The 144,179-nt window shown below is 42.4% G+C and overlaps 7 protein-coding genes and 2 pseudogenes across 8 annotated transcripts; 6 read left to right on the forward strand and 3 right to left on the reverse strand.

Moving 5' to 3' along the window:
• Window positions 1–1,019: 1,019 nt before the first annotated feature.
• On the forward strand, window positions 1,020–2,638 carry LOC131466654 (uncharacterized). The gene is made up of 3 exons (XM_058640050.1): window positions 1,020–1,458; window positions 1,659–1,827; window positions 2,034–2,638. The coding sequence occupies exons 1-3, from the start codon at window positions 1,032–1,034 to the stop codon at window positions 2,161–2,163; spliced, it is 726 nt and encodes a 241-aa protein (XP_058496033.1). The 5' UTR covers window positions 1,020–1,031; the 3' UTR covers window positions 2,164–2,638.
• A 1,555-nt stretch (window positions 2,639–4,193) lies between these two features.
• spcs3 (signal peptidase complex subunit 3) lies at window positions 4,194–6,533 on the reverse strand. Its single transcript, XM_058640055.1, has 5 exons — window positions 6,283–6,533; window positions 5,168–5,243; window positions 4,985–5,059; window positions 4,552–4,667; window positions 4,194–4,434 (listed from the first exon to the last, which is right to left on the reverse strand). The coding sequence occupies exons 1-5, from the start codon at window positions 6,423–6,425 to the stop codon at window positions 4,302–4,304; spliced, it is 543 nt and encodes a 180-aa protein (XP_058496038.1). The 5' UTR covers window positions 6,426–6,533; the 3' UTR covers window positions 4,194–4,301.
• Window positions 6,534–8,996: 2,463 nt separating this feature from the next.
• Window positions 8,997–18,597, forward strand: LOC131466660 (ankyrin repeat and SOCS box protein 5-like). Its single transcript, XM_058640057.1, has 7 exons — window positions 8,997–9,236; window positions 11,866–11,945; window positions 13,200–13,307; window positions 15,276–15,429; window positions 15,522–15,656; window positions 16,144–16,335; window positions 17,466–18,597. Exons 1-7 carry the CDS (start codon window positions 9,116–9,118, stop codon window positions 17,591–17,593), a joined length of 918 nt encoding a protein of 305 aa, XP_058496040.1. The 5' UTR covers window positions 8,997–9,115; the 3' UTR covers window positions 17,594–18,597.
• Window positions 18,598–20,115: 1,518 nt separating this feature from the next.
• On the forward strand, window positions 20,116–41,559 carry galnt7 (UDP-N-acetyl-alpha-D-galactosamine: polypeptide N-acetylgalactosaminyltransferase 7). Of its 2 annotated transcripts, none has more exons than XM_058640034.1 (15): window positions 20,116–20,675; window positions 21,652–21,754; window positions 23,836–24,154; window positions 26,223–26,389; window positions 26,660–26,790; window positions 27,212–27,291; window positions 28,472–28,654; window positions 32,152–32,269; window positions 32,362–32,484; window positions 33,620–33,735; window positions 35,221–35,323; window positions 36,562–36,660; window positions 37,643–37,768; window positions 37,863–37,893; window positions 38,248–41,559. In XM_058640034.1, the coding sequence occupies exons 1-15, from the start codon at window positions 20,553–20,555 to the stop codon at window positions 38,352–38,354; spliced, it is 1,929 nt and encodes a 642-aa protein (XP_058496017.1). In that variant the 5' UTR covers window positions 20,116–20,552; the 3' UTR covers window positions 38,355–41,559. The 2 variants fall into 2 exon arrangements, with proteins under 2 accessions (XP_058496017.1, XP_058496015.1); XM_058640032.1 differs by lacking the exon at window positions 28,472–28,654 and adding an exon at window positions 28,907–29,089 and having other exon boundaries at window positions 20,118–20,675.
• A 1,979-nt stretch (window positions 41,560–43,538) lies between these two features.
• On the forward strand, window positions 43,539–60,893 carry LOC131466648 (store-operated calcium entry-associated regulatory factor-like). The gene is made up of 7 exons (XM_058640044.1): window positions 43,539–43,718; window positions 51,443–51,621; window positions 59,085–59,286; window positions 59,376–59,678; window positions 59,766–59,919; window positions 60,002–60,102; window positions 60,509–60,893. The coding sequence occupies exons 1-7, from the start codon at window positions 43,652–43,654 to the stop codon at window positions 60,532–60,534; spliced, it is 1,032 nt and encodes a 343-aa protein (XP_058496027.1). The 5' UTR covers window positions 43,539–43,651; the 3' UTR covers window positions 60,535–60,893.
• Window positions 60,894–66,159: 5,266 nt separating this feature from the next.
• Window positions 66,160–70,765, reverse strand: LOC131466703 (uncharacterized; annotated as a pseudogene).
• Window positions 70,766–76,807: 6,042 nt separating this feature from the next.
• LOC131466502 (interferon-induced protein with tetratricopeptide repeats 1-like) lies at window positions 76,808–82,002 on the reverse strand. The gene is made up of 2 exons (XM_058639766.1): window positions 79,235–82,002; window positions 76,808–78,279 (listed from the first exon to the last, which is right to left on the reverse strand). The coding sequence occupies exons 1-2, from the start codon at window positions 79,237–79,239 to the stop codon at window positions 76,980–76,982; spliced, it is 1,305 nt and encodes a 434-aa protein (XP_058495749.1). The 5' UTR covers window positions 79,240–82,002; the 3' UTR covers window positions 76,808–76,979.
• Window positions 82,003–113,888: 31,886 nt separating this feature from the next.
• On the forward strand, window positions 113,889–119,875 carry LOC131466705 (putative nuclease HARBI1; annotated as a pseudogene).
• A 245-nt stretch (window positions 119,876–120,120) lies between these two features.
• On the forward strand, window positions 120,121–122,758 carry LOC131467654 (interferon-induced protein with tetratricopeptide repeats 1-like). Its single transcript, XM_058641680.1, has 2 exons — window positions 120,121–120,206; window positions 121,175–122,758. The coding sequence occupies exons 1-2, from the start codon at window positions 120,202–120,204 to the stop codon at window positions 122,472–122,474; spliced, it is 1,305 nt and encodes a 434-aa protein (XP_058497663.1). The 5' UTR covers window positions 120,121–120,201; the 3' UTR covers window positions 122,475–122,758.
• Window positions 122,759–144,179: the final 21,421 nt, after the last annotated feature.

Below are 144,179 nucleotides of genomic sequence, written 5' to 3' on the forward strand. Positions count from 1 at the left end.
AAAAACACCATTTGAAATGGTGGTTATTGAAAGTGATCTTAGTTATCCTTTTAAGATGCATAAATGTCTAAATCATCAATCGCATAACACTTTGCAATCAAGTAGAGTTTCAGCTTAACTGTATGTGTTAAATAACTGGCTTATTTATTTATCTTCAGTTGTCATTCTTTGATTATAGATATGACTGACTTGGAGCAATCGTTTCTACGCTCCGCAATCACTGAGGTCTTGCCTGACCTTCCAGAGATGACAAAGGATGTTTTAGAAGAGCACTTACAATCCCTTGGGGTAGAGACCTATGATGATTTCCAGTTTATTGAGGAAGCTGACTTGCTGTCTGCGCTGAGGCCAATTCAAGCACGAAAAGTCGTTGCTGTCTTGAAACAGAGATGGAAGTCAAGTATTACAACCAGCAGCTCATCTGTTGATACTTCGCCAGGACCTCCTCCATACTCGCAGTCTCTTTCACCAGAAAGTTTAACCCCAACCTCTTCAAACAGCAGCCAAAGCCCTCATGTCGACTGGGTGGATACCTTTGTGATTCCGTGGGATAAGTTCCCAGAGGAACTGATGCAAACTTTGGAGAGAGAAAAGCGACCAAGTCCACGAATGAGAAGGGAGATGGTCCGACTTGTGGTTCATGAGATGACACAAAAAAGTTCCTGCATAAGTAGAAGGAGCTCTATTGAAGTTGCAAAAAAGATGGTATAAAATTTCCCAAATCTTTGCAAGACGTCATAGAAGGAGACGTGATTGGGCAAGGGTATCACTCTCTTGTTAAGCAATTGCAAAACCGAATCGAGAATGTGAAGCGATCAACAACCCCAAAAATAAGAAAGCGAAGGTATCGCACTGATGATTCTGACACCGATGAAGTCCCCCCAGAAAAGAGAGCAGCGATCCAGGACACTTATGGGTGCATAACCTGGGATCCAAAATTCCTTCCTCTTGGAGAGACCCCAGAGAGCCAGAAGGAAAAGAGAGAAAAAATCAAGAGACCGGACGTTAATTCAGAGGAGCTCAAAAGCCTAATGAAGAACACTTTCTACTCTCAGCGTAAAGAAGTTAACCAGGGGAAAAACATCAAGCATCTCCTGGAACAGTGGCCATTTTTCTTTGAGGAACTTGGCTTGGCAGTCCACTTCAGGGAACTCACCGGAATTGGGCTTCAAGAAACGTTCTTGAGGAATCTGGATATGAAAGGGAAACGACTCCTGAACTACCTGAACACTGTTGCTGTCCACAAGAACAAAAGGTTCCTACAGGCTTTAACAAAGTTAAAAGCGATGAGAGGAGAGCTGTGTGGTCTCTCTGAAGACGTCAAAGAGATGGTGCTGCTTCTGCTGTCATACTTCGATGAGAAAGAAGACGCGATGTTCTGTTATGTGGAGGACACGTGTCTGGCCGAGGAAATACAGATGGAAAAAGTCCACTTGACCCCTACCATTGTTGTGTGTGGTAAGTATCTTTTTTCAGTAATTTAGTCAAATTTGCCTTAAAAGGCTCTACATTTCACTCTCAACCTGTATACAACACACTGTATCTATGTTAAGCAATTTAACTGACCTTAAACTGTTAAAGAAAAGGGCTTAAAAAGTTTTGTTAAATGTTTCAGGAAGACATGCCTTTCAATGTTTTTATGTTTTTTTCCTCTTTAGGACAATCCTGCTTTTCTTCAAGGCGCACCATGCTGAGCGTGGATCGAAATATCGTCAACGACCACATCCCCTCATTCATTTCTGCCCTGTGCTTGATGTTTGGGAGCTTCTATTGTTTCAACATTCATTACCCGTCAGAGCTGGCATCAACGCTGGAGTTTCTGCAAAGGTGTGTCTTTTGTGCTTGGCTTTTACCAACATTGTCGCTATTGATCTGAAACAAATCTGAAGTAACTGCTTTTTCCGGATAAGAGACATTTTAATTTTATAGGTGCCGTTTGAACATGATAGCTTGAAAATAAATGATGAGTGTTTTACAGTAGATAAAGCATTTTTATTTATACAGTCTTCTGTTGTTCTTTTTCTCTCTCCAAGGTGTTTTTTCTCCATCAACCCAGAGAAGGGCACTAAAGTGGAGAAGACCAACACATCCCGTCTTACCGTCAACCCAAGGGTCCTCACCTTGATCCAGGATCTTTCGGATCATGAATGGTGCGATGTCTGAACATGGACCACTCACAGCTTGAAGGTTTATATCAGCCCATTATGTTCTTTGTATTTCAGGCTTAAAGGGTAATTCCTGTGTAAAAAGGATTTGGGATATGTTTTGTATGATAAAGAGTTGAAACGTTCATTTTGGAGCACAAAAAACACATATAGACGCATTCTTCAGTTGGCTGTTAAAGAAGTTAAAGAAGTTTTTACCATAACCAGTGCCCCCATTGTTCCAAGTTGTTCATTGTTCTTTATCTACATAGTTATACGTGTCGTTTGCCTTAAAAGGCTCTACATTTCACTCTCAACCTGTATACAACACACTGTATCTATGTTAAGCAATTTAACTGACCTTAAACTGTTAAAGAAAAGGGCTTAAAAAGTTTTGTTAAATGTTTCACGAAGACATGCCTTTCAATGTTTTTATGTTTTTTTTTTTGAAAAATCTTACCTTCTGTGGGATTAATAAATTCTTGGAAAGGCAAGTTATTTGATTTATTTCCTCTTTAAGTGCACTAACACATTTTGAATGCCTAATCTGTTAACACTGTTTTCCACATTCTTTGTAAAGGGCAAACATTTACAAAAGATTGCACTGCAGTTTAAAAGACAATTGTCTGAAATATTATTCAATCCGCCTGTAATGTATAGACAAGTTAGTATTCTGCTGAGATCTAATCCTAGCAAGTGGTGAAAAAAATTTTTTAGGCAGTTTTACTGTGAGATTAATACTCGGTTGGAGTCAAAACGAGTTTTTACGCCCTTTGTAATAAATACATTTGCAGTATTTAGGTGTTGATTTTACTGTAAAACGTTGTCATTAATACTACATAAGACACTATTTAAAAAAAACTTTTCAGTAAAAATGTCAATGAAATTTGGTTAAAACAACTGCTTTATAATGAGACTTTTACAGTCAAAAAACGTTATTAGGTTCATATTTTTTGTCAAATTGAATGGGCATAAACGTACAATATGCAACAATTGCATGTAAATATCACAGAAATAATTTGTTTTAACAGCAGCTTCGGCATGTTAATTCAGCAGAAAAGAGCTGTTATATATGCAACAATTGCATGTAAATATCACAGAAATAATTTGTTTTAACAGCATCTTCGGCATGTTAATTCAGCAGAAAACAGTTGTTATATTTACGGGTAAAAAAAATGTAAATTACTACAGTTTTAAACTGTAAAATGTACAGCTTGTTCTGTAAAGTGAAAAACATTTTCACTGTATTTTCTACAAAATTATTCTGGCAACCACAGCTGCCAAGTTTTTTTTGTAAAAACAACAGGATTTTTTTTACAGTGTACATTTCGGAACTATAAGTAGATTCCTGAATAAGTAGATTTCTGAATAAATAGATTTTGGAACTATAAGTTGATTTTGGAACTATAAGTAGATTTTAGAATTATGAGTAGATTTTGGAATTATTAGTAGGATTTTTGGATTGTTGGCTTAGATTCGTGTCGGACGTCACATTTTAGTATTGTGTAAAACATTGATAAATTATTTTTTAAATGCTAAATAACTCCCATTAGAATGAGCGTCTGTATTTTCCAGATAATAGAATACATTTAAAGAATAAAAATGTACTATATTTGTGTGTATGGATCTGAACAGAAGCAAAAACATGTTTAAGTGTACTTTTGTGTTTTTAAGTCGAGTGTAAAATGTAGCTCATGTGACTTCTATTTGGGAGAAATGAAAGATTAAATAATTAGTATACTTAGTTTATACAATGACTTGATTTTACACTCTGTTAACTGACATTTTTCAGTTTGTCAAGCATGTATGAACTGTTGTTTTCATTACCCACGTGAATAAGGCTTTTATTTTGATATTAGAAATTAAAGGTGAGGCACAGCCGATTCTTCCTCTCTTTTTGAAAACTACATTTTTGAAACTACATTTTTAACGAGCTTTCACGTCTTCAGCTCATTCTTGTGCTGGACTGTGTCCAGGCTCTTGATGCAGGTATTTTTATTATTTAACAGTTTACTCGACTTTATAATGTATATAAAAAAAAAAAAAACATTTGTACAGAGAAAAACTTTATTTCTTAACTTTTATTACAAAAGAAAAACCAGTGTATGTGTGTGTGTGTTCTTGTGTTGTAAACTGGCAGAATGTCTTCTCTCCGTCTTAATAGCTCTTTGTGCTCTCGTACATGTCGGGGAACGGGAGGCTGACGTGTCCACTTCCAGCCACTAGGGGCAAAATTCCAGCATTGGGGACGACGTTCCATGACAGTGTCAGAGTGATGTTCTTATTGGCTCTGGAGGAGAGAGAGAGTCACATGACACAGGTATGCAAACATCAAAATAGAATAATATCTACTGACATTTGTTTCCTCCACACCAAACTTCATAGAGGAAATGCGTGCGTGCCTAACCTGAGTCCGTTCCCATCATCGAAGAAGAAATATTTAGACTTCATATCTCGGAGGTTCAGTTTGGTGCTTTCACCTCGAAGGACGATCTTGTCCCACAGCACCACCTGATTCAGAGCCTGGGACACACACACACACACACACACACACAGGGACACACAGGGACACACGCACAGGGACACACACACACACACACACACAGACAAAACGATTCATAAAACATCAACTTCACTTATTTCTTGCACAACACTCAAGCACTCAATGACCCATGTCTATTTAGAACCCATGTCTTCAAAACTTTCAAGGGCCATGATTTATTTTCATGCCAAATTCACAAACTTTCAAGGATTTCAAGGACCCCTGGGAAGTTAGGCACTCAGTTGTGAGGGTCAGGGGCTCAGGAATATGCGTGTGTGTGTGTGTGCGTGTGTCTTACGTTGCTCCTGGTGGTGTACTCTGCAGACAGGTAGATAAACAGCTGTTTAACGTTCCAGTCAAAAACTGGCTGTAAATGTAAGAAATATTAAGGAGCAAAAAACGAGAGATCATGTGACCACACACACACACACACACACACACACACACACACACACACACACACACACACAGGCGCAAGGATATCAGCCGAGAGGTCAAAGGTGACAAAGCCCAGGTCACTGCGCTCTCTGGGTCCAGTGAAGTCATCGACGTTCTTCCTGTGACACAAAGACAGAGGAGAGACGTGAAAACCATGTTGTTTTTGTGACGTTGCTCCAGAAGACGACTGAGAACCAAGGCTGAAACACGGTTCAGTCCCAGTGTGACGCAGTAAAGCTCTGGTCAGGCGTGTGTTTCCACTGAGGACGGTACCTTTAACACAGCTCGACTCGTTTTACCTCCTTAACCCTCCTGCGACGTCCCGTCACCACAGACAGGATGTCTCATGTGTTCTTCTCAATACTGTAACTCCTAGACCGCTTGTGACGTCAGATATCCAGAGTGAAAGTTATGTTGGAAAACGGGGCAGAAGAACGCACTCGTTGAACATTTTTTGACAAATCTAAAATCAAAATAAATCCAGGCGGCCTGAGGATCATGACGCTCATAACACCGCGGTGAAGTGGTTTTCTGCGCGACACAAACACACAAACTAGTGACGTGTAAAGCAGCTGTTTTGGGAGGAACTGAATCAGTGGATTAAAAAGATTTGTTGACAGAATGGTTCAGTCCTTCAGTCACTGAAGTGAAACGTGGTCACGATGGGCGGTCTCAGCAGTGCTGTCTCTAAATACACCGGACTCCTCTGTTAAACATGCACATTTAATGTTAATGTGTTCAGGATTTTTAAGTTGGACATTGTTGGCTTTGATTCTTATGTCGGACGTCGAGCCGAGTCGTGCTATAGTGGAAAAGCGCCGTTAGTTGGTAGCAGAGGTGAGGGCGGAAACCTTCAACGTCCAAACTGCCGAAACAATTTTAAGTGAGACACAATCTGGATATGGTTCAAAATCTGATTTGAGCGGAAGTCTGTTACCTCATTTTGTGTCATGGATGTAAAAACTGTGTGTGTGTGTGTGTGTGTGTGTGTGTCAGACTGGGAAGCGGCTTCAGTCTCGGTCCCTGAACGCCTCGTCACATCAGTCCACACCGAGCAGCTCTGACATCAAACATCTTCTTATCATCATTTTATTTTTTTAAAGAAATAACGCACAGATAACGGCGCGTTAATGCTAACAGCTGCTAACGTGCACTTACAGCATCACTCTCGAGACGTGGATGTCCACAGGAACTCGTCTGTCCTTAAACGCTGTGGTGACGAAGCAGCCGAACGTCAGCGCTGCCATGACGCTCAGGGAGAAGGCGAACAGAGAGTTCGCTCTGGACAGAACCGTGTTCATCTTTCACTCCGCAAACAACAGCGCAAACACCGCAACAACTACGCCGAACGAGAGCGGCGTTAACCGGGCTAGCTGCTAGCTGTTGTGGAAGAGAACGGAAGTGTCAAGTGACGTAGAGTGGACGCGCGCTTCCTGTTCGCACTTTTCAAAATAATATATATATATATATATATATATATATACACATAATATATGTATACATTTTTTATATATACACATAACATTCTTTGTATTATTAGAACAATAACATATTTTATTATTATAATTATTTATTTCATGATAAAACCGATCATTAAGAAATATATCCTTTTTATTTATTTGCTGTATATTTGTTTTTTTTTATAACTGTGATAATAAATAATACTTTTTTCTTGTAATGAGAGATTTCCACTCTGTAGGCGCTGCATTTATTTTAAAATAAAATTATTATTGTGGAAAACAATCCACTTCCGCTTTTGTGTGTATCACGGTGGTTGGTTTGACGTAACAGGAAACAGGAAGTTAATTTAAATACGAGCAATGAGTAAGCGGAAGAGGGCTTCTTTTTAAATAAACTTTATTGACACCCAATAGCTGCTCAAAGCAAGAGCATGAAAACAGTTAAATGTAAAACATGAATGAATGAATTAACAACATCACACGCAGTGAAGTGTAGGTTTTTGTACACTTACACATAATAAGTAATTAATTCACCTGACAATGTTTGTTTGTTTTAAAGAAAGAGTCACAAGGTTGGAGTTTTAACCAGGTTTTGGAAAACTGAATTTTAGCTCAAATGAACAGTGCGGCCTATAATCTGTGAAATATACACCTGAAATTATGTCACAGTTTGGAATGGAAAAGTGAAAAATGGAAAGTGAAAATCTGCATTTTTATGTTTGGTTTTGGTTTATTTGCATGCATTTGAACTGAGTGAGCTCCTGTCTGGCAAATATAACTTATGAAATTAAAATTAAAACCAACCTTTTCAGTCTCAATACAGGAGGTGTGATTACAGTTTAGGAAGTGAAAAGTCACATGTTCACAGTTGTATTTGTTATTTACATGTGTTTCAGGAAGTGAGTGGGTTAAACTACAGTTTGACCTAGTTTAAAAAGCTGCAGTCAGTTGCTCTGGTCTATAAATACAGACGCTGCTGTATAAGTTACTCTGCTATGTTGAGTCAATGTTCTTAGTGGGGGCGGAAATACCCAACACTTCCTTTTTACATTAGCATGACAGTTTTCTTTTTGCTTCTCCATCAGTGATAGAAACTGCTATTTTTTAGTTCCTGCTCTGACGAGATTCAGATGAGCAGATAAATGTGACGTGAACAGACTGCCGACCACTGATTGGTCATCAGAGAGTGTCGTCACTGACGAGTCATGAGCGCGACGTCCGACACAAGAATCAACGCCAACAATGTCCAACTGTAGATTAGTATCTATCGATCCTCTTGGGCTAACTAACTAGCATTTATCTATACTCCTGACCTAACAAACTAGCATCTATCTATCTTTCTGACATAACTAACTTGCGTCTATCTATCCTCCTGAGCTAACTAACTAGCATCTATCCATCCTTCTGAGCTAACTAACTAGCATCTATCTATCCCCCTGAGCTAACTAACTAGCATCTATCTATCTTTCTGACATAACTAACTAGCATCTATCTATCCCCCTGAGCTAACTAACTTGCATCTATCTATCCCCCTGAGCTAACTAAGTAGCATCTATCTGTCTTTCTGAGCTAACTAACTAGCATCTATATATCCTTCTGAGCTAACTAACTAGCATCTATCTATCCCCCTGAGTTAACTAACTAGCATCTATCTATTCTCCTGAGCTCACTAACTAGCATTGATCTATACTCCTGACCTAACTAACTAGCATTTATCTACACTCCTGACCTAACAAACTAGCATCTATCTATCTTTCTGACATAACCAACTTGCGTCTATCTATCCTCCTGAGCTAACTAATTAGCGTCTATCTATCCTCCTGAGCTAACTAATTAGCGTCTATCTATCCTCCTGAGCTAACTAACTAGCATCTATCCATCCTCCTGAGCTAACTAACTAGCATCTATCCATCCTCCTGAGCTAACTAACTAGCATTTATCTGTCCTCCTGACCTAACTAACTAGCATTGATCTATCCTCCTGAGCTAACTAACTAGCATTTATCTATACTCCTGACCTAACAAACTAGCATCTATCTATCTTTCTGACATAACCAACTTGCGTCTATCTATCTTTCTGACTTAACTTACTAGCATCTATCCATCCTCCTGAGCAAACTAATTGGTATTTATCTATCCTCCTGACCTAACTAACTAGCATTTATCTGTCCTCCTGACCTAACTAACTAGCATCTATCTATCTTTCTGAGCTAACTAATGTCTGTCAGTCCCTCCGCCCTTATTTCATGGATTACTCCTTTATTTATGAAAGGCTGTGACGTCACGCTCAGTTTACTCTCAGATTCGCTGTGCTGAGTGTGCTCGAGCACGAGCACAAATATAGCCTCTGTGCGGACACGTGTGCGCGCATGTGAGTTTGGTCATGTGCGTTTAACAACAACAGCAACAAAACCGTTCAGCCAATCACGTCGCTGCTCCTCCTGCTCCTCCTGCTCCTCCTCCCTGACTCCGTGGTTGCGGACAGTGTCGTATTATCTGAGCGGTGAAAGAGTGAATTGGATCCGCAGGAACATGCCCGAGGTCCCGCCTGGAGCTCCGGAGGTTTCCCGGAAAAGAGGCGCAGAGGCCGGGGCACCATCTCAACGAGGCCCGGAGAGGAAGAAGGCCTGCTGGGGCATTCTGACCAGCCAAGGTCGGTGAACCGCTGATCTGAGCTCATGGTCGACATCCGAGATTAGATTAGATTATTTTAAACCTAATCTGAAGTAATAAACCTTGATTTTTAAATAGTTCTGCACCAATGAGTGATTAGAATGAAGTAATAATATAAATATAAAAATATGAACTAAAAAAAAATAAATATGAATAGAAAAAAAACAATGAAATGACATTAATAAGAATTTTCAAGGACAAAACAATGAATTAACGAAAATGCGAATATGAAAAAATAAATAACATAAGTATAAAATAAGAATATAAAAAGCAACAAAACTTAAAAAAAAATAAGAATGTATAAATAGAAACTATGAATACAATAAAAGGAACACATGTTGCAACTCTTATTGTGAAAAGTAACGTGAAAAAGGGCAGTGATGCAGGATTGTTTTTATATTTGATACAATTTTGACAAAATTGAAGAAAACACTTCTTACACGTTTATGTACCAGCATCTGAGAGGCGAGTGTTTTTAAAACAAAAACAAACCTTCCACCGTGTAAAGAAAGGTTTTTATCAACTGTTACGACCCGGCTCGTTGTGGAGAGCAGTAACAAGTGATTGGGAATTAGAAATGAGGTGGAATGGGACAACTGGACTGGTTTAGGGTAAAGTCGGGCATTTAATTAAATAAGGAGGGTGCACATGCACAAGAAAACATAACAGAAGGAGGCTATACAGGTGCTGACAAATAACTAAACCATAAGGTAACATCAACCACTATTTAGTTCTTGAAAAAAAAGAAGGAACACCAAATAACTAGAAGAAGGTCAGCACCCATAAGCTTTACAAACACTCAAGCACAAAACAAACAAGCAGCTATTCTGCAAAAGAACAGTCTCAAAACAAAAGAAAGAGAGAGACCATCAAGGTACTAATGTACACAGATTCAGCACACTGGCTAAAACCACTCACATCAGTTCCAGCCAGGCAAAACTAAACAAACACTCTATTTCAATATGCTTTAACACAACAGTAACCAACAGCGAGGAGAACTGATCACTGACTCACAGCTGCCCCGAACTGAGGGCACACAAGCTATTTATGTTGCAGCTGGGGTTGATCGCAGAGTCTCGATTGGTAGCTTTGGTAGACACACAGCCACACCAATCACACACGCAGGTGGACAGGAAGCAGGAAGTACACCGCCTCTGCTTCATCCGGACCAATCCGGAGAAGTAGACCCAACATAGACCTCAAAGTGTTGTAGCGCTAACAACAAAGCAAGGCTTTCTTTCTCAATGGTGGAATCGTTTGCCTGGTGTCTGTTGAGCTTGTGCAACAGGATGATCAAAACCATCCTCCCCCTGTGTAACAGGACTGCACCAGCGCCCACTGCACTGGCATCTACCTGGAAAACGATGATTGTTTTTGTCCACAAACGATTAAAATGATTCGGTTTTTAATGATTTTCTTTGTTTTATTGAGCCAAGAAAACATAAAATATTCACATTTAATAAAGAAGCTGAGAAATCTGAGAAACTCAGAACACTCACACCGATGAATCCATGATCATGATACATGTAGATATGAAAATAATAATTTTTATTTATTAATTATTAATAATAATACATTAAATTAGATATTGATAAAATAATAATAATAATCTGACTGTATTCTCGTAATATTATGACTTTTTTTATTATTACGACTTTATTTTCATAATATGACTTTATTCCCTTAATATTGCACATTTTTATACAAGAAACAAAAGAATTTATGTATAAAAATGTAAAAATAAAACGGTATATAGCAGAGAATAAATAAATAGATAAATAAATGAGTGAAAAGAGGTAAAAACCAGGTTGTGTCGAGCAGCAGATAATAAGTGTTTTTACAACCTGTTTAGTTGACAGTTATTAAACTAAATAATTCAAATATCCACACGACAGAAGCCTGTGATCGTTTTTATTCGACTTTTAAACAGTCGAGCTTTTCTGTCAGTGATTTCTCCTTCATTCAAGATGTCGTACACTTACCAGTGGCTGGACGTGCCATGGGGAGACGGAGACATAGGTATGTTGTGTAGACCCTGTCTGTCTGTCTGTCTGTCTGTCTGTGTGTGTGTGTGTGTGTGTGCAGAGAAAGAGTTTCCCCAACAGTGAATAGAAATAGAACCACAGAGTTCACTGCTGCTCGTCCTTTTTACTGTGGTCAACATTTGACCCAGTTTTTTCCTCCAGGACAGAATAGTTCTGAGGACGCTGCACTGACAGTGTTTATTACTTAACCTCAGCCCTAAACTTTAACCACTTCCTCACAAATGAGGTTCTGCCTCATGAGGACCAGGTTTTCAGTCTCCATGAGGACGACTGGTCCTGGCAAAGAACAAGTGAGGTTTTTCTTTTTCTTCTTTGAAAACACAAATCTAATTCCATATGTAAACAGTGGTCAAAAGTTCATCTGTTTTTCATCATATCATTAATGTCAAAGGAAGCAGGAAGCAGCATCGGGCTGACGGTGAAGCTCAGTGCAGGGTTAGCTTGGTCGCTTCAGTGTCGGCTCTGTGATCAGTTGTTCATTTAAAGGTTTTTAAAACTTATTTTCACACGAGGAGAAGCTGAAACCAGAACTTTTCAATCGTGTGTGTGTGTGTGTGTTTACAGGGTCGTGGGCAGATCGCTCCCCTCTCCATGAAGCAGCCTCTCAGGGTCGACTGCTCGCTCTCCGCACTCTGCTGGCTCAGGTAAAGACGTGTTTCTCTTCTGTGCTCTCAACACCTGCTGCCTCCATCGTCGCGAAAGAACCTGGTACTCAGCGCGCATCACGCAGGTATAAGCCGTGACCACAAGAGGCAGCAGTGGACCAGCAGCTCCTCTAGAGGAGCATAAATGACTTTATGATTAAATATATCCATTTAATTGATCAAAAAGATTGTATTTTAGTGTTTGAAAATACACATGTTCTTTATGCTCCCTCACTTGTTCTTTACGCTCCCTCACTTGTTCTTTACGCTCCCTCACTTGTTCTTTACGCTCCCTCACTTGTTCTTTACGCTCCCTCACTAGTTCTTCACGCTCCCTCACTTGTTCTTTACACTCCCTCACTTGTTCTTTACGCTCCCTCACATGTTCTTTATGCTCCCTCACTTGTTCTTTACGCTCCCTCACTTGTTCTTTACGCTCCCTCACTTGTTCTTTACGCTCCCTCACTTGTTCTTTACGCTCCCTCACTAGTTCTTCACGCTCCCTCACTTGTTCTTTACGCTCCCTCACATGTTCTTTACGCTCCCTCACTTGTTCTTTACGCTCCCTCACTTGTTCTTTACGCTCCCTCACATGTTCTTTACGCTCCCTCACTTGTTCTTTACGCTCCCTCACTTGTTCTTTGCGCTTCCTCACTTGTTCTTTGCGCTCCCTCACTTGTTCTTTGTGCTCCCTCACTTGTTCTTTGCGCTTCCTCACTTGTTCTTTGTGCTCCCTCACTTGTTCTTTGTGCTCCCTCACTTGTTCTTTGTGCTCCCTCACTTGTTCAATGTGTTTTCAATGTGTGCTGAGAGTCTTGGGAGGAAATTTTGTTATGCTTGTGTTATGCCCCAGTCTAGGGGGCCTAGGACATAACGTGATAAGGCCTCATCTTCCCAAAGTCACAAGTGACCACAAAAGATTTTTAGCTTTATATTCCAAAAAAATGTATTTACAAAAGTAGGTTAAATGACAAAAAATAGATGAACCGAGGTCTAGGCTTCAGAGTGGACTAAGGTCAAAATAACAAACAAAAAAAGGTCCCTGTCTAGAGAACAATAGACCTTACCTAAGTAACCTTAACCAAACCAAATGACAGGAACTTAACTCCCTAACTAAATAAACAGGAGAAAACGCTGTAACAAAACTACTACTGAAACAACAACTAAACTACACAAAAACACTAAACTACAGCTGAATCTTGTTCTTTACGCTTTCATCTTTGTGCTTTCTCTTCTTTCTTTTTTAAACCTCAGGGATATCACGCCAACATCGTCACCATCGATCATGTGACCCCTCTCCATGAAGCCTGTCTGTCAGGACATGTCGCCTGCATCAGAGCACTGATAAACGCCGGAGCTAATGTAAGTTAATCCACTGTCAGTGGAAAAGATGAAGTCACTGACTAAACCTAGATTTTCAAAATAAAGGTTTGTAGTTACATTATGTTTTTTTGTGTCATTTCAAAGACATAATTCTTCAACTGTGTAACAAATATTCTTCTGTCTCTTGGAATATTACATTTTTTGGAAATCTTCTTATACCCAAGGCTCTTCAGGTGCCATGAAACACTCTCCTCCTGTCTTCCCTGTGATTGCAACTCAATTCAATTTAATTCAATTCAATGTTATTTGTATAGCTTTAAATCATAACATACATGATCTCAGGTCTGTACATAGACAACATCAAGGAGAGCAGAGAAACACAACAGTTCACACAATGAGCAAACACTAGGCATCAGTGGAGAGAAAAAACTCCCTCTTAACAGAAGAAGAAATCTCTGACAGAACCAGACTCACACATGTGCAGCATCTGCCTCGACCGGTTGGGGTGAAAGGAAAATGGGGGACAGAGGAGAGGTGGGGGACGGAAAGGGGGGAGAGAAAGGACAAGAGGGAGATGAGGTAGAGAGAGAAGAGAGAGAGAGACCAGGAGCAGATACACAACAACTGTATCAAGTTACAAGTTTATACAGTCAATGATATCGACTTTTAATTATAGCACAATAATAATGGTGATGATAAGTATGATATGGATAGCCTCGAAAACTGGATCTGGATCCTGCAACCTGCAAGATGAGGATACAGAGAGAGAGAGAGAGAGAGAGGGAAGGAAGGAAGGAAGGACACACACTAGGGAGAGAAAGAGACAAGGTTAATGACATATAAAAAGTCATATTCATACCCTGAGTGTGAGAGAGTGAATGTGCGTGCACCACAGGAAAATCCCCCAGCAGTCTAGGTCTATAGCAGCAGAACTAAGAGATGGTCCAGGTTTCCCTGAACCAGCTCTAACTATAAGCTTTATCAAAAAGGAAAGTTTTAAGTCTAACTTTATATACAGAGAGAGGCTCCGCCTCCCGAACTGTCATTGGAAGCTGGTTCCACAGGAGAGGAGGAGCCTGGTAACTAAAGGCTCTGCCTCCCATTCTGCTCTTACAGACTCTGGGAACCACAAGTAAACCTGTATTTTGTGACCTACGTGGTCTGTTAGGGTGATAAGGTAAGACTAGGTCTTTCAGGTATGAAGGGGCCTGACCATTAAGTGCTTTGTACGTGAGGAGGAGGATTTTAAATTGAATTCTAAACTGTGGGTGGAGCCAGTGTAGAGAAGCTAACACTGGAGTTATATGGTCTCTCTTTCTAGTTCCTGTCAGAACTCGTGCTGCAGCATTTTGAATTAACTGGTTCTAACAGACTTGTTGGAACATCCTGATAATAAGGAGTTACAGTAATCTAATCTAGATGTAACAAAAGCATGAACTAGTTTTTCAGCATCCTGTAAAGACAGAATGTTTCTAATTTTCATAATGTTCCGCAGGTGGAAGAAGGCTGTTCTGGAAATGAGTTCTCACCTTGAATACCTTCATGGGCGGGGTTTTATGTTCTGTATGCATCACAGCTGAAGCAAATGAACCATCATTACAGAGTTCCCAAAGTCTTAATTATTATTATTATGTTTCTGTCAGGCAGGTTTGAAGACAACGATATTATATAGAGGTTGAATCATTGTGACGTGGCTATGCAAAGAAAATATACAGTTTAACACAAATACTACATCATGCATTTTCTCTGTTGATTTTATTTAACACAACTCATAAAGAAGTCATTTAAAGTGGAATGTTGCTCTTTGAGAACAATTTAACTGATAAATCCTTAAAATCTTTGGAGAGATTGAATATTTTATGTATATATATATATATATGTATAAATATATAAATATGTGTGTATATACAGTATATATATGTATACATATATATATATCTATATATATGTGCTTTCCAAATAAAGTTGGAGCAGATTGTATATTTGTCTTTTCACGTGCATGTGCAGGTGAACGCGGCCACCATCGATGGCGTCACTCCTCTGTACAACTGTTGTTCTTCCGGCAGCGTCGGCGGCGTGGAGCTGCTGCTGCAGAGTGGAGCGTACACACGCGCCTCACACACACACTTCCCTTCAGCTCTGCACGAAGCCTGCAAGAGAGGTGTGTACCGTCATAATGAAGCTTTGCTCTACAAATACATTTAATTGTAATTGAATATGTCATTTGTTTATTGTGTGTGTGTGTGTACACAGGTAGCAGCCAGTGTGTAGAGGCACTGCTGTCTCATGGTGTTGATCCAGACTACATGGTGTCTCACCTGGGTTCTCCTCTCTACATGAGCTGTCTCCACCAACACGCTGCCTGCTCCAGGATTCTGCTGCACAAAGGTGTGTTTCATTCATTCACTGTTCACACCTGTCTTCACCCCCCCTCCCGTCGGCCCTGTGTGTTCAGTGTTATGCTGTGTTCAGTTTACATACAGAGTCGATGCGAGCCGCTCGTGTCAACCGCGCCCGTCGTGTTTGTCGTTTGAGGCTCACGTTTATATTTTTAAAGTGTTGTGGAAAACAGCGCTGACGTTGTGTCCGGTCCGACGTTTCTCCTCCACTGACGTTTCCACGCCAGTGTGCAACGATGCTTTGGACGACAGTGAAGAGAAATCGTCACTGCTGTTTATCTCGCGGCCAGCGCTCCTATCACGACAAACCGTAGGACCTGTTCACACAGTTGGGTTCCGTGTGGATAAAAATCAGATTCTTCAATAACGAAACCGTTTTTGCCATTTCTCCTGCAGTGATTCTCATGTGTACGAGCCTTTAAATTTCCTCTGTGAAGGTGTGATGTTTCACGGATTCTCCTCCTCCTCTCGTCCAGGTGCCAGTGCTAACGTGGGCAGAGACAGAGACAGTCCGCTTCATGCCGCTGTCAGACAGGACAACGCTGACCAGGTGTCAGTCTTACTGGAATATGGAGCTGATGTCAACCTCAGAGACGAAAACGACCAGCGACCTGTGGACCTTGCGCCCCCTGGTGGAAAAACAAAGCAGCTTCTCCATATATTTGAAGGTAGTGGCACTATCTTCCACTGACATGATTCTCAATAGAGTTCTGGTAGCAGACGTTGCGCAGTCCCATCATGTGACACGGCGCCATTTTGCCAGGAAGCGGTGCGGTTCATGCCCATAAACCAGGCGCTGTTCACGCCCTTAAACCAGGCGCTGTTCACACCCATAAACCAGGCGCTGTTCACGCCCATAAACCAGGTTCATGTCCATAAACCAGGCGCTGTTCACGCCCATAAACCAGGTTCACGTCCATAAACCAGGCGCTGTTCACACCCATAAACCAGGTTCACGCCCATAAACCAGGCGCTGTTCACGCCCTTAAACCAGGTTCATGCCCATAAACCAGGCGCTGTTCACACCCATAAACCAGGTTCACACCCATAAACCAGGCGCTGTTCACACCCATAAACCAGGTTCATGCCCATAAACCAGGCGCTGTTCACACCCATAAACCAGGTTCATGCCCGTAAACCAGGCGCTGTTCACGCCAACAAACCAGGTTCATGCCCATAAACCAGGCACTGTTCACACCCATAAACCAGGTTCATGCCCGTAAACCAGGCGCTGTTCACGCCCACAAACCAGGTTCATGCCCATAAACCAGGCGTTGTTCACGCCCACAAACCAGGTTCATGCCCATAATCCAGGCGCTGTTCACGCCCATAAACCAGGTTCACGGCCGCTGTTCACGCCCACAAACCAGGTTCATGCCCATAAACCAGGTTCACGCCCATAAACCAGGCACTGTTCACGCCCACAAACCAGGTTCACGCCCATAAACCAGGCGCTGTTCACTGGATCACCAAAGATCTCAAGAACAGCAGAGATGTCTCACTGCTATAAATCACAGTCAATGTTAGCGTAGCACATGAAATCTACAGTTAATTACAGCTCATTTCATTTCAGGTACTGAATCACGACGACGGAATGCATAACTCGCAACGATTGCCGAGTTTTTACACTTTTTACTGATGTTAAAAGTGCGTTAATTTTCCCTTAAGTTTCCCCTTAAATGCCAACTTCAGCGTTGTTACAGAATCCAACGCTAACTGACGTAAATATGTGATTTTATTGTCCATACTGATGTGTTGAGACTGAAAAGTAAACCACATTTTTTTCCTCTCCCTCCAGTTTCTCCGAGGACTCTCCGCCAGGTGTGTCGTATCCATATCAGGCGTCTGATTGGTCGATCCAGGCTGACGGAGCTGCACTGTCTTCCTCTGCCCCCTCTGCTCACTCAGTACCTGGAGCACACTTAGGCTACGTCCACACTACTTTGTTGTAATGTAAAAACGCATGAGGTCTGCCCTGTGTTTCATCATTTATGAATGACTGTGGTAACATGTATTTGAAGCCCTGGTTCGGCCTGGTCTTAACATGGATATTTGATACACTCCATGGACAAAAGTATTTGGACGCCTGACCATTTCACCAGCAGGGACTGTAATGATGTATTCAAATACACATACAGTCCTTTAAAATGGAGTGGGTTCCCCTTTTGCAGAGTTCAGGTGTGTCCAAATACTTTTGTCCATATAGTGTAGGTTCACACTGGTTTCCCACAGAGTTACACTGTAAGTTGTATTGTTTCAGCTTTTTGGTAGGTTTGAAGACATGTCTTCAAATGGAACACTTCCTACGAAGGAAAATGAAAAAGTTTGACCTTCCACCTTCTGTCCACACTGTCCAGACGTTTTTTTTAAAAATGCTTCTGGCTCCGTGTTAGCATAGACGATCAAAAAAGAGAGAGCTTGGAAAAGGATGACGGCGTTACCTGCATGTGCTTCCTGGCTGGTTCTTATCAGCTGCGACTCGACGATCTACGATTCTTGGTCCTCTTTTTTATCCTTGTTGTTTTGCGTTTGTTATCGTTTTCGGGAAACGATGGAGAATCAACTTCCTGTTTACACCTTCATGTGCCTGCTCAGTTTCCCTGAATGGTCATGTGATGTACTTTTTCAGGCACGTAAGCATGGATGAAGATTACGTGTGAAACTGGGCTAAAATGCTCATCTGGACTTTAACTGAAAACATAGTCTTAGAACTGTCCCCTTGTCGGAAGCTTCTGTTGAATCAAATCTTAAAACAGACTCATGTTTTATCATTCTGCATTTCTTGATTTCACCTCATTTTTTTATAAAATGTGCTCATGTTTCTCTGTTTTTTATTTATTGTTTTGCCTTTAAACGTGTGTTTTAATGTGTGAGCCACTATAACCTTGTTTTAGGACGTGCTATATGAATAAAGCTTGTTATTGATGTTATTATCGTGTCCAAACCAAGATGAATGTTCACGTCACAAACATCTACAGAGTACATGCGATGCCGCAGGAGTGAATGGTCGTTTTAATAGCCTGTGACGTTATTTTTGTAAATGATTTTCCCAAAACACGAGTGACGCCAGTGTGATTGACAGCTGGTGTCGTCCAAGAGGAACCTGCTGGTGATGTCTGTCAACATGGCGCGAGCCAAACTGCAAATCTCCAGGCATCAGAATGGGAGTTCAGATTGTCATGGACGATGTTACCACTGGTTGACGCTTGTGGTAGATTCCATTTACACGTCAGACGTTGGACAGTTGGCCACATTCCAGAACTTCTGACTACGACTGGAACGCGCCATTGGTCGACCTGTAGCGAAGCAAGATGGTGGCTTCAGTAACGCAAGACCATTGGCAAACACTGCTGCGTTCCATTTACGTCTGAACTCAGACTGTTGTCTCCTCAGAGTCCATTACACTCTTGACTTGACAGTCATAAAAAGTATCTTTCGCTAGCAAAATATGCCATTTGTGGACGAGTCGTTCGCAAAGAATCAAATCCTTTGAACGAGCTGTTCGCAACGAACCGAACTTTTAGATAGAATCAAATCTTTTGAACAATTCCTTTTCTGAAGGGAGTCAGGAATTCAGAGAAGCAAAATGGCGGACGACAAGCCAGATCTATAAAGCCTACAACAGAGACGGTCAAATGCGCAGTGGAACCTTCCAATGCGTATTAACCGCCTTAATGTCAACGCTGGCCACCTAGGTGAAGAACAATTGTTGGAAGAGTTGGCAGGATTGAGGGGCAATTATGGTATTTTCGTCAATAATATAAGAATAATAAGAATATATCAAAGAACTGGGACAGATAGACCCAACAGACGACAACTGGGAGTTGTGTGACGCCATTGTGCAAAGGTACCATGAGACTGCTGTGGTCCAAGGATGCAGCGCTGGATGTAGACGCTCTTGTGACACAGTTCAAGTTGGCTTTCGATCTTTCGATGCACTCGGTCAAGAAAATGTAGTGCCTTGGAACCTCTCCTTTAGAAACGTTTTTGTTTTTTTGTTTTTTTTAATGTTATAAGCCCATAAATGATGTTTTTACCATACTGGAGGGTACTCAAGTTTTTTGTCCCCCATTTAAATGTTTAATTTTGGCTGGAAAGTATATGTGTATATCCAGACTAGCTATTTATTATTGAGAACGCCTTGTTGACCTGGAAAACGTTTGTAAGTTCCGCCTTCTCACTGATTACAACTATAACCAACGAACCACAGGCATTTTTATGACACACACACACACACACGTCAGGGACCAGACAGACACACCTCGTGTGTCCTCCCACAGCAACTCAAACCTGAACCTGCCTTCATTACCACACACGGCAGCCTGCCAGTGTAAATGACAGTCAACATCCAGAAAAGTGATTAGTGACGCGCGCGCGCGCGAGCGAGCGAGAGAGAGAGCGAGAGAGCGAGAGCGAGAGAGAGAGAGCGAGAGCGAGAGCGAGAGAGAGAGAGCGAGAGCGAGAGCGAGAGAGAGAGAGCGAGAGCGAGAGAGAGAGAGAGAGCGGAGCCAGTGGTGGCGTATCATAGGCAGTGACGTTCACGGGGCAACGGTGGACAGTAGACGGACACAGGGCTCACCACAAGCCCGGTGAATAAACGTGGAGCTGTAGCTATCGACGCCGCTCATCACACTTTAACCCCGCTGTCGTCTTAAACTGCGCGCGCGTGTCTGTCTGTCTGTGTGTGTCTGTGTGCGTGTGTGTGTGTGTGGGGGGGAAACACGCTGACAGCCCCGGTTAGCACTTGTTAGAAGCAGCAGCAGCAGCAGCAGCTAACCGTAGCTTAGCTTAGCTGTGGGGCAGCTAAGCCCGGCTAGTCGCGGGACCAGGACCAGGACTAGGACCAGGACCAGGACCAGGACCAGGACTAGGACTAGTGTCCGCCATGAGGGTCAAAGTGGGTTTCCTTTTACGGAGTTTGCTCGTCATTGGGACGTTTCTTGGCTTGGTGGTGCTGTGGTCATCTCTGACGCCCAAACCCAGCGATGACAACCCCTTTAACAAACGGGTAAGTCAACAGCAAACTGCCTCCCCTCTCCCCTCTCCCCCTCTCCCCCCCAACCGAACTTGGATGTGGGGAAGTTAACAGAGCATCAAACTCATGGGCTGTGGAAGAACCGTGTGATCGCGGACACGCTTTCTTCTTTCATTCAGACAGTTTTAACTGTAGCGGTTGTCATGGAGATTGGTTCGTGGCTGCCGCACTGAGCCCTGCTGTATTCAGGGTTTACTTCATCTTTATTAGTTGGACACATTTTCTTCGTCCCTTTTTTATACATGTTTAACATGTTTAACATCAAACATGGTAGTTAGTGTTCTGTGAGGGGATGACAGTCCGACTATAGCACACACACACACGCACACACACACACACTCTCAACAGGTTCAGTCCAGGATGTACTATGTCCGCATACGTCACCACGAGGCGGAACTGGGAAATCGTACCTGTCATTCCATACCTTTGGTGTTCAAGTCCACATAGATCCAATCTCCTCATGCGTCTATATTGATCATGTATTCCAGAGCGTGAACTATTTGACTGATGATCAAAAGTTGATCCGTTAATGCGACTGTGATCGATTGATCAAATGTGAACACTCTGTACAAACGAAGAAATCATTCAAAAGTGAAACATTTTGGTTTTGTGGACAAAGCGAAACATTTGAGAACATCAACGCGATTCAACATTTTCTGAGGTTTGGCGGCCAAACACCTCTCGCCTGCCGGAAATGATTTCCAGCGTGCTTTTCAAAGCTGCCTTACACGACAGTTTTGCCACTCACTCACAATTTTACACACTTATTATTTATTATATTATTATATTATTTATTGTATTACACGTCACTCAGTGCAACACTATGTTCTGTTTGTCCATGCAGTTGTATTGGCTCGTTGTCTTGTGATGCGATGGTCTCTGGTGTGATGTTAAGACTGTGTCTCTGCGTCATACATAACTGCCCCTCTGTGATTTTGCTCCCACGCAGGAAGGCAACCTGCTGCCCAATGAAGGTCCGTTTAAGCCTGTGGTGCCGTGGCCTCATGTGGAGGGAGTGGAGGTGGACCTCAACGCCATCAGACAAAAACACGGTGAGTTGCGACTTTCAACGTGGCTTATGTCTTACAAAGCTGACACCTGGTTCTTGCATTTGGACCCACTGGATCCGGTAGACTTTTGTTTGGCTCAGTATAGAACTTTACCTGCTTATAGCTATTACCGTCTTACATAAGCAGGACAAAGTTCATCCTGATATACACAACTCAGTTTGTTAAATTGAGTTTTGAAACACACGTGATTCTGTTTTTACAGTCGCAGATTATACAAGAGAAGGATTTCTTTAAATTCAGTTTTATTTGTATAGAACCTATTCATAGCGTACAGAACGGGCGGAAAATGTTATAAAGTAAAGGAATTGCGAAAAACCAATGACTCAGTAGCGCCCTCCTCAGGTCAAACACCTATGGAGCAGGCCAAAATGTAGTTTCGCCGAATTTCACGAAATTTGGTGGTAACGTGATTTGGCCAAAGACGGGGACAAAAAATCTCACGCGGCCATGACCTCAACTAAACAGGAAATATTATCTCCATAATAATTATTATATACAATTATTGTGGAGAGACCCAACAGGAACACAGTGAGCGAGCACTCTGCGACAGTGGAGAGAAAATAAACTCATCTCTGACAGAACCAAGACGGTCTCTTCTTCATCAGTGGGTGGATTCTTACCACAGTTGAATTGAATCGCAAACATACTTGGGTGATCACCTCATCACAAAAAAAAATTCAGATTGATGTGTCACAAACAAAAGAAAGCAAAAAGAAAGTTGCTAAGAGAAGGACGAGAAAAGGGCGATAAAAACATAACCTTGTTGGTGATGGCAGCGTTTTAACCGTGTGTGGTTCCTGCGGCTCCACACACCAGCACCAGGCCTCCTTCATTCATTCTCTTTGAGGTTTTTTTAAAAAGCTGCTTGTTGGGTGACGCTCTACTTCTCTCGTCGTCGCTACCCTTTCAAACTAGACAAACGACTTGTTCTGTTCTTTGGAGTCCACTTCCTTTATGTTGACACGATGATGCAAAAACAGCTAACCTGTTTGTTCCCTTTACTCGTGCCGTGACCTGGCAGGTGAGTAACCTGACTGACACGTTGGTCGACTCTGCTTATCTCCTTCTTGTTTGTACAGAGGAGACGTCTTTTGCCGATTTCCTCAATTGATTTTGATTCAGTTCCATTCAGTGTCACACCAATGTGGAGATATCAGTTTCCATAACAATTTGGCTTGGTTAGGAAACACAGAAGCAATGCTGTGCTAACTGTACACAATTTGGATCTCTGTGACAGGGCTGGGCAAATATTGATATTTGAATTATTAAATGAACTAAAGTAAACAGTCAGAAGAGGGAGTTTACAGCGGGATAATGGTGGAGAAAGCTACGTTAAAAGATGCTTCTCTATGTTGTGAATAAATAGAGAAATATTATCAGTCGGACCGATATCGCGATGTGTCGCTCTATGATCGTCTTGCAATAATTTTGATTATCACAGAATCGTTGTGTGGCGATATAACTGGCATCGGTAACCTGGTGCAATCATTAACAGTACGAACGATTACGTTTGTGTTTTTTCAAGGCCCAAGAGCGTGACCGATTTGGTTATTTGATAATGAATCGATTACTAAATGAATCATCTCGACATGTTTGTTTATAATTGATTATTCGATTTTTAGAGCTTTCTTTGAAGTAATTAAATCGAGTTGTCTGATCTTAAATGTGAGTGTTTTCTGGTTTCATTGCTCCATTTGAGACAGGAAGAAAAATGTTGATTTGTGGACCATGTATATTTATTTTTATTCATACTTCAGTCCACAGTATTTGTATGAATAAATTTACAAAATGTTATTGCTGAAGAGTTTAAAAATGTTTACTGAAATCAAGTAGTTTTCCGTCACTGCTGCCGCCGTCCAATTCTTTTATACGGTCTCTGCTTATACATCTCACTCTGGAAAAAACACACATTATGTAAATATATATATATATATATATATATATATATATATATATATATATGTATATATATATATATATATATATATACAGGTTTTATTTCAAACTAATTGTATTTTGTGTGGTTTTATCCTTTTAGATTTTTGTGTTTTTTTTGTGTCCAGGAGCTGTTGTTGATTTCCCGAAACCTGAGCAGGAGCTGAACCAGAAGCAGGTGATGCAGCAGCAGTACGTGACATTCAAACCCCAAACGCTGGTCTACGACAGCCCCGTGCTGAGCCGAGGCGTGCTGGGAAACTTTGAGCCAAAGGAACCGGAGCCTCACGGGGTCCTCAACGGTCCCGGAGAGGAGGCTAAGCCCCTTGTTCTGGGCGCGGAGTACAAAGATGCAGTTCAGGCCTCCATCAAAGAGTTTGGCTTCAACATGGTGGCGAGTGACATGATCTCACTGGACAGAAGCATCAGCGACATACGCCACGAAGAGTAAGTGCCTTGTTCGCTGCTTCACCTCCCTGTTAGATGGCCTTTCTCCTTTTTTTATAAGCCGCTCACGCCCCACTCCAAAGTCCTCAGAGGATAGAAGTACATTTTTACATCAGAGCACACAGAGTTTGAGTTGTTGCTGCCTCCGTCGGTCACTTCAAATGTGTTATTTTGCAGCAGACGAACAGCAGACTTTAAAATGTTACAAGGTTTTTTTTAAAGGTCATGTTTGTTGTTTGTTTCTATGAGTCCTTGACATTTGCCCTAAATAGACATGGGGTCATTGAAAGTCCTTGAATTTTGTGCAAGAAAGAAGTTGAGTTGATGTTTAGGTAAATGTCTCCATTGTTTGTTATGACGCCACCTACTGTTTCACGTCCTGCGTTACTTGAAGAACAAAGGTGGAGTCATAGTCACGAGATTAAGGCCACATCCATACTACTAAGATTTAATTTGCCGGTGGCCACATTGCCCCCGGTGTTTTAGAACCCTGAGGTTGCAGTTTAGTACAAAAGGACCAAAACAATGACACAGTTCTCCCTCAGTGACTGGTGCTCATCAGCCATGACTGGACTAAGAATGAAAGAGAACTTTCCCCCTGTACGATTCTTAAAACGTTTTCCCTTGAGACACGGCATACTGTACGCTGCTGCTGAACTACATGACCAAACTGGTTTTATCTGGGTCTAAGTGAACTGGGCTAAGGATTTGAAGCCTTCACTGAGACCCTGAGTGCAGCAATGTTAACACTTCTGAACCAAACCTATGACCCATCCTTTTATTATTTATTTGAACTATTATTCTACTCCTTTGAACTTTAACTTCTATTTTACTGCCATGTTCCATGTCTTTACTTTTACGTACTGAATGACTTTATTTTATTTATTTCGTCGTGTTTTCTCTCTCTCTCTCTCGCTTCCTTTCCTCACCTCTTTACTTCTTCTTTTCCCTCTCTGCTCCACTTCCTCCATTACTGTCTTAAAGCACAGTACCAGCACACTGTGTGTGTGTGTCTGCTGAAACGGTTGCTGGGTTTTGTGGTCGGCTGTATCCTTGATTATGCTTTTTCATCCTGATTGTTTGCTTATCAGTAAGGTAAACACACATTAGGAAGGTGTAACTTGTTCACACCCAACTAAACAAAACGGCCTTTTAACCCAAGTGACAGGTTGGGAAGGTTCAGCCAGTTTCTTTATCGTCAGACATGTCTGTGATATTTATACATCGACTGGATGAACGTTGTGTTAAATGCGTCGTGTCAACATCAGTCAGCTGGGATTGTTCTTCTCATATAAAACGTGTTTGCTGTCTTCCTGGTTTGCCCGTTGAAGCCAAATAAGAAAATGAATCAACTTCGATCGTTTTGGCGTTTATTTGGCTTTAGAGTTTTCAGATTTTTCAGCTCCTTGAATGAATAAAGCCAGTCTTTCTGCTAAGCTCTCCATCAGGGATCAGCAAGTAAATGTGGCCGAGAGACAATTTTCTTTTGTAAGCAATTGAATATTTGGGCCACAACGTTGTGTCTTCATCAGGCAAAAATGCCTTAAAACCCACGTTTGCTGCCGTAAACTAACAATAATGTGGACGTTGACTTTTAATCGGCAGCTTGTTACACAGACAAAAGCTTGTACTCATTCAATTTTAACAATTACTGCTTCTTCTCCTTCTTCTTTGAGCTTCAAACATGCAAGTAGTTCTTTTACTGACATTTACTCCTCAAACCTGACACCTTTACTCCCCGTTACCATGACAACGGCAGTGTTTTTTGATTTTTTTTTAGCAACAATGTCTTAGTTGAGTCGATTCTTATTTTTTTACAGAATAAAAGCTCTGAACGCGATATGAAATTGAAATCTTTTTGTAAATAGTTTAAGATGAGATTTGTTAAATCTGGGGCCACCAATTGCTGATCACTGGTCTTGGCTTCCGTCCCCTGACCGTTCTTCAAGGCTGAGTTCAGAGTGTTTAGTTCCCCTAAACTATTTTCCCCGGGAAAACATTTGCCTGATTTCTGCACTGCGGCGAATGAAAACCTGTAGCTGACCTGCCCTTGTTGCCCCCTCTGTAGGTGTAAGTACTGGAATTACGACGACAGGCTGCTGACCTCCAGCGTGGTGATCGTGTTCCATAACGAAGGCTGGTCCACTCTGATGAGAACGGTCCACAGTGTCATCAAGAGGACGCCCAGGAGATACCTGGCTGAGATCGTCATGATCGATGACTTCAGCAACAAAGGTGGGCTTCGCTTGTTTCTAATGGTTAAACTGTACATGTTGAAACCGGCAACATTTATCAAATTTGTATTAAATAGGTAATTCATGAATAATAATTGGTCAATGCTGATTATTAAACAATGGCAATCGGTCGACCTCTGGTTGGAGTCAATGAAATAACCAACTAGTAAAAACAAGAGAACAGGAAATTTGGCAAAAGCACCGATGATACATGCAAAGAAATGCTGTCACATGTTTTAATGACAAGTTGTGTGTGTGTGTGTGTGTGTAGTCCATCTTAAGGAGCGTCTGGAGGAGTACATCAAGCAGTGGAACGGTCTTGTCAAGCTCTACAGAAATGAGAAGAGAGAAGGTCTGATCCAGGCCAGGAGTATCGGAGCACACAAGGCCAATAAAGGACAGGTATTAAACTTTCTTTATTCCCTCAAATTGGTATCGACTGGTTACCCGTGTGCTGATGTGAGGTAAATCTAGCAGATTTACAACTAGAACAAGTAGTAGAAGTATCTACGGATACCAATATGATGTCGTTTTAGACGTTTTAAACTATGAAGCTGTCATTTGTGTCATTTCAAGCTCTTTCTAAGACATAATTCTCCATCTGTGTAACAAATGTTCTTCTCCCGTAAAGATGAAACAAACAGCCCACAACATGGCTGATGTTTATTCACAGTATCGTATCAGCTCAACCCTCTTATATTTCTAGAAGAACAGTATTGAAGCTTCACACCCAGCTCACAGAGGTTAAACTAATACAAAGACCTGTCTGTCTGTCTGTGTGTGTGTGTGTGTGTCTCTGTGTGTGTGTGTGCTTGTTGTGTAGGTGCTGATCTACCTGGACGCTCATTGTGAGGTGGCAGTCAACTGGTACCCTCCGCTGGTTGCTCCGATTTCAAAAGACAGGTAGTGCAAACAGACCTCTGAACGTGAATGTTCAGTCTTCACACATTGCGGGGGAAATTGTCAACGCTCAGTCATTCAAGTCTTTAGCATTATTATCAGTATTATTTATTACAAACATGGAGCAATTGCTCATTGTAGGAGAACACATTGCTGCATGGACTGAGCTAGTTTTAATTAAGGTTTTTATGTGACGTCTAGGGCCAGTGGTTCTCAAACGTTTTATACCACCTGAGTAACACCATTATCAGTCAGCTACAGACTTTTCTGTCTTCTTTTAGCTAACTTTAAGCTAACTTGTAGTTAGGAATGTCTTCTTTTAGCTAACTTGTGCCTGGTGCAAACCAATATATGGATACTCATGGAGCTGAGAGCAGATTATTCCAGGGAAATATGTTAAAGGCCATCATCCAGATGATTATATGTGTCATCTTGATGTTGCCTCTGTTCTCCTGGGCCAAGTTAATTGAAATAAATCTCCTTAACTCTTAACTTGTCACAGATTCCGGGGTCATTTTCACTCTTCTCCAAAAACCTTGACATCAAATAATCCCCAACCCCACGAGATTAACGCTGTACTGTATATTTAATCATCACCTTCCTTTTCAGCATATCTATTGTTGTTTCTTTCCCCCTCTTGTGTTTGTTTGTGTTAGTATGCTACAAATATAAGCAGATCAGACAGCAAATTAAAGGTACAGTATGCAGGATTTTTCAGCCTGATTGATGTTCTCGACAATCCCTTAATCAGATCCCAGCTTCACATTTCAATTAGGTAATCTGAGGAGAACGACAACTCTGTGGCCCTGCTCTTTGCTCTGTCTACTTCCTCACAACTCAGTGGCGTTACAGCGCCACATATAGGCCTGGCATATGTACTACAGCGTTTAGAGTTGTTTGTGGCTGAAGATGTTTCTTTGAAACAAAGTTCTCCGTCCGAGTGGATGAGGCCTAAGTTTTCTTCCCAAGTTTGTGTTAGGGCTGCGACTAACGGCATCTGCATTGTAGATTATTTTCTCTATGAATCGATGAGTTGTTTAGTCCACAAATTGTCTGAAATGAAGATGTTCCTAAATGTCTTGTTTTGTCCACAAACTCAAATTAGTCAGTTTTCATGTGATCATGTAAGACACATACAGACGTGTGTGCGTGTGTGTGTCTGTGTGTGTGTGTGGGTGTGTAGGACAGTGTGTACAGTGCCCCTGATAGACTATATAGATGGTAATGAGTACACTATGGAGCCTCAGCAGGGTGGCGATGAGGACGGCCTGGCTCGAGGAGCGTGGGACTGGAGTCTGCTCTGGAAGAGAGTGCCACTTAGCCAGAGAGAGAAGGCCGAGCGGAAATACACCACCGAGCCTTACCGGTACACACCGCAGAGCCAGCGTTCTAACACTCACTCATGCCTGTTCTGTTTGTGTCTCCATCTCCCATCCCTTCATCCCACCTGTCCTCTCCTCCACTGTGTCGTCTCACTCCCACCCCATGTCTCTGTCTTGTACTGGTTTGCTTGTACTATACATCCCCCCCCCACCCCTCCCCTGTATGTACACCCACCCCATGCACGTCTCCCGTGTATCTGGTATGCATCCCCTCCCCCCCACCTCCATTCTGTCAGAACGGTGTGTACGGTGCCTCTGATCGACTCCATCCATGGCGAGAAGTACACCATCGAGGCCCAGGGTGGAGGAGACAAAGATGGCTTTGCTAGAGGAGCCTGGGATTGGAGCATGCTCTGGAAGAGAGTTCCTCTGGGAGAGAGGGAACATAACCTCAGAAAATCTCAGACTGAGCCATATAGGTACAGAAAACCAAGTCTCCTCACTAATCCAGGGCAGTGTCAACACCGGAGTAAAAACATGTCCCAGCAAACCTGGATCAGTGCTTACTAAATGTCTGACTCACTGGATGCTGGTGTAGCGTGTGAGGGCTGCGTCGTCGTGTAACTTTTCAGTAACAAGTGTTTGCCATTGGATGGTCCTCTTGGAAATAAGAGAAGCCATAGATATGTGACGCTGATTATGAGCGCCCGAGCATGAACGTGCCAGGGAGGAACCTATTGTTCCTGTTAAGATTATTATTTTTCTCCAAAGTTGCTCTCATTTCTGAGGTTACATTATAATATACATATTAACATTACATTAAAACGCATGAAAAACCCGTTCGTAGCTCCAGGGCTCTAAAGTGCCCCCAGAAGTCGGGTCATGGTCGGATCAGGACCAGATTTGGTGAGTTTGTTGGGCTTACTCCAAATTTAGTTGGTTTTTTTTCTTCGGTGTCACACATAGTTGTACAGAGTTTAACCAAACTTGGTACATGTGTTGCTCTCATGATTCCAAACATTTCTAATGTACTTCCATTAGCTCCGCCTATCCAGAAGTTGGCCATTTTGGAAAAACAAAAAATGGCTAGTCTACACATTTGAACAAACTCGTCCTAGCACGGTTGAGCACAGTCATCGGATGTGACGAGTTGCGTGGGGCGAGGGCTCCAGTCTGACTAAGCGTACACATGCAGGAGTCATAGGACTTTGAATCGTATTATCCAGGTACGTTAGTCCAACTAAGACTAGCTCAATTTTAGTCGGACTAACATGTTTACATGAAGTGAATGTCTTAGTCCGACTAAAATGGAACTTTGAATGTGCATGTGAAGTCACAAATTAGACACATGTGAAGAAGTTGTCTTGGTTAAAGCACAGGAGACTGCTCAGAGCCACTGACGCATTTCTGCTCACGTAGTCGTTCGGCAGACCGGATAATAACCCGTCCTCATTGTGTCTCAGGTGTATCTATACGCTATCTGATTGTAATCCGATTATAGGACACGGGCTTATATCAATTTTCCGCGACGTGGACTTGCTGCTCACGCATCCAGTGTGACCATATTTCTTCTCTAACATCAACTAACTCGTGAAGAAGCTGATCTCAAACCAACTCTGTACATCATTCATGTCAGATGAAGGAAAAGATCGGCGCGTAATCGCCAACAAAATATACGTATAGATCGTCATCTAACCAACTACACTCCCTCTGATTGGGAGCATCTAACCACTTCTCTGTCCATCAACTGTCCAGTCTCTCATATCTCTAACCCTGGGAGTTAATCGGTGTCTTCTTTTTTTTTTGTTCTACTCTCAGTCTGATTCTCTGATGATACTGCTACAGCTTTGGTAAATTTAAGAATTTAACACTTCCTGTTTATGAGGTGGTGGGCTCTGATTTAACATCTCGTTTTAGCCAAATTAAAGATCTGATGAAGTAGTCAATCTGAAAGCGGTGGGGATGAGGAGCAGCAGGGCAGCTTCTTCTGTGAATTGGGATCGGACTGGGGCACCATCATCACCCCAATCTCCCCCCCCGAACACTTCATCCTATCATCCATCATGTCTTCCTGTCATTCTGATTTGTTCTCACTTTGTTTGTTTCTGTCAGTTTCTTTGCTCTTCTTCTCCTTCTCCTTCTTCTTCGTCTTCTTCTCCTCCTCAGTGTTGTTAGTATCACAGTAACAGATAACGGCGGGACACACCAAGCCAACTGCAGAGACGCTGAGTCGGCCTATGTCCATCAAATCACAAAAAAGACTTGAGTGCATTGCTCTCAAACATTCTGCACATGTGTGAGATGCAGTACCTCTCCAGGTCAACGGGTGGCACCAGTCTGTATTTGTATTTATGGATATATTGATGTACTGCATTTTACTTTTTTGTGTTTTATCAGCTCACCCTTAATTACGACAGCAATAATGATAAGAATGTCAGAAATGGAGACATTTTCCAAAAAAGCTTCTTGAGTGTCGCTCTAATCCTCTGTTTTTCTCACTTACAACGTCGCTCATCTGACAAACCAATCAGAGTGCTTTATCCGTCCTCTGCCCAGACTCCGCCCAGATTTGACATGTCGGATCTCCTGAAAAGATCTGCTCAGGATCTGCTTCTGATTTAATTTCAAGATGTGTCATGATGAATTTGCATCCTGAGCTCGGGTCAGATATTTACAAGAGTATTGGGGCCACATGGTCAGTCAGTCAGTCATCATCTACCGCTTTATTCTCAACCAGAGGGTCGCGGGGGGTGCTGTGCCAAACTCAGCTACATCGTGCGATAGGCGGGGTACACCCTGGACAGTTCGCCAGTCCATCGCAGGGCCACACACAGATAGAGACAAACAACCATTCACTCTGACACTCACTCCTATGGTCAATTTAGAGTGTTCAATTTACCTAATCCCCACATTGCATGTTTTTGGACTGTGGGAGGAAGCCGGAGAACCCGGAGAGAACCCACGCACACACGGGGAGAACATGCAAACTCCATGCAGAAAGGCCCTTGTTCCAACCGGGGCTCGAACCCGGGTCTTCTCGCTGCAAGGCGAGAGTGCTAACCACTACCCCACCGTGGGGGCCACATGGTATAAAATATAAATAATAAAACAGCATGAATTCTGAGATTAAAGAAAAAGACTTTAATCTCAGAATTCTGACTTTTTCTTTAATCTCAGAATTAGAATTCTGACTTTAATCTCAGGATTCATGCTGTTTTATTTTTTTGACGTGTGGCTCTTTTTTATACTCTTCCGTAGATATTCACGCCCTAGTTTTGGTGAGTTTAAACATTTGATTTATGAAACGTTCCATCTCGTCTAAGCGTCCCACAGACAGAAAGTCACAAAGCAGAGGTCACTTGGCTTGATTTGATAATATAAGATCACGGAATCGTCTCAGAGACGATTAAAACATCACAACCTTGGTGTGTCCCGACCTTCAATGACAATCTGGTGTGATTTCAGTGTTATAATGTTGATTTTTTTTTTCACATGCGTGTACGTGTCTGTCGTCTGGATCTGTGTGTGTGTGTGAGTGAAGGTCTCCAGCCATGGCAGGAGGTCTCTTTGCCATAGAGAGAGACTTCTTCTTTGAGCTGGGTCTGTATGACCCGGGTCTGCAGATATGGGGAGGAGAGAATTTTGAAATATCGTACAAGGTAAATCTCCTCGTTTACGCTCACTCAGGGCTTTTAAAGTTGTTTTCTTTTCTTTTTTACAACAATATTGTTCATGTTTTTAATGAATGCAGATCTGGCAGTGCGGCGGTCAGCTGCTCTTTGTCCCGTGTTCTCGCATCGGTCACATCTACAGACTTCACGGATGGCAGGGGAACCCACCGCCTGCACATGTGGGATCTTCACCCACTCTGAAGGTAGGAGCGAGTCTCTGTGTGGACTCAGAACCTTTGATTAGCTCTTCTAAAATACGTTAAAAAACCTGCACTATTATAAGAGCTTTCACACAGAGCACCGTTTTTATCACTTTATTGCTTCTTATTATCTGCATTACACTATTTTTTTATCGACTTTATCAAGGTTTTACATGATCTTTCATGTTCTTTCCAGAGTTGTATTTTCCTTTTTTTTTTTTTCTACATATAGTGTTTCATCCTCGCTTTATAGTTCTTGGGTTTATATATAGTCTCATATTTATTTTAAACTTTATTTTTTTTGTGTTTTATCACATTTTTATGAATTATTTAACAATTTTTTATATCATTTATCAAGGTTATAAACCGTTTGATGTCTTATAGGGTTTTATCCTACTTTTAGTTGTTATTGCATTAATTCTAGTTTAATTAATGTGGGTTTTGTATAAGCTTCTGTGTTTATTTTAAACTTTTAATTCTCTACTTTTTGACTTTTAGTATTTTATCTGAATTTCACAGTTGTCATTACTCTAGTTTATCAACGTTTTACATAAACTGTTGTGTTCATTTTTCACTCTCATCGGGGTTTTTATACATATTTTATATATTGATTCACTACTTTTTATACGGTTTATTAAGGTTTTGCAGTTTGGTTCTATCCAAATTCTATAGTTGGGTTTTATAAACGTTCATATTGATGAGATTTGAGTTGGATGAATTATTTAACTAGTTTTTATATCATTTATCAAGGTTATAAACCATTTTTTACTCTTATAGGCCATTATCCAAATGTTTGTTATTGCATTGATTTTGGTATAATTTAGGACGGTTTTATATAAGCTTCCATGTTAATTTGTTAACTTTGGTTCTCTATTTTACTTTTTTGTATAATGTAGCAGAGGTTTTACAGAAACTTTAATGTTTTTGTCCAAACTTTTATTGCACGTTTTCCTAATTTTGTTATTTAGTTTGTTTCTTTGTATTTTATTTCTGTATTCCCTTTTTGATATAGAAGGCAGAACAGAAGTCTAATAATTAATGAATCTGTGAGTTCACATGCACAAGAATAATTTTGTGTTTGTCATCGTGTCGGTTCCTGTCATCACTTATTCTACTGTGTGTGTGTGTGTGTACACAGAACTACGTCCGTGTGGTGGAGGTGTGGTGGGATGAATATAAGGATTATTTCTATGCCAGTCGTCCTGAAACTCTCACGCTCGCCTACGGAGACATCAGCGAGCTTAAACGTTTCAGGTAACACAACTCCACTCTACCCAACTTTAATAGCAGCCACAGCTGAAGCAAAGTGCTGCAAATAAATAAGAATAGAACGTAAGACATAAAACATAAAAACAATAAAACAATAACAATATAAAAACAATAAAACACTAAAATAAGAGCAGAGTCTCATGCTGGGTTGAAAGCCAAGGAAGAGCCACTGGGACCAAAACACTGTAATTTCTGTTTTCTTTTCCCTAAATTTTAAAAAGTTCAGGGACTTCCAGGCTTTAAAGGGCACATATAAAAAAAAGGGGACACTTTTTAGTCATTTTAATACTTATATTATGGACTCTGGAGGCCCTACCAGTCGCCAAAGTGTGGAAAAAGAATACTCAGTCATGTTTTCGTGGTTCCCCTTAGTGTAAGTAAAGGTGATAAAACACTCCATGTTGAATTCCCTGCACTTATGACGGCAGCATGCGCATTTCACCGCAAATGTTACTGCCCACCAGTAAGTTTACTTGGAGAGCTCCACCTTAGCTCCACCTTGTCCCTGCGAGAGTGCAGGCGAGGGAGGAAGAGCGGTATTATGTCAACACGGAGGGACAAGTGTGCTGTTGGTGGCTGCACAGTGGAGCACAGTGTTTTACAGAGGATTTTATATATGAAGCTAATGTGCCGGATAAAGTCAGCAAACGTGTGTTTGTGTGTTCGCACCACTTCACATCAGACTGTGGCCAGCGGTCGCCGTATTTAGTCAGCGACGTACAAACACACACATTGTTAAGAAAAGGTCACATAGAGGTCATAACTGACCATTCTGACACGTCCTAATTAAACATATTTGTTCAGTACGTCCTCCATGACCGGAGCACAGACTCAGTCTGATACAGTCACATACAGCAGCAGTTTATGCAGCGATCAGCGGTGGATCAGTGGTGCTGTTCCTAAGTGTTTTTAACTGATTTACAGTTGGACAGTGTTCGGCTCGATCCTTATGTAGGACGTCTCTTCCTGTGACTCTCGCTGTTTTCCGCGCACGCTGCCATGTTGATATTGTCAGAGAACTAGTGGAGGGAGGGGGAGAGGAATGAGGGGAGGGAACAGGAGCTGAGCGAGTGAGCGCTGTAAAGAGGACAAATCAGAAACCCCCTGGAAGAAGTGGGTGTGTGTTTGCTCTCATTTGCATATAAAGGGACCACGCACAAAACCGAGCGTTCTGAAAGGGGCGGGTTTAGCAGGGTTATTGAACTGCTATGATGCTTCATCCTTATGGTATTTTGACCAAAGCATGTCACTGACATGTTCATTAGGACACCAGGGAACTATTTTAACTTGGAGAAATAGGGTATAATATGTCTCCTTTAATGTCTTCAAGAGATAACAGAAGTTGTTTGGGTTAAAAGCAGGGGGCCCTAGAATTAAACCCTGTGGAACCCCATGGTTACATACAGGTTATTTTGAGGACTTGCAAAGGAACACATATGTTGTTTGAATGTTTTATTTATGATTCCTTAGGGAGGAGCATCGATGCAAGAGCTTCAAATGGTTCATGGAAGAAATAGCGTACGACATTCCGACGCACTACCCTCTGCCTCCTAAAAATGTGGAATGGGGGGAGGTAAGTTTAAGCACGCTCGCACGCACACACACACACACACACACACAGAGACACAGTCTCAGTCATGGCTCCTCGTTGGGGCTGAACAATTTATCGACATTTTATCAAAACAGCGATGCGGCCGACTGCAGTTCTCAATGTTTCTGACATTTACTCAAAGGTCACTTAAAATCTCACCTTTCTTTCCGGTGCCCGGCTTAAACTTCAGCATCTCGTCTTCAGTGTAAATACAATGGAGTACCGTCATGTGATTGGCTGATGAGATATGTAGCAGTTTAATAGGTGTACCTAATAAAGTGAATGTGTATATATTTGATTTCTATAATGTTTCTACTCTCCCAAAACACAATTTTGGTGGTGTATGTCATCTCTTTGAATGAGAAGGAGGTGAAATACTATGCATATAAGTATGTACTTATATAGAATGTATGTGAGGTGATTGAAAGTACTGCTAATTAGGGCTGGGTGATATGCCGGTAGTAAGAGTTATATCGGTATATTTTAGAAAGAGATATGTAGTTGAGATAATATCGCCGGTATATTATATATTATTTTTATGTTGCCTTGTGAACGCTATTTAATAAAGTTGACCACTTCTCTCTGAGTCTACAAGCCTAGTTCAGCTGCTCAACCACGCCCCTTACATGGACGTACTACGTAGTGTTGTCCCACCCGCGCTACGCATCACAACAGACATTTGAACAAAAACGACACGGTGCAGGTGGAGAGTGAGTAGTTGGTGGCAAAGAAAAAGAATAATGGTGCTGTTATTTTCTTAAATAAAATGTCTACTTTTACTCATTTTACATTTTTCTTAACCATCTTCGTTACTTGTTACTACAAAATAAAAGTTGAGCTGGTGACATAATGCCTGTTTGTTGACGCTAGTTTTTAGCGGCACCAGCTGTTAGCCGCAGATTTTGGCTCCAAGTGGACTTAAAACACATCAGCGGCTCGTTGTTTACCGTGTCTGACACAGAGGCTCTGATCTCCGGGTTTCTGGTCTCTTGTCTCCGGATTGATGTTGTACACTCCGGACGCCGGGTTTCAGCTCTCAGCTGTTTCAGCTTTCAGCTGTCAGCTGAGTGGCCAACCGGTGAACTAGCGAGCTAACCCGTTTTGTTCAAAATATCGTTATAATATCGCATATCACCATTCGAACAAAAAATATTGCGATATCAGTTTTGGTCCATTTCGCCCAGCCCTAATGGTAATGTAACCTGTGTGTGTGTGTGTAGATACGGGGCTTTGAGACCAGTTACTGCATTGACAGTATGGGACGCACCAATGGAGGGAACGTGGAAATTGGACCGTGCCACAGAATGGGAGGCAACCAGGTATGAAAGTGTTTAAACGTGTTGTTTTGTCTCCTGTTTCCTGCTTTATAATTCATTCACTGTGTGTCACTTTTGAATATATTAACCATGTTGGACGTTTCCTCTTAAACTGTTGGGCCAAAACTTATTTTAGGATTATTCCACTCCAAAGATCGAGCTGTGAATTTGTGGTTTAGGGCGTCATTTTCTCAAATCACTTGTTTTTTGTGTCATGAAATGTTAGAAAGTGTTAAATGATGATGTTTGTTTGTCCACAGACCAAAAATGATACTGCTTTGGTGATTTCATTTTTGATATGGAGAGAAAGAAACCAGAAAATGTTGACATTTAAGAAGCTGAATGAATAGAATAGAATAGAATAGAATAGAAGTCTTTACTGTCCACCAGGGTGGAACATTTTCTTTGGCTGACCAGCACAGTGATGAGACTCAAACACTTGATCTTCCTGAAAACAGGAGTAAAATAAAAGAATCACCAAATAATAAATAAATAAACAAATTTTTTTTCACTGGAAATTTAAGTTTGTAAAAAGTTGCTCACTCTTTTGCACCAAAGTCCAGATAGCTCATGGGGTCAATGGAGAGCTGGTCTACTTCAGCCTCCATCAGAAAGGTTGAAGACAGGTTAATATGAGCAAAGGAATTTAAACACACAAGTCACAAAATAAGACATTTGAACTTACTGAAGGACGCAGCAGTGAATCAACAACTCCTGAGAAGCCGTAAAATCGCTGATCTTCTCTATGGAGTTAGTGAGCTATTTAGATTGTGACAAAAACAAAAAGATTTCAAGTCAGAAAAGGCTGTTTAATGGCAAAGTTAAGTGTTGGATATATTCTAAAGATATCATATACTTACGAAGACCTCAAATTGATTACATTAACTTTCTGTAAAGTGGCCAGAATCAGTCCCTTGTAATAAAAGCTGAATTATCACTGTCACAACACTGACACCCATGATCCGTGTGCATGTGTGTTGCGCAGTTGTTCCGTATCAATGAGGCCAACCAGTTGATGCAGTACGACCAGTGCCTGGCCAGAGCAGATAATTCAGCTGTTATTATCACACACTGTGAGAGGAACCAGCACAACGAGTGGAAGTACTTCAAGGTGACACACACACACACACACACTGTCAAAGAAAGAGGATGAGTATTTGTGTGTGAAGTGTAAAACCCATGTTTGTCTTTCTCTGTCTGTCCAGGATCTTCATCGGTTCACTCATGTGCCAACAGGTAAATATGTGCTGACTTCTTTTTTTTTTTTTTTTTTACTGGCACTCATCGTATTTCCTGTGGAAAGATGATTAAAAAAGACTACCAAGTAAAGGTACTGTTCACAGCCAGGACTGTGTTATTGTCTCTACCTGATATGTACCAATAATCTGAACTGTAACCCTGGAAACAGCCTGAGAAACAGGAAATACACACTTTTGCAGTACGGGTTTCCCGTAAGTGTTTCAGGTTCCGCATCATGGCTGGCGAAGTAACGAACAAACCTGCGGATTCACCTGTCAGCTCCACTCGAGTTGAAGCACTGGAGTTACTGAGAGTAAGCGGGATAATCATTCATGTGTTCTCTCCTGACAGGGAAGTGTCTGGACCGCTCTGACCTGCTCCACAAAGTGTTCATAGCAGACTGTGACAACAGCAAAACCACTCAGAAATGGGAAATGAACAACATCGTGGCTGTATGAAGAGCGGCACACGGGGGGGAGGGGGAGGGAGGGAGTGAGCGTCTACACACTGATTCACACCTGCCAAGAAACACATCCACACTATACGTTTACAGACACTGTCCTTCAATCAAGAAGATGTTCTTGTTGTGAGCCAATCACTGTCGGTGCAACCTCTAAAAATGAAGGAGTCAGCGTGAGTCACAGACACTGAGGCTATGTTCATACTACTACGTTTTCATTATATATATAGAAAACACATCGGATGTAATCTGCGTCCATATCAGCACACCTTTTCACTCCTCTGCGGCTGTTTGCTGTTAGAATAATGAAAATGAAGAGACCGAGGGCGAGGTGCAACTTAAAGTCTGAAGTCGAGTTCTTTTCAACGATGTCTGATTTCCACCTGCTTTGTCTAAAACTCCAGGTGAGTTCTAGTTGTAGTTGGGACGTTGAAATGTCCATGTTGAGGGGGACACCTGGACTCGTAAAGTCGTAGCAACCTCACAAACCCCTGACGTAGGATTCTGAGATGGCTGCCACTCGTACTTCTGTTTCAGTCGTACACAGAGTAGAGTGTCGTTATCGACTGGCATCGCTAACAACGTACATACGTCCATGGTTTTTTTTCCCCCCTAATTTCCCAACTGGAATGTTGTCACTTAGACATCCGGTGTAGATGGAACGCAGCATTGTCCCAGGCTTGTTTTCTGGGCTGTAAAACATGGACGCATTCGTTATCCGGAGCAGAATTTATGCACTTGTGTTTAATCACTCAAAACACAACGGAAACAAGGTAGTATGGATGTAGCCCGTGTGTTCACTAATAACAGCTTCAGCCCAAGACGGCTGGCTTCGGCATCTGTCAAACCCTAAGTTGGTGTACTCTGCTACTGCACAGGCGACAGGTAAAGTTGTGAATATGGAGGCTGAAGCTGCTGAGCTGGAAACACGGCGGCCTCCGTCTCTGTCCGTTCTCTCGGGCTCTCAGGTCTTTTCTAAGCAGTTGCGTGGATTATCTGAAATTGATTGACGTCAGTAATAAAAGCCTGATTTATACTCTGTCGCATGACAGAAATGCACCTGTGGAATTTTCATGCGACGCCCTACGCCGTCGTATTTTGTCACAAAGTGTTATATTAGTCACGTATCGAGGTTTTTGTCTCTTCTGCATAAATTTTATCAACAACATTATTAAAAATCGCACAAATATAGACACAAATCAACAAGCTAACTCATTGATATACCTATCTATATGGGCCTGTCACTACCTGATCTGTAGTAGAGACTCGATTTGTTCCATATGCAAAGTGCGGCTAGCTCCCATCACAACCCACACACCAATCGTAAACCTGAAACAGCCTTCATAACAGAAGGACCAAAACCAGTCATGCTAATTTTCGCTTTGGACTTTGGTGTGGGAGAGTGAGCGGTTTACCAACTTCAGTTTTTGGAAGGAAAAAGGCTCTCTAATGCTGAAATACAGCCACAAACGTATTCCCGACATATCGTGGACTTAATCTTGTGTATATTTATTTAGCTAAGTTATTTTGTTAAGTGGCTAAAGTATGTTTTTCTTTACGTCCTCACTGAGGGCTAGCATGTGCGCACTTCGTGAACACTTCTATTTGTCAGTAACTCGTATAGGAAGTAGCCACACTTTTGCACATGCGATGAACGAATCGGGGGTTCCAGTACGGATCGCGTAGCTACTGGGCCTTTGGCACAGCAGCCATTTTGCTGGGAACATCACAGATGAAGATCGTCACATGAATGATGGCTGGGTTCCATTTAGCTTGCACAGTTAGTGACTAAAGCTTACACAAGCGACATTTATCAAAGGTGTCATTCAATGGAGAATGAATCAGGCTTTAATATTCAACAGTCTCTAACTCTAATTACGCTTTTTCACTCACTCAAAAGAATCCTGGGTTTTTTTTTTACCGGTGAAGGATGCGGTCACATGATAAGCAGCTAACGAATGAGCGTCAGGTTTTTAGGCTGGACTCATGTGTTCACACAAACACACACTCACACACACATAGTGTTTACTAGGACTGAACACTCAGGGGAGTGAAAGGAAAACCAGCAGTTGAACCTTTTAAAAGAAATGTTTTCTAACAGTTGTGAATGTGTTGGCTTGAGGATGACAATCCGGGCCGTCAGAGATGACATTAAAGGGATAGTTCAGTCCCCCCCTCACCGCCTCATAAAGTCTATGCCCCACTTATACAATTCTCTACATTTGTCCGACTACAAACTTGAATTTGTGTCGCTGTGTAAAAATCGGTTGCTCTCCTGCACCAAAGTCCATAGAGACGACCTGCGATTTTCCCGTCATGGCACAAAGGAGTTGTTGATTCACTGCTGCCCCCCATCACTTACTTTAACATGTATTATTTTGTGTCTTCTGTGTTTGAAATCCTCTGTTTTAGTCTTTCATTGGTGACACAAACTTGCCAAGCGAGGCAGCCATGGACCAGCAGCTCCTGTGTCACTGCGAGCTCAAACAGCTCTTTTTCCTCTATAGACTTTGGTGCAGGGGAGAGAGAGTGAGCAGTTTTACAAGAGTAGATGGAGAAGGCTGTCTAAATACCTGAGATAAAGACACATTAAACACAATGCAAACAGACTATTTGTCGACCACACTTAAATTTAAAAAAGAACTTTAAAGCTAATACTGTGAGCCGCCAGGCTAACATGCTACCAACACTGACATGAGCCTGAAAGAACGCCGTCCTCGTGAAGCGATAATGTCCCCCTACATAAAACCTCATACAGAGTTGGTTTGTGTAAACCAGTGGTTCACAAAGTCTGGGTTGAGACTTTTTTTGGGTCCCCAAACAAATTTTCCCTCCCTTTTAAGTTTTTTTTTTTACTTAATGATTTGTTTATCAGTTTAAGTTTATAGTAGGTTTCACAGATATGGCTCTAAATTTAGATCGTGATTTTTGTGAGTGCCCATTTGGAACGTTTGGGAAACACTGGTCTAAACCACCCTGAAGCTCCGCCCCCACTGTGCTCCATCTTCCATCCCTTTTTCTGCCACAACAACTGATCAGTTGCAGATCACTGCATTTTTATTGGCTTGAGTTTTTCGTACGCGGACGCACACACTGAGAGGAGAGTGCCACGATGTGACCTTCCTGCCTTACTGACTGCCTCGATGACTAATTCAGTAGCTGACCTGTTGACTGTGACCTCATAAAGGAAATTAAAATAAAAACACACCTCAGTGTTGATATAAGGGGGGGGGGGGGGGGGGGTATCTGAGAAATGCACAAATTATGGTGGAGAAAATGAAATGGGGGGCGGGGGTGGCATAAAATGTGACTGCTTCTGGGTTTTTGTTTCTTTGGTTTTTATTTTCGCAAGGGAAGGGGGCGTCTGGTGTAGTGATCATCGCGTATGCAATGTTTTGTACAATGTACATAGATTTCTTTCTAAAGACGATCATGATGCTTTTTTTGTGAAGGGCCTTGAATGATGTTGTAAATATCTAACTTATAGCAGAGATTTAATAATATGGGCTGAGCAGTGGGTGATTGAGCAAAATAAAAAGACCTAATTTTTACTATGACCACAGTGTTCTGTTGTTTCTGGAAGCTCATCTCAGTTTTTATACATGTGCAGTTTTGTGTTTCCCCATCGGGACGGGAGCGAGTGCTCCTGTCACTCGTCCTCGTCCTATCTCTGCTCTCCCCAGGTACTGGTGATCCAGCTGCGGTGACACAGGCTGGTGGACAGTGGACAGATGGAAATTGTGGAGGTGACAGACAGTGTGTTATGAGACCGTCACACACTCAGCTGACATAAGGCATAAGGTGGCTGTGTGTAGTGTAGTGTTGTACAGTTAATTTGTGTTTAATCACTCAAAACACCCAACACACTAGTTTTCTTCTGTTTACCTGCTTAGGGAGGTAGGGATTAGTGTGTGTCTTTGCTTTCATTTCATCTTCATGCTTTTGTTTCATTTGATGGTTTTAGTTAGTTACTGGTTGGTGTTGTCACACAATTTTCACTGTCCATTGTATTTTTATGTTGCACTCTGATGTCTTGTAAGGCAGTGTAACCCAAGCACAAGAATTGAGAAGGAAAATTCACACAAAAAAATGAAGAAGTGAATAATTGGTATGGGGGTAATATCTAAGAAACAACAACCCCGACATGGGATTTCAAGATGTTGGCCACCATACAAACATGGCTACTTTTCACATACCAGAGGTAATATTGTCTGCCGTCACCAGGGCGCGCTGTTTTGAAAGGGAATATTTTCACATGGACACCTTCAGGGCCAGACTATCATCAATCCTAGCAAGTTTGGATCAGATGGGACTAGGATTCGCAAAGTTGTAGCAGTTTCTTTTTGTAGCAAATATCCGACTTTGCATCGTTGCCATGGCAACTCTGTTGAACGATTTGTTATCATATTCAGCACGCATCATCTACCATGTGTTTTGAGTGTTTTCACCAATTTTGAGTTTGATACGATGAACTCTGTAAAAGTTATTATCGAAATCATGAATTTTTTGTATTTTCTGTTACCACCAGGAGGCACTGTTTTCAAAATGTACAGTTTTTGCATAGACGTCTTCAGCCATGGTCCATCATCAACCCTAGCAAATTTGGTTGGGATGGGACCTTCTATCGCAAGGTTCAAGAGTTTCGTTGCCTGTGGCGAAAAATTTACATTTTCACCCTTTGCCGCCCCCTTTCTCGTACGCCATGTGACATTTTAAAAAACCTTTGATCAGTTTCGATCCTCAACTTGTCCACAGTGACCTCACCAAGTTTGAAGGTTATCCCATGAAAGCTCTAGGACAAGTTTGTTCACATACCATTGGTGCAAAATCGCCAAAAAATTAACATTCAATCCAAGATGGCGACTTTCCTGTTCGTTTTAGAGCTTAGGCTTTCTAGGTTTTTTGACCGTCCCGACCTGATGCGGTTGCAAAAATTGGTGAGTTTTGGGGCATGTTCAGGGCCTCAAAAACGCAATTCACTTTGGTGAAGAGGAAGAAGAAGAATCCTAACGGTTTCAATAATAAAAGGAGCAAAACTTCCATTGCGTTGGAAAGTTCGAGAAAAGCACTTCCGGTTCCCGTCGCAGCTGCCCCGTCATTGGATTTCACGTTCTTGCGTCGAAGCCGCTCTGTGGGATGTGATTGGCTGTACCGACCGTCGTGCTCGTCGCTCATTGGTTGACGTGAAGGAAAACAGATAACGCAGCAGAAGGTCCGGTTAGCTCGGTTAGCTCGGTTAGCTCGCTGTTATCGTCGCGCTGAAGTCACGGAAGGAAGAAGAAGATTAAGACGGAGATGAAGCGGTTTGTTGTGGCGCTGTTGCCGCTTGTGTTGCTGGGACATGTCCACAGCTGGGATGACGGTACGTTTTCTTCTTTGGTTTCAATTCAGTTTTACTGTTAACGTCAGTTTGTGGTGTTATTTTGAGCTGACACTTCCTGTTTAAAAACCCTCGAGCTCATGGCGTATTGAGGGTTTTTTCTTCATTATTCTTCATTGCTGACATTTATCGCGTTATTAAGGCCTCACTAGATCCAATGAGCTGATTAGTTAATGCTGTGTTTACGGCGTATACACTTGTTATTTTTAATGGCCCAGTGACAGGCCACCTGCGAGTACAACTTCTCGGTTGCCAGGTTGTGGTAAATCCCTCTTCAGCAGTCACACATGCGCACTAAGCTTTGTAGAATTTAAGGTAGAAATCAGTGATGTTACATCAAGGGAGGAGGTTTGATTTTGAGATTGGTGGGGACACAAAAGTGCTCCAAGGCAGAACTCCTGAAAGTTGACGTTTTTTTTACATTAGCAATCATAATTTCACGTCATGCAGATGTTATAGGTTAAAGCAACTCATGAAAGACAAGGAGGCAACTTTGAAGACTTCTCATCTTTACTCTTTAGTGCAGGGCTGTAGTGCAACTGTGCATCATACTGTCAATTAACATAGCCTACTGTCCATCAACAACTCTCCCTGCTGCTCTCTCCAGGTGGATCAGTTTCCTTAGGAATAAACTACAATATAAATTTGACAACTGTATACATGTAGCAACTACTGTAAACGCATACACACTAGTAATACATGATGAGGCCTCTCATGATCACCAGATTTGATATAAAGCTCTGATTTTAAAGCCACATAGGTGAAGTATTGCTATTCAGATCATCATCACACTAACATTTGTCACAGTGCTGAATCTCATGACAAACATATCCATCATTATTTAACCTCACCTGTGAATGTCCAGCCTCTCTTTCAGCTTCTCCTCCTCCAACTCCTCCAGCCTCTCCTCCTCTATCTCCTCCAGCCTCTCCTTCTCCATCTCCTCCAGCCTCTCCTTCTCCATCTCCTCCAGCCTCTCCTTCTTCATCTGCTCCAGCCTCTCCTTCTCCACCTCCTCCTGTCTCTCTTCCTCTACCTTCTCTGGCCACTCCTTCTCCATCTCCTCCAGCCTCTCTGCTGTCTGTCACCTTACAAAAATATTGTCACCCTGTTTAAATAATCGCCTAACTCATTTTTTCAAGTTTTTCAGGAAACACAAAAAAGAAATCCGCTTCACTCACACACTTGACATAGGCCATTATCTTAAAGGTGTAAAATCACATGATTTGATCAACTGAGGATGTAGGCGATTTTACCATAGGTGGCCGGCGTCATGAGGAGATGATTTAGGCAAAAAAAATGTTGATGCATAACATATGAACACATACATTAGGGATACGATGATCATAAAGCTTGATGGTTCAGTTATCGCCTGAGCAAAAAGGCTTTTACTCAATATTAATATTATTTAATATTAATTAATTATATTTTATAATTATACAATCACATGATCATCTCGAATGTGAGGAGGTTTTATTGTATTTCCACCACAAAGTTTCTTCATTTGTGTTTTTAAACTGTTGCTCACTTGTACACAAATACATAAAAATAAGAATTAAAATAGTTTTTAAAAAGTGTATCTCGGAGACTTCCGGTGGGAACACCGTCAAGATGGCCGCATAGCGAGAGAGCTCCCGATTGAGTCAGCGTAATTAGAGAAATTTCCCCATACAAACCATATAAATCATTCCACGAAAACAACGATAAGACAGGGGATATAATCCACAACTCCACTAACTAAGAAATAAACGACGTCCGAAGACAGGTGGGTGAGAAAGTCGGGACGTAGCAACATTAGCAGCGAACAGGCTTAAACTGGCAAATAACGCGGTGAGGTACGGAGAAATGGCCGACTTGGAACTGATTCTCAGTGAACTAAGAGGGTTTCGCCAAGAGAATAAAGTACAATTGGAGACAATAAAAGAAGAAATTGGGAAGGTGAATACCAGACTGGACGAAGCGGAAGGGCGAATTGAGAAAGCAGAAGAGAGGATACAAAATACAGAGGAAGTTATCACGGCTATGCTAAAGCTGCACACCAAGCTGGAGGATAAGCTGCTGGATCTGGAGAGTCGCTCCAGACGCGAGAACATAAGGATATACGGGGTGCCGGAGGGGTCCGAGAAGGAATCAGCATCGATGGTCTCATTTGTGGAAAATTTACTCCGTGAGGGTCTCGAACTAACTGAAGACATGCCCGACCTGCAGATTGAAAGGGCTCATCGGTCCGCGGGACCGCAGCCACCGGTGGATGCGCCGCCACGCTCCATCATAATTAAGTTTCTAAGTTTTAAAACCAAAGAGACATTACTATGCAAAGCATGGCAAAAGAAGGGGTTCACCTGGCAAGAAAACCACATAAACCTGGACCACGACTATCCACCTCTAATACTTAAAAAACGGAGAGAATATACAGAGATACGCAAAGTGTTGAAGGAAAACAAAGTTCAGTTCCAGACGCTCTTCCCTGCCAGGCTGCGTGTGAGACATGACGACGGAACCAGAACCTACGATACTATAGAGGAGGCATCAGAGGACCTGCTAAGAAGAGGCTACACCGTGACAACCACCAGACCTCCGGAGACGCTTATTGAGCAGGTGCAACGACTGTCCTGGAGGAGAGTGGACAGACGAGCGATGAAGGGCACAACCGGGCGGGATTCTAGCTACAAGGAAAAGCTTCGAGCCTTCAGAAGACCATCACCGGCCCCCTCCGGGACATAAAGGATTTAACCCACAGCTCGAGGACGGCGGAGTCAACTATGAAATTGGTGGAGATCCACTATTGAATAGACTGGCTCTTTCGGGGTCCTTGGATTTTTTGTTTTCTGTTTTCTCTCTCTTCTTTTTTCCTGTATGCGACTGTCGCAGGTAAGGGCCTCTCCCTCCAGACTGAGGAGGGAGACTTTTCCCTTCGAGCCACCTTGGAAGGCTCAACAGGGTCAGGTTAATAGACCCCTATATAGGGAGTCACACGGACAAATTGTGTTTAGTGGGATGTTTATCAATATGTTAGTTGTTCATTCCCTGCCGGTTCTTGCAGGGAGGGGGAAGCGCACCAGGTTTTTCAGTAAGATGACGGGGGAATCACATAGATGCAAAACAGGTCTTTAAAAATAGCTTCATTTAATATAAATGGAGTACTCAATCCAGTTAAGAGAGGGAAGATCCTTTCAAAATTAAAGAAAGATAAAATTCAAGTGGCTTTCTTACAGGAGTCACACCTCAATGACTCTGAACATGCTAAATTGAATAAATCAGGATTTAAACATGTTTTCTTTTCTTCCCATGTGTCTGGGAAGCGGAGAGGGGTGGCGACTCTGATATCTAGTGCTGTAAACTACGAACACATATCAGAACTCAAAGATAACGAAGGCAGATTTGTTATGGTTACAGGTAAAATAGAAGGAATAGTGATAAGTCTCCTTAACGTGTATGTTCCTCCGGGTAGTGGCTGGTTTTTCTACAAACATATAGTTGATCTAATGACAACAAAAAGTCAAGGGATTTTAATATGTGGAGGAGATTTTAACATCCGATTAAATCCGAAAGTTGACTCGTCACACGGGAAATCTGACGCAAACGCCAATAGCAGAAGATTAAACACTTGGTTGCATGAGGTGGGGATTGTGGCCGTATGGAGAGAGTTAAACCCGACAAGCCGAGACTATTCCCATTACTCACACGCTCACAACGTCTACTCACGAATCGATTACTTTTTCATGCTTAAAGGAGATATTTTTATGGTGGATAACTGAAATAGGACCCAGTACCATTTCGGACCATGGTCCCGTTTATATGTCACTCCATCTAAATAATAATAAGAAGAAGTCCACTCTCTGGAGACTGAACTCAAACATTCTGAATAACCAAATTATTAAGGATAAGTTGATAGGTGAAATTCAGTTGTATTTGGAGAATAACGATAATGATGAAGTGACTCCACCTATCCTCTGGGATGCTTTGAAGGCGGTGATTAGGGGTAAAATAATAGCCATCTGCTCATATGAGAAGAAAATTAAGGAACAAAAACTTAAAAACTTAGAAGAAGACTTGAAGAGATTACAGAAAGAACATGCAAAGTCTCTCAAAACTGACGACAAATGTAAGATTAAAAAACTAAAAAAGGAAATAGATGAGATAAATACTCAGGAAATTCAAAAAAAGCTTCTCTTTACAAAGCAACAATACTATGAGGTGGGTGGAAAATCACTGAAACTTCTCTCATATAGGTTAAAGAAACAACAAGCAGATAGAACTATACATAAAATAAAAAACTCAGCAACAAACAACATAGAAACTAGTCCGGAGAAAATCAAGCAGTGCTTTCGAAATTACTATAAAACATTATATTCCCAACCTCAGGCAAGCAACGACAACCAGATTGATACCTTTCTGGCTCAGATAAATCTCCCGAAGATCACTGATGATCAAAATGAAAAGTTAATATCTAAAATAACAAAAGAAGAAATTCAATTAGCAATCAGGAAGATGAAAGGGGGGAAGTCTCCTGGGACAGATGGTTTTCCCACAGAATGGTACAAAACAATGCAAGATCAACTAATTCCAACATTATTAAAAACGTTCAATTGGGTTTTGGAAAACAAAAACATCCCCCCCTCATGGAAGGAGGCGACGATTTCAGTGATTCCTAAGGAGGGGAAAGATAAATCAGAATGTGGGAATTATCGTCCTATAAGTCTTCTGAATAATGATTATAAATTATTCACATCCATATTGTCTAAAAGAATAGAACTGATATTACCAGTATTAATACACAAGGACCAGACTGGCTTTGTAAGACAAAGGCAGACCCAAGATAACATCAGAAGAACACTACACGTTATGAGACAAGTCACACAAAAAAGATTGGAGACACTGATATTGAGTTTGGACGCAGAGAAAGCATTCGATTCAGTGAGGTGGTCATTCTTATATAAGGTACTTTCAAAATTCGGCTTCCATACAACTATAATTGATACATTTGCAGCATTATACAATAAACCAACAGCTAGAATTAAAATCAATGGAGATCTAACCGATTCATTCATTCTGGAAAGAGGAACAAGACAGGGGTGTTGTGCGTCGCCACTCCTCTTTGCCTTGTTTATAGAACCCATGAGTCAATTGATTAGGCAGAGATCCGATATAAAGGGGGTGACGATGACTTCAGGAGAGCAAAAACTGGCTCTATTTGCTGACGATTTATTGATAAGTTTATCACAACCTACACGGACACTCCCAAATCTGATGAAATTGCTAGAGGAATTTGGTTTCATTTCTGGTTATAAAATTAATATCAACAAAACTCAAGTGTTAACATTTAATTATGACCCTCCATCTTCAATTAAGATCAGGTATGATTGGAAATGGGATGCTAAGTCCATCAAATATTTGGGGGTCTCACTGCCCAGAGACTTCTCGAGATTGTATGATATCAATTACGGCCCATTAAGTTCGAGAATAAAGTCTGACATACGTAGATGGAATGTTATTCCCTTTTTCAGTTTAAGCTCCCGGATAGAATCAATCAGGATGAATATTCTTCCACGCATGCTGTACCTTTTTCAGTGTTTGCCAGTCAAAATTCCATCTAAGCAGTTCTTAGAATGGGACAGAATAATAGCGAGGTATCTATGGCAAGGGAAAAAGGCCAGAATTAAATTTAAGACGCTGCAATTAAGAAAAGAAAAAGGTGGAATGGGCCTTCCCTGCTTACAGGAATATTATCTTGCAGCCCAAATGAGACCTTTAGTTTGTCTGTGTTCACCAACATACTCTGCAGCATGGAAGGAAATAGAAGGCACGGTAATAAAGGGAATCCCAATAACAGCCCTACTATGTGATAACAGATTACAAGTAGGACAGGAAATTCCAGAAGACTCCATAACTGGCAGCTTTCTGAAACCCTGGCAGGAAATAGTAAAAATTTGTAGATTAGGAGAAGCATCTAAAATGATGAGGTGGTGTGCCTATGATTCAGACTTTGCACCAAATAGAATTGATGCCAGATTTAAGATATGGATTTCAAAAGGTTTAACTACCTATTACTCATTTGTCCACAAAGGGACATTTCGGAGTTTTGAAGACCTACAGAAAGATCATGGACTAGGAAGGGATGATTTCTTTAGATATCTACAAGTGAGACATTATTTTAACAAAAATCTTAAAGAGGTGTTAGGAAGAGGTGAGTCAGGGCTCATGGAGGTATTTTTATCATTAACTAAACCCAGATCAGGCAATAAAATTATCTCCAAGTTATATAATGCCATACAATTAGCTAAACAGGAGAATACAGATTACATTAAAAAGAAATGGGAAAAAGAAGTAAATGTAACGATCACACAGGAGAGCTGGGAGAATATATGCCAGCTACAATGGGTCTCGACCGGGTCAAACACGTGGCGGGAATTCTGCTGGAAAAACACCACAAGATTTTTTATTACACCTATTCAGAGAAGACATCAGGGCAAGGGGGATGCTTGTTGGAGACACTGTGGGTCGAATGGAGCTAATCATTTTCATATTTTTTGGGACTGTCAGGTAATAAGATCTTACTGGGTAGAGATCCACAAACATATTAAAAATGTATTTAGTGTAAATATTCCGTTTAAATGTGAAACTATGTATTTGGGCGATCTGTTGTTGGAAACATGGAACAACAGAGACAAAAAATTGCTGGCTATACTGTTGGCAGCCAGTAAGAAATCCGTTACGAGGAAATGGTTAAAAGTAGAACCACCCACCATTGATGATTGGATTGAAATTGTCTATGGGATTTATATTATGGAGAAGATCTCCTTTTCTCTCAAAGTTGAAAAAGACAAATTTTATAAGATGTGGTCCAAATGGACTGAGTATGTGAAACCAATCAGATCTGATTTCATCTGACTGTATTTGTGCTTTGTGTGAAATTGACCTTTTTTTAAGTGATGTTTTGTTTCTTTGAGATGGTGCGCTCCCCAGTTTTGTTTTGTGAGTTTATTGTTCTCAACTAGATAAGTAATGGTCCGTAAAAGTAAATTCCAGAAGGGCAATATGGACAAATTCATCAGGATTTTCTGAATCCATCCTTTCCTTTGACCTTGAATGACTACAGCTGTATTTATTGTATGTGATGGAAACTTGCCTTTCTGAATAAAAAGATAATTTCAAAAAAAAAAAAAGTGTATCTCTTTGGCATTAAGTATTCTCTTTTATTCAATATCTGTATTGTTGAGCCTGAAGTAACTTACACTTTGACTCCTTAAGAAGTCTCTTATATCCACTTTTCTTTTCTTTGACATCCTTCAAATTCTATACAGCACACACACACGTGCACGCACGCACGCACGTACGCACACACTCACAGACACAAACACAAACACAAATGTAAATGACACCACTGATATTAAAATCCGTCTAGCTGACGCGACCCATGAAGAACAAATGTCGAACATGTCGACAGTTGCAGATCACATGCACTGCCTCTCGTCCGCTCCAACCAGCTGAATATTGGTAGGGACGTGTCCCTAGGGTCCCTGCCCAATTCTACGCCCTTGTGTTACACAATAGTTAAAAGTATTGTGTATGTATGTAAATGCATGTAAAATTGAACATGATTGTTTCGAGGTTTGGGGAACACTGATGAACATTTTTTTAAATTATGTGGACTAAACAATTTATTGAGAGAGCAGCAAACCTTTTTTCTCCTCTCCCTCCTGCAGAGAGTGTGCTGCTGCGGGACGTCCAGGTGTTGACTCTGTACAAGGGTCGCTTCACCCGGGGGAGACGCTCCCAACCGATTCCTCAGCTCCAGTGCGTTGGTGGCACAGCGGGCTGCCACACCTTTGTCCCAGAGGTGGTGCAGTGTCAGAACAAAGGTTGGGATGGAGTGGATGTACAGGTGAGGACACTGCAATGAAGCATGTGGAGAGTAATATTTACGTCTGTTGATTCAAGCTGCAGGAGGTTCCACTGGTTATAAAACAATCAATCTGTTAAACTCTCTGCTGATAGTGACACATGTTTGCATCCCAATTGTCTTCCATTTTTGACATATTGCACATATTTTTATTTTTGATTATATTCATTTTTTTTTGTAATTCATTGCACTTTAATCTATTTTCTTATTTCTATAAGGAGGAGGGGGAGGAGCTTGTGAGTCAGTCCCTCTCTCCAAGTTTTAAAGGTTGATTCCACCAAAATACTACTGTAGGAGTATTGAGTTAATTTAGTTTAAGGTTAGTTTAAATTATTAATGCAGGATTATTTGTTACAGCGCAATTTGTGAACAGTTAAAGTAGTTAATGCCTTTGATTAAATATTCTTGCAAGGAAAGGAACGTGGCTTTGTGGACCTTTGATGTTAGTTAGATAAAGGGTACCGTGGGCACTTTGATGGCTTTGATAGAGGGATGGGAGATACAGTGCCTATCATAAGTCTTCGCCCCTTTTGGATGTTTTACCTAGTGATGGTGAGATGAAGCCTCATGAGGCATTGAACCACTTGAGCCAATTGGTTCGAGAAGGGGTTAATTTCTCGAAGCTTCATGTGCACACGAAACCACCTACTGGCCAAGTGTATAATCACAGGCAGCTGTATCTGAACCACATAATGTGTGATGCATTGAATTTTTGTGTCCGTTAGAAATGACTATGAATTACAAAAAATGTATGACCAAATAATTTCTGTTCATGTATGTTTGATACATTTTTTGAACGTATTCTGTGTGTTTAAATCTTCCCAAAATGGTAATATCATAATATGGCAGGTTGTGCAATGTTTTTCTGAAAATGGCATGGGCGTAATCAGGCAGAGGACAGTGAAAGTGCTTGTGGAACTAGGAAAAGGGCACAGATTATGCTTGTGTAACTTGGACAATGATGAGCCTCGCTGGCTCCATCCTATATCACCTATCCTACTCTCCTCACTCTCCTAAATCTCTCTCTCTCTCTCCCTCCCCCTCCCTCCCTAAACTCTCCAAACTATATAAACACTATCAAAACTCTAGTATCCATAGTCTCCAAACTCTCAACTGACTGCAACTCTCCTTCAAAAACCCACATTTTGAATGGAGCCTGAGGGGTCTATATAGCTGTAAAACCTTGCGGCAAAATCTGAACCACTTCACGAAGCAATCACATGGTACAGCCGGGCAGCAAGGCTTCGGACGTCATCATTTTTGGCTCCTCCCCTAAATGAAGCAAGCCTCGATACGCGCATCGCGGAAACGCCCCCTCCCCTACTCGGCACACGCTTCGAAGCCTCGATACGGAACATCACATCACTAGTTTTACCCTTTCATTGCTTTCATAAATCAATCATGGTCAATAAAATTTGTTTTTTGTCCACACAAAAATGTATTGGAAGAAACTCGTACTCTTAATGTCAAAGTGAAAACAGATTTCTATAAAGTTAAACCACTCCTGTGTAGCTTTTGCAGTATGCTTTGGATCATTGTCTTGCTGGAAAATAAATCTTCTAAGCTGTAGTTCTCTTGCAGACTGAATAAGATTGTCCCCCAGGATTTCGGTGTATTTTGCAGCATTCATTCTGCCTTCTATCTTTACAAGCCTTCCAGGGCCGGCTGCAGAGAAACATCCCCACAGCATGATGCTGCCACCACCATGCTTCACAGTGGGGATGGTGTGTTTTTGGTGATGTGCAGTGTTTGTTATCCGCCACATATAACGTCTTGTCTGATGGCCAAAAAGCTCAATTTTAGTCTCATCAGACCAAAGAATCTTCTTCCACTTGACCATGGAGTCTTCCGCATGCCTTTTGGCGAACTCTAGTCGAGATCTAATGAATTTTCTTCAACAGTGCCACTCTCCCATAAAGCTTTGACAGGTGAAGACCAGGCAGCAGTTGCTATATGCACAGTCTCTCCCATCTCAGCAGCTGAAGCTTGTAACTCCTTCAGAGTAGTCATAGGGGTCTTGGTGGCTTCTTTCACTAGTCGCCTACTTGCACGGTCACTCAGTTTACGAGGGCAGCCTGATCTAGGCAGATTCATTCTGCCATATTCCTTCCATTTCTTGATGATTGATTTCACTGAACTCCGGGGAATGTTCAATGTCTTGGAAATGTTTTGGTATTCATTCCCTGAATTGTACTTTTCAATAACCCTTTCCGAGTTGCTTGGAGTGTTCTTCTGTCTTCATGGTGTAATGGTAGCCAGGAATACTGATCAACCAGTCTCTGGACCCTTCAGACTAGAGGTGCACGATACCCATGGTACCCTGTGGTGCCAAATCGTAACGGTTCCTACTATACTAGAAATTCTACACGACGGTACTACCGTGGATTACTATACTACCGGTGCCAGTTTTTGCTACATTGCGGCCGCCTCTACTCTCCTCCTGGCTTTTCACTGCATGCTACTCCATTGTAAACAAACCCACATTGCAACTACTGCAACTGAACAACACAGCTGCTGAATGATTGGCTGTTTGCTTGTTACTGGTGACGTCCGGGGATAAGATAGGCTGTTTCCGCACGTTGGGTCCGCCCGTCTGTTAGCTGATTGGCTGTTCGCGCGTTTCTGCCGACAAGAACGAACTCGATGAAGACAGCTCCGCTTCGATAGAAATTAGTTTCAAAACAAACATCAAGCTAAAGTTCTGTCTCGCCCAGACGCACGCACGGCTTACAGTTACAAACACACTCACTGTCCAGATTTGGCAGCACTGGAGTTCCAGACTCTCCTTTACCTTGCAGCTAATCTGTCAAACGAAAGACCAATCGGCGCGAGAGTCCAGGTTCAAGATAAGACCGTAGGAGTCATCACTCCCAACTCACTTCTGCTTGGCTGTGCTGGGCCTAGCGGGGACTCTCGAGGGTTCGAATACCTAACTTGCCCCATTGTGCGACTGAGAGCGGTCCAGATTGAGGTCGACAAGTTCTGGAAGCGGTAGAGCCAGCTGGCGGGCCCGGGCCTCTTTGTTCGACAGAATTGGCACGCACCCGCAAAGAATGTCACAGTGGGAGACTTAGTGTGGTTGGCTGACCAGAATGCACTGAGAGGCCAGTTTAGGCTCGGTCGAGTTGTGGAGGCCCATCCTGATGTGTAAGGCGTAGTACGAGACGTGAAAGTGAGGACGTGCCAAAGTTGTCCGGTTTTCAGTGGACAGAGTAAGAAAGGCAAAGAGATGGAGAACTGTCCCTCCACCATCCTTCACAGAGATGTCAGGAGAGGATTTCTAACTAGCTCTAGTTAATAGCCAACGAACTGCTGTCTAACTAACTACTAACTGTCTAACTAACTAACTAACAAACAAACTCCTAACTAAATGTAGTTAGTAGCTAACTAACTAATTACTAACTGTCTAACTACTAACTGACTGCTGTCCAACTGCTGTTTAACTGTGTATGTGGAATAAACCTTCAGAAAGACAGTCGAGTTGTACCCACCGTACTTGTTCTGGTTACCCTTTCCAGAAGGGAGTCTCTCAGAAGTGTAAATGGGGATTGGCTCGCTGAACTTCAAAAGCTCTACTCTTGTGAGTAATGACTTTTGGCCTTTCAGGAACAATAAGACCTTCTCGAAATGGTTTCCAGGGAAGGCATATTTTTTGAGGCTGCTGACATGCGCAAGCCACTGTGTTAGCATTTTCTCAGAAAGTCTGCTCTCTAAAGACAGTATCACCAGGTGCTTCTGCTCTTGTTTAGTGAGCTCTGGTTCCAATGAGCTGTGGCTTCTCTTCAGTTAATTTGTCTGAGCCTCCAAACCTGTCTGGTTTGGAGTTAGCAGTGGTGTGGTTAGCAGGAGTTGGCTGGTGTGGTTAGCAGCCAAGTCCTCCTGTGCTCAGCTCAGCTTTTCGTCTGGTGCCTTGAGATCTTGATGCAGAGCAGACTCTTCTTCTTCTTCTGACTATTTCTGATAGAAGTCAGACTGAAGCTTAGTGAGTTTCTCCTGACTTTGCACCAAGGTCTCCTGCAGCTCTGCAGTTTGGGTCTTTTCAGAGCTCAGCTCCCTGCTGAGCTCAGGCATCTCGGGCCTCAGTTTACTCTGCTTCTCTACCTTCTTGACACTGACTTCCGTTACTTCCTGTAACTCTGTCACTTGACCCTTCAGTTTCTTCTGCTCCACTTCAAAGGACTCTGTGGGACCCGCTTGCGCCTGGATACTCTCCCAATCAGCCTTCCGGTGCCAATAGTCCCTCCTGTTCTCGGAGAACTTAGGCAAGCTTATTGGTGTGATCTTTGCTTTGGGTTGGGCCCACTGAGTGCTGTCTCCTTCTGTGACTGTACCGAAGTTGCTGGGGGGCACAGTGCTCCTTCGTCCCAGTGCTGAAGTGGACGGGAGTAGTGTGAAGTGCTGGTATACTAGTGAGGGTTGGAGGTCAAGCAAAATTGACATTAGGTCGGCGGTTAGGTTGTGGAGGAGGGCTGGTAACACATCCAATACTCCGCCTGTCAACAGGCGGAGAAACAATAGCCGAGTGGGTGTGAACAGGTGGGATGGTATTAGCATGGGTTACTGGTCGGATTTGCCCATTTCCCCGTTCGTTATCCCCGTGGCATGCCCACTCATACATCAGTACCTCCTTTTTATCTTTAAGGAGTGTCCATTTCTCTTTTCCGTATGGCCAATAGCCTTTCCAAGCATATACGGCCTCTCTGAGTCTTTCGATTCAGTTTTCGATCCAGTTGTCTTCTTTTGGCCTCTTTCTGACTCCACAGCAGTATATTTTCTCCCCCGAGTGCCTCAACCTGATCGAAAGCCGAATTGAACTGTGTCACAAGGGCGTCTACATCCGGCTTAGCATCCTTGAACCACAGTATTTCCATAGTCTCTTGGTGCCTTTTTACAATGGCGTCCCTCTTTGCTAGGGCATTGCTCAGTTCACAGTTGTCGTCCGTTGGGTCTACCTGTCCCAGTTCCTCGATATATTCATTGCAGGCATCGACGAAAGCACCATAACTCTTCCGACAATTCATCTTTACTTAGATTGCCAGTGTAGACATTAATGCGGTTAATACGCGTTGTCAGGTTCCGCTGCGCATTTGACCGTCTCCGCTGTAGGTTTTTCAGATCTGGCTTGTCGTCTGCCATTTTACTTCTTTGAACTCCTGACTCGAGCTCCTTTGAAAATTGGAAATGTTCAAAGGATTTGGCTTTTTCAAAAGGTGTGGTTCGTTGCCAATGACTTGTTCAAAGGATTCAGTTCTTTCTCTGCAAACAACTCGTCCATGAATGGCACACGAATGTCCACGCCCCTAGCTGTCGACGTCACAATGTCACAGTCTGTGAGGTTCTTCCGTAGCACTGTTAGTGGCTTAACGGTTTAGCTCTTCACCCAGAAGAGATCTGTATTCCTTATACAATCTTCACAGCCTTCCTCACGGCTGCGGCACTTCCTTTAGTCCTTCAACGGCTCCGTTAGCTCCTTGCTCCGGCTCCTCCGTTTTAGTGATTCACGACTGCTTCACCAGTACTCAGTCGATACTTACGTCCGTACTCCACTGATACGGGGCCGAAAACAGTTTTACAACTGTCCAGATTTTTACTGACTGATCCTTTCATCTCAATACTCCCTTCATTCACCAAACAACATTACAAAGTAATTAATAAGTATTTATAACTTACAAATTACATTGCAGTTCATAAAAATAATAATAATCCAAAAAGGCCGCAGTATCACGATACTACCCGGAACCGCAATACTTTGTCTGGTATAGTATCATGGTTACTCATTTTGGTATCGTGACAACTGTACTTCAGACACAGGTGTTTTATACCTCAATCACTTGAGACACACCCACACCACTCAGGTGCGGAGCCGGATTAACGCAAAGGCTAACTAGGCACGTGCCTAGGGCCCGATTGGCAGGGGGCCCAGACAGAGGGACAATCAAAACCTAAAAATGACTTGGTCTGCGCTTCAAGACGATTTGCGCTCCTCGTCCTGATGACGCAACGCTGTCAGGGCGTTCTGAGGACAGTCTGCTCCGATCAACGGTCACGCTGGGGGCAGTCGGGCAGGAGAAGCCGCAGCGAGTGCACATGTCTGCGGCGAGGGCCGGGTGGGGGTTCGCTGTAAACCACCTTCACCCCGAGCCCTTCCAAGCCGATCTGGAGTCGGTCATGGCGCACCACCGGTGGAGGAAATTTCATGTCAATCTTATGTGTGACACTGTTGTATGATGAAGTCGGCATTAATTCATGGAAAAAACTGTTGAAAAGTTGAAATATGGAGATTGAGGATTCTGCCCAACAGTAATCTCCAATACTTATTGACCTAAATGGATTTGTTAAAAGACTATACTTCTTTTTTTTTTTTTTTTTTAAACCTAAAACTGACTAAAACTTTTTTGAGTTTTCGTCGACTAAAATTGGACTAAAACTATCACATATAGAAATGACTAAAACGTGACTAAAACTAATAAGTGTGTTTGTCCAAAAGACTAAAACTAAGACTAAATCTAAATTGGCTTCCAAAATCAACACTGCACAGTTCACCATCCAGAGAAACATCCAGACCAGGGGAGAAAACTGCTGAACAGTCCAGACCAGGAGCTGAGCTGCTGAGTGTTGAATACCAGAAATTGGAAGAGAGGTGATGCTTGTCCATGAAAATAAACCTCTTTACCACGACAGCAGTTTCTCTTACTGCAAATCTTATAAACTATTCAATTTAATCAACACATTTAATTAAGATTTTAGGCAAAATGCAATAGCTTACAACATGTATCTTATTTGCTCTGTTTACGTAGCAATGCTGACACCTATTGGTGATTTACTGGTACTACTGCCTTAACAATGACACTCGCAATGGATAAGATAAGGATAATTTAATAGCGTTTAATAGAGCCTTGTAGTAACGTATAAATACGGTAATAAAAATCAAAAAATAGTCTGATAGACTGTTTAATATACGACACATGACTAATTTTGGCATACAAAGAACCAACTCTTAACCAAAGACTACACTATGTAAAATGTGAATTCACTTTTATTAGTAACTTTGGTAAGTTTCAGATTTCAATTCAGAAATAACATCGACGGAGGGGGGCCCAAAAAATACAGTCTGCCTAGTATAGTCCATTTATTTAATCCGGCTCTGCTCAGGTGATCCCCATTTCACTAATTGTGAGACTAAATTGGATGGACCTCTATTGAATTAGACCATTAAATTAAAAAGGGGGTGAACAATTATGCAAACAATTATATTTCTTTATATAATTTTGTTTTTACTTTGTAGAAATCTGTTTTCACTTTGACATTAAAGAGTTTTTTCCTATACGTTTTTGTGTGAAAAAAGCAATAAAAGGGTAAATCATCCAAGGGGGGGGAATACTTATGATAGGCACTGTATGTACTGGAGGAAAAAGTGTAAAACGGTTACATATTTCCTTTGACAGTGGGAGTGCAAGACTGATATGGGCAACTCGTACCGTTTTGGTCGCATCGAGGTGAGCTGTGAGGGTTACAGCCACCCCAATGATGCCTACATCCTGAAGGGCTCCTGTGGACTGGAGTACTCCCTGGAACTGACTGAAGACGGACGGAAGAGGACACAGGGAAACGGATGGGGCTCCCAAGGAGGATTCAAGGGATTTGGAGGTGGGATGTCAGATTAATGAGGCTTCATCTTTTTCATCAAACATCGGGGACATATTTAGAAAGTATCTTTCTCTGTCTGCCTGTCTCAGATCTCGGGGGCTTTGCCTCCAGCTTCTTCAGCGGTTTCTCAGGAAACAATCACCAGCAGCAGCAGCAGCAGCAGCAGCAGCACCACAGTCATCACAGCTCGCACCCGTCTCACAGTGGGGATTTAGGAGGCCTGCTGGTGGTCGGCGTGCTTCTGCTCGTAGCCTATTGCGTCTATAAGCTGTTCCTCAGTGGAAACATGGCCCAGTGGGGGCAGGATGGAGGACAGACTGGTTACCCCGGAGGCAATAACCATGGCTCCGCCGCAGGACCTCCACCCCCAGGATTCAAGCCCGACTTCACAGGTACTGTTGTTACTGGAGAAGGATTTAGTCGGCAACAGTAAGTCCTAGACCTTCTCCACTTGACAAACTTTTCCTCTTTCTGTTCAGGACATGCTGGGGCAAACCCAGGCTACGGTTTCCATAGTGACTACACTCATGGCCAACAGTTCCCAGGAGGCCGAGCTAACACTGGCACAGGTGGAGGGTTCTGGACTGGCATGGGGACAGGAGGGCTGCTGGGATATCTGTTTGGTCGTCAGAGGTCAGTGAAGGGATGAGGATATGTCTTCTTTCATTTCACTCACACACTTCAACATTTATGTGTGTTTGTGTGTGTTTTACAGGAACCATGGGAACAATTACAACTACAACACAAATACTCGACCTACACACTCCTCCTCCTCCTCCTCCTCCTCCTCCTCCTCTGGGACACGGACTGCTTCAGGTATGTTAGCACGTTGGCTAAAGCCACGTTTACAGGACACGACCTTCAGAGAGTCGGGGTCACATCTGCGTCTCAAACACGTGATTGTGACGAGGGGAATATTGTGTGAAATCAGGTTTGATGGAGTTTTCAGATGTTGGTTGTCCTTCACCTTCTTCTTCTTATAAGTCCAATGTGTCAGGATTTCTGCCACTTTAACCTGGGGTTAAAAGGTCAGGAACAATAACCCCAGGTGAGAAACCAGAACATAGAGACATTTATGAGGCAAACAAACACTGATTCATGTTGATCAGCTCAGATGAATTTACTGGACCTTTACTGGACTAAAGGATAAACTGACTCAGAATGACATGTGAGCGTGTGATAACAGTGCTCTGACATCTCAACGTCTCTGATTGGTCACCAGGTTTCGGAGGAACCAAGAGAAGATAGAAGATGTGGAGGTGAACATCCTCCTCGTCAGTGGCTTCTTCTATTATTTCTGGGTATTAGTGAGACTTTGTCTCCCAATCACATTTTCATCACATGTAACATGTTTATAAAAGTCATGTTAATGTTAGATCTGAACCAAACAGGAGGGGGAGGAGCTTCAGACGGGGTCATGTTCTGTTGCAGAGGTTCTGCACAGGAACTTGTGAGGAACAGTTCTGTTACAGCGTAACATACGTTTCATGTCACTAACAAAAACACAACAATGACCTTCAATGTTTTATAGTGTGTGACAGTAAAGTGAATATTTACTGTGTTTTCTTGTGATATATATGTATGTATATAATAAAAGTATGAAATGATTTGCTGTTGCATCATTAAACGCACACATTCTTCCCTGCTCACCAAGAAAATCTAAAACAGATGCTACAATCCATGATAAGATGACAATAGTCAATTCACTCACTCACTCGCTCACTTACCCTTTTGCTGGTGCCAATCCCAGCTGACAGGTGAAAGCCAGGGTCACCTGGGTTTGATCCCCGGTCACAACTTTCTGCATGGAGTTTGCATGTTCTCATCCCTTGTGTGTGTGTGTGTGTCTGTCTGTCTCTCTGTCTGTCTGTCTCTGTTGGTCTGTCTGTCTGTCTGTCTGTGATTGGTCCATAAGAAAGTGTTTGGAGATTTTCCACCCTGAGCCGCACGTCCTGATCTCCACGAACACAAAGTAGATCAGAATCATACAGAGAACACAGGGAAACATTGTGTTGGTGCTGTTTTATTATTTGTTGCCAGCTGTGCGATGAACATACACCGCCCTAATGAGCTGTAATAATAATAATAATACATTTAATTTAAAAGCGCCTTTCAGGTCACTCAAGGACACTTTACAAACAAAATGAGTTAAAATCACACAATTAGATAAAACCAAAAAACACATAAAATCAACACAAATAAAATAGGGTAGTGACGGTAAAAGCAGGGAGGTTAGAGGGAGTAGGCGGTCCAGAACAGGTGAGTTTTGAGTCTTGATTTGAAGAGGTGTAGAGAGTCACAGTTACAGAGGTCGGGTGGTAGTGTGTTCCAGAGCAGAGGAGGAGCAGAGTGGCTGAAGGCTCTGCCTCCCATAGTGCTGAGGTGGGCAGGGGGCACAGAGAGGTGGATGGAGGAGGAGGATCTGAGGGAACGAGTGGGGGAGATGACGTGCAGGAGATCAGACAGGTAGGGAGGGGCAAGGTTGTGGATGGCCATGTATGTGTACAGGAGGAGTTTTACAGGGAGCCAGTGGAGGTGCTGGAGGACGGGGGTGATGTGGTGGTTTGAGGGGGTCTTTCGGGCGGCTGAGTTTTGGACCAGTTGGAGTTTATGGAGAGAGTTTTGAGGGTCGCCGAAGAGGAGAGAATTGCAGTAATCAAGACCGGAGGTGACGAGGCTGTGAACAAGGACGGCGGTGGAGTGGGGGGTGAGGGAGGGGCGGAGTCTGTTGATGTTACGGAGATGAAAATAAGCAGTGCGGGTAGTGATGTTGATGTGTGAGTGAAAGGAGTGTGCTGTCGAGGATGACACCCAGACTCTTTACCTGAGGGGAGGGGGAAACTGAGGAGCTGTCAATGGTTAGAGAGAGGCTGTTAGCTATAGTGACGTAGGAGCACCACAGGGACCTGTGCTGTCCCCCTTACTGTTCACCATAAACACCTCGGCCACCTGCACAAGTTCTCCACTGACTTTGCGCCTATCAACTATTACCTGGCATTGGTTTATGAAAGCATGAAAGGTAAAGCTTCTTCATTTTCAGCCATTTTCAATCATCCACCTGCTAATTCCCAGATTTATATGAAGTTGATATAAAATATCAACTTTTCAGGACACGTCATTTTTAAAGGCTCAGCCAGCAGCAATGAGATTACCTTAGATGACATCAAGATATTATCACTGCCTCTCAGTTTTCACCATCGTTCCAAAAGACACTGATTACCTTCTCGAGCGAGATCAGACCAGAAAGCGACAGGATTGTCTCTTCACCCATAATCCACTGTGCCTTACCTCAGCTCAGACATATTAAAGTATGACTTTTTTGTCTCATTTTGGACGACATATTAAAGTATGACTTTTTTGTCTAATTTTGGACGACATACTAAACTGTGACTTTTTTGTCTCATTTTGGACGACATACTAAACTATGAGTTTTTTGTCACATTTTGGACGACTGTTACAACCAGGTACCCTAACTGCAACACAACCATGACCAGAGTCAAAAAGAGCATGTGTCTAGGGGTATTTATTTACAAAATAATATTGAACAGGGAATTTGAAACAATCATCAACGTGAACACATAACAAAAGCAGGAAAATGGCAGGCGCTTCAGTTGGTGTGGAGACATGCCAGAGAGACAGAGAGAGAGAGAGATGACACAGACACCTCTGCTGGCGCCGGTCGGGAGTGGCAAAATTACATAATCGCGATCAGAAACTTTGTGCTTTACCTCGTATGGACCAGAATATCGAGCTTGCAAAGCAGATCCAGGAATGGGAAGAAGCACAAGTATTTGGTCAACCACTTCAAAGTGGCGGACAACAGCTTTACGGTCGTACCACGCCTTCATTTTACCTTGGGCTCGCTCGAGAATCTCTCGAGCCAGGTCATGAGCCCGGTGCAGACGAGAGCGGAAGTCTGAAACATAATTTAGGATGTCCCTTGCAGGAGAGTCACTTAAAAACTGATCCTTCAGGATGGCTAAAGGACCTTGTGGAGCGTGTGCAAAAACAAGATCAGCGGGACTAAACCCAAGTGACTCCTGTGTCACCTCTCGACAAGCAAACAGTAACCAGGGAACAGCATCAACCCACGCTTTACCAGACTCCAAGCAATAAGCACGCATGATGATACGCGTGATAACGCTCCAGTGCACCCTGGCTTTCACGATGATATGCGCTGGACACGTTGTGCTGTATACAAAGCTGTTTCAGCACGTGGGTGACCACACAAGATACAAAGTTCGACCCACGGTCAGTCTGGACAATCTTAGGCAGACTGAACAAGGAAAAGAATTTGAGTAGCTCCCTCAGCACCACCCTGGCTGAAATCGTCCTCAGAGGCACAGCCTCTGGGAAACGGGTAGCAGCACACATCATTGTTAATAGATACTGATACCCCCCGAGCGCACAAGCGGACCAACAATATCAGCAATGACATGATCAAAGGGCTGGCCTATGACTGGAATTGGGTATAGGGGAGCGGGCGGAAACTGACAAACATGACATGTTTCACAGAAGCGAACCACATCCTGTTTAAGGCTTGGCCAAAAAAAGGCTGACTAATGCGATTGAGTGTTTTAGAAATACCCAAGTGACTGGCCAAACCATCAACCACGCTCAAAAAGAGTTACACTCGTCTGGAACATTATAAGGTCTCCACTTCCACATCAAGATGCCATCTCGGAAAAATAAGCACTGCGGCTCCTTGTCCAGATCAACATCCGATGAGGCAAGCTGAAACAATGATGCCAGGGACACATCAACTTTCTGAGCATCAGTTAGCTTCTCACGAGAAAGGCGCAGTCTTGTTACTCACTTTCTCAGTCTCGTTGCTCAATCTCAGACCCAGCACAGAGAGCACTGGTAGGAGAGTTACAGTGGGTATGGAAAGTATTCAGACCCCTTTAAATGTTTCACTCTTTCTTTCATTGCAGCCATTTTCTGAAATCAAAAAAGTTCATGTTATTTCTCATTAATGTACACTCAGCACCACATCTTGACAGAACAAAAACAGAAATGTAGACATTTTTGCAAACGTATTAAAAAAGAAAAAGTGAAATATCACATGGTCATAAGTATTCAGAGCCTTTGCTCAGTATTGAGTAGAAGCTCCTTTTGAGCGAGTACAGCCATGAGTCTTCTTGGAAATGATGTAACAAGTTTTTCACACCTGGATTTAAGGATCCTCTGCCATTCTTCCTTGCAGATCCTCTCCAGTTCTGTCAGGTTGGATGGTGAACGTTGGTGGACAGCCATGTTCAGGTCTCTCCAGAGATGCTCAATTGGTTTAGGTCAGGTCTCTGGTTGGGCCAGTCAAGAATGGTCACAGAGTTGTTCTGAAGCCACTCCTTTGTTATTTTAGCTGTGTGCTTTGGGTCATTGTCTTGTTGGAAGATGAACCTTCGGCCCAGTCTGAGGTCCTGAGCACTCTGGAAGAGGTTTTCTTCCAGGATATCTCTGTACTTGGCCACATTCATCTTTCCTTCAATTGCAACCAGTCATCCTGTCCCTGCAGCTGAAAAACACCCCCATAGCATGATGCTGCCACCACCATGTTTCACTGTTGGGATTGTATTGGGCAGGTGATGAGCAATGCCTGGTTTTCTCCACACATACCACTGAGAATTAACGCCAAAAAGTTCAATCTTGGTCTCATCAGACCAGAGAATCTTATTTCTCATAGTCTGGGAGTCCTTCATGTGTTTTTTGGCAAACTATGCGGGCTTTCATATGTCTTGCAGTGAGGAGAGGCTTCTGTGGGGCCACTCTGCCATTTCTACATTTCTGTTTTCTTTCTGTCAAGATGTGGTGCTGAGTGTACATTAATGAGAAATAACATGAACGTTTTTGATTTAACAAAGAGTGAAACATTTAAAGGGGTCTGAAAACTTTCCGTACCCACTGGAGGTGTCTTCTTAAAATAATCTCGGGCAACAAGAAAAGAATCAGACAAATCACAGGATGAATCAGAAGAATTTAAATCAACAGGAGAAGACAAGCGCTCTTTCCCATCAGAGGAGCTAGAACGCGCTGCCATAGCAAGCGTAACAGGAAAAACATCAGGGTGTTGTTGTGTGCACTCATGGACTAAAGGCTTGACTGGAACAGCAACATGAGGCAACACTTCACCATCATTTTTCCACACATTCCCAAGAATAAATGTTACATCTGGAATTGGCAAAGATTTGCGGATACCAATTCAATTCAGTTCAATTTTATTTGTATAGCACCAAATCATAACATACATTATCTCGGGTCTCTGTACATAGACAACATCAAGGAGAGCAGAGAACCCCAACAGTTCACACAATGAGCAAACACTAGGCATCAGTGGAGAGAAAAAACTCCCTCTTAACAGAAGAAGAAATCTCTGACAGAACCAGGCTCAGAGATGTGCAGTCATCTGCCTCGACCGGTTGGGGTGAAAGGAAAAATGGGGGACAGTGGAGAGGTGGGGGACAGAAAATGGGGGGAGAGAAAGGACAAGAGGGAGATGAGGTAGAGACAGAAGAGAGAGAGAGACCAGGAGCAGATACACAACAACTGTGTCAAGTTACAAGTTTATACAGTTAATGATATTGACTTTTTAATTATAGCACAATAATAATGGTGATGATATGTATGATATGGATAGCCTCGAAAACTGGATCTGGATCCTGCAACCTGCAAGATGAGAATACAGAGAGAGAGAGAGGGAAGGAAGGAAGGACACAAACTAGGGAGAGAAAGAGACAAGGTTAATGACATATAAAAAGTCATATTCATACCCTGAGGGTGAGAGAGTGAATGTGCGTGCACCACAGGAAAATCCCTCAGCAGTCTAGGTCTATAGCAGCAGAACTAAGAGCTGGTCTAGGTTTCCCTGAACCAGCTCTAACTATAAGCTTTATCAAAAAGTTAAGTTTTAAGTCTAACTGTAAATACAGAGAGAGGCTCCGCCTCCAGAACTGTCATTGGGAGCTGGTTCCACAGGAGAGGAGGAGCCTGGTAACTAAAGGCTCTGCCTCCCATTCTACTCTTACAGACTCTGGGAACCACAAGTAAACCTGTATTTTGTGACCTAAGTGGTCTGTTAGGGTGATAAGGTAAGACTAGGTCTTTCAAGTATGAAGGGGCCTGACCATTAAGTGCTTTGTACGTGAGGAGGAGGATTTTAAATTGAATTCTAAACTGTACGGGGAGCCAGTGTAGAGAAGCAAACACTGGAGTTATATGGTCTCTCTTTATAGTTCCTGTCAGAACTCGTGCTGCAGCATTTTGAATTAACTGAAGGGTTCTAACAGACTTGTTGGAACATCCTGATAATAAGGAGTTACAGTAATCTAATCTAGATGTAACAAAAGCATGAACTAGTTTTTCAGCATCCTGTAAAGACAGAATGTTTCTAATGTTCATAATGTTCCTCAGGTGGAAGAAGGCTGTTCTGGAAATGAGTTTTATGTGTGAATCAAATGGCATTTCCTGGTCAAAAGTAACTCCAAGGTTCCTCACAGTGGAACTGGAAGCCAGGGTGATGTCATCTAAAGTGACAATGTGATCAGAAAGTTTTTCTCTGAGGTGTTTAGGGCCGAGTATAAAAGTTTAAAAGTAGAAAGTTACAGGTCATCCAGGACTTAATGTCTCTGAGACATTCCTGGAGTTGAACAACCTGATTTATTTCATCCGGCCTCATCGATAGATATAGCTGTGTGTCATCTACATAACAATGAAAGTGTATGTTGTGCTTTCTAATAATGTTCCCTAGAGGAAGCATATATAAGGTAAAAAGTATAGGCCCAAGCACTGAGCCTTGTGGAACTCCACAATTAACTTTTGTTTGTAGTGAGGTTTTATCATTAACATGAACAAACTGGAATCTATCAGATAAGTATGATTTAAACCAGCAGAGGGCAGCACCTGTGATCCCAAGAGTCTGCTCCAATCTCTGCAGTAGAATATCATGATCAATGGTGTCAAAAGCAGCACTAAGATCTAACAGGACAAGTAAAGAAACTAGACCATTATCTGAAGCCAATTGAAGATCATTACTAACTTTAACTAGTACTGTTTCTGTGCTATGGTTTAATCTAAAACCTGACTGAAAATCTTCAAACAGGCCATTAATGCGCAAATATTCACATAATTGATTAGCAACTGCCTTTTCTAAGATTTTAGAAACAAAGGGAAGATTAGATATAGGTCGGTAATTAGCTAAAATATCTGGGTCGCTTTTTTGAGAAGGGGTTTAATAACTGCTATTTTAAACGTTTGGGGCACATATTCAGTTAATAAGGATAGATTCATTTGAGTTAAAGGGGACATATTATGCAAAATCAACTTTTTAACCATTTCAATACTTATATTTGGGACTCTGGAGGCCCTACCAGTCGCCAAAGTGTGGAAAAAGAATACTCAGTCATGTTTTTGTGGTCCCGCTTAGTGTAAGTATAGGAGATAAAACACTCCATGTTGAATTCCCTGCACTTATGACGGCAGCATGCGCATTTCACCGCGAATGTTACCGCCCCACCAGTACGTTTACTTGGAGAGCTCCACCTTGTCCCTGCGAGAGTGCAGGCGAGGGAGGAAGAGCGGTATTATGTCAACGCGGAGGGACAAGTGTGCTGTTGGTGGCTGCACAGTGGAGCACAGTGTTTTACAGAGCATTTGACGAATAGAGCTGTAAAGCGCTGTAAAGAGGACAAATCAGAAACCCCCTGGAAGAAGTGGGTGTGTGTTTGCCTGTGTCTCATTTGCATATAAAGGGACCATGCACGAAAACCGAGCGTTCTGAAAGGGGCGGGTTTAGCAGAGTTATTGAACTGCTATGATGCTTCATCCTTATGGTATTTTGACCAAAGCATGTCACTGACATGTTCATTAGGACACCAGGGAACTATTTTAACTTGGAGAAATAGGGTATAATATGTCCACTTTAAGGTCAGCCTTTGCTACCTCACCCCAATTCTTTGGATAAATTCACAACGGTTCGAGTGATGAAACTTAAACATAAAGAACAGTTGAACTATCTGTCACACGTAATGGTATTCAGCACTGGTCTGCTCAGAACAACAACAAAGTGAGATTTACACAGAAATCTATATGTGCATGACCTCCTCCTATTGTCATTCTAACAGTTGTTATCAATATTAATCAAAATTAGACTAGAAGTATGCAACTAAACAAGTTAATTTAGATAAAAACAACAATCATCATGTGAGTTCATCAGGAAAGGTACAGATGAGGCTACATCTAATACGTCTTCAGTCAGTTCCAGGGAGCACTCCAGTCCACAGGAGCCCTTCAGGATGTAGGCATCATTGGGGTGGTTGTAGCCCTCACAGCTCACCTTGATGCGACCAAAACCGTACAAGCTGCCCATAACTGTCTTTCACTCCCACTGTCAAAGGAAATATGTACATGTACATGTCTTCCAATCCCTCTATCAATGACATCAAAGTGTCTGCGGAACCCTTTATCTAACTAACGTCAAAGGTCCACAAAGCCACGTTCCTTGTGGAACGAGGCGACAGGCTACTAGATGTGACTTGTAGTTCCCGAGCTGGGAGAAGCTCCTCCCACACTGGTCACAGGAGTATGGCTTCTCTTTGGTGTGGACCCGCATGTGTATCTTGTATATACTGAAATACGTGAAAGTCTTTTCACACTGGACACACTGGTATGGTCCATTGTGGTCACGCAGGTGTTTTCTGTAGGAGCTCTGCTCGCTGAAATCCTCCCCGCACTGGTCACAGCGGTACGCCGTCTCTTCCGGGTGAGTATACGGGTGAAGATTGTACAGTTGGCTGAAACTGCTGCCACACAGCTCGCAGTGATGGAGTTTCTCTGCGTCGTGGGTGACTTTGTGTCTTCTCATACTGCAAATCCAACGGAAACATTTCCCACAGCTCTGACACTGATGGGGTCTACTTTCTTCTTTGTCCTCCTGTTTCAACTGAGGAGAACTCCAAGGCAAGTGGAGTCAGAGTGGCAGTCAACATATTCTAAAGATATTAAAGACTTAAGAAGGTGTAGATTTTATTTGGTGTCCAATTTTCCTTTGTGTCTCTGTTGGTAGTCAATGACTAATGTGCCACTAAAGTACAACATTTAAAGGTCCCATATTATACCCTATTTCTCTAAGTTAAAATAGTTCCCTGGTGTCCTAATGAACATGTCTGTGACATGCTTTGGTCAAAATACCATAAGGATGAAGCACCATAGCAGTTCAATAACCCTGCCAAAACCCTGTGCCTGGTCCCTTTATATGCAAGTGAGACACAGGTAAACACACATCCACTTCTTCCAGGGGGTGTGTCGAGGCCAGCACACTCACGCTACCATGACAACAGTTGTGTTGCGGCCTGGAGAACAGAGGAGGACCCAAACGCAAGAGGCTGTAGGTGGTCGAGTTTATTTAACAAAAGGTTTATCCAGTACACAATTGAACAAAAGGTGTCCGCTACTGCAGGCGGCTGGTGGCAGGAGGCAGGTCCACAGGAAAAACAAAACACGAAGGGCAGCGAGGTGCAGAGCTGGAGTACAAACAGAAAAAAGGCGAGGTTAGGGTTAATGCTCAACTTGTTTGCGACAAAATTCCCACGAGCAGTTCCACAGGAGAATTTCACAGGCTCTACCGATTTGACGGAATTATCTGGCACAGGAGTGAAGTCAGAGCCGGTTTTATGGGGAGGTGAATCAGGTGAGGATTGATACCAGGTGTGCCTCGCTGCCCTTGTGAGAAGTGGTTAGCTCCTCCTCCACCACCCTCCAACACTGCAGGTAAACACAAGAGACAGGAAAAAAAGGAGAAGACAAGTCAACAAGCATAATTCAAACACACCCCAGACCATAACAGTACCCTCCCCCTAGCGGACGCCACCTGGCGTCCTACCAGGCTTGTCATGGAACCTTTCATAAAAATCGGACAATAACTGAGGGTCTAAGAGCAGCAACTTGGAAATCCAAGAGCGCTCCTCGGGACCGTACCCCTCCCAGTCGACGAGGTACTGATACCCACGGCCCCGCCTGCGGACGTCCAAAATGCATCTCACCGTGTATACCGGGTGACCATCGATGAGGCAGGGGGTGGAGGGGGATCGGCTGGAGGGTGCAGAGGACTCTCAACCACTGGTTTTAGAAGTGACACATGAAAGACAGGGTGTACCTTAAGTGCTGCGGGGAGCTTTAGACGGACGGCACTGGGGTTGATAATACGGTCAATGATGTATGGACCGATGTATCTGGGAGCCATCTTCCGAGATTCTGTCTGGAGGGGAAGGTCCCGGGATGATAACCAGACCTGTTGACCCATCTTGTATTCAGGGGCCGGTGTTCGATGGCGGTCCGCCATTTGTCGGTTCCTGGCGGCTGTTCTCTCCAGAGCCGCTCGGGCTTCCCGCCAGACTCTGCAGGCTCGTCTGAACTGGACTTGCACAGATGGAACAGCGACCTCTGTCTCCTGGCAGGGGAACAAGGGAGGTTGGAAACCGTGAACCATGAACGGGGACAACCCTGTGGCAGAACTGACTAGGGAATTGTGGGCGTATTCCACCTAGGGCAGGTGTGAGGACCAGGAGGCCGGGAGGCGGGACGCCACACAACGCAGAGAGGACTCCAACCCTTGGTTTGCCCGCTCTGCCTGGCCGTTGGACTGTGGGTGGTATCCGGACGAGAGGCTGACTGAGGCCCCTAATGCTTGGCAGAAGGCTGTCCATACTCGGGAGGTGAACTGGGGACCTCGGTCTGACACAATGTCCAGGGGAATGCCATGTAGATGGAAAACATGCTGGACCAGCAGGTTGGCAGTTTCTAAAGCAGATGGGAGTTTGGGGAGAGGGACAAAATGCACTGCCTTGGAAAAATGGTCGACAATGGTGAAAATGGTGTCATTTCCTTCTGAAGGAGGGAGTCCAGTGACAAAGTTGACAGCGATGTGTGACCAGGGGCGAGGAGGAATGGGCAAAGGCTGCAGTAGGCCAGCAGGGGGGCGGTGAGAGGGTTTATTGCGAGCGCAGGCAGAGCAGCGATGAATTCCCTGGTGTCTGCAGCCATTGAGAGCCACCAGAAACGGCGTTGGATGAGGGAGAGGGTCCGGTGAACACCAGGGTGACAGGCCAACTTAGATGAGTGTCCCCACTGAAGTACTGGGGATCTAGCGGATGGTGGAACGAACAGTCGCTCTGGGGGGCATTCGTCCGGGGCTGGATGATCATGGAGGGCCTCCAGAACTGTCTGCTCCACCTCCCACCTTACCGCTCCTACCACACAGGATGGCGAGAGGATTGTTTCCATGACAGGTTCTTCCTCAGCAGGGGCAAACTGGCGCGAGAGGGCATCTGGCTTCTGGTTCTTGGGGCCTGGACGATAGGTGAGTAGGAAGTTGAACCTCCCCAGGAAGAGTGCCCACCGAGCCTGACGGGAGTTCAGCCTGCGAGCCGAGCGAAGGTAAGACAGGTTTTTTCTGATCTGTCCACACAATGAATGGGTGAACCGCTCCGTCCAACCAGTGCCGCCATTCCCCAAGTGCTAGGACCACTGCCAGCAGCTCTCGGTTCCCCACATCGTAGTTTCTTTCAGCAGGGGTGAGACAGCGGGAGAAAAATGCACATGGATGTAGTTTTTTGTCCACAGGCAGGCGCTGGGAGAGGATGGCCCCCACCCCTGAATCGGAGGCATCCACCTCAACCACGAACTGAAGATCAGGATCTGGGTGAATCAACACAGGTGCATTAGAAAACATGATTTTCAGTTTATCAAAAGCATTCTGAGCAGCAGGTGACCATTCAAAAGTTTGCTTTACAGAAGTTAGCGTAGTGAGGGGAGCAGCAATGCGGCTATAGTTCCTAATGAACCTTCTGTAATAATTGGGGAAACCCAGGAACCTTTGCAAATGTTTGCATGTAGCAGGGGTAGGCCAATCCTCTACTGCTTTTACCTTGGCTGGGTCTGGTCTAAGCTGCCCCTTCTCCACCACGTAACCTAGAAAAGGTACATGAAATTCACATTTTTCAGCTTTGACAAACAGTTTGTTTTCCATCAACCTTCTCAAGACTTACATGTTCCTCATATGTGTGTGAAAAAATTAAAATGTCATCAAGATACACAAACACCACTCTGTTCAGCAAGTCTCTCAAGACATCATTGACAAGCGCCTGAAAAACAGCAGGTGCGTTTGTCAACCCAAAAGGCATTACCAAATAGTCAAAATGTCCCAAATGTGTATTGAAAGCAGTTTTCCACTCATCTCCCTCTCTGATTCTAACACGGAGAGGGCATTGATAGGCATTTCTTAGGTCTAGTTTGGTAAAGATTTTTGCAGTGTGAAGAGGTCCAAAGGCTGAGTCGATGAGAGGTAGTGGGTATCTGTTCTTAACTGTTATCTCATTCAACGCTGTGTAGTCTTTGTCCTTTTTCTCGACGAAGAAAAAACCCGCCCCTACTGGGGACGAAGATGGGCGGATGAGACCTGCAGCCAGGGAGTCATTGATGTACTTCTCCATAGCTTCTTTCTCAGGCTTAGACAGGTTGTAAAGTCTTCTAGTTGGGAGGGGAGACCCTGGGAGCAAGTCTATGGCGCAGTCATAGGGTCGGTGGGGTGGAAGTGAAAGGGCACGGTCTTTACTGAAAACTTCCTGTAAGTCGTGATATTCACAGGGAACTTTAGTCAGGTCTATTTCCTCGGGGAGGAAATAGGCGGCGCTGTCTCTCCGCTGGAGCCAGTCAAGCTCGTCCCAGCTGCATGGGCTCCTCTCGAGGGGGTGGAATCGATGTTGCAGAGAGAGCCTCGGATGTGGTTAAACGGGGAGAGTGTAGCAGAGGAGCCGCTGCTATGTTGTTGCGAGGTGAGGTGGGAAAGGGACGGAGTCTTTGCCTGTGTGTTCTCTCCCTGCGTCTCTCTCGCATTCTGTTATCTAGGCGGATGGCCAAATCCATGAGCTCATTCAATGAAGCGGTTGCATCTCTTACAGCCAATTCGTCTTTCATCTCACCTGATAAACCTTTTAGAAAAATTGCTTGGAGGGCGGAGTCGTTCCAGCTGCTCTCAACTGCTAAGATTCGGAAAGTTACTGCGTACTGGGCGACTGGCTGATTCCCTTGTCTTAACTCGAGTAACTGTCCTTCAGCCTCTCTCCCCTTAACCGTATGATCAAAAACCCTCTTCATTTCCTCAGAAAAGCGACGAAAATCTGAACATAAGTCGGGGCACTGGCTGGAGACTGCTACGGCCCAGGCCGCAGCTTGTCCGGTGAGCAGACTCATTACAAAAGCTACCTTAGATTGGTGAGAGAAGTAGGTAACTGCTTGTTGGCTGAACACTAGTGAGCACTGGTGTAAAAACTGAGCACATGTCCCTAGATCTCCTGAGTGCCTGGCGGGGTGGGGATGTAAGGTTCACGTGGCTGCAGCGGTGAAATGTCTGGGGGGCCCGGTTGCAGAGGGTCTGCTGGGGGGGTTGGTGAAGTGAGCAGGTTCGTGAGAGAATCCATCCGTCCGCCGAGCTGTGTTACGCTGGCGGTTAGCTCCCCAAGACGTTCCACAATTTGCCTTAATGCAGCCTCGTGTTGTCCAACCAGGGTGCCTTGACTTGAAAGTGCTTGTCTCATGCGTTCAGTCTCTGCTGGGTCCATTTTGTCTCGGCCAGATAATTTTGTTGCGGCCTGGAGAACAGAGGAGGACCCAAACGCAAGAGGCTGTAGGTGGTCGACAGTTTATTTAACAAAAGGTTTATCCAGTACACAATTGAACAAAAGGTGTCCGCTGCTGCAGGCGGCTGGTGGCAGGAGGCAGGTCCACAGGAAAAACAAAACACGAAGGGCAGCGAGGTGCAGAGCTGGAGTACAAACAGAAAAAAGGCGAGGTTAGGGTTAATGCTCAACTTGTTCGCGACAAAATTCACACGAGCAGTTCCACAGGAGAATTTCACGGGCTCTACCGATTTGACGGAATTATCTGGCACAGGAGTGAAGTCAGAGCCGGTTTTATGGGGAGGTGAATCAGGTGAGGATTGATACCAGGTGTGCCTCGCTGCCCTTGTGAGAATTGGTTAGCTCCTCCTCCTCCACCACCCCCCTCCAACACTGCAGGTAAACACAAGAGACAGGAAAAAAAGGAGAAGACAAGTACACCAAGCATAATTCAAACACACCCCAGACCATAACAAGTTGAACGTGAACCGTGGGAGGAACATGGCTGGTGGAGGAAACATTGCAGTTCAACCATATATGTTTGAACCAGAGTCCGACCCTGAACAAGAGGAAACTACAGAAGAAGTTGTAGTACGGAGACTGCAACAGGACGTGTCAGAATGATCAGTTATGAGCTCTATTTAACCTTTTCCTAAAAATGTGTGTGTTTGTACGTCTGGCCGCTGTTTGTGTAACTCATTGCTTATAAAACTCTAGATGTGTTTCAGTAACTAGCATGCTACTCCCGTGTTCTCCACAGCAGTGGGAATGTAACACTTGTCCCTCCGCGTTGACATAATACCGCTCTTCCTCCCTCGCCTGCAGTCTGGAATTTTATAGGGACAAGGTGGAGCTAAGGTGGAGCTCTCGAGGTAAACTTACTGGTGGGTGGTAACATTCGCGGTGAAATGCACATGCTGCCGTCATAAACGCAGGGAATTCAACATCGCGTGTTTTTTCGCCTATACTTACACTAAGGGGGACCACGAAAACATGACTGAGTATTCTTTTTCCACACTTTGGCGACTGGTAGGGCCTCCAGAGTCCCAAATATAAGTATTAAAATGGTTAAAAAGTTGATTTTGCATAATATGTCCCCTTTAAAATGAAAAAGTGAGAAAAAGGCATGAGTTCCTATTGCTTATTATGACTCATGATTAACTGACAGTTGGCTGTTAACTTGTTTAAATATTGGTTAAGGATAGTAATATGGCTGTTTAGACATAAGGCTGTGATTTAGCGCCCTCTGTTGCCACTGAGGAAACAACATCATCCATATGCATCATTTTCTTTCCAAGTCTTTCTGTACAGTGCTCACCTCTTCAGAAGAATTCATTTCATTTCTTTATCAGTCAACGTGCTCCACATCTTCTCCTCAGCAGGTGTGAGCTCTGAAAGGATTGTTGCTACAACAGTGACGGTGTAAATACAGACATGGAACGGTCACTGTCACATATCTCAGCGTGGTGCTGCCACACCAGTGAATTGAATACTGAATGTTTATCATGTTAGCTGGAGATGACAGACGAACTGAGGGACGTGGTTCATTTACAGGATTTGAACACGAGTTCTACCTCAAGCTCAGGTCGACATGAGGAGAGATTGTGCTGTTATTAAACACTGTGGATGAAAGTAGTCTGAACAGCCGGAGATGGCGTCAAATCTCAATGATCGGGTTCACAACCTATGGCAACAGGTCAGGGACCCACTTCTGCCAAGGACCTATTCATCTCAAATATACAGTATGTACTATACTGTATATTGTTCGAACAATAAACCATTGTATATTATAGAAAGAGACAAAGATCAGCGACAGCATTTTACGGGACGAGATGAGAATTATTATTGTCTTTGAAATTGCTTGAAATGGGTGTAGGTGGTGGGGTGGTGTTGTCAACAAGTATCGGACTGATAGTGGTCGATATTCCAGGTTTCCAGGCAAATATATCTCTGTCCTTCCAAACTGTTAAAACTAAGAGCAACTGATTTTTCCCGCATTGTCAATTTTAGCCATTTTATATTAAAAACCGGTTTACAGGTGTACCTAATAAAGTGGCCAGTGATTGTACACGTAGACGCCGAATCGGCTCCATTCTAGCATCACAAGCTAACAGGGCTAACACGGATTAGTGCCAGAAGTCTGACTAAATACGCAACACTTACACGGTCGAGTTAATTAGTAAACCGGTTAGTTAGCGAGATACTAAGTTACTAAATTGTCCTGGGGCTTCACGTCCATCAATACACGCTAAGAAAACAGAATGGAGCCTCTGCTAGCAGCGGTGTTGCTACGCTAATGTCGCCATTTTGGAAAGTGACGCGACGATGACGTCATAGCTGGAGAGAGCTAGTTTTATTTTAAAGGTGATTATTTTATACGGGAAATGTTATATAAATGCACGTAAATGGGTGAAAATAGTACAACAGTTAGAAACCTAACATGTTTTGTTAACATAATTGACCAAAAGGTATCAAGATTACAAACAAACAACCTTTTTTAAATGACATTTATGACCTACAATGGCAATAATTTTCATTTATTTTGTACGAATGCCACCGTCTGTACCCCCTGGTGATTTTTTTTGAAAATCCGATTTAAAAAACAATTTCAGAATGAAAATATGAAGAACTTTTGGGCCAGAAAACATCAGAGCGGTAAAATCTTTATTCAGCTTACACCACAAATAAAGCAATACAGCAATATTTTTACTTCTCAAAAACAGAGTGTAAGCAGCATTCATTCTTAAACATAATGCAATAAATTGTTACATGCATGTCATTAATTAATTATCACCAAGTTTTACTGCAATAGAGAATAAATGTCATATGATTTAAGATTGATATTTGTAAAACCCTCAGAGCTATTATATTTGTTATCATCCCAGTTCAGTAGAAGTAATGGGTGACTACATCCACAAGAGGGCAGTAAAGCTACATTACCAACTGTTGTAAAACACCAAACAACATGACATCGACTGAGCTGTTTGCTATGGAAGAAAAGTGATGTCACGAGGATCACTGTGATGTTCACAGTCTGTCCAGAAACTGCTTAATTTCACTGCACCTATGATTCTTGCCTCTGTCTCTGATCTTCTCCAGAGCTTTAATGCTGTTCTGTCCAAAGAACGACTCGTGCGGTATCTCCGCCGCCTTCATGTGATAATCCACCGATCCGTTGCGGTCCTGCCGTTTGAAGTATAGAAATTTCGCATACGAGTTGTAAAGGACCTGCTTGTCTGCAGGTTGCAGGTCACGTTCGAGCAGCTCCTGGTATATGGCCTCAGCTTCATCCAGGCCATGAGGGGACTGTGCGTACACACTTGCAAGGTCCATTCTCTTGACTAAGGAAGAATGTGGGTAAAGAGTAATCACCTGCTTGTGGAGACTGATCCCTTTATCTATCATTTGCGGTGTCGGGTGATCCATTGAATTGATCTTCCACCTGTAACAGAGTGCCAGGCATCTTTTCAGATAGCGTTTGTCTGGATGGTTTTGGAGAGCCTCCTCTGCCAAGGCTGTAGCTTTGTCAAAAGAGTCATCATTTCTGTAAATCCGTAGTATCACTTTGATTCCACTGTAGCTGCTGACGGGATTTCCCAAAATCCTTGTTGCCAACTCACTCACTTCATCATTAACATCTTCTCCTCTGCTGGCACGCCGCCTAAGGTACACTGCAGCAAGGTACAGGTTCTCTGGATCCTGTTCCTTGGCATTCTGCATTCTCTCCATGAAGTCTGCCCCTAGTTGGTTCTTATCGTGCTTATGAAGACTGGCCCACCCTATCAGATGGCTGGTCTGCCACTCCACCATGTCTGGCTGCATCCCGATGGCTTTCTGGAAGTATTCGCCTGCCAGTACCTTGTGTTCTCTGCTGAACTTCAGCAGAGTCCAGGCTTTTTCAGCACAGATCTCCGGGTGCAGCTCGTCCTGTGATGGAGATGGGAATTCTTCCTTCAGAGCAGCGACCTTTGACAGGTAAGCCTGACTCTCTGCTTCCTCACCTTGGCGATAGTGCAGCCAAGCCAGATTTCCATAGTTCACCAGCAGCCATGGACCCCTGTCTGCGTCTCTTGTTCGGTTTAGAGCTTCTGCAGCCATGCTGAAGAAACTCCTGGCTTCGTTGGCTTCATTGGTTCCCAGCTTGAAGTGGATGTAGCCCTGCAGGTTGTAAATGTGACCCAGCCAACAGTTTCCCTCATCAGTTCCGATGTCCTGCAGCATCTCCCTCTCCCCTAAAAGTATGGACTGGTTGCCATCCAGGTCCCAGGTGAAGTGGCACTGCAGCTTTTTCAGTTTGGCCTCCAGCGTAGTCTCACTCTGTGCGGCGCTGGTGGAGTTTAATTTAAGACATTAAAACGTTGTCACTATGTTGACAGAATATTCTCAGAGTGGCACTTTTACATTTATCTCTTATTTATTGGCAGAAATTAAATATACTGTCCATATTTCTACGACCCCTGTGTTCAGTTACTGATCTGAGAGTACTTTTAAAAGTAAAAACATTTATTTAGAGAGGCTTTTAATATTCAGTAGCACGGTGACACTTTCTGTCTGTTCTTTCTAGTTGTGCGCTTTCATTATTTATGTTATTGCCTTGCAGATATTTTAAAGTGCCATAACAATCAATATTAATTGATTGATTGTTTTTTGTAAGTGCTTGGGAATAAAAGTCATAAGGGTTTTCCTCTAGGCAAGGGCCTTGCTTCATGGAGGCTGCCGTAATGCACCACAATATTTCTGCAGCCTCCCAAACAGACGGATCGGCCTGAGATGTGAACTATGCAAATGAAGAAGAATGTCAACCAATCTTTAAGAATTGGGGCACCCAATGGCCGACATATGAACGTTTTTCTCTTTTTTCCCATCACGGAAAATATAACTCAGTTTAATAAATGATAAACAAAACAGCGTTTGGTCCGTCTGCATTCTGTGTCTGCACCAAGGTTATAATAGTTTTAGTTTTCCTCTGTTTTAATTGGAGTAAAGATTCAAAAAGGTCATAATAAGTATTGTGTCATAAAACCCCAGCAAAAGATGCCATTTTAAACATGAGTTAGGACAGAAGAATAACCATCCAAAAAAGTTATATCACTAATAATGAACAGGAATATCTTAATAGGTGGAACTGGTTTATACCACTAAGTTATAATTAGTGACATAGTAAAGTAAAAATAATGATTCTGCCCATAAAAACTTTCTAAAACGTTTCTAAACCACACCATCTCTGATATTCCTTATTATTAATAATGATAATAATAACAATAATAATAATATGAATTCACCTCATCCTGATTCACCACCTCAGCTCGTCTGGTTGTAGTTGGATTAGACTTGGGATCACTGTTGTATCGTCAGCAGCAGTTTGTGCAGCAGTGTTTTGGGTGAGGAGCCGAGACGCTTTTATGAGGGAGTCTGTTACTTTTGCTTCTCCTGAAACAAAACCGTGACTCAGCAGTTACGCCCTTTAACTTCAGTGAAATGACAAATATGTTTGGATGGAGGTTTGTGTAGCTATTCTTGACTGCCAGGGGGGTATTCCATCAACGTAGCTAAGAATTCCCAGACTTAGGTGTAAGCTTGAAGCTTGACTAAGCTCCACTTTCCAATCTAGCTCCAAGTCGTTCCATCAAGTGAAATCAGCTGGCTCCACCTGACGCTTAGTCAAGCCTCAACTGTTAAGCCTCAACTTGTGCACGGCCACAGGGAAAATAAAAAGCCCATTCTAGTCGAGCACGGAAACTGTGAAAAATGCCGAAAAGCAAGAGGAAAAGAGCGTGCAGAGATGTTCTCTGCAGCGGAGCAAACCCTCCTCATGGAGGTATATGAGGATTACAGCCACATAATCTCAAAGAAGGGCAATACCGCGGCAATCAATAAAGCGAGGGATGTGGCGTGGCAGAATATTGCCGACAGGCTGAATGTGTAAGTGACAAAGAAAATGAAGTATTTCAGCATCATCATGTTTTATAAATCCTCCATCAAAGGGACAAAATATATAGACAATAATCTACCAATTGATTGCCTGATGGTTTTTGTTTTAAACTAATCAATTATGTGGATCTATTAATGCAACCAAATCCCTAAAATGAAAAGGAAAAGACAACCCTAATAAGTAACATTCATATGAACATAATTAAAATAACATTATTGTTTCACTGCAATTTATGTGAAATTCTCCATATTTGATCATTTGGCAGCCCTAGTAGTTATGTTAGAACGTAATAATCATCACATTTATCAACTGAATGTTATGCAAATCGATGTGATAGCTTTCATTTATTTCCTGCATGGCCAATTGTATAGAACTGATATCATTTTCATTTAAGCCTGTCATTTTTACATGCTGTATTTTGTCCCAGATGCTATATGTTGAATTGTTGTATTTTCATTTTATTTTATGTAAAGCACTTTGAATCACCTTGTGCTAAAATGTGCTATATAAAGTTGCCTTGCCTACATTTTATTTTTTATTGACATTCAGAAACATACATCTCACATCTGTTGTCTGCTCTAAATGCCTAGATAAAAAAAACAAACAATGAAAAAAGGAAAATCCCACATTAGCAACTATGTACAAGTTAGGGAGTGATCCTTCGTATAATACAGTCATTGGTTTGTAAAAATAAAATTAGGTCTATGGAGTGTGACATATTGACCCAGTTCTCCCAGTATGAAGCAAATTTCTCCAATTGATAGATGTCCATTGTAATGTCCATCCATAAATTTAAAGTTGGGCTCTCCTGTGACAACCATTTCCTGGTTAGACTCTGTTTACAGGCCACCAGCAAGATATTTAGTAGATGTTTATCCCCTTTCAGCCATTCCTCAGATATGTGTCCAAAAAACATAGCCTTACTCTCGAGGGGTATTTCGCAGATAAAGATCTCCTGTAGACCATTATGTAACCCTCTCCAGCTCTTAATGACAGGACAGTCCCAGCAAACATGGTAGTGGTCAGCATTTTGATTTCCACAGTTCCTCCAGCATCATAGTGAGACTTCTGAGAAGGTGTAAGAAAGTACCTAATCAAGCTTTTCCATCCTAATTCCCTCCACTTCTGTGAGCTGGTACATCTCCATTGATACCTCCAAATTGTTGTCCATTCTTCCTCAGATATATTTATCCCTCCTTCCTTCTCCCGTTTTATTTGAATATATGAAATTAGACAGACCCTTATATAAGCATGACACAGTTTTGTAAATAATTGAATTAGACATGTGTTTATCTTTGTTAGATTTTTCATCTTTGTATTGACGTAATGCCGTAACTGCAGGTATCTATAAAAGTCTTGTTTCCTTTTAAGCGTTTCAAAACTGAGTAACTTTCCATCTTTCATTACTCTACATAAGGCTGTTAGACCGTTAGCTATCCAGTCCTTAAATCTAGAATCCTATTTATTAGGTCTAAAATCCGAATCATAAGAACACCATTCAAGAGCCAAAATATCATTTTCAAGTTTATGTTCTTTTATAATAATTTTCCATACTTTAAGGGTCCACATCACCCATGGATTATCAATGTTATTTATGTGGGTTTGCAAGTTATTATCAGCTAAAATTGCCTGTATGGGGATGGAGGGCATTTTTTCCATTGAGCTGTATATGACGGGTTGCACCAGCATACCACTGCTCTCATCTGCGCTGCAAAATAATAATATCTAAAATAAGGCAAGCCCCATCCTCCCTTTTGTTTAACCAGCTGTAAGGTTTTGAGGCGAACTGCTATATACCTGGATAGCAGTTTGTCCCACTCGTTAAATTGGTTTTGGTTAATCTCTATTGGCAATGTTTGAAATCAATATAAAAGTCTTGGCAATATAATCATTTTAATAGAGTCAATTCTTGAACTAAGGCTAAAGAAGGGAATTAAGTTCCATCTTGTAGAGAAAAATCCACTTAACCGAATCAAAGGCCTTTTCAGCATCTACGCTCATCACAATTGCTTCAGTTTGATTTCTTTGTATATGATCCATAATATGTAGTGTCTTTGGTATATTGTCTTGTGTTTAGCGTTGGTGTATGAAACCTGTCTGATCATTATGTATCAGTGTCGCCAGGAATTCTTCTAATCGTTTGGCCATAACAGAAGTAAATCATTTATAGTCCACATTAACAACAGAGATTGGCCTAAAAGAGCCACTCTCCACTTTATCCTTGCCTTCTTTTGGTATGGCTGAAATGATTGCCTCCTTCCAGCTGGGTGGCGTTTGTGCATTTTTTAAAGCCCAATTCAGAGTAGGAAGTAAAACAGGTATTAGTTCTTTTTTGAATTCCTTGTACCACTCGCCGTGTAGCCATCAGATCCTGGTGATTTGCTTAGTTTAAATCTACCAATTGCAACTTTTAATTCTTCTTCAGTTATATCCGCAGTCATCATTTTATTTAGATTTTCATCGAGAGTGGGTAAATCTAGGGAATTCAGGAAGCTGTCAATTTGGGCCACACTCCCACCTGGGACTTCAGAATATAAGGTTTTGTAAAACACTTCAAAAGCTTCCTGAATTTCATTTAGTTTATTTTTTATCGCTTTTGTCCTTGGATCCCTAATTTTATGAATTGTATTTTCGGCTTTTTTTCAATTTCCATGCCAATACTTTCATAGATTTGGAGCCACTTTCGTAGTGTTTCTGTTTCAGAAACATTAAATCTTTCTCGATTTCTTGTGTGGCCAAATTATTAATTTCATTCCTGGTGTGTCTAATTTCTCTCAATGTATTCTGTGCCAAATCTAATTTATGTTTTCCTTCTAGTACCTTTAGCTTGTTTTTGAAATCCTCTAACTTTTTATTCCTATTTGTTTTCTTAAATTTCTTAAATGTTTTCTTGCTATATTTTTTCTGTTTCACTTACCATGATATTGGTTATTTTTTGGAAGAAACTAATGTCATAGACATTCAGTAAGGTAATTGGATTCCCATCTATCTTACCCCTTACTAAAATAAACGTGCCCTCTTTATCACCCATTTCGAATACTTTTTCAAAATCTAGCTTGTTTGAAATGAGAATAGCAACTCCTCTTCTCTGCCCTGATTTGTATGAAGGAAGCTTTTCTTTAGCTTTATATTCTCCTTGTCTGTCAAATGGGTCTCTTGTAAATAAACCACATGGGCTTGTTCTGTTCTCACTTTAGATAGGATTTTACTACGTTTAACTGGATTCAACAGCCCACTGACATTAAACGAAATGAATTTTAATTTGTCACTAGCCATACTTATTTACTTGTAAGTGTACCAACAAACTTGAACAAATAACAACACCAAACATAAGCAAGAAATAGAAAAAAGGATGAACAAAGAGAGTGATCCCAAGGCTGGGGTCTCTAAGAAAAGACCCTGGTCTGAGCTAGATAAAATATCTAGCTGTGAGGGAAAGCCTCTCCCACCTGTGGGCTGAGGGCCCCCACCATGGCGCTCTAAAAAAGAAAAGCAAAGGTCTCTGTTCATTCCACAGGAAGTGTGTCCTTATACAGCAACCCTCGCCTGTATATATATCCTCATCATGTGGTGAATGTAGCACGTTCTGTTTAGCTTTCCAACTCTTCAAGAATCAGTCAAAGCTTATACTTCTTCTGGAGAGGATGGGGACTGACTCCTGAAAGCTCGCAGTTTCTCCTTGATACCCTTCTCTCGCTCCTCACCTGTCCCTCGTCGACTCTTTCCTCCCACTGTTTCCCAGGCGGAGCGAGACAACTGCTCAGCCAAACTCTCCCTTGGTGAAATCACGTTGACAGGCAGACCTCTAATCTTCATATCTTCATAACACTCGTAGTTTAGCTGGTTTACTTCTCTGTTTTAACACTCGCTTCGCCTCGGCATATTCCTTCCTCTTCTGCAGGTCAAAGTATATCAGCCTCCCATTGAAATAAACGTTCTTTTTTCCCCAAGCCTTGCGCGGAAACTCTTCTTTGACCCTGTAGCGGAGGAAATTGACAATTATTGACCGCAGCTTGTCTTCCCTGTCTTCCCTGCGCCCTCTCAATATCAAGCTCCGTAGTCGGGGGGAAACTCCAAAGTTCCCGCAACAGTTTTTCCACAAACTCCACCATAGACGAGCCCTCGGCTCCTTCGGGAATATTGTATATCCTTAAATTCATGGTCGAGTAGCTTGTTTTCTTGCCGATGCATGACTTTTATCATCTTGTTCAACACCTGTTCCATGTTTTGAACACGGTCTTCGATTTTTTCAATTCGCTCCTCTGCCTCCGCTATTTTTTGGTTAACATTAGTGATCTCTGATTTAATCTCGTTTAGTTGTTCTTTTGTGTCTTTTCGGAAGTCCCGAATCTCCTCCAAAACTTTCAAGTCAGTCTAGCTGCAGACCTGCACTGTCAGGACCCTTCGTTGCAGACCTGCACTGTGAGGTCTCCTGCACTGTCAGGACCGGAAGTTGATTCGAAGCCTTTCAAAATAAAAGCGACCATACCGGAAGCACGTATTTTTCGTTCCCAATGTTTCTTGGATCTTTATTTTATGTTTACAATGTAAATATGTTTATGTGTATCCATGTGTTTAATGAAAGAGATTTTTTAAAAAAACTGTGTATCTTTCCAGTTCAACTGTATAAGGTGAAAAAACTCAGGAAAATGTCAAGATAAAAAACGAACAAAATATTATATATATATAAAAAAGAAAATACAAAACGTTATGACCACTTCTAGGGTTATTCTACAGATAATCAGTGCAAACTACATGTACAGCTATTGTTATGATCCCCTATAAACATTATTAGCCTGCTCAAAACATGCATTATTTTACTCCAGTGTTTTAATTTAAGTCATAAAAAGGACAGCTGTTAGTTTAGTCTGCACTACAAATTCATATTGAAACAATACATCTCTGTAAATACACCTTAATGTGTGATGGCATAATGCATCTACACTCCAACCTATTGCTGACTGTTCTTTTATATCATTATTTATCATTGAAAATTTAGCCCTCTGCACTGCTGGATCCATTTACATATTGATTTACTTATTTTTTTATATAGGCATATCTTATGTTTGTTTGCAATTATAACACCTCATAATTCATTTAATAATTGCTTAATATTGTTTGTGCTACGTTCTTACCTTGTGCTGTTGGACCACATGGAGGGTGTGAGGGATGATGATTTTAAATGAACTTAGCTTTGTGTATTCAAATTGAATTACTGAATACCTAGTTACATGACCCAGATAACCAATATCTCCTAAGCAGTTTTTTTTAATGATTTTAATTATTAGTGTTTCAACAACAACAACAACTTTTTCCACAATTTTAACTTTTGTTTTTTTTTTCTTTCTACTCTTTGTACTCACAGTACGCCAAGTACCCTCGTTTGTCCATAATCTCTTCACAGAAGAGCCACATATCTTCAATCTGGTAAAAAAATAAATTTAAAAGGCTCAAGAATTAATTCTTTCTCTTCACCATTCGGATCCATGGTGTCAAACAGCTTTCACATTTCCTGCGCAGCCTCCTCAGTTTGGGTGCTGTTCATGTTCAAAATCTGAGGCATCTCCACTCAGGCTGCAAACAAGTGTTGATTCGCCTGCACCCATTCCGCTGCAGCGTTCAACTTTCGGCGTAGTGCCGGTAGTTAAGATCGAAATATGCATCTCTAAGAGACAAATAAGGTCGTAATAAGTAAAACAAAATTATATAAAAATAATATGATATAACTCAGTTTTCTTGGTCTTCGAGTAGGAAAATGGCACATTTAAGTGAGCACTATCATACGATAACAACGCTAAAAACTACCCAAAAGTCCAAAACCCGATTCTTTCAAATTAATATAACTTTACAGGACAATATATAGTGTGCAACATAACGTTCTAGTGAATAAAGACTGTTTCTGTTTCTTCGTATGACGCAAAGTTGTTGTCCTATTACAGTAAGTGAATGCAGGTGACAGCAAATCAATCATCTATCTCCTATCAATCGGAGGCCCTAACCCTTGTTATATGAAAAGAATGATGATCTCTTTAAATTGCCTCTATGAAATGTGCTGTAGGGCAGACATGGTGTGTGTCCCTCCCGGTTATGTCTCAACAGAAGCAATCTCAGTAGCCAGAGGAGGCCACCAGGTCAAAATCAAATATAAGAACATTCTTAGCAATGGTAAGTGCTCCATAACGTAAGGTGAAATGTATCAGGCAAAATAGATGCGCAGCTATGATTATGTACATATCTTGCAGCCACCAGAAAGCAGACTGCATCCATGGCTACTGGTGAGGGACCACCACCAGAGGGGCTCACACCAGCTGAGATCCTGGCCCTTGGGATAAATAAGGGGCCCAAGCTAGTTGGGATCGAGGGGGGGGGGCTCCTCCAACCCTGTGGCCCCAGAGATCCGGGCCCCTTATGTTGAAGGTATTGTCAATCACTGCCCCTATTCTGGTGACAGCCCTCATTAGGTTTAACTAACTATGCACCAGGATCAAATTATTCTCCTTGACCCACCACAATTACACATTAAGGATGCAGCCGGGACCCAAGTCGACCCAGTAGGTCCTAACGTGTTGAAACATTGCACCACATGCAGTCAGGCCCCTCCCTCTCCCCATTAACTGCTGTTTCTCTATTTGCAGGGAGAAGGCCCAAGCCAACAGCCACATGACGATGATGATGATGATGATGATGACTATGACGATTGTCACTCCGGCAGCTTGCCCCGCCCCCTCCTCTGCCGGCCTGATTACTCACACCTGCAGACAATCAAGCCATGTGCACTCTCTGCTTCTTGGTTTCAGTGCCAGTGTGTCATCGCCAATGCCTGATTACCCGAGCTCCTCGTCACAGCCACAGCATTCTCAAGTTTCTGATCCTCTTTGTGAACAACGTTTTATTTGTAAGTTTTTCTTATCACAGCCTGATAGCTGACTCCTTAGTTCAGATTTATAGCCCTTTTATTTTTCCTCCTTGGGAGAGATTTTTTGTTGGTTAATTTTCACAGCCTCTTTAGGAATTCCAATCATTAGGATTGTGACTTACGTTTAACTATTTAGATCCAATCATTTAGATTGCGTTTTGATTTCATTCTTAGTTAGTTAAGGATCGCCAATCATTAGGATTGTGCTTAGAGATTGTTTTCTTTTGAAGTGCTTAGAGCCTTGTTTTTCCTCCGTTTGGAGAGTTTTCTGTTTAAGTTTTTAGGATAACCATAGTCTAAGTTAGTTTCCTCTTCGGAGTGATTTTTTGTTCCACGTTCATAGTTCCGCAACGTCTCTCTTGTAGAGCGTTGCGCTCGCAAATTGCTGTAGGTTTTCATAGCCACGCTGTTGTTTTTCCTCAGCAAAGAGGACCTGCCTTGAGATTTGTTAAGAGTGTCAATAAAGACTATTAAAAGATCTCTGCGTCTGAGTCCTCGCTGTTCCGTCTTGTCAGACGATGATGAAACACTCACCGGTCGAAACCGTGAGCTCCAAGATATAAGCCTGATCATTAATGTACTGGTTGTGTTTGAAATGTTAAAATCCTACTGTAATGATGTACCACACACTCTCCTGCAGGAACCTCGGTCTTCCCCAGCTGGCAAGAGGACTCTGCTGGACGAAGTGAAGTGAGGAGCCTGCATAGTTGATTGCACTGACACATTAAGTCATCATAGGACTTCCGTGCAATTTATAAGCGTATCTCCTCCAAGCAACGGAGTATAAAGAAGATTAAACTTGAGATCAGGATGTAAGTATGAATCCAAATGCACAGCAAAAGGTCATTGTTCTTACTGTATTTAATGTGCCGTTCGGTCTCCACAGCCTGACCTGCGTGACCCACCAACATAGCATTCAAAGGTTTCAACATGTCTACTATGTCCTGTCTCTATTGTGTGGAAAAATATTCATTTCATTCAGTGACATTAACACTTGTGTGGCTCTATTTAGCACCCAAAGCACTTCAGTTCATGCCTAAATAGCAAATGCCAAGAGGCCGGTTACTTTCAGACCTATTTTGTTGTGTCATATTTCCTCGGTCAGAGACACTGAACTTTGGTCTTGATTGATTTCACCTGCAGTAAATTGTAGAAAAAAGAACAATTCTAAAAATGGATTTAAGAATGGAGCTCTTCAAATTAAGCAAAATGTGTGTCCCTATAGAGGTCCCTCACGGCCCTCCCATCCATGTCCTCTGGCATGGGATTGGGGTCCTCCCATCTCTCCTCCTGTGTGACGTCCAGGAGCCTCTCCCTGCGGATGGTTGCGATATTATGGAGGATGGCACAGGCCACCGTGATATCGCAGGCACGTTCTGGAGCAACGCTCGGGTATTTCAGACACTGGAACCTGTCGGTATTGGAGCAAAAAGACATTTCAAACTGTAGGGTTGTCTGAGCAGTATTGTAGTTTGAAGACGATTATCTAAATATGAGGCTGAACCTGGACTTTAGTTCTCAATGTGTGCCCTGGTGGAATTGAGGCACCATTAAAGGCCTCCTCTGCCTCAGTCCCTGGATCGCTGTATGGCGTTAAAAGGTAAGGACAGGGATAACCCCTGTCTCCAAGGAGGATACCTTCAAACTCCCCTGCAGGGTGAGAAAGGAATGGATGTCATGTACGTGACATGACACATTGAAACATAATGAATGTTCATTTTGAGATATTCTCTTACTTTGAGCAAGCCTCTGTGCCACTGAGCTTGCCCTGAAGATTCTGGCATCATGTACCCCCCCCCCCAGGCCATTTTGCCTCAATGTTTGTGTTTAAATAATTGGCATTACAGATCATCTGTCAGCATGAAGGGTAACAATCAGTTATGCTTGAGACTACTGTTGGGACAATGTTGGCTTCAGTAGTAGCCTACATACCTGTACATTCAGACTGTGGTGATCTCTCCGGTCCACATAATCTCTTTCCACTGGTCCGGATGGGGCCACCATTCTCACATGGCTGCAATCAATGCAGCCAAGGACATTGGGGAAACCTATGTGGAAAAATAAAGGTACAACATCATCAACCTGTGGGCCACTTTCCATCAAATGCATTTGAATGTCACAAACCTGCAATTGCATAGAATGTCTCCTTGATCCGCTGTGGGTCATGATGGCCAGGGAAGGTGATGTAGATGTTTATAGATGTTAAGGAAGTGCTTCAGGGCCAGGTAGACTGCTCTTACCTGTAATGTGTTTGCTCTGTGTCATGTTTAATGTATAAATATGAAAGATAACTATGGAAATGACTTTATTTAAATAAATATATTACTTCATTGCCATCTGTCTCTGTTTCCAATTAGTCATGGCCTATGACATATATGACCTATATGACATCATGGACACCCCCATGTGATCATGTCAACTCCTTTGCATAATATGTGGCGATGCTGGAAATAATCACAAATGAATAGAGGACGTATAATTGTTACCTCTCTGCAAACAGTTGCCTTGGTTAACTTCTCAGCATCACCAACACTGTAGAGAAATGAACCTCAGTGCAACACAGACTGACTGCACAGTGGTCAGAGACTGGCTGCGGCGAGTAACATTAGGCTACAATTAAAGGACTAAAGGAGTTACTTTTCAAGTTACTCAGGAAATGTAGAGTATGATTAAGTGCAAACAATTATCCACAATGTGTGTCATTTCATCTATTTTTCTCACGACACGTTTTTATCTATTTTATCTTTCTATCCTTCATAAAGAACAAACTTGTCTGGCAGCAAGTTCAAATGAAATATCAGAACATTTTGCAGGCTGCTAAGTGACTTTAAAGTAGATAACAGAGAACAAATGAGGTGAATAGTTTAAGTGTCTGCTGATATGTTGAACGTCTGTATGATTGTAGCAGTCAAAAAAAAAGCCCATAGAACTGGCACAGGGGGCGGCCCACCAAGCCAGGATATGACCCCAGCGGAGGAGCTGGCACTCCATTTAAATAAAGGGAGGCCAGTGATGGAGGGGATCCAGGGAGGGACGGAAACGGACTCTGTCCCAGCCACAGAAACTGTCCGCTTCATGGAACACAATCAAATAAATATATGATACTGTCTGACCTTGGATTTCCTTGCAGTGTCTGGGAACACACTTCCACTTGTGGAGCCGGTTAGTACATTGTACTGAAATCACAGGCGTGGTATGTCCTGTGAAATCTTAATTCAAGTTCTCTCAATACATGTGTGTATATGGCAGGGGGACGGCACATCTGCAGATGAGGAGACTGTGTCACTGGACTCCAGTGACTTGAGATATGTCAATTTGATGGAAATATCCTGCTTATTTAGTCCATAAAGCATATGAAGTCAGTGATGTGGTGCTAATAGAAAACATGTGTAACAGGACCCAGATGCTGCACAGTCTCCTAAGCAGCCTGGTAACATTGTGAGTGTTGGCCAAAGTAAATCTACATTATGCTGCTGTTTCTTAACTGCAATACAGTTTTTTAATCTTTGTTGCTTTTGCTCTCAGACAAATGAGGACAGACAAATAAAAACAATTCAACGAGAAAACATTGTGGTGTCCTCCCTTTTTCATGAATGTAAAGTAGAATGTAAAAGAGAAGACGCTTTCATGCCTAAATGCTCGTCTGAGGATTAGGGCTTCCTCATCCAGTACATCCTCCAAAAAAGGACAAACCATTATGAAGAGGGAACAGGTGAATGGGAGTTGGACCTATAATATATACACATATATATATATATATATATATTATAATATATAATAATATAATATAATATAATATATTGACCTCGTCACAGATTTCATTGAAAACACAACTTCATCAGCTGTGTTTTGTAATCTCAATTAATGCAATAAAACACATATTTATGAAACCTCTGACGGCAATTTGACAAGCAGCCTTCATTAGCATAGCAATATAACACTCGGCCGGGGTAATAATAATACCACTTGAATAATATAAAAAGACTGTTGCAATTACAAACAGCCAACAGATTGAAATGAAATGAGAAATGACTATATTTTAATACAGGATAAGTACCCTGTGGCCAAGTGGAAAGGGAACTTGGCTTGTAACCGTAAGATTGCTGGTTCAAGTCAAAAGGGCTTGGTTTTGTGCAATACCCCTCTGAGACACAGTTATGGCTTAGCCAGAGTCATAGTTTCCATGGTTACTGAGTTGGGGCTAATCTCAGCCTCTTTGATGGAACCAAACTCTCACTCACCTTAGCCAGACTTGGCCATTTAAGCTTGGCTTTGCCTTTAGCCTGCTTGATGGAATACCCCCCTGGTGTCATGTATCTGATAGGCTGACATAATATCTATCTATATCAATCAGGTATATGTATATTTATTTATTAATGACTCCCTGTGCATTTCATTTGACCAAAGTCAGTTTCTGTTTGATGAAAACGACTCTCATGACTGAGATGACGTCTTATGTCTGTATAAAAACCTGTTATATGTGATTTGTTAATTGTGGAGTTCCACAAGGCTCAGTGCTTGGGCCTATACTTTTTACCTTATATATGCTTCCTCTAGGGAACATTATTGGAAAGCATCCTAATAGACCACTTAGGTCACAAAATACAGGTTTACTTGTGGTTCCCAGAGTCTGTAAGAGTAGAATGGAAGGCAGAGCCTTTAGCTACCAGGCTCCTCCTCTCCTGTGGAACCAGTTCTCAATGACAGTTCGGGAGGCGGAGCCTCTCTCTGTATTTAAAGTTAAACTTAAAACTTCCTTTTTGATAAAGCTTATAGTTAGAGCTGGTTCAGGGAAACCTGGACCATCTTAGTTATGCTGCTATAGAACTAAACTGCTGGGGGAGTTTCCTGTGGTACACGTACATTCACTCTCTCACACTCAGGATTTGATTATGACTTTTTATATGTCATTAACCTTGTCTCTTTCTCTCCCTAGTTTGTGTCTTTCCTCCTTCCCTCTCTCTCTCTCTGTATTCTCATCATGCAGGTTGCAGGATCCAGATCCAGTTTCCGAGGCTACGCTCATCGTCACCATTATTATTATTTTGTAATTAAGAGTCGATATCAGTAACTGTATAAACTTGTAACCTGATACAGTTGTTGTGTATCTGCTGCTGGTCTCCCTCTCTCTCTTCTGTCTCTACCTCATCTCCCTCTTGTCCTTTCTCTCCCCCCATTTTCTGTCCCCCACCTCTCCACTGTCCCCCATTTTTCCTTTCACCCCAACCGGTCGAGGCAGATGACCACACATCTCTGAGTCTGGTTCTGTCAGAGATTTCTTCTTCTGTTAAGAGGGAGTTTTTTCTCTCCACTGATGCCTAGTGTTTGCTCATTGTGTGAACTGTTGGGGTTCTCTGCTCTCCTTGATGTTGTCTATGTACAGAGCCTTGAGATAATGTATGTTATGATTTGGCGCTATACAAATAAAATTGAATTGAACTGAATTGAATTGAATTGAATTGAATGGAGAGGGAGTAAGTAACTGCTGAGTCAAGGTTTTGTTTCCCCTGAGCAAACGTTTCTGTTTCAGGGAAACAAGTATAGGCTGGGATAAGCAGATCAAGAGACGGTGATGATATAAAATGTGGTTATAATACTGAGACGAACACCGTAAGGCTCAAATAGAAATGAATCAAATGTAAAAACAACATCACTTCTTTACAGAAGGAGAACAAACAAGACTTATATTGATGCTTGCGCTAAGGCAAAACAAACTTGGGACCTGACGTGAACTCTAGGAGCATAAACAACGCACAGGCAAAGGACAAATGAACTGGGGACACTATATAGGGGAGAGGGACTCAAGGGCAGGTGTGAGTGATTACTAAAGGATCACCAGGTGACGTGCATGAGGGAATTTAGGGGAGATGTGTCAAAACAACTGAAGAAACCACACGACAGGAAGACATGACATTTACCAAAATAAAAGGGGAAGTGAAAATCAAACCCACACCAAAAGTGACATGACTTTAAGCCTAAACTAACACAATAACTAAACTAAGCAAACAAAAACACTAACAGACTTGATGCTTCGTGACACAGTGCTTGAGTGGTGGTGGTGCAAGTTCATGCATCAATTTGTACATCGAGCACGTCAGCAAAAACCAGAAAAGTGTTTAAGGTCAACAGGTTATGCTTTTTTATAATGTTAGTTTGTTCACTCTCTGAGAGGTTTCACTCTGAGTCCCAGCGCTGCTTCCAGGCCAAGGTGGAAAGCTGTGTCAAACGTGGCCAGGATATCCTCCTCTGTCACGTATCTGTAATTATGGTTCTCGTTCCTTAAACCTGAGTGGGAAACAACCTGCGGCTTCACAACCTGAAAAACCGATGTGCTGATCACATCCACAATATTCTTGATGACGAGGACAGCAAACGGCTGAACTCGGCTCTGGTGCGTCTGCCGTCCATCACCAACTCCCATAACTCCCATGAAGGGAGGGCCATATTAATGTACGAGCTAAAGAGTGAAGCCACACACTCAGATTTGAACAAGGGCATGTCACTGAGCCCACAACTCACCAACACAAAGTGTGAGTGTATGAAGTTTCTTCAGTTTGGATTAACCCTCACACTCACATTGAATGAGTCTGTTGTTTTCAGTAGAAACAAATGTCTGCTACAGTCAAAGCATTTTCATGAGCTCACACAATGCCCAACAACTCTCTCTCTGCGTATCTCAGTGTAGCAGACAGGAAGTCATTTGTTTTATGTCAAGATGATGGACGGAGGCAACGGCAACACGTGGGTCAGGACGCGGGGGGACAGGATGTCGTTGGGACCGAGCATGACAACACAATTACCAGAAATCAGGATCCTGGATCTGATCCTGAAGTGAGGACATTCATGTTCGTCTCCATGGTGTGGGCTGGGATTTGACTCACTCAAAAGCAGTCATGCTAATAAGGTCATCAATAACAGGCATCTTCAAGTGAGCAGTTATTTTTATTTCCAGGGTCAGACGTGGGGTTTTTAGAAGTGGACCTGTGCCAGATGCACCCGTCCCCTCAGGCCTGGAACAACAGCGAGCGACGTGTTGTGTTTTTCTGTAGACATTCCTCAGTGGACTTCCTGAGCATCAGCATCAGCATCAAACACCACTTCCTGCATCAAACACGACTTCCTGTTATTGATATGGTACAGTTCTGTCAAGTGACCGCTGTGGCCAGAGCTGGTGTTATAGCTGTGCTTCCTCACTTAAGTGAAGACACACACACACACACACACACACACACACACAATAACAGGCCAACTCTGTGGAGTGATACAGACGCTTCCGAGTCAAAGCCAATCGTGTTTTTATCATGATTTTAAACGGCTTAATTGTTGATATACAGTAGGGATGATCATCAGTTACTGTGACTATATTAAAAAGATACAAAACAAATGTTTTATGAATGATTACATTTATAAAAACAAATCTTTCTACTCCCCAAGCTCCCCATCAACATCCGGACAGCGGAAAGCCTCCACATCTTCCACTGCCGACTAAAAACAAATTTCTTCCGACTCTACCTCGACTAAGACGACAAAAAAAAACAAAAAAAAACATGAACTTGTGCATTGCACTTATGACTAGCACTTCATAGTTTGATCTACTTGAAGCTCTTACTTACTTCTAGCTCTTATTTGTACCCAAATGTTTAAATGCACTTTTGTAAGACGCTTTGGATAGAAGCGTCTGCTAAATGACATGTAATGTAATGTAATGAACATCACAGTGATCCTCGTGACATCACTTTTCTTCCATAGCAAACAGCTCAGTCGATGTTGACGTCACGTTGTTTGGTGTTTTACAACAGTTGGTAATGTAGCTTTACTGCCCTCTTGTGGATGTAGTCACCCATTACTTCTACTGAACTGGGATGATAACAAATATAATAGCTCTGAGGGTTTTACAAATATCAATCTTAAATCATATGACATTTATTCTCTATTGCAGTAAAACTTGGTGATAATTAATTAATGACATGCATGTAACAATTTATTGCATTATATTTAAGAATGAATGCTGCTTACACTCTGTTTTTGACAATAATAATTCTCATCTCGTCCCGTAAAATGCTGTCGCTGATCTTTGTCTCTTTCTATAATATACAATGGTTTATTGTTCGAACAATATACAGTATAGTACATACTGTATATTTGAGATGAATAGGTCCTTGGCAGAAGTGGATCCCTGACCTGTTGCCATAGGTTGTGAACCCGATCATTGAGATTTGACGCCATCTCCGGCTGTTCAGACTACTTTCATCCACAGTGTTTAATAACAGCACAATCTCTCCTCATGTCGACCTGAGCTTGAGGTAGAACTCGTGTTCAAATCCTGTAAATGAACCACGTCCCTCAGTTCGTCTGTCATCTCCAGCTAACATGATAAACATTCAGTTTTCAATTCACTGGTGTGGCAGCACCACGCTGAGATATGTGACAGTGACCGTTCCATGTCTGTATTCACACCGTCACTGTTGTAGCAACAATCCTTTCAGCGCTCACACCTGCTGAGGAGAAGATGTGGAGCACGTTGACTGATAAAGAAATGAAATGAATTCTTCTGAAGAGGTGAGCACTGTACAGAAAGAAAATGATGCATATGGATGATGTTGTTTCCTCAGTGGCAACAGAGGGCGCTAAATCCCAGCCTTATGTCTAAACAGCCATATTACTATCCTTAACCAATATTTAAACAAGTTAACAGCCAACTGTCAGTTAATCATGAGTCATAATAAGCAATAGGAACTCATGCCTTTTTCTCACTTTTTCATTTTAAAGGGGACATATTAGGCACATTAGTCATTGACTACCAACAGAGACACAAAGGAAAATTGGACACCAAATAAAATCTACACCTTCTTAAGTCTTTAATATCTTTAGAATATGTTGACTGCCACTCTGACTCCACTTGCCTTGGAGTTCTCCTCAGTTGAAACAGGAGGACAAAGAAGAAAGTAGACCCCATCAGTGTCAGAGCTGTGGGAAATGTTTCCGTTGGATTTGCAGTATGAGAAGACACAAAGTCACCCACGACGCAGAGAAACTCCATCACTGCGAGCTGTGTGGCAGCAGTTTCAGCCAACTGTACAATCTTCACCCGTATACTCACCCGGAAGAGACGGCGTACCGCTGTGACCAGTGCGGGGAGGATTTCAGCGAGCAGAGCTCCTACAGAAAACACCTGTGTGACCACAATGGACCGTACCAGTGTGTCCAGTGTGAAAAGACTTTCACGTATTTCAGTATATACAAGATACACATGCGGGTCCACACCAAAGAGAAGCCATACTGCTGTGACCAGTGTGGGAGGAGCTTCTCCCAGCTCGGGAACTACAAGTCACATCTAGTAGCCTAGTCAAGGGTCACCCTTCTCACAGTGGGGATTTAGGAGGCCTGCTGGTGGTCGGCATGCTTCTGCTCGTAGCCTATTGCGTCTATAAGCTGTTCCTCAGTGGAAACATGGCCCAGTGGGGGCAGGACGGAGGACAGACTGGTTACCCCGGAGGCAATCACCATGGCTCCACCGCAGGACCTCCACCCCCAGGATTCAAGCCCGACTTCACAGGTACTGTTGTTACTGGAGAAGGATTTAGTCGGCAACAGTAAGCCCTAGACCTTCTCCACTTGACAAACTTTTCCTCTTTCTGTTCAGGACATGCTGGGGCAAACCCAGGCTACAGTTTCCATAGTGACTACACTCATGGCCAACAGTTCCCAGGCTCCTCCCACTGTCCAAAATCCTGCAGACAGTGATTGGTCCATAAGAAAGAGTTGTTTGGAGATTTTACACCCTGAGGCCACACGTCCTGATCTCCACGAACACAAAGTAGATCAGACTCATACAGAGAACACATGGAAACATTGTGTTGGTGCTAAGGCCTGTTTTATTATTTGTTGCAAGCTATAGGGACCTGTGCTGTCCCCCTTCCTGTTCACCATATACACCTCGGCCACCTGCAAGTTCTCCACTGACTTTGTGAAGTGGGCCAGTGAGAACCACCTGATTCTGAATGTGACCAAGACCAAGGAAATGGTGGTGGACTTCAGGAGGAACAGGACAGCTCCACAACCGCCGAGGGTGCTGGTGGAGGACACAGAGATGGCGTGACGCTGAACAACACACTGGACTGGAAGGCTAACGCCAGCGCTGCGTACAGGGAGCAGGCTGCGATCCTTTGTGATGTGATCCGTTGATGTATGGAGCGACATGTTGGAGTTCTTTTACTGTCTGTTGTGGCCAGTGCTCTGTTCTTTGCTGTGGTGTGCTGGGGGAGCAGTATTGGAGCCGGTGAAACAAACAAACTCAACAAACTGATCCATCATTGGCTGCAAACAGGTCACCGTGGATACTCAACAAAGTGGATAACCCTGAACATCCTCCAGGCTCAGGAAGGCACATTCTCCGCTGTCACAGGACAGATTCAGGACGTCATTCCTGCCATCAGCCGTCAGGACTTACAAGAACTCTCTGTAATAACTGCACAATGTCTCTTCATGAGATCAATATTAATCAATATTAACTACATTAGTCTCTCCTTTATGCCATTCTTTTATTATTGCACTATTTTCTTGTACATCTGTACATTTTATGATTAATTTTTTTTTGGATTTTATTTTGTGGCTGTGTTAAAACAATGTCCCCTTGGGGATGAATAAAGTATTTCTATTCTATTGTATTCTAGATGTCTGGTTTGGAATGTAAGAGGGTAAATAACTGTATGAAAAGGAAACGTATATTAAGTAGGGGGGTCAAATTATTACATTAATTGCAATTAATTAATTAATTAAAGTCATATTTAGTGCACTATGGTTTTTAATCGCGTTAATCTCATTTTTAATCTGTAACTTTACGCCCACGAGGCCAGACTAAAACACCCCGACAGCACCATTAATAAAGGTAAAGTGATAGAAGGAGTTAGCTTACCACTGAAGCAGCTCAAGTTTAGCCTACCACATCAATGCAAGGCACCCAGTCACGAGTGCAGCCACAGCTAACGTTAGCAGCGAAGACGTTAGCAATTTAGCGAGCCATAGCAAAGCTCTTCACCAAACTAAACTGGGGGAGAGTCTGTTACCGACAGGCTACTTTCTAGATCCTTTAGAGAGCTACGTCACAGAAATGTGCGCGCGCAGTTTGGGGTCAGAAAACACACTCGGCCTGAAACTAGTAGAAGTAGTAGTACTACTAGAAGTTAATCAAAGGCATTAACTACTTTAACTGTTCACAAATTGTGCTGTAACAAGTAATTACTGCATTAATCATTTAAACTAACCTTAAACTAAATTAACTCAATCTTTTTGTAAGGGAGGAAATATGTACCAACATGTAACAATCCCTCCCCAAGGTATTCTGTCTTTCTGGCGTTAGGAAGAGGTTTTTCAAAATAAAGTAAAGTAAATATTTATTTAATTTGACTCCATTTAAAGAACAAATAACTGAACTTTTAAATATTGGTGGGAATTAAAGTTAACCAATCATTGGAAATGTAAACCCTTTAAGAATTAAATCCTATTGTCAAGAAATCTGACATCAGTCTTGTTCAGGGATGGTTTGTATTATAAAAAACACTCAGTGACCTTTTTCCACATGGACGATTAGTCCTGATGCCTGGGTTGAAGTCAACAGTTTACAGGACAATGATACTCAATCTTTTCTATTCAACTCAGAGGTGAAGGGTCAGTCAGTCATCATCTAACCGCTTTATCCTCCACCAGAGGGTCGCGGGGGGTGCTGTGCCAATCTATGAGTGTTAAATCAGAGAGTAAATAAATATTCAATAACAGATTTTTAACTATTTAAAACAAAAGTCTTAACAAGGCAATATTAGAAATTAAGGGTTAACATACCAGTTTATTGAAATGTCCAAAGTAGAAAATACAGCCAGTAATGGCGCATTTCTACCGGCTCTACTCGCCTCACCTCACCTCACCACGCCACGCCATGCCACGGTTTAAGTAGAGTTCCATTAGCATAGTACCTGGTACCAGGTACTATTTTAATACCTGCTCCGGCGAGGTTCCAAGCATGCTAGTAGTAGGTACTATGCAATAATTGGTCAGACTGCCGGCCGCTGACTGGCCAGCAGTGATGGGAAAAACGGTGTTATAAATAATATTTATTTTATAATTTTTTTTTCAGTAACGAGTAATCTTATTGATTACTCTTCCCATCTTAATAATGCTGTTACCATTACTGCCAAAAAATGTGGAGCGTTACTATAAATGAAGCTGTTTCATTCATCAGACCAACTAGATCTCTGAGCCGAGAGGCAAAGACTTTGTTTTGCTATTCTTCCTTGGTTAGTGGGCAGTGCACGAGTCAAGCGCATACATGCTGACGATTAGCTGGGGTTGAGTAAAATTTCATGCTAAGCCAATCAGAGGTAGAGTTGGGCGGGTGTTCGAAAGCATGCATAGTCAGACACACAACAAACAAGGAGAAGGAGAAGGAGACAGTGCCACAAAACCCAAGCAACTGAAGCTTGATTGTAAGGCCCCGCCACCACACATTTTGTCTCAGACGATACTGAACAAACTACTAGCCAGGTATGTTGTGGAGGATATGCTGCCATTATCTACGGTCGAGTCGGACTCATTCAGGGCACTAGTTACCAAAATACCGGTCATGGGAGGGGTAGCCCTACCGCGTAGAAAGACGCTTTCTAACTATATAGACGCCCAATCTAAACAAATGAATGTGGAGCTCAAACAAACGTTTGAGAAGTTAGAATATGTGTCTACCACGGCAGACAGATGGACTGCATGTAACAAGAGCTCTCTAGGCGTAACAGCGCATTGGATAAATCCACAAAGCATGGAGCGAGGTAAGGCAGCCCTGGCATGCAGGAGGTTCAAGGGACGCCATACATACGAATACATACATACAAATTGCAACAGAGCTTTATCATATCTACTCCTCACATGGGATATCATTCAAAATCACCACAACAGTCACAGATAATGGCTCAAATTGTGTAAAGGCCTTCAAAATGTATCAGCAAGTGGAGCAGGACGACCAGGAGGATGAGGTGACGTTTACTGACATCAGTGAGGCCTTGCAGATCAGTGTTGTTTCTGATGATGATGATGATGATGGTGATGAAGATGATACTGTAATCAGAGATGTGCGTCACACACCCTGAACCTGGTGTCATGCACTGATATTGACAAGTGGTTACTGTCAACACCAGGAATCAGGAATCAGACAGCACCTTACCTCCAGAGGTTTTAAAGTTTGAAATCTTTTTTTGAGATTTTATATTTTTTAAGTTTAAACTGTTGGTTCTTTTCTTCTTTCTTTCTTTTATTGTTGGGCTGACCGGGTTCTGGAGAGACTGAAATTTCGTTCTGACCTCATGTCTTAATGTGTGTTGGAATCATGGACGCATTTACGTCATACACACACAGGTTTGTGTAGCTATTCTTGACTGCCAGTTATTTGGAAACCAAAACCTCACCTCTAATCTCAGAGATAACCAGGGGGGTAAACGACGTAAACGTGGCCTTGCGGTCAGGATGGCAGCTAATGATAAGCAGTCTATCCAGAAACTTTAGTTTATATACTAATATTTTGAAGTTTATTGATAAGTGAAAGATCGATAACCCCTGTGCTTATGTGTGGGCGTGTAGGATCTTTCCAGTACCAGCACAGCCTTAGATTAAGTTTCTGGTAAACTGGGGGGTATTCCATCAAGCAGGCTAAAGGCAAAGCCAAGCTTAAATGGCCAAGTCTGGCTAATATGAGTGAGAGTTTGGTTCCGTCAAAGAGGCTGAGATTAGCCCCAACTCAGTAACCATGGAAACTATGACTCTGGCTAAGCCATAACTGCGGCTCAGGTTTCCGTTCCATCAATCTGAGCCTCAACCCTGTTCCACCAAGGTGTCTAATGTGAATGCTAGCCATGTAACCATGGTAACTTATGCTGCTAATATTTCCGCCGTAGGGAAGTAGTTGAACCCACTTTATAAATTTGTTCCCATATCCAAGTCTTTCCAGAGTGTTAAAAAGGTAAGACCACTCCACCTTATCAAAATTCATATATATCACATATAATGCAATAAATTGTTACATGCATGTCATTAATGAATTATCACCAAGTTTTACTGCAATAGAGAATAAATGTCATATGATTTAAGATTGATATTTGTAAAACCCTCAGAGCTATTATATTTGTTATCATCCCGGTTCAGTAGAAGTAATGGGTGACTACATCCAGAAGAGGGCAGTAAAGCTACATTACCAACTGTTGTAAAACACCAAACAACATGACATCAACATCGACTGAGCTGTTTGCTATGGAAGAAAAGTGAAGTCATGAGGATCACTGTGATGTTCATTACATTACATTACATGTCATTTAGCAGACGCTTTTATCCAAAGCGTCTTACAAAAGTGCATTTAAACATTTGGGAACAAATAAGAGCTAGAAGTAAGTAAGAGCTTCAAGTAGATCAAACTATGAAGTGCTAGTCATAAGTGCGATGTACAAGTTTATGTTTTTTTGGGGGTTTTTTTGTCGTCTTAGTCGAGATAGAGTCGGAAGAAATGTGTTTTTAGTCGGCGGCGGAAGATGTGGAGGCTTTCAGCTGTCCGGATGTTGATGGGGAGCTTGTTCCACCATTTGGGAGCGAGGACAGTGAACAGTCTCGAGTTCTGCGAGTGCCTCTGCGATCCTCTCAGTGAGGGGGCAGCGAGCCGGTTTGTCGATGCAGAGTGGAGTGGGCGGGCTGGGGTGTAGGTTTTGATCATGTCCTGGATGTAGGCTGGACCGGATCCGTTTGTAGCATGGAACGCAAGCACTAGAGTCTTGAAGCGGATGCGAGCAGCTACAGGAAGCCAGTGAAGGGAGCGGAGGAGCGGTGTAGTGTGGGAGAACTTTGGTAAGTTGAAGACCAGTCGAGCTGCTGCATTCTGGATGAGTTGCAGAGGTCATATGGCACATGCAGGAAGACCAGCCAGGAGGGAGTTGCAGTAATCCAAGCGTGAGATGACAAGAGCCTGGACCAGAACCTGTGCCGCCTTCTGGGTTAGAAGAGGCCGTATCCTTCGGATGTTGTGCAACATGTATCTGCAAGATCGAGCCGTTGCAGCAATGTTGGCAGTCTGTCCAGAAACTGCTTAATTTCACGGCACCTATGATTCTTGCCTCTGTCTCTGATCTTCTCCAGAGCTTTAATGCTGTTCTGTCTATAGAACGACTCGAGCGGTATCTCCGCCGCCTTCATGTGATTATCCACCGATCCGTTGCGGTCCTGCTGTTGGAAGTTAAGAAATTTCGCATACGCGTTGTAAAGGACGCAGCAAACAAACAATGTAACATTGTTTGTTTGCTGCGTCGTTCAACTGAAAACAGGCTCCACCAAGTAAAACTATCACACCTGACGGGGGGGACGAGAATTGATTACCCTGTCCCGTAGACGCGAGCTCAGTGTTGCCGTTGCCTCCGTCCGTCGTCTTGACATAAAACAAAATACTTCCTGTTTGCTACACTGAGAAACGCAGAGAGAGAGTTGTTGGGCATTGTGTGAGCTCATTTGAAAATGCTTTGACTGTAGCAGACATTTGTTTCTACTGAAAACAACAGACTAATTCAATGTGAGTGTGAGGGTTAATCCAAACTGAAGAAACTTCATACACTCACACATTATGTTGGTGAGTTGGGGGCTCCCACTGTCTCTTTCTTCTGACAAAAAAAATCACTTTCATCAGATGATGAAATGGGAGACATGGTGTTCAGTGACATGCCCTTGTTCAAATCTGAGTGTGTGGCTTCACTCTTTAGCTCGTACATTAATATGGCCCTCCCTTCGTGGGAGTTATGGGAGTTGGTGATGGACGGCAGACGCACCAGAGCCGAGTTCAGCCGTTTGCTGTCCTCCGTCATCAAGAATATTGTGGATGTGATCAGCACATCGGTTTTTCAGGTTGTGAAGCCGCAGGTTGTTTCCCACTCAGGTTTAAGGAACAAGAACCATAATTACAGATACGTGACAGAGGAGGATATCCTGGCCACGTTTGACACAGCTTTCCACCTTGGCCTGGAAGCAGCGCTGGGACTCAGAGTGAAACCTTCTTATATCACAGACAAAATGCTGCAGTTGTTAGCAGCCCAGGTGACAAATATCCTCAACCAGTTGCTCGACTCAGAGGAGCGAGAGGACAGTCCCGAGTCGTGTCATAGCCAAAATGCACCAAAAGATCAAGTCATGTGACAGCCAGGATGCACCAGAACATACCGAGTCATGTGACAGCCAACCAGAACCAGACCATACCGAGTCATGTGACAGCCAACCAGAACCAGACCATACCGAGTCATGTGACAGCCAACCAGTACATCCTGTGTCATGTGACAGCCAACCAGTACATCCTGTGTCATGTGACAGCCAAGGGCCTGCCAGGGCTGGGTCCCATTCACAGAACTTAGAGGATTCTGACTCCGACACGTTGCTACAGCAAGACTGGTACTTTTTTGTGGGATTTTGCTCATACTTACTGATCCACATCCTCGACTCAAATGCATTGATATATGACGTGGACTTCTTTGGGATCATAGTGCGACTGGGAGAGAGGACTGTGGGGGAACTGGGGCCCACTCTCCCAAAAAACATCAAAAAGGTCCAAATTGCTGTTTACACTGTGTTGCGAGTACGGATCTTCAAATGCTCTGCTGGCTGCCATGTTCAGAGTGTCCTGGGTTTTAAAAGAAGAAGTGCAAAAGCCAGAACCAGTCAGCTTTCTGGATAAAATGAGGAGTCTTTTCAAAAAATGGACCGGCAGAGTTTATCCAAAGAGCACCGTCAGCGACCACCAGGACTCCATCAACCAGGAGACTGGATCAATGCCATCGTCTTCCAGGAAATGTCAGGAAGTTCTTGTCCATAGCCAGATTTTTTAAGAAGCCTTGAACTGATGGATGGAAAAACTTAAACATTTGTCGTGGGTAAATACTCAAAACACGTGTGTACAGTGTACAGTTAAGGAGAACAGCCATTCAGACTACACTGAGACAATTCAAGGGAGAAATTAAACAATTAATACATACAAGATACAAAAGAAAAATAAATAAATAATAATAACAAAACAATAAATAAAACAAAACAAAATAAACCTCTCAGATAGCAACACTCGTATGGTACAAAAATAGTGCAACAAATTGTTGTCTATTCAAACTCATTTAAAAATATCTTCACAATCGTAGGCTCTTTAGCCTCATTAAGAGGTTTACATTGACCTGGACCCAAACCTCCTCTTCATCCACTAACTCCACACCTTTCACAAACCACTCGCATTGGTCCCCAAACCTTCTCAAAAAGTTCTTCTTTCCCTCTTTGTATATATGTTATTTTTTCCAAAGGAAAGGTAATTAACATTTGCCTGACCCAATGAGTGACACTTGCTATGCTGGACTTCTTCCAAAATAATGCAATAGATTTTTTTGCATGTAGAAGACACAAGTCTATCATAGTTTGTTCACTCTTTGTGATTTTTGGGGTAAAGTCCTAAAATAAAGAAAACTGGGCTTATCACAAGATCTTTTCTATTGCTTTTTTAATTTCTTCCCAAAAAGCTTTGACCTTACTGCATTCACACACACAGTGGCATAGCGTCCCCTCTTCCCTCATACATTTTGTACATAAATCAGGAATATTACTGTTATATTTATTTCATTTAACTGGTGTGATATAAGTTCTCATTGTCCATTTATACTGTAACAATCTCAAACTCGTGTTGACTGATTGATCCCCAGTCCTCTGGAGAGATCTCTTTCCCCAGGTCTTTACTCCATACGTTTTTTTTACAATCGGAATTTTCTGATGAGTTAGACATCAATACATCATACATCTCTGAAATAGCACCTTTGCTTAAACTATCCTTAGACATCAATTTTTGAGGACTTAATTGTATACCATGAGATGGCACCAAATGATTTTATTAACTGTAGAAGAGCAGGGATTGTTTTGTTAAGGTGGGAGAGAAATAAGATAACGTCATCTGCATATAGAGAAAGTTTATGTTCTGTCTGGCCAATTGTTATTCCAACTATTCCCGTGTGCACACGTACAGCTATAGCAAATCGTTCAATCGCCAGAGTAATCAAGAGAGGATGCCCTGACATCCTCTCTTGATTGAGATCATTTCGTCCTGCTGATTTTCCTGCCTTCATGTCATCAACAGCGATGCTTATTTCCTCTTCTTTAAGATCTGCCTCTAGCATCTCTGCATATTCTTCGGAAATAGTTGGAATATCCAGCTTATCCAGAAATGTCTTTTGGGCCTGGGGATCGCCCCATTTGACACATGCTGTTGTTTGTATTGTATTATCTTTAAAATAATTATCTATTTCTGTTCCCACATACTTCACAAAATCAGCGTCTTGTAACCATTTCTGACTCAGAGTCCATGTGGGTGGATCTCTAATAAGGTTCCCATCTGTGTATATCATACAGCACAGTCCGTGATCTGAAATTAATATACTACCATAGGAACAATCCTGTATTTCAGAGACCAATCATGCAGAGATTAAAAGTAATCTATCCGTGAGTATGTCTGATAAGTACTTGAGTGAAAGGAGTAGACAACATCATTAGGTTTCAAGTGTCTCCAGATGTCTAACAGATTTAACTCTTTAATGAAATGATGAATGGTTGTTCTACATCTATTATGAGTTTGATCAATACCTGTAGATCTGTCCCTGACTGTGTCTGGCATACAATTCCAGTCCCCAGCAATTATATACTCTCCTGGGAGGGATGCAAGCGTGAGAAATACATTTGTAAAAAAGCTGGCTTCATCTGTGTTGGGGCCATATATATTAACCAAGTTCAAGTTTACTGAGAGCAGCGATCCCTGGATGACCAAATACCTACCAAGTTTATCCTCGATTACATTAGAAACCTGAAAGGGCACTGATCGGTGGATTAGTGTCACGACTCCCCTTGCCTGTGTTGTAAATGATGCAGCATAGACGTTCCCCTGCCACCTCCTTCTTATTCTTATAATGTCCTCTTTTAAGGTGTGTGTTTCCTGCAAAAAAACAATTGTTTAATTGGTGTCTTTCAACTCAATCATAACCTGTTTGATTTTCTTAGTTTTTTGTAAACCTCTGCAATTCCAGGAAGTACATTTAAGTTCTACTTTTTGAGACATTCCATATAATATATCATGAGAATGAAAATGAAAATGACATATCTGAGAGGATGAACACATTTAAACCCTAGAACATTGATTAAACACACTGAACAGTAGAAAAACAATAACCAAGCTCATAATTCGCCAATGTTAAAATACTGACATTGTTGCAGCTTTTAATGCCATTATTTACTAAATGAACTTATTTCGTATTTACTAAAGAATGAAAAATAAGATAGAGGACAATGTTTGAGCTGAGCTCCATTGAAATAACAAAAATGATAGTATTTCTATTCTATTATCACACGGCCTGTGTACAAACATCTGCAGCAGCTTAATCAAAAACGTTCAAACTTAGTCACCTGCCTTTTTATGGCTCAACAGTTTATGCTCCTTTATGTAACAACAAACATCCCTGACTGGAGTATGTTGTATAAACCTGTGCAAACATTATTAACTACCAACATTCAAAATACTGATACACTAATGCCTTTAACTTTACCATATTGAGAAAGAAAGAAAACAAACAACAGAGGATTTCACGTTTCGTTGGTTCCCTGTTTTAGTACCACAAATTAATTAGTTTCACAGTCTATTGTTGCACATTCCATTTTCCTGTGTGATCAACCTCACATGTGCAGGGATGTAAACACAAACATTCAGCTTACAGACCTGTTGCTTCCTCTGTCTCAGGCTTCAACATTTACTCCTGCAGCTTCTTCTTTCACCTTGTTTATGAAGTGCTGCACCTCCGTCGGAGTGTTATCACCAGTTTGGCCGGGGGTATTATGCCGTGTCTGAGGCCCAGGCTATTTAGATTCAAGAAAGCAGTGCATCAGAATTAATGATGCATGCTCTTCTTTTGCTAATAGCACCATTGGAGTCCCACAGGGATCAATTTTAGGACCAATTTTATTTAGCTTTTACATTAATGACCTTAATCAGAGGAAGAGAGTGACCCTGCCCGGAGGAAGCCCGGGGCCCCCGCCTGGAGCCAGGCCCAGACGGAGGGCCCGTGAGCGAACGCCTGGTGGCCGGGTCTACCACGGGGCCCGGCCGGGCACAGCCCGAACAAGTCCCGTGGCGTCTTCATCGTCCTCCTGTGGACCCACCACCTGCAGGAAGATCGACTGGGGTCGGGTGCGCTGCCACATGGGTGGCAGTGAAGGTCGGGGATCTCGACGTACTGGACCTGGGCGGCAGAAGCTGGCTCTGGGGACATGGAACGTCACCTCGCTGTGGGGGAAAGAGCCGGAGCTTGTGCGGGTGATGGAGCGCTACCAATTAGATCTGGTGGGGCTTACCTCCACGCACAGCCTTGGCTCTGGAACCACACTCCTGGATAGGGGTTGGAAGTTATTCTTCTCTGGAGTTGCCCAGGGTGTAAGGCGCCGGGGCGGGTGTGGGGATACTCACAAGCCCCCGGCTGAGCGCCGCTGTGTTGGAGTTTACCCCGGTGGACGAGAGGGTCGCCTCCCTGCGCCTTAGGGTTGCGGGGGGGAAAGCCCCGACTGCTGTTTGTGCTTATGCACCGAACAGCAGCTCGGAGTACCCGGCCTTCTTGGAGGCCCTAGATGGAGTCCTGCAAGGGGCTCCGTCGGGGGACTCCATAGTTCTGCTGGGAGATTTCAATGCGCACGTGGGCGACGAAACCTGGAGAGGCGTTATTGGGAAGAACGGCCTACCTGATCTAAATCAGAGTGGTCGTTTGTTATTGGATTTCTGTGCAAGTCATGGACTATCCATAACAAACACCATGTTCGAGCATAAGGACGCTCATAAGTGTACTTGGTACCAGAGTGTCCTTGGCCGAAGGTCGATGATCGATTTTGTGATCGTTTCATCTGATCTAAGGCAGCATGTTCTGGACACTCGGGTGAAGAGAGGGGCAGAGCTGTCAACTGATCACCATCTGGTGGTGAGTTGGGTCAGAGGATGGGGGAGGACTCTGGATAGACCTGGTAAACCCAAACGTGTAGTGCGGATGAACTGGGAACGTCTGGAGGATGCCCCTGTCCGAGAGGCCTTCAACTCTCACCTCCGGCGGAGCTTTTCCTGTATCCCTATGGAGGCTGGGGACATTGAACCTGAGTGGGCAGTGTTCAAAGACTCTATTGTGAAAGCTGTAGTGGAGAGCTGTGGCTCCAGGGCTTTGGGTGCCTCAAGGGGCGGTAACCCTCGAACATCGTGGTGGACACCGGTGGTCAGGGAAGCTGTCCGACTGAAGAAGGAGTGTTTCCGGGATATGTTATCCCGGAGGACTCCTGAGACAGTTGCAAGGTATCGACAGGCCCGAAGGGCGGCAGCCTCTGCTGTGGCAGACGCAAAGCAGCGGGTATGGGAGAAGTTCCGAGAGGACATGGAGAAGGACTATCGGTCGGCACCAAGGCGTTTCTGGAAAACCATTCGGGGCCTCAGGAGGGGAAAGCGGGGGACCATCCAAGCTGTGTACAGTAAGGATGGGACACTGTTGACCTCGACTGAGGAGGTAACCGGACGGTGGAAGGAACACTTTGAGGAACTCCTGAATCCGACATCTGCACCCTCTGTGGTGGAGGCAGAGAGGGAGGCTGATGGGGGATCATTGTCAATCTCCCTGAGGGAGGTGGTTAAACAACTCCACAGTGGCAAGGCCCCAGGGGTTGATGAGATCCGCCCAGAAATGCTGAAGGCTCTGGGTGTGGAGGGGCTGTCTTGGATGACACGTCTCTTCAACATTGCGTGGAGGTCGGGGTCAGTACCGTAGGAGTGGCAAACTGGGGTGGTGGCCCCCTTTTCAAAAAGGGGGACCTGAGAGTGTGTGCCAATTACCGGGGCATCACACTTCTCAGCCTCCCTGGTAAGGTTTACTCCAAGGTTCTGGAAAGGAGGGTTCGACCGGTAGTCGAACCTCGGATTCAAGAGGAACAATGCGGATTCCGTCCTGGTCGTGGAACAACGGACCAGCTCTTTACTCTTGCAGGGATCCTGGAGGGGGCCTGGGAGTACGCCCATCCGGTCTACATGTGTTTTGTGGACCTGGAGAAGACGTATGATCGGGTTCCCAGGGAGACACTGTGGGAGGTGCTGCGGGAGTATGGGGTGAGGGGGGCACTACTTAGGGCCATCCAATCCCTATACGCCCAAAGTATGAGCTGTGTCAGGGTTCTCGGCACTAAATCAGGCCTGTTTCCTGTGGGTGTTGGCCTTCGCCAGGGCTGCGCTTTATCACCAATCCTGTTTGTGATTTTCATGGACAGGATATCGAGGCGTAGTCGTGGGGGAGAGGGGCTGTGGTTTGGAGGGCTTGAGATCACATCGCTGCTTTTTGCAGATGATGTGGTCCTCATGGCTTCGTCGGCCTGCGACCCTCAGCGCTCACTGGATCGGTTCGTGGCCGAGTGTGAAGCGGTCGGGATGAGGATCAGCACCTCTAAGTCTGAGGCCATGGCTCTTAGCAGAAAACCGGTGGATTGCCTTCTCCGGGTAGGGAATGACTCCTTGCCCCAGGTGAAGGAGTTCAAGTATCTCGGGGTCTGAGTTAGGGGACGAGGGAGCCGGAGATGGGAATCGGAGCGGCTGGTGTGTACTGCATTCGCTTTACCGCACGGTTGTGACGAAAAGGGAGCTGAGCCGGAAGGCAAAGCTCTCAATCTACCGGTCGGTCTTCTTTCCTATCCTCACCTATGGTCATGAAGGTTGGGTCATGACCGAAAGAACAAGATCGCGGGTACAAGCGGCCGAAATGGGATTCCTCAGGAGAGTGGCTGGCTTTTCCCTTAGAGATAGGGTGAGAAGCTCGGTCATCCGGGGGGAGCTCGGAGTAGAACCGCTGCTCCTTAACGTTGAAAGGAGCCAGTTGAGGTGGTTCGGGGCATCTGGTGAGGATGCCTCCTGGGCGCCTCCCGAGGGAGGTTTATCAGGCGCGTCCAGCTGGGAGGAGGCCTCGAGGTAGACCTAGGACAAGGTGGAGAGATTACATCTCCACTCTGGCCTGGGAACGCCTCGGGATCCCTCAGTCGGAGCTGGTCAATGCGGCTCAGGAAAAGGAAGTTTGTGGTCCCCTGCTGAAACTGCTGCCCCCGCGACCCGGCCCCGGATAAGCGGATGATGATGATGATGATGATTAATGACCTGCCTCTGATTTGCCCAGAAGTGCATATACAAATGTATGCTGACGACACAGTTATCTACACACATGCTAATGATAGAGATCAAGCTGTATCCTAACTCACTGCAGTACTACACAAAGTCTCAGACTGGCTAATTAGCAGCTGTCTGACTCTCAATGTCAGTAAAACAAGAGAAATGCACAGCAACAACCTGATATTTTTGTCAAAGGAGAAGGGATTAAAATTGTTGCATATTCATTGATTGACTTTTAAAAGCATATTAAAATGATATCCAGAAATGTTAGAGCAAGTATAATTAATTTTAGACATATAAGGCATCAATTACCTATGCATGCTGCTAAATTGTTTATGCATTCAATGATCCTCTCACATCTGTCATGTTGCAGGTGTGGCTACACTGAAACCCTTGTATAGACTTGCTGACGTGCTCGATGTACAAATTGATGCATGAACTTGCACCACCACCACTCAAGCACTGTGTCACGAAGCATCAAGTCTGTTAGTGTTTTTGTTTGCTTAGTTTAGTTATTGTGTTAGTTTAGGTTTAAAGTCATGTTAAGTTCATGTCACTTTTGGTGTGGGTTTGATTTTCACTTCCCCTTTTATTTTGGTAAATGTCATGTCTTCCTGTCGTGTGGTTTCTTCAGTTGTTTTGACACATCTCCCCGAAATTCCCTCATGCACGTCACCTGGTGATCCTTTAGTAATCACTCACACCTGCCCTTGAGTCCCTCTCCCCTATATAGTGTCCCCAGTTCATTTGTCCTTTGCCAGTGCGTTGTTAATGCTCCTAGAGTTCACGTCAGGTCCCAAATTTGTTTTGCCTTAGCGCAAGCATCAAGTCAAGTCTTGTTTGTTCTCCTTCTGTAAAGAAGTGATGTTGTTTTTACATTTGATTCATTTCTATTTGAGCCCTACGGTGTTCGTCTCAGTATTATAACCACATTTTATATCATCACCGTCTCTTGATCTGCTTATCCCAGCCTATACTTGTTTCCCTGAAACAGAAACGTTTGCTCAGGGTAAACAAAACCTTGACTCAGCAGTTACTTACTCCCTCTCCATTCAATCAAATCACATATAACAGGTTTTTATACAAACATAAGACGTCATCTCAGTCATGAGAGTCGTTTTCATCAAACAGAAACTGACTTTGGTCAAATGAAATGCACAGGGAGTCATTAATAAATAAATATACATATACCTGATTGATATAGATAGATATTATGTCGGCCTGTCAGATACATGACACCAGGGGGGTATTCCATCAAGCAGGCTAAAGGCAAAGCCAAGCTTAAATGACCAAGTCTGGCTAATATGAGAGAGAGTTCGGTTCCATCAAAGAAGCTGAGATTAGCCCCAACTCAGTAACCATGGAAACTATGACTCTGGCTAAGCCTCAACCATAGCTAAGCCATAACTGTGGCTCAGGTTTCCGTTCCATCAGTCTGAGCCTCAACCCTGTTCCACCAAGGTGGCTAATGTGAATGCCAGCCAAGTAACCATGGTAACTTATGCTGCCGGGCAAACCTGGTCTGTAGCAGGCTAAAAGTGAAGCTTAGCACCATCTATGATCAAAGAATGTCCAATAGACAGAAACAGAGACACACAACTGTCAAGGAATGATAAAATAATGTGTAAAACATAAAATATATAATAAAATATATTAAAGAAATTATTTATACTAATAATTATATATTATATAATATTAAGTACATTAAAGAACATTGTCACCAAAATAAAATATAATAAAAAATAAGGCACAAATAAATAAAAAATTAAACTAATTAGCAAAAAAATATAATAAAAGGAAATTTAAAGAGATCATCATTCTTTTGATGTAACAAGGGTTAGGGCCTCCGATTGATAGGAGATAGATGATTGATTTCCTGTCACTTGCATTCACTTACTGTAATAGGGGTCCTCGTCTCCATTGAATTGCTTGATTTGCTAAATGATTCTAGATAAATAATAACTTTTTTACAATCAATAGATCTGTCATATGATTATTTCCTATAGAATGATAACCAACCTTGCATTTCTTCATGTAATAATCTACCATCAATTGTATGATAAATGTGATGAGTCATGTAAAATACTTTGATTAAATGTAGCCTATTATTATCAAAAATGTAGGCAAGGCAACTTTATATAGTATATTTTAGCACAAGGTGATTCAAAGTGCTTTACATAAAATAAGATGAAAATACAACAATTCAACATATAGCATCTGGGACAAAATACAGCATGTAAAAATTACAGGCTTAAATGAAAATGATATCAGTTCTATACAATTGGCCACGCAGGAAATAAATCAAAGCTATCCCATCGATTTGCATAACATTCAGTTGATAAATGTGATGAATATCACTTTCTAACATAACTACTAGGGCTGCCAAATGATAAAATATGGAGAATTTCACATAAATTGCAGTGAAACAATAATGTTATTTTAATTATGTTCATATGAATGTTACTTATTAGGGCTGTCTTTTTGTTCTTTGGGGATTTTCCTTTTAATTTTAGGGATTTGGTTGCATTAATAGGTCCACATAATTGATTAGTTTAAAACAAAAACCATCAAAAAATCAATTGGTAGATTATTGTCAACATATATTTTGTCCCTTTGATGGAGGATTTATAAAACATGATGATGCTGAAATACTTAATTTTCTTTGTCACTTACGCATTCAGCCTGTTGGCAATATTCTGCCACGCCACATCCCTCGCTTTATTGATTGCCACGGTATTGCCCTTCTTTGGGATTATGTGGCTGTAATCCTCATATACCTCCATGAGGAGGGTTTGCTCCGCTGCCGAGAACATCTCTGCACGCTCTTTTCCTCTTGCTTTTCGGCATTTTTCACAGTTTCCGTGCTCGACTAGAATGGGCTTTTTATTTTCCCTGTGGGCGTGCACAAGTTGAGGCTTAACAGTTGAGGCTTGACTAAGCGTCAGGTGGAGCCAGCTGATTTCACTTGATGGAACGGCTTGGAGCTAGATTGGGAGGTGGAGCTTAGTCAAGCTTCAAGCTTACACCTAAGTCTGGCAATTCTTAGCTACGTTGATGGAATACCCCCCAGGGGGGTATTCCATCAAGCAGGCTAAAGGCAAAGCCAAGCTTAAATGGCCAAGTCTGGCTAAGATGAGTGAGAGTTCGGTTCCATCAAAGAGGCTGAGATTAGCCCCAACTCAGTAACCATGGAAACTATGACTCTGGCTAAGCCTCAACCATGGCTAAGCCATAACTGTGTCTCAGAGGGGTATTGCACAAAACCAAGATAAGGGATTAAGCCAGGATAGGTTGGTTATCCTGGCTGAATTTAGCCTCAAGTCGGTTGCATGAAAGCAGCTCAAACTTGACCCGGCCAAGTTACTATGGTGATTTATTCTCTGCAGTTAGCCTGCTCCAGACCAGGCTAACAGCCAGGCTAAGATTAATCCTAGTGATTCACCTGTATTTCCACCGTCAATCCCGTGAGGGATTAACATGTTTTACAACATGGCCATGGTCTTTCTAGGTATTTTGCATCATTTTAATTATCCTGTATTAAAATATTACATATATAGTCATATCTCATTTCATTTCAATCTGTTTTATATTGATTCAAGTGGTAGTATTATTACTAGTGTTATATTGCTATGCTAATGAAGGCTGCTTGTCAAATTGCCGTCAGAGGTTTCATAAATATGTGTTTTATTGCAGTAATTGAGATTACAAAACACAGCTGATGAAGTTGTGTTTTCAATGAAATCTGTGACGAGGTCAATATATTATATTATATTATATTATATTATATATATATATGTGTATATATTATAGGTCCAACTCCCATTCACCTGTTCCCTCTTCATAATGGTTTGTCCTTTTTTGGAGGATGTACTGGATGAGGAAGCCCTAATCCTCAGACGAGCATTTAGGCATGAAAGCGTCTTCCGGGACAGGTCAGACCCATTGGCCTTTGGAGATGACTATCTCATTGAGAGATACAGATTCTCAGGTGATGGACTGAGACATTTATGTAGGCTGCTGGGTCCACAAATACAGCACAAGACGGCACGAAGCCATGCTCTCACTGTACCACAGATGGTCTGTGTTACATTGAGATGGTTTGCAAGTGGGAGCTTCCTTTATTCTGTTGGGGATGCAGAGAACCTCAATAAAGGAACCATTTGCCGCACAATAAGACGCGTTTGTCTGGCGCTGAAGTCCTTCAGCAACATATTCATCTCCTTCCTTGGCCACAGAAGACTCCTCTACATCAAGGAGGAGTTTTACAAGATTGCAGGTAAACTCAATTTCAATGTGCAACCATTAGTTTCTAATTTGATCAGTCACAGTTGGATACTCACTATTTTTTGTTACAGCTTTCTCTAACATCATTGGTGCAGTGGATTGCACACACATAAGGATCAAACGCTCCTCAGGAGAACATGAGGGGGATTACGTTAACAGGAAATCCTTTCACAGCATCAATGTTCAGGCAAGAGTGATTTGTGGTTATTATGGCCTACATAAATTAATTCTGTGCATTTAATGGCCTTAATAGGTTACAACTTAACATTTCAGATGACCTGTGATGCTGACTGCCTTGTCAGCAATTTAGAGGCAAAGTGGCCTGGCTCAGTGCATGACACCAGAGTCTTTCGGGCTAGTCCAATTTACGAGTGGCTTTCACAAGGTAAGCCACACATTTTATTTGTACTGTAAGCACCTTGGACATCATGAGTATGTAACTCTGCCGTGTTATTTTCTAAATGATATGTTGTATTATCAGACGAATTCTCTGGTGTGCTGCTGGGAGACAAAGGATATGCCTGCGAGGCATTCCTCTTGACTCGGTTGCGGACCCCCAAACCCCACCACAGCAGGCCTACAACCATGCACACAACAAAACAAGGGCTCGAATAGAGATGACCTTCGGCCTTCTGTTGATGTTGACTGGGAAAATGCTTCCATCTTCCCAGACAACATTAATGGCAGACTCGTCAGGGAGCAATATATTGCAAGTTTTTTCACTTCATTTTTGGATCTAGCCTATCTTTAGTTAATAAAATAAAGATCTTAAATGTCACTTTTTGCTGTGTGTGCATTTTGTTTAGCATTGGTGGTTCTCTTTTACATTCTACTTTACATTCATGAAAAAGGGAGGACACCACAATGTTTTCTCGTTGAATTGTTTTTATTTGTCTTGGTTGCTTGGATCCTGGAATAGAGAGAGCAAAAGCAACAAAGATTAAAACACTGTATTGCAGTTATGGTTACTGTGTGCACTGAAATACTCACTTCTCTTTCTAGTTTCTGGATTTCCAGTCGTTTATGCTCCTAGAGTTCACGTCAGGTCCCAAGTTTGTTTTGCCTTAGCGCAAGTGTCAAGTCAAGTCTTGATTGTTCTCCTTCTGTAAAGAAGTGATGTTGTTTTTGCCTGCCCTTTAAAGAGATAAATAAAGACTCTTGAATCATTCGTCATGTCTCCTGTCTCGTACGCTTGGGTCCAAGCAGTGTATTCACCGTTCCTAACACACTGGGTGTCACTCTGCAGGGACAATGTAAGGGTATCCAGGGCCTCAATAAGAAGCCATTGTTGCACCAAATTTAGGAAGACCACTTTTGGGCAACTCTGGTTGTATACATGGTCCCTGTCAACTAAATTAATAAACTAAACTAAACTTTTTAATTACATTTGATTCATTTCTATTTGAGCCTTACGGTGTTTGTCTCAGTATTATAACCACATTTTATATCATCACCGTCTCTTGATCTGCTTATCCCAGCCTATACTTGTTTCCCTGAAACAGAAACGTTTGCTCAGGGGAAACAAAACCTTGACTCAGCAGTCACTTACTCCCTCTCCATTCAATCAAATCACATATAACAGGTTTTTATACAAACATTAAACGTCATCTCAGTCATGACAGTCGTTTTCATCGAACAGAAACTGACTTTGGTCAAATGAAATGCACAGGGAGTCATTAATAAATAAATATACATATACCTGATTGATATAGATAGATATTATGTCAGCCTATCAGATACATGACACCAGGGGGGTATTCCATCAAGCAGGCTAAAGGCAAAGCCAAGCTTAAATGGCCAAGTCTGGTTAAGATGAGTGAGAGTTCGGTTCCATCAACGAGGCTGAGATTAGCCCCAACTCAGTAACCATGGAAACTATGACTCTGGCTAAGCCTCAACCATGGCTAAGCCATAACTGTGGCTCAGGTTTCCGTTCCATCAATCTGAGCTTCAACCCTGTTCCACCAAGGTGGCTAATGTGAATGCCAGCCAAGTAACAATGGTGTCACGGCTTAGCAAGAAACCCAGAACGAGACTCTGACTGACGAAAGAAAAGGTTTATTTGAGATGAAGGAATGCGGGGAAGGAAGGGTGCTGGTCCGGGGGGGGGATGACGGCTGGAGGGCTTGAGGTGATGGCTGGGCTGGCAGACGGGCAGGCAGGAAGGACTGAACAAAAGACAAACAGGTTTAAATTTCGCACCGACTGGCAACGGAGTACAGTTTCTAAAGGTTAGCTCGAATAGTAGTCTTCTTCCAACAAACCGTGTACACTGAGTGACGATCCGGCAGAGACTGAAGGTAGGGACAGGAACTAAGTGCAGACTGGGTGATGAGCTGATGGAAACCAGGTGGCTTGATTGCAGCAGCAGGGCAGGTGTGGAGTGGGAGGTAGGCAGGTCCAGCAGAGGTGACAGAGTGCAAGGGGGGAGGGGAAGGTGACAGGCAGACAAAAACAAACACCAAAACTGTCATGAGGCTGGCCTCATGACACATGGTAACTTATGCTGCCGGGCAAACCTGGTCTGTAGCAGGCTAAAAGTGAAGCTTAGCACCATCTATGATCAAAGAATGTCCAATAGACAGAAACAGAGACACACAACTGTCATGGAATGATAAAATAATATGATAAACATAAAATATATAATAAAATATATTAAAGAAATTATTAATACTAATAATTATATATTATATTAAGCACATTAAAGAACATTATCACCCAAATAAAATATAATAAAAAACAAGACACAAATAAATACAAAATTAAACTAATTAGCAAAAAAATATAATAAAAGGAAATTTAAAGAGATCATCATTCTTTTGATGTAACAAGGGTTAGGGCCTCCGATTGATAGGAGATAGATGATTGATTTGCTGTCACCTGCATTCACTTACTGTAATAGGGTCCTCGTCTCCATTGAATTGCTTGATTTGCTAAATGATTCTAGATAAATAATAACTTTTTTTACAATCAATAGATCTGTCATATGATTATTTCCTATAGAATGATAACCAACATTGCATTTCTTCATGTAATAATCTACCATCAATTGTATGATAAATGTGATGAGTCATGTAAAATACTTTGATTAAATGTAGCCTATTATTATCAAAAATGTAGGCAAGGCAACTTTAAATAGTACATTTTAGCACAAGGTGATTCAAAGTGCTTTACATAAAATAAAATGAAAATACAACAATTCAACATATAACATCTGGGACAAAATACAGCATGTAAAAATGACAGGCTTAAATGAAAATGATATCAATTCTATACAATTGGCCATGCAGGAAATAAATGAAAGCTATCACATCGATTTGCATAACATTCAGTTGATAAATGTGATGAATATCACGTTCTAACATAACTACTAGGGCTGCCAAATGATAAAATATGGAGAATTTCACATAAATTGCAGTGAAACAATAATGTTATTTTAATTATGTTCATATGAATGTTACTTATTAGGGTTGTCTTTTCCTTTTAATTGTAGGGATTTGGTTGCATTAATAGATCCACATAATTGATTAGTTTAAAACAAAAACCATCAAGCAATCAATTGGTAGATTATTGTCTACATATATTTTGTCCCTTTGATGGAGGATTTATATAACACGATGATGCTGAAATACTTCATTTTCTTTGTCACTTACGCATTCAGCCTGTCGGCAATATTCTGCCACGCCACATCCCTCGCTTTATTGATTGCCGCGGTATTCCCCTTCTTTGGGATTATGTGGCTGTAATCCTCATATACCTCCATGAGGAGGGTTTGCTCCACTGCCGAGAACATCTCTGCACGCTCTTTTTTTCTCTTGTTTTTCGGCATTTTTCACAGTTTCGGTGCTCGACTAGAATGGGCTTTTTATTTTCCCTGTGGGCGTGCACAAGTTGAGGCTTAACAGTTGAGGCTTGACTAAGCGTCAGGTGGAGCCAGCTGATTTCACTTGATGGAACGACTTGGAGCTAGATTGGAAAGTGGAGCTTAGTCAAGCTTCAAGCTTACACCTAAGTCTAGCAATTCTTAGCTACGTTGATGGAATACCCCCCAGGTTTGCCCGGCAGCATAAGTTACCATGGTTACTTGGCTGGCATTCACATTAGCCACCTTGGTGGAACAGGGTTGAGGCTCAGATTGATGGAACGGAAACCTGAGCCACAGTTATGGCTTAGCCAGAGTCATAGTTTCCATGGTTACTGAGTTGGGGCTAATCTCAGCCTCTTTGATGGAACTCATATTAGCCAGACTTGGCCATTTAAGCTTGGCTTTGACTTTAGCCTGCTTGATGGAATACCCCCATGAGTTAATGTGTGTTATGATTTGGCGCTATACAAATACAATTGAATTGAACTGAATTGAATGAACAAAAGAGAAACGACGTCAACGAAAGAGAAACGACGTAAACGAAAGAGAAACGATGTAAACAAAAGAGAAACGACATCAACAAAAGAGAAACGACGTCAACAAAAGAGAAACGACGTAAAGAGAAATGACGTAAACAAAAGAGAAACGATGTAAACAAAAGAGAAACGACATCAACGAAAGAGAAACGACATCAACAAAAGAGAAACGACATCAACGAAAGAGAAACGACGTAAACGAAAGAGAAACGATGTCAACGAAAGAGAAACGACGTAAACGAAAGAGAAACGACGTAAACAAAAGAGAAACGACATCAACAAAAGAGAAACGACATCAACAAAAGAGAAACGACGTCAACAAAAGAGAAACGACGTAAAGAGAAATGACGTAAACAAAAGAGAAACGATGTAAACAAAAGAGAAACGACGTAAACAAAAGAGAAACGACGTAAACAAAAGAGAAACGACATCAACAAAAGAGAAACGACGTCAACAAAAGAGAAACGACGTAAAGAGAAATGACGTAAACAAAAGAGAAACGATGTAAACAAAAGAGAAACGACGTAAACAAAAGAGAAACGACGTAAACAATAGAGAAACGACATAAACAAAAGAGAAACGACGTAAACAAAAGAGAAACGACGTAAAGAGAAATGACGTAAACAAAAGAGAAACGATGTAAACAAAAGAGAAACGACGTAAACAAAAGAGAAACGACGTAAACAAAAGAGAAACGACGTAAACAAAAGAGAAACGACGTAAACAATAGAGAAACGACATAAACAAAAGAGAAACGACGTCAACAAAAGAGAAACGACGTAAAGAGAAACGACGTAAACGAAAGAGAAACGACGTCAACGAAAGAGAAACAACGTCAACGAAAGAGAAACGACGTCAACGAAAGAGAAACGACGTAAACAAAAGAGAAACGACGTAAACAAAAGAGAAACGACAAATGCTTCAGTGAAGAAACAACAGCAGTGCTATTAGAAGGTGTTACCATTAATAATTACAAACACCAAACGTGGCCTTGCGTTCAGGATGGTTGCTAATGATAAGCCAGTCTATCCAGAAACTATAGTTTATATACTAATATTTTGAAGTTTATTGATAAGTGAAAGATCGATAACCCCCGTGCTTATGTGTGGGCGTGTAGGATCTTTCCAGTACCAGCACAGCCTTAGATTAAGTTTCTGGTAAACTGGTTATCTCTGAGATTAGAGGTGAGGTTTTGGTTTCCAAATAACTGGCAGTCAAGAATAGCTACACAAACCTGTGTGTGTATGACGTAAATGCGTCCATCCAAACATATTTGTCATTTCACTGAAGTTAAAGGGCGTAACTGCTGAGTCACGGTTTTGTTTCAGGAGAAGCAAAAGTTACAGACTCCCTCATAAAAGCGTCTCCGCTCCTCACCCAAAACACTGCTGCACAAACTGCTGCTGACGATACAACAGTGATCCCAAGTCTAATCCAACTACAACCAGACGAGCTGAGGTGGTGAATCAGGATGAGGTGAATTCATATTATTATTATTTTTGTTATTATTATTATTATCATTATTAATAATAAGGAATATCAGAGATGGTGTAGTTTAGAAACGTTTTAGAAAGTTTTTATGGGCAGAATCATTATTTTTACTTTACTATGTCACTAATTATAATTTAGTGGTATAAACCAGTTCCACCTATTAAGATATTCCTGTTCATTATTAGTGATATAACTTTTTTGGATGGTTATTCTTCTGTCCTAATGCATGTTTAAAATGGCATCTTTTGCTGGGGGTTTTTTTATGACACAATACTTATTATGACCTTTTTGAATCTTTACTCCAATTAAAACAGAGGAAAACTAAAACTATTATAACCTTGGTGCAGACACAGAATGCAGACGGACCAAACGCTGTTTTGTTTATCATTTATTAAACTGTGTTATATTTTCCGTGATGGGAAAAAAGAGAAAAACGTTCGTATGTCGGCCATTGGGTGCCCCAATTCTTAAAGATTGGTTGACATTCTTCTTCATTTGCATAGTTCACATCTCAGGCCGATCTGTCTGTTTGGGAGGCTGCAGAAATATTGTGGTGCATTACGGCAGCCTCCATGAAGCAAGGCCCTTGCCTAGAGGAAAACCCTTATGACTTTTATTCCCAAGCACTTACAAAAAACAATCAATCAATTAATATTGATTGTTATGGCACTTTAAAATATCTGCAAGGCAATAACATAAATAATGAAAGCGCACAACTAGAAAGAACAGACAGAAAGTGTCACCGTGCTACTGAATATTAAAAGCCTCTCTAAATAAATGTGTTTACTTTTAAAAGTACTCTCAGATCAGTAACTGAACACAGGGGTCGTAGAAATATGGACTGTATATTTAATTTCTGCCAATAAATAAGAGATAAATGTAAAATTGCCACTCTGAGAATATTCTGTCAACATAGTGACAACGTTTTAATGTCTTAAATTAAACTCCACCAGCGCCGCACAGAGTGAGACTACGCTGGAGGCCAAACTGAAAAAGCTGCAGTGCCACTTCACCTGGGACCTGGATGGCAACCAGTCCATACTTTTAGACCTCAGGGAGATGCTGGAGGACATCGGAACTGATGAGGGAAACTGTTGGCTGGGTCACATTTACAACCTGCAGGGCTACATCCACTTCCAGCTGGGAACCAATGAAGCCAACGAAGCCAGGAGTTTCTTCAGCATGGCTGCAGAAGCTCTAAACCGAACAAGAGACGCAGACAGGGGTCCATGGCTGCTGGTGAACTATGGAAATCTGGCTTGGCTGCACTATCGCCAAGGTGAGGAAGCAGAGAGTCAGGCTTACCTGTCAAAGGTCGCTGCTCTGAAGGAAGAATTCCCATCTCCATCACAGGACGAGCTGCACCCGGAGATCTGTGCTGAAAAAGCCTGGACTCTGCTGAAGTTCAGCAGAGAACACAAGGTACTGGCAGGCGAATACTTCCAGAAAGCCATCGGGATGCAGCCAGACATGGTGGAGTGGCAGACCAGCCATCTGATAGGGTGGGCCAGTCTTCATAAGCACGATAAGAACCAACTAGGGGCAGACTTCATGGAGAGAATGCAGAATGCCAAGGAACAGGATCCAGACAACCTGTACCTTGCTGCAGTGTACCTTAAGCGGCGTGCCAGCAGAGGAGAAGATGTTAATGATGAAGTGAGTGAGTTGGCAACAAGGATTTTGGGAAATCCCGTCAGCAGCTACAGTGGAATCAAAGTGATACTACGGATTTACAGAAGCGATGACTCTTTTGACAAAGCTACAGCCTTGGCAGAGGAGGCTCTCCAAAACCATCCAGACAAACGCTATCTGAAAAGATGCCTGGCACTCTGTTACAAGTGGAAGATCAATTCAATGGATCACCCAACACCGCAAATGATAGATAAAGCGATCAGTCTCCACAAGCAGGTGATTACTCTTTACCCACATTCTTCCTTAGTCAAGAGAATGGACCTTGCAAGTGTGTACGCACAGTCCCGTCACGACCTGGGTAAAGCTGAGGCCATATACCAGGAGCTGCTCGAACGTGACCTGGAACCTGCAAACAAGCAGGTCCTTTACAACACGTATGCGAAATTTCTAAACTTCAAACGGCAGGACCGCAACGGATCGGTGGATTATCACATGAAGGCGGCGGAGATACCGCTCGAGTCGTTCTTTAGACAGAACAGCATTAAAGCTCTGGAGAAGATCAGAGACAGAGGCAAGAATCATAGGTGCCGTGAAATTAAGCAGTTTCTGGACAGACTGTGAACATCACAGTGATCCTCGTGACATCACTTTTCTTCCATAGCAAACAGCTCAGTCGATGTCATGTTGTTTGGTGTTTTACAACAGTTGGTAATGTAGCTTTACTGCCCTCTTGTGGATGTAGTCACCCATTACTTCTACTGAACTGGGATGATAACAAATATAATAGCTCTGAGGGTTTTACAAATATCAATCTTAAATCATATGACATTTATTCTCTATTGCAGTAAAACTTGGTGATAATTAATTAATGACATGCATGTAACAATTTATTGCATTATATTTAAGAACGAATGCTGCTTACACTCTGTTTTTGAGAAGTAAAAATATTGCTGTATTGCTTTATTTGTGGTGTAAGCTGAATAAAGATTTTACCGCTCTGATGTTTTCTGGCCCAAAAGTTCTTCATATTTTCATTCTCAAATTGTTTTTTAAATCGGATTTTCAAAAAAAATCACCAGGGGGTACAGACGGTGGCATTCATACAAAATAAATGAAAATTATTGCCATTGTAGGTCATAAATGTAATTTAAAAAAGGTTGTTTGTTTGTAATCTTGATACCTTTTGGTCAATTATGTTAACAAAACATGTTAGGTTTCTAACTGTTGAACTATTTTCACCCATTTATGTGCATTTATATAACATTTCCCGTATAAAATAATCACCTTTAAAATAAAACTAGCTCTCTCCAGCTATGACGTCATCGTCGCGTCACTTTCCAAAATGGCGACATTAGCGTAGCAACACCGCTGCTAGCAGAGGCTCCATTCTGTTTTCTTAGCGTGTATTGATGGACGTGAAGCCCCAGAACAATTTAGTAACTTAGTATCTCGCTAACTGACCGGTTTACTAATTAACTCAGCTGTGTAAGTGTTGCGTATTTAGTAAGACTTCTCGCACTAATCCGTGTTAGCCCCGTTAGCTTGTGATGCTAGAATGGAGCCGATTCGGCGTCTACGTGTACAATCACTGGCCACTTTATTAGGTACACCTGTAAACCGGTTTTTAATATAAAATGGCTAAAATTGACAATGCGGGAAAAATTAGTTGCTCTTAGTTTTAACAGTTTGGAAGGACAGAGATATATTTGCCTGGAAACCTGGAATATCGACCACTATCAGTCCGATACTTGTTGACAACACCACCCCACCACCTACACCCATTTCAAGCAATTTCAAAGACAATAATAATTCTCATCTCGTCCCGTAAAATGCTGTCGCTGATCTTTGTCTCTTTCTATAATATACAATGGTTTATTGTTCGAACAATATACAGTATAGTACATACTGTATATTTGAGATGAATAGGTCCTTGGCAGAAGTGGATCCCTGACCTGTTGCCATATGTTGTGAACCCGATCATTGAGATTTGACGCCATCTCCGGCTGTTCAGACTACTTTCATCCACAGTGTTTAATAACAGCACAATCTCTCCTCATGTCGACCTGAGCTTGAGGTCGAACTTGTGTTCAAATCCTGTAAATGAACCACGTCCCTCAGTTCGTCCGTCATCTCCAGCTAACATGATAAACATTCAGTTTTCAATTCACTGGTGTGGCAGCACCACGCTGAGATATGTGACAGTGACCGTTCCATGTCTGTATTTACACCGTCACTGTTGTAGCAACAATCCTTTCAGAGCTCACACCTGCTGAGGAGAAGATGTGGAGCACGTTGACTGATAAAGAAATGAAATGAATTCTTCTGAAGAGGTGAGCACTGTACAGAAAGACTTGGAAAGAAAATGATGCATATGGATGATGTTGTTTCCTCAGTGGCAACAGAGGGCGCTAAATCCCAGCCTTATGTCTAAACAGCCATATTACTATCCTTAACCAATATTTAAACAAGTTAACAGCCAACTGTCAGTTAATCATGAGTCATAATAAGCAATAGGAACTCATGCCTTTTTCTCACTTTTTCATTTTAAAGGGGACATATTAGGCACATTAGTCATTGACTACCAACAGAGACACAAAGGAAAATTGGACACCAAATAAAATCTACACCTTCTTAAGTCTTTAATATCTTTAGAATATGTTGACTGCCACTCTGACTCCACTTGCCTTGGAGTTCTCCTCAGTTGAAACAGGAGGACAAAGAAGAAAGTAGACCCCATCAGTGTCAGAGCTGTGGGAAATGTTTCCGTTGGATTTGCAGTATGAGAAGACACAAAGTCACCCACGACGCAGAGAAACTCCATCACTGCGAGCTGTGTGGCAGCAGTTTCAGCCAACTGTACAATCTTCACCCGTATACTCACCCGGAAGAGACGGCGTACCGCTGTGACCAGTGCGGGGAGGATTTCAGCGAGCAGAGCTCCTACAGAAAACACCTGTGTGACCACAATGGACCGTACCAGTGTGTCCAGTGTGAAAAGACTTTCACGTATTTCAGTATATACAAGATACACATGCGGGTCCACACCAAAGAGAAGCCATACTGCTGTGACCAGTGTGGGAGGAGCTTCTCCCAGCTCGGGAACTACAAGTCACATCTAGTAGCCTGTCAGATGGGGCTCCCAAGGAGGAGTCAAGGGTAGGGATGTAACGATTACCGGTATGACGATAAACCGCGGTAAAATTCCCGACGGTTATCATACCGTTTCAAATTTTAATTATCGTTAAACCGTGATTGATTACCGCAACTGATTACCGAAAAACTCACAGTGATACTGCTCATTTCCTGGAGAAGCAGCAGCACCTGAACGGCACTCGCTCAAGCGGGCGCGCATGCGCAGTTTGCACTGTCTGTCCAGCGACAACACGGCTGAAGCCACCTGCGCTCCAGAGATTACCCCCCCCCCCCCCCCCCCGTAACATCAGAAGTCTGGACATATTTTGTATTTTTAAAGGATGTTGAGGGTAAAATAATTGAAGACAATCAATCCTTGTGCAGAAAATGCAAAAAAAAAATCTCCGCGAAGCCACTTCCAATATGATGAGCCATCTCCGTGACCACCACACACAACTTTTCAGCGAGTAAGTCAACAATAACGGGATTTCGGAATAGTGGGAAACGTCATGGTTTGTCTCGCGAAAGCGAGTAGTGTGCAGACGACACATACCGTAGCAGACCAAAATGTGTTTGTTTCTGTGTTTTTTTTAATTTAATTTTTATGCTGTGTACGACCGCTGCTACTTAATTATTATCCGACACAGAGTGAGGACCTGTGTGTGTGTGTGTGTGTCAGTCAGTCAGATGATAATTATTAATGATAATAATAATAATAATGATAATAATAATAATAATCATATAATATAAAATATCTTTTTTTAAATAAAACTTGGTTAAAAGATTTCAGTGTGTGTGTTCAGTACTTTTGGAACATTTTGAACACATCTAACAATACCGTGATAATATTGATAACCGTGATAATTTTGGTCACGATAACCGTGATATGAAATTTTCATATCGTTACATCTCTAGTCAAGGGTCACCCGTCTCACAGTGGGGATTTAGGAGGCCTGCTGGTGGTCGGCGTGCTTCTGCTCGTAGCCTATTGCGTCTATAAGCTGTTCCTCAGTGGAAACATGGCCCAGTGGGGGCAGGACGGAGGACAGACTGGTTACCCCGGAGGCAATCACCATGGCTCCACCGCAGGACCTCCACCCCCAGGATTCAAGCCCGACTTCACAGGTACTGTTGTTACTGGAGAAGGATTTAGTCGGCAACAGTAAGTCCTAGACCTTCTCCACTTGACAAACTTTTCCTCTTTCTGTTCAGGACATGCTGGGGCAAACCCAGGCTACAGTTTCCATAGTGACTACACTCATGGCCAACAGTTCCCAGGCTCCTCCCACTGTCCAAAATCCTGCAGACAGTGATTGGTCCATAAGAAAGAGTTGTTTGGAGATTTTACACCCTGAGGCCACACGTCCTGATCTCCACGAACACAAAGTAGATCAGACTCATACAGAGAACACATGGAAACATTGTGTTGGTGCTAAGGCCTGTTTTATTATTTGTTGCAAGCTATAGGGACCTGTGCTGTCCCCCTTCCTGTTCACCATATACACCTCGGCCACCTGCAAGTTCTCCACTGACTTTGTGAAGTGGGCCAGTGAGAACCACCTGATTCTGAATGTGACCAAGACCAAGGAAATGGTGGTGGACTTCAGGAGGAACAGGACAGCTCCACAACCGCCGAGGGTGCTGGGGGAGGACACAGAGATGGCGTGACGCTGAACAACACACTGGACTGGAAGGCTAACGCCAGCGCTGCGTACAGGGAGCAGGCTGCGATCCTTTGTGATGTGATCCGTTGATGTATGGAGCGACATGTTGGAGTTCTTTTACTGTCTGTTGTGGCCAGTGCTCTGTTCTTTGCTGTGGTGTGCTGGGGGAGCAGTATTGGGGCCGGTGAAACAAACAAACTCAACAAACTGATCCATCATTGGCTGCAAACAGGTCACCGTGGATACTCAACAAAGTGGATAACCCTGAACATCCTCCAGGCTCAGGAGAGCACATTCTCCGCTGTCACAGGACAGATTCAGGACATCATTCCTGCCATCAGCCGTCAGGACTTACAAGAACTCTCTGTAATAACTGCACAATGTCTCTTCATGAGATCAATATTAATCAGACTACATTAGTCTCTCCTTTATGCCATTCTTTTATTATTGCACTATTTTCTTGTACATCTGTACATTTTATGATTAATTTTTTTTTGGATTTTATTTTGTGGCTGTGTTAAAACAATGTCCCCTTGGGGATGAATAAAGTATTTCTATTCTATTGTATTCTAGATGTCTGGTTTGGAATGTAAGAGGGTAAATAACTGTATGAAAAGGAAACGTATATTAAGTAGGGGGGTCAAATTATTACATTAATTGCAATTAATTAATTAATTAAAGTCATATTTAGTGCACTATGGTTTTTAATCGCGTTAATCTCATTTTTAATCTGTAACTTTACGCCCACGAGGCCAGACTAAAACACCCCGACAGCACCATTAATAAAGGTAAAGTGATAGAAGGAGTTAGCTTACCACTGAAGCAGCTCAAGTTTAGCCTACCACATCAATGCAAGGCACCCAGTCACGAGTGCAGCCACAGCTAACGTTAGCAGCGAAGACGTTAGCAATTTAGCGAGCCATAGCAAAGCTCTTCACCAAACTAAACTGGGGGAGAGTCTGTTACCGACAGGCTACTTTCTAGATCCTTTAGAGAGCTACGTCACAGAAATGTGCGCGCGCAGTTTGGGGTCAGAAAACACACTCGGCCTGAAACTAGTAGAAGTAGTAGTACTACTAGAAGTTAATCAAAGGCATTAACTACTTTAACTGTTCACAAATTGTGCTGTAACAAGTAATTACTGCATTAATCATTTAAACTAACCTTAAACTAAATTAACTCAATCTTTTTGTAAGGGAGGAAATATGTACCAACATGTAACAATCCCTCCCCAAGGTATTCTGTCTTTCTGGCGTTAGGAAGAGGTTTTTCAAAATAAAGTAAAGTAAATATTTATTTAATTTGACTCCATTTAAAGAACAAATAACTGAACTTTTAAATATTGGTGGGAATTAAAGTTAACCAATCATTGGAAATGTAAACCCTTTAAGAATTAAATCCTATTGTCAAGAAATCTGACATCAGTCTTGTTCAGGGATGGTTTGTATTATAAAAAACACTCAGTGACCTTTTTCCACATGGACGATTAGTCCTGATGCCTGGGTTGAAGTCAACAGTTTACAGGACAATGATACTCAATCTTTTCTATTCAACTCAGAGGTGAAGGGTCAGTCAGTCATCATCTAACCGCTTTATCCTCCACCAGAGGGTCGCGGGGGGTGCTGTGCCAATCTATGAGTGTTAAATCAGAGAGTAAATAAATATTCAATAACAGATTTTTAACTATTTAAAACAAAAGTCTTAACAAGGCAATATTAGAAATTAAGGGTTAACATACCAGTTTATTGAAATGTCCAAAGTAGAAAATACAGCCAGTAATGGCGCATTTCTACCGGCTCTACTCGCCTCACCTCACCTCACCACGCCACGCCATGCCACGGTTTAAGTAGAGTTCCATTAGCATAGTACCTGGTACCAGGTACTATTTTAATACCTGCTCCGGCGAGGTTCCAAGCATGCTAGTAGTAGGTACTATGCAATAATTGGTCAGACTGCCGGCCGCTGACTGGCCAGCAGTGATGGGAAAAACGGTGTTATAAATAATATTTATTTTATAATTTTTTTTTCAGTAACGAGTAATCTTATTGATTACTCTTCCCATCTTAATAATGCTGTTACCATTACTGCCAAAAAATGTGGAGCGTTACTATAAATGAAGCTGTTTCATTCATCAGACCAACTAGATCTCTGAGCCGAGAGGCAAAGACTTTGTTTTGCTATTCTTCCTTGGTTAGTGGGCAGTGCACGAGTCAAGCGCATACATGCTGACGATTAGCTGGGGTTGAGTAAAATTTCATGCTAAGCCAATCAGAGGTAGAGTTGGGCGGGTGTTCGAAAGCATGCATAGTCAGACACACAACAAACAAGGAGAAGGAGAAGGAGACAGTGCCACAAAACCCAAGCAACTGAAGCTTGATTGTAAGGCCCCGCCACCACACATTTTGTCTCAGACGATACTGAACAAACTACTAGCCAGGTATGTTGTGGAGGATATGCTGCCATTATCTACGGTCGAGTCGGACTCATTCAGGGCACTAGTTACCAAAATACCGGTCATGGGAGGGGTAGCCCTACCGCGTAGAAAGACGCTTTCTAACTATATAGACGCCCAATCTAAACAAATGAATGTGGAGCTCAAACAAACGTTTGAGAAGTTAGAATATGTGTCTACCACGGCAGACAGATGGACTGCATGTAACAAGAGCTCTCTAGGCGTAACAGCGCATTGGATAAATCCACAAAGCATGGAGCGAGGTAAGGCAGCCCTGGCATGCAGGAGGTTCAAGGGACGCCATACATACGAATACATACATACAAATTGCAACAGAGCTTTATCATATCTACTCCTCACATGGGATATCATTCAAAATCACCACAACAGTCACAGATAATGGCTCAAATTGTGTAAAGGCCTTCAAAATGTATCAGCAAGTGGAGCAGGACGACCAGGAGGATGAGGTGACGTTTTCTGACATCAGTGAGGCCTTGCAGACCAGTGTTGTTTCTGATGATGATGATGATGATGGTGATGAAGATGATACTGTAATCAGAGATGTGCGTCACACACCCTGAACCTGGTGTCATGCACTGATATTGACAAGTGGTTACTGTCAACACCAGGAATCAGGAATCAGACAGCACCTTACCTCCAGAGGTTTTAAAGTTTGAAATCTTTTTTTGAGATTTTATATTTTTTAAGTTTAAACTGTTGGTTCTTTTCTTCTTTCTTTCTTTTATTGTTGGGCTGACCGGGTTCTGGAGAGACTGAAATTTCGTTCTGACCTCATGACTTAATGTGTGTTGGAATCATGGACGCATTTACGTCATACACACACAGGTTTGTGTAGCTATTCTTGACTGCCAGTTATTTGGAAACCAAAACCTCACCTCTAATCTCAGAGATAACCAGGGGGGTAAACGACGTAAACGTGGCCTTGCGGTCAGGATGGCAGCTAATGATAAGCAGTCTATCCAGAAACTTTAGTTTATATACTAATATTTTGAAGTTTATTGATAAGTGAAAGATCGATAACCCCTGTGCTTATGTGTGGGCGTGTAGGATCTTTCCAGTACCAGCACAGCCTTAGATTAAGTTTCTGGTAAACTGGGGGGTATTCCATCAAGCAGGCTAAAGGCAAAGCCAAGCTTAAATGGCCAAGTCTGGCTAATATGAGTGAGAGTTTGGATCCGTCAAAGAGGCTGAGATTAGCCCCAACTCAGTAACCATGGAAACTATGACTCTGGCTAAGCCATAACTGTGGCTCAGGTTTCCGTTCCATCAATCTGAGCCTCAACCCTGTTCCACCAAGGTGTCTAATGTGAATGCTAGCCATGTAACCATGGTAACTTATGCTGCTAATATTTCCGCCGTAGGGAAGTAGTTGAACCCACTTTATAAATTTGTTCCCATATCCAAGTCTTTCCAGAGTGTTAAAAAGGTAAGACCACTCCACCTTATCAAAATTCATATATATCACATATAATGCAATAAATTGTTACATGCATGTCATTAATGAATTATCACAAAGTTTTACTGCAATAGAGAATAAATGTCATATGATTTAAGATTGATATTTGTAAAACCCTCAGAGCTATTATATTTGTTGTCATCCCGGTTCAGTAGAAGTAATGGGTGACTACATCCAGAAGAGGGCAGTAAAGCTACATTACCAACTGTTGTAAAACACCAAACAACATGACATCAACATCGACTGAGCTGTTTGCTATGGAAGAAAAGTGAAGTCACGAGGATCACTGTGATGTTCATTACATTACATTACATGTCATTTAGCAGACGCTTTTATCCAAAGCGTCTTACAAAAGTGCATTTAAACATTTGGGAACAAATAAGAGCTAGAAGTAAGTAAGAGCTTCAAGTAGATCAAACTATGAAGTGCTAGTCATAAGTGCGATGTACAAGTTTATGTTTTTTTGGGGTTTTTTTTGTCGTCTTAGTCGAGATAGAGTCGGAAGAAATGTGTTTTTAGTCGGCGGCGGAAGATGTGGAGGCTTTCAGCTGTCCGGATGTTGATGGGGAGCTTGTTCCACCATTTGGGAGCGAGGACAGTGAACAGTCTCGAGTTCTGCGAGTGCCTCTGCGATCCTCTCAGTGAGGGGGCAGCGAGCCGGTTTGTCGATGCAGAGTGGAGTGGGCGGGCTGGGGTGTAGGTTTTGATCATGTCCTGGATGTAGGCTGGACCGGATCCGTTTGTAGCATGGAACGCAAGCACTAGAGTCTTGAAGCGGATGCGAGCAGCTACAGGAAGCCAGTGAAGGGAGCGGAGGAGCGGTGTAGTGTGGGAGAACTTTGGTAAGTTGAAGACCAGTCGAGCTGCTGCATTCTGGATGAGTTGCAGAGGTCATATGGCACATGCAGGAAGACCAGCCAGGAGGGAGTTGCAGTAATCCAAGCGTGAGATGACAAGAGCCTGGACCAGAACCTGTGCCGCCTTCTGGGTTAGAAGAGGCCGTATCCTTCGGATGTTGTGCAACATGTATCTGCAAGATCGAGCCGTTGCAGCAATGTTGGCAGTCTGTCCAGAAACTGCTTAATTTCACGGCACCTATGATTCTTGCCTCTGTCTCTGATCTTCTCCAGAGCTTTAATGCTGTTCTGTCTATAGAACGACTCGAGCGGTATCTCCGCCGCCTTCATGTGATTATCCACCGATCCGTTGCGGTCCTGCTGTTGGAAGTTAAGAAATTTCGCATACGCGTTGTAAAGGACGCAGCAAACAAACAATGTAACATTGTTTGTTTGCTGCGTCGTTCAACTGAAAACAGGCTCCACCAAGTAAAACTATCACACCTGACGGAGGGGACGAGAATTGATTACCCTGTCCCGTAGACGCGAGCTCAGTGTTGCCGTTGCCTCCGTCCGTCGTCTTGACATAAAACAAAATACTTCCTGTTTGCTACACTGAGAAACGCAGAGAGAGAGTTGTTGGGCATTGTGTGAGCTCATTTGAAAATGCTTTGACTGTAGCAGACATTTGTTTCTACTGAAAACAACAGACTAATTCAATGTGAGTGTGAGGGTTAATCCAAACTGAAGAAACTTCATACACTCACACATTATGTTGGTGAGTTGGGGGCTCCCACTGTCTCTTTCTTCTGACAAAAAAAATCACTTTCATCAGATGATGAAATGGGAGACATGGTGTTCAGTGACATGCCCTTGTTCAAATCTGAGTGTGTGGCTTCACTCTTTAGCTCGTACATTAATATGGCCCTCCCTTCGTGGGAGTTATGGGAGTTGGTGATGGACGGCAGACGCACCAGAGCCGAGTTCAGCCGTTTGCTGTCCTCCGTCATCAAGAATATTGTGGATGTGATCAGCACATCGGTTTTTCAGGTTGTGAAGCCGCAGGTTGTTTCCCACTCAGGTTTAAGGAACAAGAACCATAATTACAGATACGTGACAGAGGAGGATATCCTGGCCACGTTTGACACAGCTTTCCACCTTGGCCTGGAAGCAGCGCTGGGACTCAGAGTGAAACCTTCTTATATCACAGACAAAATGCTGCAGTTGTTAGCAGCCCAGGTGACAAATATCCTCAACCAGTTGCTCGACTCAGAGGAGCGAGAGGACAGTCCCGAGTCGTGTCATAGCCAAAATGCACCAAAAGATCAAGTCATGTGACAGCCAGGATGCACCAGAACATACCGAGTCATGTGACAGCCAACCAGAACCAGACCATACCGAGTCATGTGACAGCCAACCAGAACCAGACCATACCGAGTCATGTGACAGCCAACCAGTACATCCTGTGTCATGTGACAGCCAACCAGTACATCCTGTGTCATGTGACAGCCAAGGGCCTGCCAGGGCTGGGTCCCATTCACAGAACTTAGAGGATTCTGACTCCGACACGTTGCTACAGCAAGACTGGTACTTTTTTGTGGGATTTTGCTCATACTTACTGATCCACATCCTCGACTCAAATGCATTGATATATGACGTGGACTTCTTTGGGATCATAGTGCGACTGGGAGAGAGGACTGTGGGGGAACTGGGGCCCACTCTCCCAAAAAACATCAAAAAGGTCCAAATTGCTGTTTACACTGTGTTGCGAGTACGGATCTTCAAATGCTCTGCTGGCTGCCATGTTCAGAGTGTCCTGGGTTTTAAAAGAAGAAGTGCAAAAGCCAGAACCAGTCAGCTTTCTGGATAAAATGAGGAGTCTTTTCAAAAAATGGACCGGCAGAGTTTATCCAAAGAGCACCGTCAGCGACCACCAGGACTCCATCAACCAGGAGACTGGATCAATGCCATCGTCTTCCAGGAAATGTCAGGAAGTTCTTGTCCATAGCCAGATTTTTTAAGAAGCCTTGAACTGATGGATGGAAAAACTTAAACATTTGTCGTGGGTAAATACTCAAAACACGTGTGTACAGTGTACAGTTAAGGAGAACAGCCATTCAGACTACACTGAGACAATTCAAGGGAGAAATTAAACAATTAATACATACAAGATACAAAAGAAAAATAAATAAATAATAATAACAAAACAATAAATAAAACAAAACAAAATAAACCTCTCAGATAGCAACACTCGTATGGTACAAAAATAGTGCAACAAATTGTTGTCTATTCAAACTCATTTAAAAATATCTTCACAATCGTAGGCTCTTTAGCCTCATTAAGAGGTTTACATTGACCTGGACCCAAACCTCCTCTTCATCCACTAACTCCACACCTTTCACAAACCACTCGCATTGGTCCCCAAACCTTCTCAAAAAGTTCTTCTTTCCCTCTTTGTATATATGTTATTTTTTCCAAAGGAAAGGTAATTAACATTTGCCTGACCCAATGAGTGACACTTGCTATGCTGGACTTCTTCCAAAATAATGCAATAGATTTTTTTGCATGTAGAAGACACAAGTCTATCATAGTTTGTTCACTCTTTGTGATTTTTGGGGTAAAGTCCTAAAATAAAGAAAACTGGGCTTATCACAAGATCTTTTCTATTGCTTTTTTAATTTCTTCCCAAAAAGCTTTGACCTTACTGCATTCACACACACAGTGGCATAGCGTCCCCTCTTCCCTCATACATTTTGTACATAAATCAGGAATATTACTGTTATATTTATTTCATTTAACTGGTGTGATATAAGTTCTCATTGTCCATTTATACTGTAACAATCTCAAACTCGTGTTGACTGATTGATCCCCAGTCCTCTGGAGAGATCTCTTTCCCCAGGTCTTTACTCCATACGTTTTTTTTACAATCGGAATTTTCTGATGAGTTAGACATCAATACATCATACATCTCTGAAATAGCACCTTTGCTTAAACTATCCTTAGACATCAATTTTTGAGGACTTAATTGTATACCATGAGATGGCACCAAATGATTTTATTAACTGTAGAAGAGCAGGGATTGTTTTGTTAAGGTGGGAGAGAAATAAGATAACGTCATCTGCATATAGAGAAAGTTTATGTTCTGTCTGGCCAATTGTTATTCCAACTATTCCCGTGTGCACACGTACAGCTATAGCAAATCGTTCAATCGCCAGAGTAATCAAGAGAGGATGCCCTGACATCCTCTCTTGATTGAGATCATTTCGTCCTGCTGATTTTCCTGCCTTCATGTCATCAACAGGAAATAGTTGGAATATCCAGCTTATCCAGAAATGTCTTTTGGGCCTGGGGATCGTCCCATTTGACACATGCTGTTGTTTGTGTTGTATTATCTTTAAAATAATTATCTATTTCTGTTCCCACATACTTCACAAAATCAGCGTCTTGTAACCATTTCTGACTCAGAGTCCATGTGGGTGGATCTCTAATAAGGTTCCTATCTGTGTATATCATACAGCACAGTCCGTGATCTGAAATTAATATACTACCATAGGAACAATCCTGTATTTTAGAGACCAATGATGCAGAGATTAAAAGTAATCTATCCGTGAGTATGTCTGATAAGTACTTGAGTGAAAGGAGTAGACAACATCATTAGGTTTCAAGTGTCTCCAGATGTCTAACAGATTTAACTCTTTAATGAAATGATGAATGGTTGTTCTACATCTATTATGAGTTTGATCAATACCTGTAGATCTGTCCCTGACTGTGTCTGGCTACAATTCCAGTCCCCAGCAATTATATACTCTCCTGGGAGGGATGCAAGCGTGAGAAATACATTTGTAAAAAAGCTGGCTTCATCTGTGTTGGGGCCATATATATTAACCAAGTTCAAGTTTACTGAGAGCAGCGATCCCTGGATGACCAAATACCTACCAAGTTTATCCTCGATTACATTAGAAACCTGAAAGGGCACTGATTGGTGGATTAGTGTCACGACTCCCCTTGCCTGTGTTGTAAATGATGCAGCATAGACGTTCCCCTGCCTCTCCTTCTTATTCTTATAATGTCCTCTTTTAAGGTGTGTGTTTCCTGCAAAAAACAATTGTTTAATCGGTGTCTTTCAACTCAATCATAAGCTGTTTGATTTTCTTAGTTTTTTGTAAACCTCTGCAATTCCAGGAAGTACATTTAAGTTCTACTTTTTGAGACATTCCAAATAATATATCATGAGAATGAAAATGAAAATGACATATCTGAGAGGATGAACACATTTAAACCCTAGAACATTGATTAAACACACTGAACAGTAGAAAAACAATAACCAAGCTCATAATTCGCCAATGTTAAAATACTGACATTGTTGCAGCTTTTAATGCCATTATTTACTAAATGAACTTATTTCGTATTTACTAAAGAATGAAAAATAAGATAGAGGACAATGTTTGAGCTGAGCTCCATTGAAATAACAAAAATGATAGTATTTCTATTCTATTATCACACGGCCTGTGTACAAACATCTGCAGCAGCTTAATCAAAAACGTTCAAACTTAGTCACCTGCCTTTTTATGGCTCAACAGTTTATGCTCCTTTATGTAACAACAAACATCCCTGACTGGAGTATGTTGTATAAACCTGTGCAAACATTATTAACTACCAACATTCAAAATACTGATACACTAATGCCTTTAACTTTACCATATTGAGAAAGAAAAGAAAACAAACAACAGAGGATTTCACGTTTCGTTGGTTCCCTGTTTTAGTACCACAAATTAATTAGTTTCACAGTCTATTGTTGCACATTCCATTTTCCTGTGTGATCAACCTCACATGTGCAGGGATGTAAACACAAACATTCAGCTTACAGACCTGTTGCTTCCTCTGTCTCAGGCTTCAACATTTACTCCTGCAGCTTCTTCTTTCACCTTGTTTATGAAGTGCTGCACCTCCGTCGGAGTGTTATCACCAGTTTGGCCGGGGGTATTATGCCGTGTCTGAGGCCCAGGCTATTTAGATTCAAGAAAGCAGTGCACCAGAATTAATGATGCATGCTCTTCTTTTGCTAATAGCACCATTGGAGTCCCACAGGGATCAATTTTAGGACCGATTTTATTTAGCTTTTACATTAATGACCTGCCTCTGATTTGCCCAGAAGTGCATATACAAATGTATGCTGACGACACAGTTATCTACACACATGCTAATGATAGAGATCAAGCTGTATCCTAACTCACTGCAGTACTACACAAAGTCTCAGACTGGCTAATTAGCAGCTGTCTGACTCTCAATGTCAGTAAAACAAGAGAAATGCACAGCAACAACCTGATATATTGTCAAAGGAGAAGGGATTAAAATTGTTGCATATTCATTGATTGACTTTTAAAAGCATATTAAAATGATATCCAGAAATGTTAGAGCTAGTTTAATTAATTTTAGACATATTAGGCATCAATTACCTATGCATGCTGCTAAATTGTTTATGCATTCAATGATCCTCTCACATCTGTCATGTTGCAGGTGTGGCTACACTGAAACCCTTGTATAGACTTTACAAACAGGCTGTGAAAGCGATAAAAAACCAAGACACTACCATCACTGTACCATTATAAAAAAGCATAACCTGTTGACCTTAAACACTTTTCTGGTTTTTGCTGACGTGCTCGATGTACAAATTGATGCATGAACTTGCACCACCACCACTCAAGCACTGTGTCACGAAGCATCAAGTCTGTTAGTGTTTTTGTTTGCTTAGTTTAGTTATTGTGTTAGTTTAGGTTTAAAGTCATGTTAAGTTCATGTCACTTTTGGTGTGGGTTTGATTTTCACTTCCCCTTTTATTTTGGTAAATGTCATGTCTTCCTGTCGTGTGGTTTCTTCAGTTGTTTTGACACATCTCCCCTAAATTCCCTCATGCACGTCACATGGTGATCCTTTAGTAATCACTCACACCTGCCCTTGAGTCCCTCTCCCCTATATAGTGTCTCCAGTTCATTTGTCCTTTGCCAGTGCGTTGTTTATGCTCCTAGAGTTCACGTCAGGTCCCAAATTTGTTTTGCCTTAGCGCAAGCATCAAGTCAAGTCTTGTTTGTTCTCCTTCTGTAAAGAAGTGATGTTGTTTTTACATTTGATTCATTTCTATTTGAGCCCTACGGTGTTCGTCTCAGTATTATAACCACATTTTATATCATCACCGTCTCTTGATCTGCTTATCCCAGCCTATACTTGTTTCCCTGAAACAGAAACGTTTGCTCAGGGGAAACAAAACCTTGACTCAGCAGTTACTTACTCCCTCTCCATTCAATCAAATTCAATTCAATTTTATTTGTATAGTGCCAAATCATAACATACATTATCTCAAGGCTCTGTACATAGACAACATCAAGGAGAGCAGAGAACCCCAACAGTTCACACAATGAGCAAACACTAGGCATCAGTGGAGAGAAAAAACTCCCTCTTAACAGAAGAAGAAATCTCTGACAGAACCAGACTCAGAGATGTGCAGTCATCTGCCTCGACCGGTTAGGGTGAAAGGAAAAATGAGGGACAGTGGAGAGGTGGGGGACAGAAAGGGGGGAGAGAAAGGACAAGAGGGAGATGAGGGAGAGACAGAAGAGAGAGAGGGAGACCAGCAGCAGATACACAACAACTGTATCAGGTTACAAGTTTATACAGTTACTGATATCGACTTTTTAATTACAAAATAATAATAATGGTGACGATGAGCGTAGCCTCGGAAACTGGAACTTGATGCTGCAACCTGCATGATGAGAATACAGAGAGAGAGAGAGGGAAGGAGGAAAGACACAAACTAGGGAGAGAAAGAGACAAGGTTAATGACATATAAAAAGTCATAATCATACCCTGAGTGTGAGAGAGTGAATGTGCGTGCACCACAGGAAAATCCCCCAGCAGTCTAGGTCTATAGCAGCATAACTAAGAGCTGGTCTAGGTTTCCCTGAACCAGCTCTAACTATAAGCTTTATCAAAAAGAAAAGTTTTAAGTTTAACTTTAAATACAGAGATAGGCTCCGCCTCCAGAACTGTCATTGGGAGCTGGTTCCACAGGAGAGGAGGAGCCTGGTAACTGAAGGCTCTGCCTCCCATTCTACTCTTACAGACTCTGGGAACCACAAGTAAACCTGTATTTTGTGACCTAAGTGGTCTATTAGGGTGATAGGGTAAGACTAGGTCTTTCAGGTATGAAGGGGCCTGACCATTAAGTGCTTTGTACGTGAGGAGGAGGATTTTAAATTGAATTCTAAACTGTACGGGAAGCCAGTGTAGAGAAGCTAACACTGGAGTTATATGGTCTCTCTTTCTAGTTCCTGTCAGAACTCGTGCTGCAGCATTTTGAATGAACTGAAGGATTCTAACAGACTTGTTGGAACATCCTGATAATAAGGAGTTACAGTAATCTAATCTAGATTAACAAAAGCATGAACTAGTTTTTCAGCATCCTGTAAAGACAGAATGTTTCTAATGTTCATAATGTTCCTCAGGTGGAAGAAGGCTGTTCTGGAAATGAGTTTTATGTGTGAATCAAATGACATTTCCTGGTCAAAAGTAACTCCAAGGTTCCTCACAGTGGAACTGGAAGCCATGGTGATGTCATCTAAAGTGACAATGTGATCAGAAAGTTTTTCTCTGAGGTGTTTAGGGCCGAGTATAAAAGTTTAAAAGTAGAAAGTTACAGGTCATCCAGGACTTAATGTCTCTGAGACATTCCTGGAGTTGAACAACCTGATTTATTTCATCCGGCCTCATCGATAGATATAGCTGTGTGTCATCTACATAACAATGAAAGTGTATGTTATACTTTCTAATAATGTTCCCTAGAGGAAGCATATATAAGGTAAAAAGTATAGGCCCAAGCACTGAGCCTTGTGGAACTCCACAATTAACAAATCACATATAACAGGTTTTTATACAAACATAAGACGTCATCTCAGTCATGAGAGTCGTTTTCATCAAACAGAAACTGACTTTGGTCAAATGAAATGCACAGGGAGTCATTAATAAATAAATATACATATACCTGATTGATATAGATAGATATTATGTCAGCCTATCAGATACATGACACCAGGGGGGTATTCCATCAAGCAGGCTAAAGGCAAAGCCAAGCTTAAATGGCCAAGTCTGGCTAAGGTGAGTGAGAGTTTGGTTCCATCAAAGAGGCTGAGATTAGCCCCAACTCAGTAACCATGGAAACTATGACTCTGGCTAAGCCATAACTGTGTCTCAGAGGGGTATTGCACAAAACCAAGCCCTTTTGACTTGAACCAGCAGTCTTACGGTTACAAGCCAAGTTCCCTTTCCACTTGGCCACAGGGTACTTATCCTGTATTAAAATATAGTCATTTCTCATTTCATTTCAATCTGTTGGCTGTTTGTAATTGCAACAGTCTTTTTATATTATTCAAGTGGTATTATTATTACCCCGGCCGAGTGTTATATTGCTATGCTAATGAAGGCTGCTTGTCAAATTGCCGTCAGAGGTTTCATAAATATGTGTTTTATTGCAGTAATTGAGATTACAAAACACAGCTGATGAAGTTGTGTTTTCAATGAAATCTGTGACGAGGTCAATATATTATATTATATTATATTATTATATATTATAATATATATATATATATATATGTGTATATATTATAGGTCCAACTCCCATTCACCTGTTCCCTCTTCATAATGGTTTGTCCTTTTTTGGAGGATGTACTGGATGAGGAAGCCCTAATCCTCAGACGAGCATTTAGGCATGAAAGCGTCTTCTCTTTTACATTCTACTTTACATTCATGAAAAAGGGAGGACACCACAATGTTTTCTCGTTGAATTGTTTTTATTTGTCTGTCCTCATTTGTCTGAGAGCAAAAGCAACAAAGATTAAAAAACTGTATTGCAGTTAAGAAACAGCAGCATAATGTAGATTTACTTTGGCCAACACTCACAATGTTACCAGGCTGCTTAGGAGACTGTGCAGCATCTGGGTCCTGTTACACATGTTTTCTATTAGCACCACATCACTGACTTCATATGCTTTATGGACTAAATAAGCAGGATATTTCCATCAAATTGACATATCTCAAGTCACTGGAGTCCAGTGACACAGTCTCCTCATCTGCAGATGTGCCGTCCCCCTGCCATATACACACATGTATTGAGAGAACTTGAATTAAGATTTCACAGGACATACCACGCCTGTGATTTCAGTACAATGTACTAACCGGCTCCACAAGTGGAAGTGTGTTCCCAGACACTGCAAGGAAATCCAAGGTCAGACAGTATCATATATTTATTTGATTGTGTTCCATGAAGCGGACAGTTTCTGTGGCTGGGACAGAGTCCGTTTCCGTCCCTCCCTGGATCCCCTCCATCACTGGCCTCCCTTTATTTAAATGGAGTGCCAGCTCCTCCGCTGGGGTCATATCCTGGCTTGGTGGGCCGCCCCCTGTGCCAGTTCTATGGGCTTTTTTTTTGACTGCTACAATCATACAGACGTTCAACATATCAGCAGACACTTAAACTATTCACCTCATTTGTTCTCTGTTATCTACTTTAAAGTCACTTAGCAGCCTGCAAAATGTTCTGATATTTCATTTGAACTTGCTGCCAGACAAGTTTGTTCTTTATGAAGGATAGAAAGATAAAATAGATAAAAACGTGTCGTGAGAAAAATAGATGAAATGACACACATTGTGGATAATTGTTTGCACTTAATCATACTCTACATTTCCTGAGTAACTTGAAAAGTAACTCCTTTAGTCCTTTAATTGTAGCCTAATGTTACTCGCCGCAGCCAGTCTCTGACCACTGTGCAGTCAGTCTGTGTTGCACTGAGGTTCATTTCTCTACAGTGTTGGTGATGCTGAGAAGTTAACCAAGGCAACTGTTTGCAGAGAGGTAACAATTATACGTCCTCTATTCATTTGTGATTATTTCCAGCATCGCCACATATTATGCAAAGGAGTTGACATGATCACATGGGGGTGTCCATGATGTCATATAGGTCATATATGTCATAGGCCATGACTAATTGGAAACAGAGACAGATGGCAATGAAGTAATATATTTATTTAAATAAAGTCATTTCCATAGTTATCTTTCATATTTATACATTAAACATGACACAGAGCAAACACATTACAGGTAAGAGCAGTCTACCTGGCCCTGAAGCACTTCCTTAACATCTATAAACATCTACATCACCTTCCCTGGCCATCATGACCCACAGCGGATCAAGGAGACATTCTATGCAATTGCAGGTTTGTGACATTCAAATGCATTTGATGGAAAGTGGCCCACAGGTTGATGATGTTGTACCTTTATTTTTCCACATAGGTTTCCCCAATGTCCTTGGCTGCATTGATTGCAGCCATGTGAGAATGGTGGCCCCATCCGGACCAGTGGAAAGAGATTATGTGGACCGGAGAAATCACCACAGTCTGAATGTACAGGTATGTAGGCTACTACTGAAGCCAACATTGTCCCAACAGTAGTCTCAAGCATAACTGATCGTTACCCTTCATGCTGACAGATGATCTGTAATGCCAATTATTTAAACACAAACATCGAGGCAAAATGGCCTGGGGGGGTACATGATGCCAGAATCTTCAGGGCAAGCTCAGTGGCACAGAGGCTTGCTCAAAGTAAGAGAATATCTCAAAATGAACATTCATTATGTTTCAATGTGTCATGTCACGTACATGACATCCATTCCTTTCTCACCCTGCAGGGGAGTTTGAAGGTATCCTCCTTGGAGACAGGGGTTATCCCTGTCCTTACCTTTTAACGCCATACAGCGATCCAGGGACTGAGGCAGAGGAGGCCTTTAATGGTGCCTCAATTCCACCAGGGCACACATTGAGAACTAAAGTCCAGGTTCAGCCTCATATTTAGATAATCGTCTTCAAACTACAATACTGCTCAGACAACCCTACAGTTTGAAATGTCTTTTTGCTCCAATACCGACAGGTTCCAGTGTCTGAAATACCCGAGCGTTGCTCCAGAACGCGCCTGCGATATCACGGTGGCCTGTGCCATCCTCCATAATATCGCAACCATCCGCAGGGAGAGGCTCCTGGACGTCACACAGGAGGAGAGATGGGAGGACCCCAATCCCATGCCAGAGGACATGGATGGGAGGGCCGTGAGGGACCTCTATAGGGACACACATTTTGCTTAATTTGAAGAGCTCCATTCTTAAATCCATTTTTAGAATTTTTCTTTTTTCTACAATTTACTGCAGGTGAAATCAATCAAGACCAAAGTTCAGTGTCTCTGACCGAGGAAATATGACACAACAAAATAGGTCTGAAAGTAACCGGCCTCTTGGCATTTGCTATTTAGGCATGAACTGAAGTGCTTTGGGTGCTAAATAGAGCCACACAAGTGTTAATGTCACTGAATGAAATGAATATTTTTCCACACAATAGAGACAGGACATAGTAGACATGTTGAAACCTTTGAATGCTATGTTGGTGGGTCACGCAGGTCAGGCTGTGGAGACCGAACGGCACATTAAATACAGTAAGAACAATGACCTTTTGCTGTGCATTTGGATTCATACTTACATCCTGATCTCAAGTTTAATCTTCTTTATACTCTGTTGCATGGAGGAGATACCGCTTATAAATTGCACGGAAGTCCTATGATGACTTAATGTGTCAGTGCAATCAACTATGCAGGCTCCTCACTTCACTTCGTCCAGCAGAGTCCTCTTGCCAGCTGGGGAAGACCGAGGTTCCTGCAGGAGAGTGTGTGGTACATCATTACAGTAGGATTTTAACATTTCAAACACAACCAGTACATTAATGATCAGGCTTATATCTTGGAGCTCACGGTTTCGACCGGTGAGTGTTTCATCATCGCCATAGTCATCATCATCATCATCATCATCGTCATGTGGCTGTTGGCTTGGGCCTTCTCCCTGCAAATAGAGAAACAGCAGTTAATGGTGAGAGGGAGGGGCCTGACTGCATGTGGTGCAATGTTTCAACACGTTAGGACCTACTGGGTCGACTTGGGTCCCGGCTGCATCCTTAATGTGTGATTGTGGTGGGTCAAGGAGAATAATTTGATCCTGGTGCATAGTTAGTTAAACCTAATGAGGGCTGTCACCAGAATAGGGGCAGTGATTGACAATACCTTCAACATAAGGGGCCCGGATCTCTGGGGCCACAGGGTTGGAGGAGCTCCCCCCTCGATCCCAACTAGCTTGGGCCCCTTATTTATCCCAAGGGCCAGGATCTCAGCTGGTGTGAGCCCCTCTGGTGGTGGTCCCCCACCAGTAGCCATGGATGCAGTCTGCTTTCTGGTGGCTGCAAGATATGTACATAATCATAGCTGCGCATCTATTTTGCCTGATACATTTCACCTTACGTTATGGAGCACTTACCATTGCTAAGAATGTTCTTATATTTGATTTTGACCTGGTGGCCTCCTCTGGCTACTGAGATTGCTTCTGTTGAGACATAACCGTGAGGGACACACACCATGTCTGCCCTACAGCACATTTCATACATAGAGGCAATTTAAAGAGATCATCATTCTTTTCATATAACAAGGGTTAGGGCCTCCGATTGATAGGAGATAGATGATTGATTTGCTGTCACCTGCATTCACTTACTGTAATAGGGGTCCTCGTCTCCATTGAATTGCTTGATTTGCTAAAATGATTCTAGATAAATAATCAATAGATCTGTCATATGATTATTTCCTATAGAATGATAACCAACATTGCATTTCTTCATGTAATAATCTACCAT

The sequence above is a fragment of the Solea solea genome, chromosome 10 (assembly GCF_958295425.1).
Source record: "Solea solea chromosome 10, fSolSol10.1, whole genome shotgun sequence".
NCBI lineage: Eukaryota > Metazoa > Chordata > Actinopteri > Pleuronectiformes > Soleidae > Solea > Solea solea.

Coding starts and splice junctions, on each gene's coding strand:
- LOC131466654 (XM_058640050.1), top strand. CDS start 1,032: ATGAAGAACACTTTCTACTCTCAGCGTAAAGAAGTTAACCAGGGGAAA. Junction 1,459..1,658: donor CCCTACCATTGTTGTGTGTG/GTAAGTATCTTT, acceptor TTTCCTCTTTAG/GACAATCCTGCTTTTCTTCA. Junction 1,828..2,033: donor ACGCTGGAGTTTCTGCAAAG/GTGTGTCTTTTG, acceptor TCTCTCTCCAAG/GTGTTTTTTCTCCATCAACC.
- spcs3 (XM_058640055.1), bottom strand. CDS start 6,425: ATGAACACGGTTCTGTCCAGAGCGAACTCTCTGTTCGCCTTCTCCCTG. Junction 5,244..6,282: donor CACGTCTCGAGAGTGATGCT/GTAAGTGCACGT, acceptor TTTGTGTCACAG/GAAGAACGTCGATGACTTCA. Junction 4,668..4,984: donor AGTACACCACCAGGAGCAAC/GTAAGACACACG, acceptor TGTGTGTCCCAG/GCTCTGAATCAGGTGGTGCT.
- LOC131466660 (XM_058640057.1), top strand. CDS start 9,116: ATGCCCGAGGTCCCGCCTGGAGCTCCGGAGGTTTCCCGGAAAAGAGGC. Junction 13,308..15,275: donor TGATAAACGCCGGAGCTAAT/GTAAGTTAATCC, acceptor GTGCATGTGCAG/GTGAACGCGGCCACCATCGA. Junction 16,336..17,465: donor GCTTCTCCATATATTTGAAG/GTAGTGGCACTA, acceptor CTCTCCCTCCAG/TTTCTCCGAGGACTCTCCGC.
- galnt7 (XM_058640034.1), top strand. CDS start 20,553: ATGAGGGTCAAAGTGGGTTTCCTTTTACGGAGTTTGCTCGTCATTGGG. Junction 32,270..32,361: donor ATTTTGAAATATCGTACAAG/GTAAATCTCCTC, acceptor TAATGAATGCAG/ATCTGGCAGTGCGGCGGTCA. Junction 32,485..33,619: donor GATCTTCACCCACTCTGAAG/GTAGGAGCGAGT, acceptor GTGTGTACACAG/AACTACGTCCGTGTGGTGGA.
- LOC131466648 (XM_058640044.1), top strand. CDS start 43,652: ATGAAGCGGTTTGTTGTGGCGCTGTTGCCGCTTGTGTTGCTGGGACAT. Junction 59,287..59,375: donor AGGATTCAAGGGATTTGGAG/GTGGGATGTCAG, acceptor TGCCTGTCTCAG/ATCTCGGGGGCTTTGCCTCC. Junction 60,103..60,508: donor TGGGACACGGACTGCTTCAG/GTATGTTAGCAC, acceptor ATTGGTCACCAG/GTTTCGGAGGAACCAAGAGA.